Raw genomic sequence first — 106022 nt, 5'->3', positions numbered from 1 at the left:
TGGAACCCATTCCTTCAGGATCGGGGCTGCTACGACTGCGGAAGCGCACGGCATGTCAGAGGACGGTTTAAAAAAGTTGGGAAGATGGAAATCACAGGCCTATAAGTCGTATGTCAGGCCAGATCGGGTGATTGAAGGTGTTGTAGATTGAGATGGCGGCCAGATTCGGTTTTCGGTCAATAGCATTTCAGTTATATAATTTTTCGGATACATTAGGGTTTTGTTTTTTCTATATCATTTCTTTATTGCAGCGCACGAACCATGGCATGTGTGGATCCTGGGACACTCGTTCATATATTGGGCCGAGAAGAGAGCGGCAACACGACCCATGGGAAGGAACTTGGGTCTGAGCGGAGCACTGGTAAATTGGGTTGGAGTGCGGGGGCTGCAATGGCCCCGTCTGTTACAATTGGTGCTAAGGATTAGCAAGTGGACCCCCCGGAAAGTTATACTGGTCGTTCATGCCGGGGGGAACGACTTAGGCAGCACAAAAATGAACGACTTGTTGGTACTCATGAAGCAGGACTTGCTTCGTTTCCGGGACTGTTTTAATGACTGCACCTTGGTCTGGTTGCATATAGTGGCTCGGAGATTTTGGAGAGGTGCCAGGGACACAGACGCCATCGAACGAGTAAGGAAGGTAATTAATCTGCGCATGTCAAGGTTCGTGCAATCGCTGGGTGGAGTGGCAGTCCGCCACTGGGAGCTGGAGGATAAGGAAAAAGGTGCTCTGAGGATGGACGGCGTACACCTCAATGAGGTGGGATTGGACACCTTTTTGTCCGGACTGCAGGACGGGGTGGAGATGGCACTGGAGAGGGTTGGCGGGGGGGGGGGGGGGCGGTATGCGCCATAGGCGTACGGCGCATGCCGTGTGGCCGGGAGCTTCCCATGCGGGCTACGGCGCAAAGGAAGGTTTACAGGCCCATGTATAGGGGCTTACGAACGTCCTCTGGGCCGTTACAGTTTTAACAAGAGTTCAATTAGGCATGGGAGGTTAGAGTTAGATAAAGTTAGTAAAGTTAAAATTAAATAGTAAAGTTAAAATTATATGTTGGAATTATTTAATAAAGCTGTGGCCAACCCACGTTTTCACCAAGAAGTGTGTTTGTATGTTTTTTTGGTTATAGGTAAGCGAGCTATAAGTAAGGTAAGGTGCCCACAGTCTTGTATGCCGCAAAATGTTTAATGAGGCGACGTGGGACTGGGGGCGGGGCGGGAAGGAGATAGACAGTTTGAATAGTGAGCGGTTAGAGGGAAGGGGAGGAGCTATAGGCAGGAAGAGACGGGAGCGGGGAGCGGGAAAAATCAGTAGGAGTGGTAGCCAGCGTGCGAGAAGGAGCGTTAGAGGATAACACCCACCCGCCCGCCCCGTGGAGGGTAGGAGGAGGGGTGTTGTTTTGGAGTAGGGGTAGGTAGGAAGTTGTCACAGCAGAAGGTAAGGCCGGGAGCTTCCCATGCGGGCTACGGCGCAAAGGAAGGTTTACAGGCCCATGTATAGGGGCTTACGAACGTCCTCTGGGCCGTTACAGTTTTAACAAGAGTTCAATTAGGCATGGGAGGTTAGAGTTAGATAAAGTTAGTAAAGTTAAAATTAAATAGTAAAGTTAAAATTATATGTTGGAATTATTTAATAAAGCTGTGGCCAACCCACGTTTTCACCAAGAAGTGTGTTTGTATGTTTTTTTGGTTATAGGTAAGCGAGCTATAAGTAAGGTAAGGTGCCCCCAGTCTTCCAATCCACTGTCTGACGTCTGAAGACATTCTGATTGAAGGCCGTACGGCTCCGATATCGGAAGATGTCCGGCAGGGTATTCTTACTGTAAATTAGTGGCCACTCTGTTGTCAGGGGCCTCTCCAGCATGTCCCATACCGCAGTACGGGCTCTAGCCAGCCACTGTACAATGGCAGAAAGAGAAAGCCCCTAGGAAACCTTGAATCCAAAATTTGATTGCAAAGGGTTAACATAGCGGCTGTTCAGTACCGAACGGCTGCTATTTACACTGAGTGATCAGCGATCAGCTCATCGTCTATTGTTTATGCTGCATAAACGATGGACGATCAGCTGATCACTCATCGTTCAGTACTGAACGGCCGCTATGTTATATCAATGGAGAGGGGCATGCAGATGCATGGCAGCTAGTATGTGCGGGGACGAGTGTTGGGCATCGTTTGGCTGACACTCGTCCTCTCTAAATGGGCCTTTAATGTCCTAATGCTTTACGGAAAATATACATACATTAAATGGCCACACCAGGAAACCTGCGGCTGTGATGGCGAAACATAACGGAAGCCAAATTCACCTCTCCAATCTGCTCACTCTCATTCTGCTGAAACCCGGTCTCCTGCAGCGAGGACAGTGAGTTTAGTCTAGTCTGTAATCTTAATGTATTTTGGGGGTCTGAAGTTAATTTAGGGGTCTGATTTTTTTTATGTAGGTGGTCTGAAAATGGTCTAAATAGCCACACCCTTTTATATAAACCACTCCCATTTTGTCCAGGACCCACTATGTGATTTTGGCCCTGTTAGGTGCCCCAAGTAACACCTCTGAATATGCAGACACAAATTTACGACACAACATTGAAATAAAAAACAAAAAAAAACTATATATTGTCCACATAACCCCAAAAGCAGAATGATCAAATCATCGTCATGTGACTGATCTTTGTGTAACAGTGATGGGAGTTTTTGGAGGATTCCACTGGGAGTTGCTTTGGATCAGGAGAACCATTGTAAATGCCGTTTCCAACCCGGGGGGGAGGGGCAGCACGGCGTCCGTGGTTCCTCAGTCCTTTTTGGATCCTTGATTTCTCAGCTGAGCATGAAATCTAAAGAAGTAGTAGTACATGAAAAGTGGTGAAGACTGCATGTATCAGGGGGCTCCCAAACATAAGGGGAAGATTCCCAGCAGAAGATTCAGTCACAGGAAGCTGCGTGCCAGGAATAACCTCCCCGTAATAGATTGTTATGGGGGAATCTACCTGCAATGTTGTAAGGGGCATACAGTATATTTTCCCAACACACTGAGTTCAGTAGTTCCGGGGACTCATCTGATTTGTAGCAGCGGCCTCTGAACTCTAAAGGCCCATTTAGACCCAACGATTAACGCTAAAAATTCGCTGAAAGCCGACTTTTGAGCGAGAATCGTTGGGTCTAAACGCACAGACATTGTGTAGTTTTCATTAACGATTTCGCTCATCGTTGTCTTTCCATGAGTTCTCAGTGGGATACCACTGATACTATTGTTTTAGCTGGTATCCCGCTCGGAGAACACAGCAGAAGTATGCAGAAGACAAGCAATTTAGCTGTGTTCTGCATACCCCGTTCGGAGCGCTCAGCTGTATACCAGCTGAGCGCTCAGAGAAGACAACAGCTGTATGCATAAGACAGTGCTCCAGCTGTGTTCTGCATCCCCTGTTCAGAGCGCTCAGCTGTATAACAGCTGAGATCTCCGAGAAGACAACCGCTATATGCAGATGATAGCGGTCCTGCTTGTCTTCTGCATACAGCGTGAGCCTTCATTTACACACTTATGCAAAGTGAACGCTCAAAAAACTGTCACTCAAACTGCCGTTTGAGCAATTTTTGAGCGATCATCTTGCCGTGTAAATGCACACAACGATTATCACTCAAAATATGTCTTTTGAACAATAATCGTTGTTTCTAAATAGGGCTTAATCTGACAGCAGAGAAGGATTGAGGAGCAGGATTTTAACTTCCTGATCATTTTTTCCAGAGAGATAACTTTTTACCAGAGGTGCCTGGAGGAGGGGACAGAGGTGCCTGGAGGAGGGGACAGAGGGGTCTGGAGGAGGGGACAGAGGGGTCTGGAGAAAGCGGACAGAGGGGTCTGATAGCAGCCTTCTACTCTCTCTATAGACAGAGAATGTGCCTGGTGAGTGGGGCATGCATATGTATGGTAGTGTTGGGTGAGCTAGCCACCAGCTGAGCGAGCATGTCGCAGACAACTATGTGCTCTGCACTGGCAGCCATAGAGTTTTATTTGTACAGCCCAAAGACTAGAATGACACATTCATCTCTGCTACATGCACAATTCAATATTTGAGGTAACGAGCTCTCATTACGGGGTGCCGGGTACGGTCTCCACTTCTTTGTAGAATTTCTTACTTTGCTCTAAAAGCTGCGATCCGACTGGTGACTGCGGAGACATACTGATCGACCAGCGCCTGCGGAGAGAGAAGGAAAGCAGGTGAGGGGCGACTTCTTAATCTCTCTCCCTCTCTAATTCTATATATGTATATACATACACACACATACAATCAGAGACTTCCTGTATATACATGTCCAGGTACCTACATCTACACCTACCACTGAGCCTACTATATCTATATGTACAAGTGGGCTTGTGGATCACTACCAGATATGTCCAACTATATCTATATGTAAACGGAACCTCGAGAGGTCACTACTTGACGTGTCTCCTTATAGCTACATGTAGCCAGTGCACATAAGGGGGATAGAAAAAGTCTGCACACCCCTGGCAAAATGCCAGGTTCTTGTCATGTTAAAAAATCTGACAAAGATGAAGGAGTTCAGATTTATTTCCAGCTTCAGTGTGACCCGTTCTCTGGACAATTCCATTGAAAACAAACTGAAGTACATTTAGACACGGATGCCGTGCAATGCACAGCGAATAAAATCCATTGATTTCAGTGGGTTCACTCACATAAGCATATTTTGTGCGCGCATTTTGTTTGTGCAAAAAAAAAAAAAAGAAGAAAATATGCCACATGCTCTATTTTCCTATACAGTTGCACAGGGAAACAGAACATACTGAACTAATTACAGTAATTGCCCATTTCAGTGAGGGGGAGCATGGTTGTGGTTTTTTTCACATGCAAGAAGTAGTGTAAAACACGCACAAGCGCAAAAACACAATGCGCATTCAGCAAATATGTGGTGCAAATAACGCATAATGTGCGTACGCTTGTGTGACACCATCGTTAGAGCGGAAAAAATAAATAAAATAAGGTGGTTGCATAAGTGTGAACACTAGAGATGAGCGAGCACCCAAATGCTCGGGTCCACATTATTCGAGTTGAGCTTTTCGTAAAATTCGAGAGCTCTACTAGAGTAACGAACCCCATTGACTACAATGGGAGACTCGAGCATTTTTGTATATGGAACGCAGGGTGCCGAGTTTTTTTTTTTTCCTTGGTCGGTCGGTCGGTCTCTCTCTCTCTCCCTCGGTCGAACACGATTTGATGCTCGTTCGAGTAACGAGCACCATCGAGTACACTAATACTTGAACGAGCATCAAGCTCCCCAGAATACGTTCGCTCAACTCTAGTGAACACCATCTTATATTTGGGGATGTGGTTGTGTTCAGGATCAGCCAATCACATTTAACCTCATGATCAGCAGTAGTCAGCACTCCGCTGCCATTATTTACAGGGATTCTGATGTCCCCCATATAAAGTTTGGCTGTGTTACGATCGTGTGGGCAGACTAAGCACAGGGACCACACGATCGTGACCAAAGGGGACTGGGAACGCACACGGGTTTCTGGAAAACTGACCCTGTGCTACAAGGGAGGAATGGCATGGCCCTACCTAAGCGGGGACATTGCCCCAATAAGGGCAGCCCAGCGGTCTTCGGATCTGGGCCCTAGCTGATCCTAGGAGCCACGCACCTGAACAGTATGCATTCACATGACACATGACAGGGACTGAACAACAGGATACACAGAGCCAGAATACACAGCATACAGCAGCCACAATGCAAACACTAATAGCAGATGATAAGCTGAATATAAATGCGAGGTGTTAGTTCGTACATTGGCCAATGAACTTAACCCCTTAGTGACCAAGCCTGTTTGCGCCTTAATGACCAGGCCAAATTTTGCAAATCTGACATGTGTCACTTTAACATGGAAAAACACCAGAAAGGTTTTGCATATCCAAGCGATTCTGACATTGTTTTTTCGCCACATGTTGTACTTCATTTAGGCGGAAAAAATAGACTGATAGAATTTGTGTTTATTTATTAAAAGCGCCAAAATTGGGAAAATTTTGAAAAAATCGTCATTTTTTCACATTTTCAACTGCAATATCTCAAATATATAATATAGAAATTTTTGCTAAGATATATATTTCCATCCGTTTACTTTATTTTGGGTGCACATTGGAAAAACCTTTTTTTTAACCATTTAGGGGATGTACAAATTTAACATTACTTTCAGCATTTTGAGGAACACTTTGTTTTCCTACATCAAGCCAAGATTGGAAAGGCTCATAGGAGTCAAAATGATAGATACCCCCACAAGTGACCCCATTTTAAAAACTACATCCCTTATCATATTCACTGAGGGGTGTCATGAGTATTTTAACCCCACAGTTTTTTTTCAGGAGTCAATACAATTTAGAAGAGAAAAACTAAAATTTCATATTTTTGCAAATATGTCATTTTAAAGACAGGACTTTTTTCTATAGTACACATGAAAATGAGGATTTGCACCCCAGAATGGATACCCTTGTTTGTCCCGTGCTCAGAAACATACCCATTGTGGCCCTAGTATTACGTCTGTATGCACAATGGGGCCAAAAATGAAAGGAGCAACCGGTGGCTTTCGGAACAGAAATTTTGCTTGAAGGAGATTTAGGCCCTATTGCCCACTTGTAGAGCCCTTGAGTGACCAAAACGATGGAGAACCCCCACAAGTGACCCCATTTTGAAAAGTAGACCCCTTAACAAATTTATCTGGGGTACGACGACTTTTTTGACTTCACAGTTTTTGAATGAATCTAAGCCAAGCAGAATGAAAAAAAAATTACGATTTTCATTTTTTGGGTAATTCTGTCATTTTAAAAGCAGTTTTTTTGTACAGCACATATATGAATGAAGACTTACACCCCAAAATGGATACCGCTGTTTGTCCCGTGCTCAGAAACATACCCATTGTGGCCCTAGTATTACATCTGTATGCACAATGGGGCCCAAAATGAAAGGAGCAACCGGTGGCTTTCGGAACAGAAATTTTGCTTGAAGGAGATTTAGGCCATATTGCACACTTGTAGAGCCCTTGAGTGACCAAAACGATGGAGAACCCCCACAAGTGACCCGATTTTGAAAAGTAGACCCCTTAACAAATTTATCATGGGGTACGATGACTTTTTTGACTTCACAGTTTTTGAATGAATCTAAGCCAAGCAAAAGGAAAAAATTATGATTTTCATTTTTTTGGCAATTTTGTCAATTTAAAAACTGTTTTTTTGTACAGTGTACAAAGGAATGAAGACGTTCACCCCAAAATGGATACCCCCGTTTTTCCTGTGTTCAGAAACATACCCATTGTGGCCCTAATCTACTTATAGGACACGTGGCTATGCCCATAATGGAGGGAATGCCCGCTGGATTTCAGGGTACAACTGAATAAATTCCAGGCCCCATTGCCCACTTGCGGTGGTCTCACGCAGAAGGCGCTCAACAAGCTGCTCCTGGAACTGCATAAAGGCGAGAGTTCCTGGGTCTTCTTGTAAATTACGGATTACAGGTAGCGGTCTAGATAACGCCGGGCTCACACGGCCATATGGGGAATTCGCTTGTGAAGGCCCGCAGCGGATTCCAGCTGTGAGCCCAGCCGTGACCCTGCGTACGGCCGCGTAATGTACTGCGCATAACTGCATACTCACACAGACGCTCATGCGCATTTTTTGTTTATATTTCCTGCGCCGTCGCTTAGAGATGACCCGGGTACCCGCAGCCCGTACACAATGTATTTGCATATGGGCTGTAAGTATATCCGTGGTCATTGAGCACAATGGGCTCTAGGTCGCGGATATCCGCGAAAAAAAAAGCATGCTGTGTTCTGTTTCTGCGAGTGGATTACGTAATTCCGACCCGCTAATTGGGGGGAATTGTGTAATCCAATGCATGCGATTGATCCGTGGATTACCGCTGATCAAGCGCAAGCAGAACCCGTAATTCCACTCCGGTCATGTGTGACCGGCCTAATGTTAGATCGCTACTTTATCACAAGACCGGGGACCGCTCAACAAGGCCTCCGGTCACTGCTCCAAGCACGGAGCAAGGAGATGTAAAATTTTCTGGGCTCCCCGGCTACTGCGAAGGTGTCCGGCATTTTGCCGGCGGGCGCATACCCAGTAGCCGGCAGGATCCATGGAGGATAATCGTATCTGGATTCAAATGCGGAAGCATGCGCCGAAGCTGGGGTAAGGTCCGCGGATCAACATCCCACCAGGGAACAAATCCGGGGACCTTGGGTACGTAATTTCATCCCCCCCTACGGATACGATCCGTAAGGGGAGATGAAACTTTAACTTTTAAAAAAAAACTTTTTAACTTTATATGATCACCGTTATCCGATAGATAACGGTGATCATGTGACTGGGAACCGCATACAGCGGTCCCCAGTCATATCTCCCTGCACTCGGCTATCTGTGACAGCTGGGTGCAGGGAGATTTTGAATTTGCCGGGCTCGCCGGCCTTCTGCGCATGCGTGCCACATCGGGGGAAGGGGGGTGAGTAATTTCACCTTCCCTCATGGATCTGATCCATGAGGGGAGGTGAAACTTTTCTTTTGTTTACACTTTTCTTTACTTTTCTGCGATCGCCGTTATCCTTTGGATAACGGCGATCGCGGTACTAGAGACCGCTCACCGTGGTCCCCGCTGACATCTCCTGCCTCCCGGCTACCTACAGGCGCGCATGTGCAGAAGGCCGGCTTCGGGGCCCTGAGGACTAGGACAGCGGGGAGCAGTGCAGCGGACGGATGTGAGTAATCTCAGCTGCCCCCATGGATCCGATCCATGAGAGCAGCTGAATCTTTAACTTTTTAAAAACGTTTTTCAACTTTTATGCGATCGCATTGGCGGGGGGGGGTGGGGGGGTGGGGACTGCCCGCAGCCCAGGATGACAGCTACCTGCGGCACCGACAGCATGGAGCTGTCACGTCCAGAGCCCACGTGGCTTTATTCTCTGCAGGACACGTTTTTACGTCCTCAGAGAATAAAGCCCACTTGGGCAGGACGTAAAAAGGCAATGGGCTGGTCGCTAAGGGGTTAAGCTGCAAGCCCTGGCAAGGCCCCTCGTATCTTGCAGTCCCTACACTAGCAAGACACATGTACTAGAGGGCCCAACCTAGCGTAAACATAGCAAACAAACTCAGCAGACCAAACTGACACAAAATAATCGTACAAACCACAAGCCACAGATCACACAGCAAGCTGCAACAAAACACATAGCAGGTCACACAGCAAACTTCAACAGACAAGGATTTATGATTGCTTACCCTGAACACTATACAAACTGACCAGGAGCTGGGTTTATATGTGAGCACAGACCCAGGGGATTGGCTAGCAGGAAGGACCACACCCAGCCAGCTCAATCAATTAACCTTGTAGGGGCTGTACTGCTAGGAAGCTTAGAACTACAGATCCCAGCAGCACGAGTAACAGGCTGTTCTAGGAGGATTTTCCTGACGCTTTCTTAGTTGGACCAAAAAGATCTTACAGCAGATCAAAGGAGATTCAATTGTTGGAAGGTGTCAGTCAGGAGAAGGGGGCCAAGACATCTCCAAGACATTACATGTACCTTGGGGATCATCAGCAAGAAGGGGGCCAAGACATCTCCAAGGCATTACATGTACCATGGGGCACAGGGAAGACGTCATCAAGAAGGGGATTACATTTGGCACAGTAGTGACATCACCAAGAACTGGACGGCCCTCAGAAATTGATGAAATGCCAGGAGAACATTGTACCAGGAGGCCAAGAGGCCGACAGCAACAGTAAAGGAGCTGCAGGAGTTTCTGGCAATTACTGATTGTGTAGTCATGTGACAACCGTCTCCCATATTCTTCATATCTCTGGGCTGTGGGGAAAGGGGCCTAGATGGAAGCTTTTTCTAACAAAGAAGAACATTCACACCCAGCCAAAACTTCCATCAAGTCTGCCAGAAGTCCGTGGAGAACGTGTTCTGTCTGATCAGACCAAGGGGGAACTTGTGGGCCTGAATTCCAGAAGGGATGTCTGACACAAAGCCAACATTGCCATCACCGGAAGACCCTTAGTGAGGATGTGGGGGCTGCATTATGTGGGGGGCTGTTCTGTTGCCAGAACTGGGGCTTCAGTCAAGGGGGAGATAATTATGAAGAGTTCCAAATATCAGTCCATTTTGGCACAACACCTACAGGCCTCAGCTCAAAATCTGAAGAGCAAGAAGAATTTCAACATTCGGCGCAAAAACATAAAGCAGAACTCCAAATCACCAGAAGAAAATCAAAGATTTAGAATGTCCCAGCCAGAGCCCAGACCTGAGTCCCATTGAAGATCTGTGGGTGACCTGAAGAGGGCGCTACACACAAGATGTCCTTGCAAACTGACAGACTTGGAGCGCTTTTGCAAAGATTGCCAAGTCAAGTTGTGCCATGCTGATAGACCCCTGCCCAAAAGACTGAACGTTGCCAAACGGTCCATCAACAAAGTATTAGTTTTGGGGTGTGCATACTTATGCAACCACATGATTTTAGTGTGTAAGCATAGAGTTCGCAGAGTACGGTAATCCTGTCTGGCCCACATCCTGGAAACAAGACGATGGATGGCGGCTGTGTATCTGTATACCTGCAGCTGTGTGCCTTCTCTGCTGCTGGGCGCAATGTGACTCCTTATACCCGCCGCTCAGTGTCAACGCTCTTTCTCTATGTATTCAGAGATAAAGTGTCATGGATATGAACCTGCGGCGACCCCTCCTCGCTGTGTAGGATTATGCTGCAGTTCTTGGATCCATGATAGAGACTTTTCCCCACACTGCGGGGTCGCTGTGACCATCTAGACACCTATGCAATGGGCGGCCTCTGGCGTTGTGAGGGCTACAGACAATGTGGATGGAGGACTCGGTGTTTGCAGACTGGGAGGAAGGAACATTCCAGATGAGCAGAGCGCTGCGGACACCTGGCCTGGACACGTGCTGCCACTTCATGGCCAGGACACACTGTGGTGCGATTTTAGGGCGAGCACCCACTGGCGTTTTTTTACCTGCGTTTTGCGTTTTTCCTGCACAGGCATAGAGATAACATGTGTTCCTGTCCACTGGCGTTTTTTTTGCGTTGCGTTTGCGTTTTTAACATAGGAACTGTCAGTTGCATATGTGTCCTTATTTTTCTCCTAATGCACCCATGAAAGTCAATGGAAATTAATGGAAAAGCCGCGAAAACGCAGCGAAAAACGCGCGGAAAAATCGCGGGAAACGTGGCGAAAACGCGGCGTTTTTTTCCCGCGGAAACCGCAAACGCCAGTGGGTACTCGCCCTTATTCTGTGTTTGAGCTCAGCTTATTTGCTGATACCAGTTTCAACAAATTTATGACCGTGTAAGGGTGCATTCACATGGGCAAGAAAACCGTGCAAGCTTTGTGCGAAACGTATTTACATGCGCAATTCTACATTTGCAGCGATGCCACAAAATAGAAAAGTCGCAGCATGTTCCATTTGCATGCGAGTCTCGCACAAGAATGTTGGGCGCAACTCACTCTTGCACGTGTGAATGCACTCCAAGGGAAGCGTAAAGGCCCATTTAGACGAGACGAGTGTCGGGCAAACGATGACCGACACTCGTCCCCGCACATACTAGCTCTTGTGCACGGCAGCTAGTATTGCTGCCTCACAGCGGGGAGGCTGCAGGAGATTTCTCTCCTTATGTTCCCCCGCCCCTCTCCATTCACTTAACATAGCGGTTGTTCAGTACCGAACGGCTGCTATTTACACTGAGTGATCAGCGATCAGCTCATCGTCTATTGTTTATGCTGCATAAACGATGGACGATCAGCTGATCACTCATCGTTCAGTACTGAACGGCCGCTATGTTATATCAATGGAGAGGGGCATGCAGATGCATGGGAGCTAGTATGTGCGGGGACGAGTGTTGGGCATCGTTTGGCTGACTCGTCCTCTCTAAATGGGCCTTTAATGTCCTAATGCTTTACATACATTAAATGGCCGCACCAGGAAACCTGCGGCTGTGATGGCGAAACATAATGGAAGCCAAATTCACCTCTCCAATCCGCTCACTCTCATTCTGCTGAAACCCGGTCTCCTGCAGCGAGGACAGTGAGTTTATAGTCTAGTCTGTAATCTTAATGTATTTTGGGGGTCTGAAGTTAATTTAGGGGTCTGATTTTTTTATGTAGGTGGTCTGAATCTAAATAGCCACACCCTTTTATATAAACCACTCCCATTTTGTCCCCGACCCACTATGTGATTTTGGCCCTGTTAGGTGCCCCAAGTAACACCTCTGAATATGCAGACACAAATTTGCAACACAACATTGAAATAAAAAACAAAAAAAAAAACTATTTATTGTCCACATAACCCCAAAAGCAGAATTATCAAATCATCGTCATGTGACTGATCTTTGTGCAACAGTGATGGGAGTTTTTGGAGAATTCCACTGGGAGTTGCTTTGGATCAGGAGAACCATTGTAAATGCCGTTTCCAACCCGTGGGGGAGGGGCAGCACGGCGTCCGCGGTTCCTCAGTCCTTTTTGGATCCTTGTTTTCTCAGCTGAGCACGAAATCTGAAGAAGAAGTAGTACATGAAAAGTGGTGAAGACTGCATGTATCAGGGGGCTCCCAAACATAAGGGGAAGATTCCCAGTAGAAGATTCAGTCACAGGAAGCTGCGTGCCAGGAATAACCTCCCCGTAATAGATTGTTATGGGGGAATCTACCTGCAGTGTTGTAAGGGGCATACAGTATATTTTCCCAACACACTGAGTTCAGTAGTTCCGGGGACTCATCTGATTTGTAGCAGCGGCCTCTGAACTCTAAAGGCCCATTTAGACCCAACGATTAACGCTAAAAATTCGCTGAAAGCCGACTTTTGAGCGAGAATCGTTGGGTCTAAACGCACAGACATTGTGTAGTTTTCATTAACGATTTCGCTCATCGTTGTCTTTTCGTGCCCTGAATTCTCAGTGGAATACCGCTGATACTATTGTTTTAGCTGGTATCCCGCTCGGAGAACACAGCAGAAGTATGCAGAAGACAAGCAATTTAGCTGTGTTCTGCATACCCCGTTCGGAGCGCTCAGCTGTATACCAATTAAGCCCTCCGTGAACACAGCAGGAGTATGCATAAGACAGCACTCCCACTGTTTTCCATACCCCGCTCGAAGCGCTCAGCTGTATAACAGCTGAGTGCTCTGTGAACACAGCAGGAGTATACAGAAGACAGCGCTCCAGCTGTCTTCTGTATACTCCACTCGCAGCACTCAGCAGGATACCAACTGAGAGCTCCATAAACACAGCAGGGGTATGCATAAGACAGCGCTCCAGCTGTGTTCTGCATACCCCGTTCAGAGCGCTCAGCTGTATACCAGCTGAGATCTCCGAGAAGACAACAGCTATATGCAGAAGATAGCGGTCCTGCTTGTCTTCTGCATACAGCATGAGCCTTCATTTACACACTTATGCAAAGTGAACGCTCAAAACGATCACTCAAACTGCCGTTTGAGCAATTTTTGAGCGATCATCTTGCCGTGTAAACGCACACAATGATTATCACTCAAAATATGTCTTTTGAGCAATAATCGTTGTATCTAAATAGGGCTTAATCTGACAGCAGAGAAGGATTGAGGAGCAGGATTTTAACTGCCTGATCATTTTTTCCAGAGAGATAACTTTCTACCAGAGGTGCCTGGAGGAGGGGACAGAGGGGTCTGGAGAAAGCGGACAGAGGGGTCTGACAGCAGCTTTCTACCCTCTCTATAGGCCGAGAATGTGCCTGGTTATTGGGGCATGCATATGTATGGTAGTGTTGGGTGAGCTAGCCACCAGCTGAGCGAGCATGTCGCAGACAACTATGTGCTCTGCATTGGCAGTCATACAGTTTTATTTGTACAGCCCAAAGACTAGAATGACACATTCATCTCTGCTACATGCACAATTCAATATTTGAGGTAACGAGCTCTCATTACGGGGTGCCGGGTCCGGTCTCCACTTCTTTGTGGAATTTCTTACTTTGCTCTAAAAGCTGCGATCCGACTGGTGACTGCGGAGACATACTGATCGACCAGCGCCTGCGGAGAGAGAAGGAAAGCAGGTGAGGGGCGACTTCTTAATCTCTCTCCCTCTCTAATTCTATATATGTATATACACATATACACACCCCAATGCTGTTTCTATACACACACATACAATCAGAGACTTCCTGTATATACATGTCCAGGTACCTACATCTACACCTACCACTGAGCCTACTATATCTATATGTACAAGTGGGCTTGTGGATCACTACCAGATATGTCCAACTATATCTATATGTAAACGGAACCTCGAGAGGTCACTACTTGACGTGTCTCCTTATAGCTACATGTAGCCAGTGCACATAAGGGGGATAGAAAAAGTCTGCACACCCCTGGTAAAATGCCAGGTTTTTGTCATGTTAAAAATCTGACAAAGATGAAGGAGTTCAGATTTATTTCCAGCTTCAGTGTGACCCGTTCTCTGGACAATTCCATTGAAAACAAACTGAAGTACATTTAGACACGGATGCCGTGCAATGCACAGCGAATAAAATCCATTGATTTCAGTGGGTTCACTCACATAAGCATATTTTGTGCGCGCATTTTGTTTGCGCAAAAAAAAAAAAAAGAAGAAGAAAATATGCCACATGCTCTATTTTCCTATACAGCCGCATAGAGAAAGAGAACACACTGAACTAATTACAGTAATTGCCCACTTCAATGAGGGGGAGCATGGTTGTGGTTTTTTTCACATGCGAAAAGTAGTGTAAAACACGCACAAGCGCAAAAACACAATGCGCATTCAGCAAATATGTGGTGCAAATAACGCATATTGTGCGTACGCTTGTGTGACACCATCGTTAGAGCGGAAAAAATAAATAAAATAATGTGGTTGCATAAGTGTGAACACTAGAGATGAGCGAGCACCGAAATGCTCGGGTCCACGTTATTCGAGTTGAGCTTTTCGTAAAATTTGAGAGCTCTACTAGAGTAACAAACCCCATTGACTACAATGGGAGACTCGAGCATTTTTGTATATGGAACGCAGGGTGCTGAGTTTTTTTTTTTTTCCTTGGTCGGTCTCTCTCTCTCTCTCGAACACGATTTGATGCTCGTTCGAGTAACGAGCACCATCGAGTACACTAATACTTGAACGAGCATCAAGCTCGCCAGAATACGTTCGCTCAACTCTAGTGAACACCATCTTATATTTGGGGATGTGGTTGTGTTCAGGATCAGCCAATCACATTTAACCTCATGATCAGCAGTAGTCAGCACTCCGCTGCCATTATTTACAGGGATTCTGATGTCCCCCATATAAAGTTTGGCTGTGTTACGATCGTGTGGGCAGACTAAGCACGGGGACCACACGATCGTGACCAAAGGGGACTGGGTACGCACACGGGTTTCTGGCAAACTGACCCTGTGCTGCAGGGGAGGAATGGCATGGCCCTACCTAAGCGGGGACATTGCCCCAATAAGGGCAGCCCCGCGGTCTTCGGATCTGGGCCCTAGCTGATCCTAGGAGCCACGCACCTGAACAGGACGCAGTCACATGACACATGACAGGGACTGAACAACAGGATACACAGAGCCAGAATACACAGCATACAGCAGCCACAATGCAAACACCAATAGCAGATGATAATCTGAATATAAATGCGAGATGTTAGTTTGTACATTGGCCAATGAACTTAAGCTGCAAGCCCCGGCAAGGCCCCTCCTCTCTTGCAGTCCCTACACTAGCAAGACACATGTACTAGAGGACCCAAGAGGCCAACCTAGCGCAAACATAGCAAACAAACTCAGCAGACAAAACTGACACAAAATAATCGTACAAATGGACAAGATCCGCAAGGCACAGATCACACAGCAAGCTGCAACAAAACACATAGCAGGTCACACAGCAAACTTCAACAGACAAGGATTCATGATTGCTCACCCTGAACACCATACAAACTGACCAGGAGCTGGGTTTATATGTGAGCACAGACCCAGGGGATTGGCTAGCAGGAAGGACCACACCCAGCCAGCTCAATCAATTAACCCTGTGAGGGCTGTGCTGCTAGGAAGCTTAGAACTACAGATCCCAGCAGCACACGTAACAGGCTGTTCTAGGAGGATTTTCCTGTCGCTTTCTTAGTTGGTCCATAAAGATCTTACAGCAGATCAAAGGGGATCCAATTGTTGGAAGGTGTCAGTCAGGAGAAGGGGGCCAAGACATCTCCAAGACATTACATGTACCTTGGGGATCATCAGCAAGAAGGGGGCCAAGACATCTCCAAGGCATTACATGTACCATGGGGCACAGGGAAGACGTCATCAAGAAGGGGATTACATTTGGCACAGCAGTGACATCCCCAAGAACTGGACGGCCCTCAGAAATTGATGAAATGCCAGGAGAACATTGTACCGGGAGGCCAAGAGGCCGACAGCAACAGTAAAGGAGCTGCAGGAGTTTCTGGCAAGTACTGATTGTGTAGTCATGTGACAACCGTCTCCCATATTCTTCATATCTCTGGGCTGTGGGGGAAGGGGCCAAGATGGAAGCCTCTTCTAACAAAGAAGAACATTCACACCCAGCCAAAACATCCAGACCCATGCCCAAAAGACTGAATATTGCCAAAGGGTCCATCAACAAAGTATTAGTTTTAGGGTGTGCATACTTATGCAACCACATGATTTTAGTGAAAGGAGGAAATTAATCTGAAATGATTCATATATCATATTTTTAACATGATAAAAACATGGCATTTTAACAGAAGTGTGTAGACTTTTTATATCCATTGCATAGGACCCTACAAGATGTGTTTACTATATCTATAGGTATCCAGTGCGCCTATACATAACTGCCGTTTGTGTTCCTCTATATCTACATGTGCCTAGTGTGCATATACGGTAGTTCACTATCAGATGTGGCCCAGTATATGTATGTATAGTTACCCAGTGCAATCTATAGGTTGGTACTAGATGTGTCGGCCTAGAGTTATATGTAACCAGCACGCTTATAGGTCACTGCTAGATGTGTCTACTTAGGTGTACATATACCTATATCTCTATATACACCCAGCATGTCTGTATCACACCACCAGATGTGTCCATCTAGATGCAGACGTACCTAGTGCATCTATAAATCACTACCAAATATGTCCCATATCTATATGTAGTCAGTGCTTGCATAGGTGAATCTGGTTCTCTACTCACCTGGTTGTGTTTGTACATAACAGGAAATGTAAAGACACCAATCACCACTGGAAGAGAGAGAAAAACATGAATATGAAGACAGCGGGGAACCTCAGCCTGCACCCCAGTATATACCACTGTATAGAGGCAGGGGGCACACACTATCCAGCAGCCCAGTATATACCATTGTATACAGACAGGGGGCACACACTATCCAGCAGCCCAGTATATACCATTGTATACAGGCAGGGGGCGCACACTATCCAGCACCCCAGTATATACCACTGTATATAGGCAGGGGGCGCACACTATCCAGCACCCCAGTATCTACAACGGTATACAGGCAGGAGGCGCACACTATCCAGCACCCCAGTATATACCACTGTATATAGGCAGGGGGCACACACTATCCAGCAGCCCAGTATATACCATTGTATACAGACAGGGGGCACACAGTATCCAGCACCCCAGTATATACCACTGTATACAGGCAGGGGGCGCACACTATCCAGCACCCCAGTATATACCACTGTATGCAGGCAGGGGGCACACACTATCCAGCAGCCCAGTATATACCATTGTATACAGACAGGGGGCACACACTATCCAGCAGCCCAGTATATACCATTGTATACAGACAGGGGGCACACACTATCCAGCACCCCAGTATATACCACTGTATACAGGCAGGGGTGCACAGTATCCAGCACCCCAGTATATACCACTGTATACAGGCAGGGGGCGCACACTATCCAGCACCCCAGTATATACCACTGTATACAGGCAGGGTGCGCACACTATCCAGCACCTCAGTATATACCACAGTATACAGGCAGGGGGCGCACACTATCCAGCACCCCAGTATATACCACTGTGTACAGGTAGGGGCCGCACACTATCCAGCACCCCAGTATTTACCACTATATAAAGGCAGGGGGCGCACACTATCCAGCACCTCAGTATATACCACTGTATACAGGCAGGGGGCACAAAGTATCCAGCACCTCATTATCTACCAGTGTATACAGACAGGGGCGCACAGTATCCAGCACCCCAGTATATACCACTGTATACAGGCAGGGGGCGCACAGTATCCAGCACGCCAGTATATACCACTGTATACAGGCAGGGGGCGCACACTATCCAGCACCCCAGTATCTACAACTGTATACAGGCAGGGGCGTACAGTATCCACCACCCCAGTAGATCCCACAGTTTAAAGGCAGGGGGCGCACAGTATCCAGCACCCCAGTATATACCACTGTATACAGGCAGTGGGCGCACAGTATCCAGCACCCCAGTATATCCCACTGTATGCAGGCAGGGGGCGCACACTATCCAGCACCCCAGTATATACCACTGTATACAGGCAGGGGCGCACACTATCCAGCACCCCAGTATATACCACTGTATACAGGCAGGGGTGCACAGTATCCAGCACCCCAGTATATACCACTGTATACAGGCAGGGGTGCACAGTATCCAGCACCCCAGTAAATACCACTGAATACATATACCACTGTATACAGGCAGGGGGCGCACACTATCCAGCACCCCAGTATATACCATTGTATACAGGCAGGAGGCGCACACTATCCAGCACGCCAGTATATACCACTGTATACAGACAGCGGGCGCACAGTATCCAGTACCCAAGTATATACCACTGTATACAGGCAGGGGGCGCACACTATCCAGCACCCCAGTATATACCACAGTATACAGGCAGGGGGCGCACGCTATCCAGCACCACAGTATCTACAACGGTATACAGGCAGGGGGCGCGCAGTATCCAACACCTCAGTATATACCACTGTATACAGGCAGGGGGCGCAAAGAATCCAGCACCTCAGTATACACCATTGTATACAGGCAGGGGTCGCAAAGTATCCAGCCCCTTAGTATATACCACTGTATACAGGCAGGGGGCGCACACTATCCAGCACCTACGTATATACCACTGTATACAGGCAGGTGGCACACACTATCCAGCACCCCAGTATATACCATTGTATACAGACAGGGGGCGCACACTATCCAGCACCCCAGTATATACCACTGTATACAGGCAAGGGGCGCACACTATCCAGCACCCCAGTATATACACCATTGTATACAGGCAGGGGGCGCACACTATCCAGCGCCCCAGTATATACCACTGTATACAGGCAAGGGTCGCACACTATCCAGCACCCCAGTATATACCATTGTATACAGGCAGGAGGCGCACACTATCCAGCGCCCCAGTATATACCATTGTATACAGGCAGGGGAGCACACTATCCGACACCTCAGTATATACCACTGTATACAGGCAGGGGGGCGCACACTACCAGCACCGCAGTCTATACCACTGTGTACAGGTAGGGGCCGCACACTATCCAGCACCCCAGTATATACCACTGTATACAGGCAGGGGGCGCACAGTATCCAGCAACACCAGTATACACCACTGTATACAGGCAGGGGTGCACAGTATCCAGCACCCCAGTAAATACCACTGTATACATATACCACTGTATACAGGCAGGGGGCGCACACTATCCAGCACGCCAGTATATACCACTGTATACAGACAGCAGGCGCACAGTATCCAGTACCCAAGTATATACCACTGTATACAGGCAGGGGGCGCACACTATCCAGCACCCCAGTATATACCACAGTATACAGGCAGGGGGCGCACACTATCCAGCACCTCAGTATCTACAACGGTATACAGGCAGGGGGTGCACAGTATCCAGCACCCCAGTAGATCCCACTATTTACAGGCAGAGGGCGCACACTATCCAGAACCCCAGTATATGCCACTATTTACAGGCAGGGGGCGCACACTATCCAGCACCCCAGTATATACCACTGTATACACGCAGGGGGCGCGCAGTATCCAACACCTCAGTATACACCATTGTATACAGGCAGGGGGTCGCAAAGTATCCAGCCCCATAGTATATACCACTGTATACAGGCAGGGGGAGCACACTATCCAGCACCTACGTATATACCATTGTATAAATGCAGGGGGCGTACAGTATCTATCACCTCAGTATATACCACTGCATACAGGCAAGTGGCGCACACTATCCAGCACCCCAGTATATCCCACTGTATGCAGGCAAGTGGCGCACACTATCCAGCACCACAGTATATACCACTGTATACAGGCAAGGGGCGCACAGTATCCAGCACCACAGTATATACCACTGTATACAGGCAAGGGGCGCACAGTATCCAGCACCTCAGTATATACCACTGTATACAGGCAGGTGGCACACACTATCCAGCGCCCCAGTATATACCACTGTATACAGGCAAGGGTCGCACACTATCCAGCACCTCAGTATATACTACTGTATACAGGCAGGGGAGCACACTATCCGGCACCTCAGTATACACCACTGTATACAGGCAGGGGGGCGCACACTATCCAGCACCACAGTATACACCACTGTATACAGGCAGGGGGGCGCACACTATCCAGCACCTCAGTATACACCACTGTATACAGGCAGGGGGGCGCACACTACCAGCACCGCAGTCTATACCACTGTGTACAGGTAGGGGCCACACACTATCCAGCACCCCAGTATATACCACTGTATACAGGCAGGGGGCGCACAGTATCCAGCCCCCCAGTATATACAGCTGTGTACAGGCAGGGGGCGCACCGTATTCAGCACCCCAGTTTATACCATTGTATACAGGCAGGGGGCGCACACTGTCTAGAACCCCAGTATATACCACTGTATACAGGCAGGGGAGCACACTATACAGCACCTCAGTATATACTACTGTATATAGGCAGGGGGCGCGCAGTATCCAGCACCTCAGTATCCACCAGTCTGTACAGGCAGGGGGGCGCACACTACCAGCACCGCAGTCTATACCACTGTATACAGGCAGGGGGCGCGCAGTATCCAGCACCTCAGTATCCACCAGTCTGTACAGGCAGGGGGGCGCACACTACCAGCACCGCAGTCTATACCACTGTGTACAGGTAAGGCGGCACACTATCCAGCACCCCAGTATATACCACTGTATACAGGCAGGGGGCGCACAGTATCCAGCAACACCAGTATACACCACTGTATACAGGCAGGGGTGCACAGTATCCAGCACCCCAGTAAATACCACTGTATACATATACCACTGTATACAGGCCGGGGGCGCACACTATCCAGCACCCCAGTATATACCATTGTATACAGGCAGGAGGCGCACACTATCCAGCACGCCAGTATATACCGCTGTATACAGACAGCAGGCGCACAGTATCCAGTACCCAAGTATATACCACTGTATACAGGCAGGGGGCGCACACTATCCAGCACCCCAGTATATACCACAGTATACAGGCAGGGGGCGCACACTATCCAGCACCCCAGTATCTACAACGGTATACAGGCAGGGGGTGCACACTATCCAGCACCCCAGTATATACCACTTTATACAGGCAGGGGGCACACAGTATCCAGCACCTCAGTATACACCACTGTATACAGGCAGGGGGCGCACCGTATGCAGCACCCCAGTATATACACCATTGTATACAGGCATGGGGCGCACACTATCCAGCACCCCAGTATATACTACTATACACAGTTAGGGGGCGCACACTATCCAGCACCCCAGTATACACCACTGTATACAGGCAGGAGGGGCACACTATCCAGCACCCCAGTATACACCACTGTATACAGGCAGGGGGTGCACAGTATCCAGCACCCCAGTATATACCACAGTATACAGGCAGGGGGCGCACACTATCCAGCACCCCAGTATCTACAACGGTATACAGGCAGGGGGTGCACAGTATCCAGCACCCCAGTAGATCCCACTATTTACAGGCAGGGGGCGCACACTATCCAGCACCCCAGTATATACCACTGTATACAGGCAGGGGGCGCGCAGTATCCAACACCTCAGTATACACCATTGTATACAGGCAGGGGTCGCAAAGTATCCAGCCCCATAGTATATACCACTGTATACAGGCAGGGGGAGCACACTATCCAGCACCTACGTATATACCATTGTATAAATGCAGGGGGCGTACAGTATCTATCACCTCAGTATATACCACTGCATACAGGCAAGTGGCGCACAGTATCCAGCACCCCAGTATATACCACTGTATACAGGCAAGGGGCGCACAGTATCCAGCACCCCAGTATATACCACTGTATACAGGCAAGGGGCGCACAGTATCCAGCACCTCAGTATATACCACTGTATACAGGCAGGTGGCACACACTATCCAGCACCCCAGTATATACCATTGTATACAGACAGGGGGCGCACACTATCCAGCACCCCAGTATATACCACTGTATACAGGCAGGGGGCGCACACTATCCAGCACCCCAGTATATACCACTGTATACAGGCAAGGGTCGCACACTATCCAGCGCCCCAGTATATACCACTGTATACAGGCAAGGGTCGCACACTATCCAGCGCCCCAGTATATACCACTGTATACAGGCAAGGGTCGCACACTATCCAGTACCTCAGTATATACTACTGTATACAGGCAGGGGAGCACACTATCCGGCACCTCAGTATACACCACTGTATACAGGCAGGGGGGCGCACACTATCCAGCACCACAGTATACACCACTGTATACAGGCAGGGGGGCGCACACTATCCAGCACCTCAGTATACACCACTGTATACAGGCAGGGGGGCGCACACTACCAGCACCGCAGTCTATACCACTGTGTACAGGTAGGGGCCGCACACTATCCAGCACCCCAGTATATACCACTGTATACAGGCAGGGGGCGCACACTATCCAGCACCCCAGTATATACCACTGTATACAGGCAGGGGGCGCACAGTATCCAGCCCCCCAGTATATACAGCTGTGTACAGGCAGGGGGCGCACCGTATTCAGCACCCCAGTTTATACCATTGTATACAGGCAGGGGGCGCACACTGTCTAGAACCCCAGTATATACCACTGTATACAGGCAGGGGAGCACACTATCCAGCACCTCAGTATATACTACTGTATATAGGCAGGGGAGCACACTATCCAGCACCTCAGTATCCACCAGTCTGTTCAGGCAGGGGGCGCACACTATCCAGCACCCCAGTATATACCACTTTATACAGGCAGGGGGCACACAGTATCCAGCACCTCAGTATACACCACTGTATACAGGCAGGGGGCGCACCGTATGCAGCACCCCAGTATATACACCATTGTATACAGGCATGGGGCGCACACTATCCAGCACCCCAGTATATACTACTATACACAGTTAGGGGGCGCACACTATCCAGCACCCCAGTATACACCACTGTATACAGGCAGGAGGCGCACACTATCCAGCACCCCAGTATACACCACTGTATACAGACAGGGGGCGCACACTATCCAGCACCCCAGTATACACCACTGTATACAGACAGGGGGCGCACTCTATCCAACACCCCAGTATATCCCACTGTATACAGACAGGGGAACACGCTATCCAGCACCTCAGTATCCACCACTGTGTACAGGCAGGGAGCGCACACTATCCAGCACCCCAGTATATACCACTTTATACAGGCAGGGGGCGCACAGTATCCAGCACCACAGTATACACCACTGTATACAGGCAGGGGGCGCACCGTTTCCAGCACCCCATTATATGCCACTGTATACAGGCAAGGGTCGCACACTATCCAGCGCCCCAGTATATACCATTGTATACAGGCAGGGGGAGCAAACTATCCAGCACCCCAGTATACACCACTGTATACAGACAGGGGGCGCACTCTATCCAGCACCTAAGTATATACTACTGTATACAGGCAGGGGGCGCACACTATCCAGCACCCCAGTATATACCATTGTATACAGGCAGGGGGAGCACACTATCCAGCACCTCAGTATCCACCACTGTGTACAGGCAGGGGCGCACACTATCCAGCACCCCAGTATATACCATTGTATACAGGCAGGGGGCGCACACTATCCAGCACCCCAGTATATACTACTATATACAGTCAGGGGGCGCACACTATCCAGCACCCCAGTATACACCACTGTATACAGACAGGGAGCGCACACTATCCAGCACCCCAGTATATACTACTATATACAGTCAGGGGGCGCACACTATCCAGCACCCCAGTATACACCACTGTATACAGACAGGGAGCGCACACTATCCAGCACCCCAGTATACACCACTGTATACCGGCAGGGGGTGTACACTATCCAACACCCCAGTATATCCCACTGTATACAGACAGGGGATGCACACTATCCAGCACCCTAGTATATACCAATGTGTACAGGCAGGGGGCGCACACTATCCAGCACCACAGTATACACCACTGTATACAGTCAGGGAGCGCACACATTACTCAGCACCCCTTTCCTCACACCCCAAAAGTGTATACGGGAGAGAGGTTAGCGTCTTACCGAGGAGCAGCAGAGTCAGTCCATTAACCACGGCACCAACATATGTGAGGAGGTAGAGGAGAAGCAAGAACTGCGGGAAGAAGAACGCAAATAAATTTAGGGGGAATAGTCAGCGAGCCGCCTGCAGTCTTGTGCAGTCACAGAGCCATCCACCTTATAGCCTTACAGGCCAATTAAGTACTAGGTGACAATACAATGGACTAATGTAGCCACCTCTCTGTGGTCCGCAAGCTACCCTCATGTTCGGTACAGTATTATTGGCCTTTACCCAAAACGCGTGTACAGTGCATGTATCCAGATAAGATGATGGAAGGCCGTGTCATCTGAGCACATCTACGGCGTCCCGCCGAGGAGATCCCTGCCACTTTGTACCAGTGAGATGAGTCAGGGTCATGTTTTCAATGACTGTGCAGACTATCTCGGTATACCAAGGGGCTATTCTTCTTGGCGTTCTGTGAAATACTAAGATGAGTGATAAATAACAGGAGCAGCTGATTGTTTGCAGCCGTAGATGGGTCTCCTTGCCATCCTGCCACGGTCAGGTCTTAGTGATGGGAGGATTGGCACCACTTACTCTCAATCATCTCCATATTTGACACCTGTTCATTAGTGAGGTGCGTGCCCCTGCAGTCTAACAATCCCAATTAGGGAGGACGACGGAATATTGGGATCAATGAAATGAGATCCAAGGCCTGCCAGAGTCTAAGGTGTCTATAAAGTGCCGTCAGAGGGAGCAGAAACTTGTTTCAGGTCAACAAAAGTTGTAAATACATGTGTGGTGCAGAAAAGTCTGGGGGGGACTTTACCTTTAGGGACTCCTTTGTGTCCTGCACTAAGAAGAGTCTGCGGAGGGTGGAGAGTGCAGAAAAGATAAGAACCACAAGACGAGAGGAGTACACCTCCACCTGCTGCGGGGGGAGAATGGGATCCACATCCAGGTACTTCCTGAGGAGAGGAAGAGAAGGTGTAATATGGCTACCTGGGAAGCCTGACACTACTCCAGTACTCTATTACACAGAGTAACCCCGACACTGCTCCGGCACTCTACTACACCGAGTAACCCCGACACTGCTCCGGCACTCTACTACACCGAGTAACGCCGACACTGCTACGGCACTCTACTACACCGAGTAACGCCGACACTGCTACGGCACTCTACTACACCGAGTAACGCCGACACTGCTACGGCACTCTACTACACCGAGTAACGCCGACACTGCTACGGCACTCTACTACACCGAGTAACGCCGACACGGCTCCGGCACTCTACTACACCGAGTAACGCCGACACGGCTCCGGCACTCTACTACACCGAGTAACGCCGACACGGCTCCGGCACGCTACTACACCGAGTAACGCCGACACGGCTCCGGCACTCTACTACACCGAGTAACGCCGACACGGCTCCGGCACTCTACTACACCGAGTAACGCCGACACGGCTCCGGCACTCTACTACACCGAGTAACGCCGACACGGCTCCGTCACTCTACTACACCGAGTAACGCCGACACGGCTCCGGCACTCTACTACACCGAGTAACGCCGACACGGCTCCGGCACTCTACTACACCGAGTAACGCCGACACGGCTCCGGCACTCTACTACACCGAGTAACGCCGACACGGCTCCGGCACTCTACTACACCGAGTAACGCCGACACGGCTCCGGCACTCTACTACACCGAGTAACGCCGACACGGCTCCGGCACTCTACTACACCGAGTAACGCCGACACGGCTCCGGCACTCTACTACACCGAGTAACGCCGACACGGCTCCGGCACTCTACTACACCGAGTAACGCCGACACGGCTCCGGCACTCTACTACACCGAGTAACGCCGACACGGCTCCGGCACTCTACTACACCGAGTAACGCCGACACGGCTCCGGCACTCTACTACACCGAGTAACGCCGACACGGCTCCGGCACTCTACTACACCGAGTAACGCCGACACGGCTCCGGCACTCTACTACACCGAGTAACGCCGACACGGCTCCGGCACTCTACTACACCGAGTAACGCCGACACGGCTCCGGCACTCTACTACACCGAGTAACGCCGACACGGCTCCGGCACTCTACTACACCGAGTAACGCCGACACGGCTCCGGCACTCTACTACACCGAGTAACGCCGACACGGCTCCGGCACTCTACTACACCGAGTAACGCCGACACGGCTCCGGCACTCTACTACACCAAGTAACGCCGACACGGCTCCGGCACTCTACTACACCAAGTAACGCCGACACGGCTCCGGCACTCTACTACACCAAGTAACGCCGACACGGCTCCGGCACTCTACTACACCAAGTAACGCCGACACGGCTCCGGCACTCTACTACACCAAGTAACGCCAACACGGCTCCGGCACTCTACTACACCAAGTAACGCCAACACGGCTCCGGCACTCTACTACACCAAGTAACGCCAACACGGCTCCGGCACTCTACTACACCAAGTAACGCCAACACGGCTCCGGCACTCTACTACACCAAGTAACGCCAACACGGCTCCGGCACTCTACTACACCAAGTAACGCCAACACGGCTCCGGCACTCTACTACACCAAGTAACGCCAACACGGCTCCGGCACTCTACTACACCAAGTAACGCCAACACGGCTCCGGCACTCTACTACACCAAGTAACGCCAACACGGCTCCGGCACTCTACTACACCAAGTAACGCCAACACGGCTCCGGCACTCTACTACACCAAGTAACGCCAACACGGCTCCGGCACGCTACTACACCAAGTAACGCCAACACGGCTCCGGTACTCTACTACACCAAGTAACGCCAACACGGCTCCGGTACGCTACTACACCAAGTAACGCCAACACGGCTCCGGTACTCTACTACACCAAGTAACGCCAACACGGCTTCGGTACTCTACTACACAGAGTAACGCCTACACTGTTCCAGTTCTCTACTACTCCGAGTAACACTCACACTGCTCCAGTACTCTGCTATACAGAGTAACCCCGATAGTGCTCCAGTACTCTGTTAGGCCCCCTGTCCATGGCAGTGATTTCGTCGGCGGTAAACCGCTGGTGAATCTCGCCGGCCGACGCTTTCCATAGCATTGCTATGGAAAGCACCGGCACCTGTCCATGAGCGGAGAATCACTGCGATTCTACGCTCGCGGTGGGCAATTCGCAGCATGCTGCGAATTGCCCCGATTCTCTGCGGTCAGCCTATTTATTAGATAGGGCTGACCGGCAGAGATTCGGCGGCAGCTCCCACAGTGGAGCTTCGCCGAAGGATACCGCATTGCCCGTGGACAGCCGGACTTACACAGAGAACCCCGACAGTGCTCCAGGACTCTGCTACACAGAGTAACCCCGACAGTGCTCCAATACTTTGCTACACCGAGTAACGCCAACACTGCTCCGCTACTCTACTACACCAAGTAACGCCAACACTGCTCCAGTACTCTACTACACGAGTAACGCCAACAATGGACCAGTACTCTACTACGCCGAGTAGCGCCAACAATGGACCAGTACTCTACTACGCCGAGTAGCGCCAACACTGCTCCAGTACTCTACTACGCCGAGTAACGCCAACACTGCTCCAGTACTCTACTACGCCGAGTAACGCCAACACTGCTCCAGTACTCTACTACGCCGAGTAGCGCCAACACTGCTCCAGTACTCTACTACGCCGAGTAGCGCCAACACTGCTCCAGTACTCTACTACGCCGAGTAGCGCCAACACTGCTCCAGTACTCTACTACGACGAGTAGCGCCAACACTGCTCCAGTACTCTACTACGCCGAGTAGCGCCAACACTGCTCCAGTACTCTACTACGCCGAGTAGCGCCAACACTGCTCCAGTACTCTACTACGCCGAGTAACGCCAACACAGCTCCAGTACTCTACTACGCCGAGTAGCGCCAACACAGCTCCAGTACTCTACTACGCCGAGTAGCGCCAACACAGCTCCAGTACTCTACTACGCCGAGTAGCGCCAACACAGCTCCAGTACTCTACTACGCCGAGTAGCGCCAACACTGCTCCAGTACTCTACTACGCCGAGTAGCGCCAACACTGCTCCAGTACTCTACTACGCCGAGTAGCGCCAACACTGCTCCAGTACTCTACTACGCCGAGTAGCGCCAACACTGCTCCAGTACTCTACTACGCCGAGTAGCGCCAACACTGCTCCAGTACTCTACTACGCCGAGTAGCGCCAACACTGCTCCAGTACTCTACTACGCCGAGTAGCGCCAACACTGCTCCAGTACTCTACTACGCCGAGTAGCGCCAACACTGCTCCAGTACTCTACTACGCCGAGTAGCGCCAACACTGCTCCAGTACTCTACTACGCCGAGTAGCGCCAACACTGCTCCAGTACTCTACTACGCCGAGTAGCGCCAACACTGCTCCAGTACTCTACTACGCCGAGTAGCGCCAACACTGCTCCAGTACTCTACTACGCCGAGTAGCGCCAACACTGCTCCAGTACTCTACTACGCCGAGTAGCGCCAACACTGCTCCAGTACTCTACTACGCCGAGTAGCGCCAACACTGCTCCAGTACTCTACTACGCCGAGTAGCGCCAACACTGCTCCAGTACTCTACTACACCGAGTAGCGCCAACACTGCTCCAGTACTCTACTACACCGAGTAGCGCCAACACTGCTCCAGTACTCTATTACACTGGGTAACCATTATACAGTGTAAAGAAGAATGGTTTGGGGGCCGGGACCCTCGCAGTCTCGCCAGCCACTCACTGGAAGGGATTGCCACCATCTCCTTTCTTCAGGACTCTGTAGTAGAGCCGCAGAGTGAATGCAGCACTGAGGATGAGGAGACAGGCGTACGAGATGATGCTGATCACACTGAACTGGATGAGAGCCAGCAGGCACAGGGTGAGGCCGGTGAGACAGCCGGCAGAGAGAGTGATGTCTCTCCAGTATAGGAGGTCTGCCACTAAGAGAGAGAGAGACAGAGGAGACAGCCTTAGCATGAGCGCAGAGTGCAAGGAGAGCGTAAGCATGGCGAAGAATGTAGGGAGAGCATCAGAAGGGGAGCATAGTGCATGGAAAGCATTAACGCTATTACTTCATGGACTGTAAATTCTTGTGTCACCCCAAATTCCTCATAGATTGTAAACTCTTGTGCCTCCCTACTTCCTTATAGATCGTAAGCTTTTAGGTGCTCCTATTTATGAATAGATTGCAAACACTAGTGCAACCATACTTCCTCCTCATAGACTGTAAGCTCTTGTGTCCCCTCAATTTCCTCATAAATTGTAAGCTCCTGCTTCACCCTATTTCCTCATAGGCCTTAAGCTCCTGTTTCCCCCTTTTTACCTAATAGATTGTAAGCTCTTGTGTCCACCAATATGCTCATAAAGTAGAAGCTCTTGTGTCAACCCTATTTCCTTCTCCTAGATTGTAAGTTCCCATGTGTTCTATGTCCTCATAGCTCATAAGCTCTTTGGTGTCCCTATTTCCAAATAGATTGTAAATTCTAGTGCAACCATATTTCCTTCTCATAAATTGGAAGCTCTTGTGTCCCCACTATGTCCTCATAGACTTTTAAGCTATTGTGTCCCCACTATGTCCTCATAGACTTTTAAGCTATTGTGTCCCCACTATGTCCTCATAGACTGTAAGCTATTGTGTCCCCCCCTATGCCCTCATAGACTGTAAGCTATTGTGTCCCCCCCTATGTCCTCATAGACTGTAAGCTCTTGTGTCTTCCCCCGATGTCCTCATAGACTGTAAGCTCTTGTGTCTTCCCCCGATGTCCTCATAGACTGTAAGCTCTTGTGTCCCCCCCCCATGTTCTCATAGACTCTAAGCTATTGTGTCTCCCCTATGTCCTCATAGACTGTAAACTCGTATGCTCTACCCTATTTCCTCCTCATAGACTTAAGCTTTTGTGTCTCTCTATTTTCCCATAGAGTGTAAACTCGTATGCCCCCTATTTCCTCATAGACTATAAACTCGTGTCCCCCTTATTTCATCCTCATAGACTGTAAGCTCATGTCCCCCCATGTCCTTTTCATAGATTAAGCTTTTGTGTCCCCCTAATTCCTCATAGATTGTAAACTCGTGCTCTCCCCCATTACATCAGACTGTAGGCTATTATTTCCCTCCCCTATTTCTTCCTCATAGAATGTAAACTCCTGTGTCCCTTCCCCCCAATTTCCTCCTTAAAGACTATAATCTCGTGTCCCCCTATTTCCTCTTAGATTGTAAACTGTTGTTCATCAGGCTGTTACCACGTAATGTTCCCTCTGATTTGTACAGCGCTGTGTAATATGTTGCTACTTTGATGCTCCGCCCCCAGTATCCGCAGTCAGCAGATCATCCAGCAGATAACAGCAGTGATAATAATTGGGTATTATGGCTGCACTTCTACCTCAGGGGCCTCGGTGGCGGTGCAGTAGTGCCGTAAGGCGCCCGTGCAGCCCTCTGCCGCTACGTGGCACCTGGTTACACTTCTACCACATAAATGGGCCCTATTTAGTAGGTATTAATGTGAAGACAAGGGGCAATATCTTCTCCAAGGGCCCACTGGGTGCAGGGAAGCCATATTACCTTCTCTCACAAAGTATAAAATTATATGACGCCGAAAACATGCCCCCCCAAACGTAAATACTGGCAGAAGATGGGAGCTGTGGGACCCCGATGCTTTCCCTGGCAGCGGTGGAGGGGTCTCACCCTGAGAATGGCTTATGGGACCCGCTCACCCTCTTCTCCCCAGTTTGTCCTGTTCTCAGCCTCCACCCCACACATCTCCCTCAGCACTCACCCGCTTTCCTCATGGCGTCCTCCTGGTAGCTGCTCCGGGGTGACAGGTGGTGGGAGTCTCTGCGGCCGGTGTCTGTGGGGGATAGAGGGAGACACTAAATATAGATAGCCAGGGACAACCCCCCTGAGGCGAGGACCACCTCTGTCCTGAGAACCCCCACCCAGACCAGAAAAAGACACGAAGAACAGCTGTCTGCACTTAGGGTCAGCTTCCGCCCACATGCTGCACGGCACCCCTCGTGTGCCAGAAAGACACGGCCCGTAATGGGGGACCTCGTCCCTAATGGGGTGCTGCAGTTACATTGTATATAAGGCTTAAATCATAATGGAGGCAGCAAAGAACTATGTAAGCCGCCCATGACAACAGCCTCCCCAGTGATGAGGACGAACCCTCCATGTACCCCACAATCACCACCATCACCCTACTTCCTATCATAGCTGCACCGAGCTGTGCGCTGCAGCAAGGGATTCCTCTCATTCACAAAAGCTTTAATACAAAGCTGCCAGGCTTATAGAGATCAGAGAACACTAGGCGATAAGCCGCAATACCAAAGCGCGTGCCAGCACAAACCCATTGTATCTGCCCCGTATACCAGCAACGTATATTAACTATATCTCCAAAGAGGTGATGTCACTACTATATAATTATACAGTAGTGACATCACCACTTTGGTGATGTAGTTGTATCATGTGACATGCAGCACATATGTCTCACCCATTGTGATCCCTGACACTTTGGTTTGGGGTTTCTCCACTACTGTCTGTTCCTCATAGTTCCTCAGGGGCAGGGCTTGTGCCATGTGACACGCTTTCTCTAGAAGAACATAAGCCACAGTCTCTTCCTCAGGTTCCTCTTTTCTTTGTAACTGTCCTTGACCCAGAGCACGTCCCCTCCGGGCCCTAACTGTGGGACGGGGTAATGGAACTGAGCTTCCAATGGTAATGTAAGAAAAGGTTGGCTCCTGAGGTGAAGGTAAGGGCCACACATCAGCCAGGGTCACCGTGGGATCATCGAGGTCACCTACAACAGAGACATCAAGGCTGTAAAGGAGAACACTGAGCAGATGGCAACTTTCTGCTGCTATTACACGTACAATGCTCCGCGGGTGTTGGGTCACTGGCGTCAGGGGTGTGGCCTCCTGATCCCAAATATCATTTCATGGGGAGGAACGAAGAAACAAAGTGAGGCAGAGAGGACGATGACGACGATGATGATTGGTAGGGAAGAGAGAGAGAAGGCACATTATAACACACTGAGAACGGACAGACAGCAACACACGATAACACAACGCAAGAGATGATACAGAGTAACGCAACGCAGCGTGCAGTGATCTAACAACATAATGACATGCGAGGAACATTTATATTTGCAGCTTCTCTGGAGTAATATGGAATTGGAGGAGGGGGGGGGGGGGAATAACCAAAGGCAACAAACATCAGGCAATTCTGATCCTGGAGCCCCGCTTTGGTTTTTGTTATGGGGCCCCCTCTTTTCTATGTACGTTAGCTGACTGCAGGAGGAGGAGCTTTCCTTTTGACACTCAGAAGGGGCGGAGCTGTGTAGGACTGTGTCATGTGACATTGGGGCATAGAGGACTCACATACACATAGGGTCTTTACCATCTGGGGGGCAGGAGTCCGGGGTGCTGGAGGCAGTTGATGGAGCGTCCTCTGCAGGAGAAGCACAGACATTACATGACAAGCTGAATTTCTGGAATTTCATGATCTGATTTTCTAGAAACTTCTTCATGAAGAACTCAAATGTTGGGGGGATATAAGGAATGGTCAACCAGCAGCGTGGCTCATCTGTGTGGACGGCACTTGGTTTCTAGTGGTATAAGGAATGAAATGCTGCAAACAGTGGCGCTCAGCCTTGTGTGTGCAGGGGAACTAATTAAGAAGGGAGTGATGTATGGTGTAGGTGTTGTATGGATGTATGGGGGATGTATAGGTGTTGCACAGGGGGGGGGGGTGTATGGGTGGATTATGGGAGGGGGATGTATGGCTGAATGGGGGTAATGTATGGGTGGAGGATTGATGTATGGGTCTATGGAGAGTGATGAATGGGGGCTGACATATGGGGGATAATGTATGGAGGTATGGAGATGATGCATGGGGATAATATACAAGGGGAGGGGTGATGTATGGGTCCATGGAGGATAGTATATGGGGAGTAATGTGTGAATGAATGGGGATTGATGTATAGTGAAGATGATGTAAGTGGGATGGTGTATAGGGGAAGGGGTATTGCAGGGACGTAACAAAAGGTTCAGGGACCCGAGTTAAACAGTTCAACTCAGGCCCCCCACAGACAACTGTACCCGTACCCAAACCACACTACATACAGCTGCAAACCAAACCTACATACATCATCTAGCCCCCTGGCATAAGCTTTCTAAAAATGACTCATTTCCTGGACTACGTGAAAGTTTGTGGTTGGGGCCCATGGGCCCTCGTTCGCTAGGGGAAGGGGTAATGTATGGTGAAGGAGATGTATGGGGAATGGTGTATAAGGGAAAGGGGTAATGTATAGGGAGTGATCTATGGTGGAAGTGAGGTATGGGGGATAGTGTATAGGGGAAGGGGTAATGTACGGGGAGTGATGTATGGTGGAGGTGATGTATGGGGAATGATGTATTGGGGAAGGGGTAATGTATAGGGAGTGATGTATGGGAAAGTGTATAGGGGAAGGGGTCATGTATGGGGAGTGATGTATGGTGGAGGTAATGTATGGGGATGGCGTACAGAGGAAGGGGTAATGTATAAAGAGCAATGTATGGCGGAAGTGATGTAAGGGGAATGGTATATAGGGGAAGGGGTAATGCATGGGAAGTGATGTATGGTGGAGGTATATGTATGGGGAGGAAGTATAGAGGAGGGGGTGATGTATAGAGAGTGATGTATGGTGGAGGTGATTTATAGGAAATTGTGTTTAGGGGAAGGAGTATTGTATATGTAGTGAGGTATGGTGAAAGTGAGGTGTGGGGGATAGTGTATGGGGGAAGGGGTAATATATGGGCAGTGATGTATGGTGGAGGTGATATATGAGGAATGGTGTATAGGGAGTGATGTATGGGGAATGGTATATAGGGGAAGAAGTAATGTATGGTGGAGGTGAAGTATGAGGATGGTGTACAGGGGAAGGGGTAATGTATGGTGGAGGTGATGTATGGGGGTGTTGTATAGAGGAAGGGGTAATGTATGGTGGAGGTGATTTATGGGGATAGTGTATAGGGGAAGGGGTAATGTATGGTGGAGGTGATGTATGGGGATGGTTTATAGGGGAAGGGGTAATGTATGGTGGAGGTGATGTATGGTGGAGGTGATGTATGGGGATGGTTTATAGGGGAAGGGGTAATGTATGGTGGAGGTGATGTATGGTGGAGGTGATGTATGGGGGTGGTATATAGGGGAAGGGGTAATGTATGGTGGAGGTGATGGTGTATAGGGGAAGGGGTAATGTATGGTGGAGGTGATGTATGGGGATGGTGTATAGGGGAAGGGGTAATGTATGGTGGAGGTGATGTATGGGGATGGTGTATAGGGGAAGGGGTAATGTATGGTGGAGGTGATGTATGGGGATGGTGTATAGGGGAAGGGGTAATGTACGGTGGAGGTGATGTATGGGGATGGTGTATAGGGGAAGGGGTAATGTACGGTGGAGGTGATGTATGGGGATGGTGTATAGGGGAAGGGGTAATGTATGGTGGAGGTGATGTATGGGGATGGTGTATAGGGGAAGGGGTAATGTATGGTGGAGGTGATGTATGGGGGTGTTGTATAGAGGAAGGGGTAATGTATGGTGGAGGTGATGTATGGGGATAGTGTATAGGGGAAGGGGTAATGTATGGTGGAGGTGATGTATGGGGATGGTTTATAGGGGAAGGGGTAATGTATGGTGGAGGTGATGTATGGTGGAGGTGATGTATGGGGATGGTTTATAGGGGAAGGGGTAATGTATGGTGGAGGTGATGTATGGTGGAGGTGATGTATGGGGGTGGTGTATAGGGGAAGGGGTAATGTATGGTGGAGGTGATGTATGGGGATGGTGTATAGGGGAAGGGGTAATGTATGGTGGAGGTGATGTATGGGGATGGTGTATAGGGGAAGGGGTAATGTATGGTGGAGGTGATGTATGGGGATGGTGTATAGGGGAAGGGGTAATGTATGGTGGAGGTGATGTATGGGGATGGTGTATAGGGGAAGGGGTAATGTATGGTGGAGGTGATGTATGGGGATGGTGTATAGGGGAAGGGGTAATGTATGGTGGAGGTGATGTATGGGGATGGTGTATAGGGGAAGGGGTAATGTATGGTGGAGGTGATGTATGGGGATGGTGTATAGGGGAAGGGGTAATGTATGGTGGAGGTGATGTATGGGGATGGTGTATAGGGGAAGGGGTAATGTATGGTGGAGGTGATGTATGGGGATGGTGTATAGGGGAAGGGGTAATGTATGGTGGAGGTGATGTATGGGGATGGTGTATAGGGGAAGGGGTAATGTATGGTGGAGGTGATGTATGGGGATGGTGTATAGGGGAAGGGGTAATGTATGGTGGAGGTGATGTATGGGGATGGTGTATAGGGGAAGGGGTAATGTATGGTGGAGGTGATGTATGGGGATGGTGTATAGGGGAAGGGGTAATGTATGGCGGAGGTGATGTATGGGGATGGTGTATAGGGGAAGGGGTAATGTATGGCGGAGGTGATGTATGGGGATGGTGTATAGGGGAAGGGGTAATGTATGGCGGAGGTGATGTATGGGGATGGTGTATAGGGGAAGGGGTAATGTATGGTGGAGGTGATGTATGGGGATGGTGTATAGGGGAAGGGGTAATGTATGGTGGAGGTGATGTATGGGGATGGTGTATAGGGGAAGGGGTAATGTATGGTGGAGGTGATGTATGGGGGTGTTGTATAGAGGAAGGGGTAATGTATGGTGGAGGTGATGTATGGGGATAGTGTATAGGGGAAGGGGTAATGTATGGTGGAGGTGATGTATGGGGATGGTTTATAGGGGAAGGGGTAATGTATGGTGGAGGTGATGTATGGTGGAGGTGATGTATGGGGATGGTTTATAGGGGAAGGGGTAATGTATGGTGGAGGTGATGTATGGTGGAGGTGATGTATGGGGGTGGTGTATAGGGGAAGGGGTAATGTATGGTGGAGGTGATGTATGGGGATGGTGTATAGGGGAAGGGGTAATGTATGGTGGAGGTGATGTATGGGGATGGTGTATAGGGGAAGGGGTAATGTATGGTGGAGGTGATGTATGGGGATGGTGTATAGGGGAAGGGGTAATGTATGGTGGAGGTGATGTATGGGGATGGTGTATAGGGGAAGGGGTAATGTATGGTGGAGGTGATGTATGGGGATGGTGTATAGGGGAAGGGGTAATGTATGGTGGAGGTGATGTATGGGGATGGTGTATAGGGGAAGGGGTAATGTATGGTGGAGGTGATGTATGGGGATGGTGTATAGGGGAAGGGGTAATGTATGGTGGAGGTGATGTATGGGGATGGTGTATAGGGGAAGGGGTAATGTATGGTGGAGGTGATGTATGGGGATGGTGTATAGGGGAAGGGGTAATGTATGGTGGAGGTGATGTATGGGGATGGTGTATAGGGGAAGGGGTAATGTATGGTGGAGGTGATGTATGGGGATGGTGTATAGGGGAAGGGGTAATGTATGGTGGAGGTGATGTATGGGGATGGTGTATAGGGGAAGGGGTAATGTATGGTGGAGGTGATGTATGGGGATGGTGTATAGGGGAAGGGGTAATGTATGGTGGAGGTGATGTATGGGGATGGTGTATAGGGGAAGGGGTAATGTATGGTGGAGGTGATGTATGGGGATGGTGTATAGGGGAAGGGGTAATGTATGGCGGAGGTGATGTATGGGGATGGTGTATAGGGGAAGGGGTAATGTATGGCGGAGGTGATGTATGGGGATGGTGTATAGGGGAAGGGGTAATGTATGGCAGGTTATGTATCTTAAAAGCTTCCAATTTCTAATGAAAAATAACTAAAACAATCAGCTTATAACACCCAGAATGATGGGATGCGGCCACATGAGGGGCTCTGGATGTGTTACCTCAAGGAGATAAGAGATTATGGAGCAGACCTAGCCACAGCGGAGGACATTTCTATGTGCAGATATGGAGACTACACAGCTAATACACAGATACCACATTGCTAATAAACAGACACCTACATCACACTGCTAATACACAAATATCCACAAAATGGCTAATATACAGGTACCTACAAAACAGAGCTAATACACAACAGCTATAACACTGGTGATACACAGAAATCTCACTGCTAATACACAGACACATACAAATATTTGACATTACATAGGCAGCACTTTGGCTATAAAGTGGCTTCTCTCTGGCCCCACCCATGCTCCAGAAGGCTCTCATACATTATACAGGCCCTGGATCATCTTCCCTCTCAGCCAATCACAGAGCTTCTATGACTGCCTGAGCTACTCTGTGATTGGCTGATGATGCAGGATATAAGCTTTCCACAGCCTCAGGTGGAGGAGGATGACGTTCTACTTCCTTCATTACAGGTAGAGTGGCCTTCACTGCCCTAGACCACCAGGGATGTTCTCATTAACCCTCTCACAGCCCTAGACCACCAGAGATGTTCTCCTTAACTCTCTCACAGCCCTAGACCACCAGGGATTTTCTCAGGCATCAGGGATGTTATCATTAACCCCCTAACTACCATAAAGCACCAGAGATATTACCTTAACCCCCTTACTGCCTTAGACCACCAGGGATGTTGTCATTAATCCACTTTCTGCCATAGACCACCAGGGAGGTTACAATTAACTCCTTCACTGACAGAGCTTAGTACATGTGCACATTCTGTTCGGAGTTTAGAGCGTAGATCCAGCATGAAATTCTGGCCAGGGTAGTGCAGCACGCTGTGCTATTTCATCTGGGAATATGCTAGAAAGATAGACAGAAGCCGGAAGGACCCCGTTGTAGGCAATGGGATTTATCCGGCACGGTTTGGGCCCAGCATGTGCTGGATCTGGCGCTTCTGTGTTTCCTCTTGTACAGCTACAATGATGGAGCCAAATAACAGAAAAAACACGTGAAAGAGGCCTCACCAGGAAAGCTACCATTAACCCCTTCAAGGCCCTGGATCACCAGGACTGCTGATACACTTGCAGAGAACTAATAATATACAGACACTAATCATAATACACATACCCGGCACTGCTGCGAACATTGGCACCCAGCACGGATAGTACACACACATATAATACACAGACAGTCAGAGCATCACCCGTGGAGAGATGTGACAGTCGTACAACAATGTGATCATTTGGGTGACATTAGTGACACCTGGCGACGGTGCTCTCCATAGGGTCCTCCGATATGCAGCCCCTACACAATAGAGAAGACACAGCGGCTGCACACAATGACACAGCAGGCGACACTTACTGCAGTGGGTGAACGACAGGACGTGTCCCATATCCGCTGCCTGCCGGTGACACCCATACAGACCCCACAGCCTGCACCTTCTCTGCCTAGCATCTCATTGTAGAGCAACCTGACACACACAACTCACACACACAGGGAGGGGCGAGAGACGCAGACAAAGGCCTGGGAGGGGGCAGGAAGTGACTCCACACAGCCATTCATGGACCAACAGAGAGAAGGGACCAGAGAGCGCTCCACCCACCATTGTGTCATCATACCGACTCCACACTGCTACACTACAATCATGTCATTATACCGACTCCACACTGCTACATCACAATCATGTCATCATACCGACTCCACACTGCTACATCACAAGCATGTCATTATACCAACTCCACACTGCTACATCACAATCATGTCATCATACCGACTCCACACTGCTACATCACAATCATGTCATCATACCAACTCCACACTGCTACATCACAATCATGTCATCATACCGACTCCACACTGCTACATCACAATCATGTCATCATACCGACTCCACACTGCTACATCACAATCGTGTCATTATACCGACTCCACACTGCTACATCACAATCGTGTCATCATACCGACTCCACACTACTACATCACAATCATGTCATTATACCGACTCCACACTGCTACATCACAACATGTCATTATACCGACTCCACACTGCTACATCACAATTGTGTCATTATACCGACTCCACACTGCTACATCACAATTGTGTCATTATACCGACTCCACACTGCTACATCACAATTGTGTCATTCTACCGACTCCACACTGCTACATCACAATCATGTCATCATACCGACTCCACACTGCTACATCACAACATGTCATTATACCGACTCCACACTGCTACATCACAATTGTGTCATTATACCGACTCCACACTGCTACATCACAATCGTGTCATTATACCGACTCCACACTGCTACATCACAATCATGTCATTATACCGACTCTACACTGCTACATCACAATCATGTCATCATACCGACTCCACACTGCTACATCACAATCATGTCATCATACCGACTCCACACTGCTACATCACAATCATGTCATCATACCGACTCCACACTGCTACATCACACGCATGTCATCATACCGACTCCACACTGCTACATCACAATTGTGTCATCATACTGACTCCACACTGCTACATCACAATCATGTCATCATACCGACTCCACACTGCTACATCACAACATGTCATTATACCGACTCCACACTGCTACATCACAATTGTGTCATTATACCGACTCCACACTGCTACATCACAATTGTGTCATCATACTGGCTCCACACTGCTACATCACAATCATGTCATCATACCGACTCCACACTGCTACATCACACGCATGTCATCATACCGACTCCACACTGCTACATCACAATCGTCATCATACCGACTCCACACTGCTACATCACAATCATGTCATCATACCGACTCCACACTGCTACATCACACGCATGTCATCATACCGACTCCACACTGCTACATCACAATTGTGTCATCATACTGACTCCACACTGCTACATCACAATCATGTCATCATACCGACTCCACACTGCTACATCACAACATGTCATTATACCGACTCCACACTGCTACATCACAATTGTGTCATTATACCGACTCCACACTGCTACATCACAATCATGTCACTATACCGACTCCACACTGCTACATCACAATCATGTCACTATACCGACTCCACACTGCTACACTACAATCATGTCATTATACCGACTCCACACTGCTACACTACAAGCATGTCATTATACCGACTCCACACTGCTACACTACAATCATGTCATTATACCGACTCCACACTGCTACATCACAATCATGTCATCATACCGACTCCACACTGCTACATCACAATCATGTCATCATACCGACTCCACACTACTACATCACAACATGTCATTCAGCAGCACTTTTATTGAATAAACGTTTGGAGGTTTTTTATGACCCGAGTTCTGCCTGATTGTAAAAAAGGAAAAAAAGATCCCAGCGTGCTGCCTTTCCCATTCATATATTAGACTGTCTTTTGGGATCTACGGTGTCCGGATCTGGATCAAGGCGTGCACGGCGATTACTCCCACACCGGCTTAGGTGTATTATATATGTGGTGCTGCTGACGTCTTTATATATTATACCAACTCCACACTGCTAAATCACAATCGTGTCATCATACCGACTCCACACTGCTACATCACAATCATGTCATTATACCGACTCCACACTGCTACATCACAATCATGTCATCATACCGACTCCACACTACTACATCACAATCATGTCATTATACCGACTCCACACTGCTACATCACATGCATGTCATCATACCGACTCCACACTGCTACATCACAATCATGTCATCATACCGACTCCACACTGCTACATCACAATCATGTCATCATACCGACTCCACACTGCTACATCACACGCATGTCATCATACCGACTCCACACTGCTACATCACACGCATGTCATCATACCGACTCCACACTGCTACATCACACGCATGTCATCATACCGACTCCACACTGCTATATCACACGCATGTCATCATACCGACTCCACACTGCTACATCACACGCATGTCATCATACCGACTCCACACTGCTACATCACACGCATGTCATCATACCGACTCCACACTGCTACATCACACGCATGTCATCATACCGACTCCACACTGCTACATCACACGCATGTCATCATACCGACTCCACACTGCTACATCACACGCATGTCATCATACCGACTCCACACTGCTACATCACACGCATGTCATCATACCGACTCCACACTGCTACATCACACGCATGTCATCACGCTGACTTCACAGACACATGGGTGATGGTTCTGCAGGAATGGTATGTGCCGTCACATGTTGCTGTGTACAGAGTAGTCATGTATGAACTATATCCTCCTCCGATGAAGTCCCCTCCATTTTCCTGTGTACATTATCACGCCTGCTCTATTACATGATGAGCGCAGGAAACAACAATATACGCCCTGCTTCAGCCCGGTGCCCGTATTCATCAGGTCTCTGTGTCAGGTGGTCTTCACATGTAGCGGCTTTCTCGCGGTCCGAGAAAAATAGGATCAATAAAGTTTTATTAATTGTAAAAAAAAAAAAGTTATAAAAGTGTAAATCACCCCCCCTTTTGCCATATCGATAATAAAAAAAATCTAAATCCTAAAACAAAAATACATATTTGATATTGCCGCGTCTGTAAAAGTCCGATCTATCACAGTAGCGCATTATTTACCACACATGGTGAACGACGTCCGAAGAAAAAAAAAAGAACGACAGAAATGCACTTTTTCAGTCACCCTGTCCCACAGATAAAATGCCATAAAAAGCGTTCAAAAAGTCATATTTATTCCTAAATAGTACCAACGTAAACTACAGGACATCTCACAAAAAATGAGCCCTTACACAACTACGTCGATGGCAAAATAAAAGTTATTGCGCGCAGAAGATGGCGGCAGATAATAATTTAAAAAAATTAAATGTCTCTGAAAAAAAATGAAAGTAGTACAGCAAAAAAAAAAAAAAAAACTATACAAGTTTGGTATCGTAGTAATTGTACTGACCCATAGAATAAAGTTATCATGTTAATTTTGTTGCAGTTTGTGCGCCGTAGAAACGAGACGCACTGAAAAATGGCGGAATGTCGTTTTCCTTTTTTTTTCAATGAGGGGAGGCTGAATGGGGCGGAGCTAATTCCCAGGAACTTAGCCCTGCCCAATCCCGCATCCTCTCATTGCAAATAGTGCAGAGGGGCGGAGAGGAGGCAGAGAGGGGGCGGGAGCTCAGAGCACTGCTCCCGACTCTTCCAGCCTCCTCCCCCTGCAGACAGAGACGCCGTATATCGGCCGGCGTGAATACCCGGCCGATATATGGTCGTCTGAAACAGCCCTAAATTTGTACCTTAAACTTTGTAAACAAGGTAAACTATGTCTTATGCCACCTTAAGAAGGCCCCTGCTTGGACGTCAGTTGTGTGAAACTGCCTAACTAGCAATCCCCTGGTGTGCGGCTATCAAATCTGCTGGGTATGCTGCCATTCCGCCATTTATCAGCGCTTCTATAAGAGCCAATTATAAAACGATCTAAAACAAAAACCCTTTGTTGCCCATAGGAACCAATCACAGCGCATCTTCTATTCCTCCTTTCTTGAAAAACAAAAGCCGTGCTGTGATTGGTTACTAATGGCAACACAAACCGATTCTATTTTAATGTTTGTAGAGTATTTTGGTGTAGATCCACTCTGAAATCCACACCATTTGCTCTGGTTTGGCTGCGGATCGGCAGCAGATTTCACTCTTTCATTTGATGGGAAGTCTGTTGTAAATCCGCAGAAAATTCCACGGCAAAATCTGCACCAATAGTATGGATTTTGCAGCGCTTTTTGTTGTGGAAAATCTTCACCCGTTCCTCTACGTGGCAGACTTGAAGGATTTCATGGCGTCCGGCAATGAGAGCTTGCGACATTATCTACAGCCGCCGCCACAAACTCAAAGCAGTTGGTCGTTTTTGCACCAGTTTTGGTGGTACTTCGTTTTCTCCGGGATGGGCGATTGGCGTGCGCGGCTGGATGTAGAATGTGACACTCCTTGTTTCACACCTGGCAGCGACTTTCTAGTCAGCAAATACCGGAGTATAAAATCCACAGGGCGAGATACTGTTTACAAAGAGATGGAGTCCATGCCATTGCTGAAGCCGTGCAGGGCGCAGCAGAGCGCCCGCTTCTGGGTGTCCGTGCGCCGGGGACTGTTAATTTTTTTCTGGATGATGTTTGCTGCACTCACCAGTCTCGCTGTTGTCTTTCTTGTCCGGGCGTATGAGCCGCCTCCACCCAGCGTGTGGCACCAACGCAGAGTGATCTGCCGCAATACCGCACCAGCGCCTCAGAGTGGTGAGTTATATTTGTGATGATATGTGGGGAGTCGGAGAGGTGAATGTGGTACCCCAACCTTTTAAGAGTACCCTCACACTTGCAATAAAATCGTGCGATGTAAGAGTAAGCGAAAATGCAGAATTAGTAAACCAGCTCCTAATGTGAGAAAATCGTGGGCGTCAGCGATTATTCTCAAGAAGAAGCATCGCTGCCGCTCAATAATCGTGGGAACAAAGAAGTAATTTTGATGTAATTTTCTTGCGGCAAAAATCACAATAGCCAGTGTGAAGGAGGTCTAAGGGTGGTTTCACATGGGCGATAAAATTGCGAGATTTTCGTGCGATGCGAGAGTGAGTAAAAATGCAGAATTGTGAAACCAATGGTCTCCTTCACATTTGCGATGTTTTCACTGATGCAATGTGGAGTGAAAAATAATCACGGCATGCGCTATCTTTCTGCGTTTTGCTTTTTTCTATAACCCATGTTTCGCATCACAAAGCATGAACTTGCGATTTTTGTGCAATGCGATTTTAAAATTAGAAACTCCTATTGTATATTGTGAGAAAATCGCAAGAGGCAGCAATGTTTTTGCAAGAAAAAGCACAACTAACGCTCAGACATCCCATGAGCAAAATTGCATTTTTTTTGCCACGATTTTCTCTTGGCGATATCTCGATCGCAAGTGTAAAGGAGCCCTGAGTGAGATTCAAGATGGCGTAGGGGCAGCAATAACGTCAGTCTGGTTTCTAAGTTTGGCTTACGTGTAACTACAACTCCCAGCAAGTCTGACTGGTGACGACATCCAGAAGAGAGAAATGTAATTCACTGCATTCACCAGTTTCGCTGTCGTCCTTCTTGGCCACTTTCCTCTCTATGATCTGGCACCTGGTTGTGATTAGTGGCTGCAGAGTGCCATTTTCCCTTTAAGTGATCAGTGAGTTACATGGGTGGTCACAAGATTGGGGCCCTTGTTGTCTGTCCACATTTGGCTGTGGGTCACTGAGTACAGGCTACCTTGTCCTCCAGTGCAGTAATTGTCACTTGTCCCCCGTGGGTCTTGCCTTTTACAGATGTGGCACGCAGGATACAGGCGGCATCTGCGCTGGGGTGTGGGGGTCTGATCCTCGCCCAGGAGGAGGTGAACAGCCTGAATCTGAGAAGACTGGTGACGGAGGGGAAGCAGTATGGTAAGTGGACTTATGTTCTGTATGATGGCGCTGATGAGCCTTGGCTTGGGGTCCTGATCATCTCTGTGCGCCTCGTGTTTCCAGGTGTCAGCATCATCCTGGAGGTCCCCATACTGGAGGACTATGACTGCCATCAACTCCAGAGGCTGAAGGTGAGGCGTGTTATACAGGGTTATTAGCTGTGTGACGTCACCGGACTATCTAAAATAAAGAGTCCCCCCACATAGGTGTCATTTCATTTAGTACAGCAATACCAGAATGTCAGTTACTAGAGATGAGCGAACGTACTCGTCCGAGCTTGATACTCGTTCGAGTATTAGCGTGTTCGAGATGCTCGTTACTCGTGACGAGTACCACGCGATGTTCGAGTTACTTTCACTTTCATCTCTGAGACGTTAGCGCGCTTTTCTGGCTAATAGAAAGACAGGGAAGGCATTACAACTTCCCCCTGCGACGTTCAAGCCCTATACCACCTCCCTGCAGTGAGTGGCTGGCGAGATCAGGTGTCACCCAAGTATATAAATCGGCCCCTCCCGCGGCTCGCCTCAGATTTGTTCTGACATAGAGGAGGGAAAGTGCTGTTGGTGCCGGAGCTGCTATAGGGAGAGTGTTAGGAGTATTTTTGGCTTCAAGAACCCCAACGGTCCTTCTTAGGGCCACATCTAACCGTGTGCAGTACTGTGGAGGCTGCTTTTTGCAGTGTTGCACTTTTTTTTTTTTGTATATCGGCCGTGCAGAGCATTGCGCCCTGCAGTAATTATACATAGTGCAGGGCCAGTAGTGGTGAGGCAGGGACAGAAGACATATATTGTGAGGCAGGGACAGAAGACATATATTGTGAGGCAGGGACAGAAGACATATATTTATTGAATATAGGCAGTGGGCCTTTGCAAAAACATTTGGGGAAAAAAATCTATTTGGGCTGCCTGTGACTGTCCTCAGTGTACTGGGTCTGTGCTGGGTGTAGTTGTCCTCCTAATTCATACGCAGCCAGCTAAGTGTTACAGCAGGCTTGTGCAAAATTCTTTCCTGGCTCTGTGTTGGCTCTTAAATCACCGCTGTATTCCAGTCCACAGTGCAACAGTCTGCAGTTATTTTACATACTCCAGGGCCAGTAGTGGTGACGCAGGGACAGAAGACATATACAGTGTATATAGGCAGTGGGCCTTTGCAAAAACATTTTGGGAAAAAAATCTATTTGGGCTGCCTGTGACTGTCCTCAGTGTTCTGGGTCTGTGCTGGGTGTAGTTGTCCTCCTAATTCATACGCAGCCAGCTAAGTGTTACAGCAGGCTTGCGCAAAATTATTTCCTGGCGTTCCGTAAGCGAACTCAGCCTCCAACCACAGGCCAATAAGCGGCACATTTAATTACAGCGTTCTCTTTCTGCGCTACTGGTAATACACCATGCTGAGGGGTAGGGGTAGGCCTATAGGACGTGGACGCGGGCGAGGACGCGGAGGCCCAAGTCAGGGTGTGGGCACAGGCCAACCAGTGCGGTGGCCAGGGGTAGAGGCAGGGCCAGACCGAATAATCCACCAACTGTTTCCCAAAGCGCCCCCTCGCGCCATGCCACCCTGCAGAGGTCAAGGTGCTCTACGGTGTGGCAGTTTTTCACAGAGACGTCTGACGACCAACGAACAGTGGTGTGCAACCTTTGTCGCGCCAAGATCAGCTGGGGAGCCACCACCACTAGCATGCGCAGGCATATGATGGCCAAGCACCCCACAAGGTGGGACGAAGGCCGTTCACCGCCTCCGGTTTGCACCACTGCCTCTCCCCCTGTGCCCCAACCTGCCACTGAGATCCAACCCCCCTCTGAGGACACAGGCACTACCGTCTCCTGGCCTGCACCTACACCCTCACCTCCGCTGTCCTCGGCCCCATCCAGCAATGTGTCTCAGCGCAGCGTCCAGACGTCGCTAGCGCCACTGTTTGAGCGCAAGCTCAAGTACGCCGCCACGCACCCGCACGCTCAAGCGTTAAACGTGCACATTGCCAAATTAATCAGCCTGGAGATGCTGCCGTATAGGCTTGTGGAAACGGAGGCTTTCAAAAGCATGATGGCGGCGTCGGCCCCGCGCTACTCGGTTCCCAGTTGCCACTACTTTTCCCGATGTGCCGTCCCAGCCCTGCACGACCACGTCTCCCGCAACATTGTACGCGCCCTCATCAGCGCGGTTACTGCCAAGGTCCACTTAACAACAGACACGTGGACAAGCACAGGCGGGCAGGGCCACTATATCTCCCTGACGGCACATTGGGTGAATTTAGTGGAGGCTGGGACAGAGTCAGAGCCTGGGACCGCTCACGTCCTACCCACCCCCCGAATTGCGGGCCCCAGCTCGGTGCTGGTATCTGCGGCGGTGTATGCTTCCTCCACTAAACCACCCTCCTCCTCCTCCTCCTACGCAACCTCTGTCTCGCAATCAAGATGTGTCAGCAGCAGCACGTCGCCAGCAGTCGGTGTCGCGCGGCACGGCAGCACAGCGGTGGGCAAGCGTCAGCAGGCCGTGCTGAAACTACTCAGCTTAGGAGAGAAGAGGCACACGGCCCACGAACTGCTGCAGGGTCTGACAGAGCAGACCGACCGCTGGCTTGCGCCGCTGAGCCTCCAACCGGGCATGGTCGTGTGTGACAACGGCCGTAATCTGGTGGAGGCTCTGCAGCTCGGCAGCCTCACGCACGTGCCATGCCTGGCCCATGTCTTTAATTTGGTGGTTCAGCGCTTTCTGAAAAGCTACCCACACTTGTCATACCTGCTCGGAAAGGTGCGCCGGGTCAGCGCACATTTCCGCAACTCCAAGACGGACGCTGCCACCCTGCGGACCCTGCAACATCGGTTTAATCTGCCAGTGCACCGATTGCTGTGCGACGTGCCCACACGGTGGAACTCTACGCTCCACATGTTGGCCAGGCTCTATGAGCAGCGTAGAGCTATTGTGGAATACCAACTCCAACATGGGCGGCGTAGTGGGAGTCAGCCTCCTCAATTCTTTACAGAAGAGTGGGCCTGGTTGGCAGCCATCTGCCCGGTCCTTGGAAACTTTGAGGAGTCTACCCAGATGGTGAGCGGGGATGCTGCAATCATTAGCGTCACCATTCCTCTGCTATGCCTCTTGAGAAGTTCCCTGCAAAGCATAAAGGCAGACGCTTTGCACTCGGAAACGGAGGCGGAGAAGACAGTATGTCGCTGGATAGTCAGAGCACCCTCATGTCTATATCTCAGCGCGTTGAGGAGGAGGAGGAGGGGGAGGAGCATGAGGAGGAGGGGGAAGAGACAGCTTGGCCCACTGCTGAGGGTACACATGCTGCTTGCCTGTCATCCTTTCAGCGTGTATGGCCAGAGGAGGAGGAGGAGGATCCTGAAAGTGATCTTCCTAGTGGGAACAGCCATGTGTTGCGTACAGGTACCCTGGCACACATGGCTGACTTCATGTTAGGATGCCTTTCTCGTGACCCTCGCGTTACACGCATTCTGGCCACTACGGATTACTGGGTGTACACACTGCTCGACCCACGGTATAAGGAGAACCTTTCCACTCTCATGTAACCCAGGAGAAGTGGCAGCGGAGTGTCATGCAGGCAGTGATTGTGCTTTGTTGGAGGTAGTGTGCTGCTTAGCTAAGGTATGCATTGCTAATGAGGGCTTTTCAGAAGTAAAAGTTGTTGGGAGGGGGGGGCCCACTCTTGCCGGTATTGTGGCTTAATAGTGGGACCTGGGAACTTGAGATGCAGCCCAACATGTAGCCCCTCGCCTGCCCTATCCGTTGCTGTGTCGTTCCCATCACTTTCTTGAATTGCCCAGATTTTCACAAATGAAAACCTTAGCGAGCATCGGCGATATACAAAAATGCTCGGGTCGCCCATTGACTTCAATGGGGTTCGTTACTCGAAACGAACCCTCGAGCATCGCGATAATTTCGTCCCGAGTAACGAGCACCCGAGCATTTTGGTGCTCGCTCATCTCTATCAGTTACATAAACCCTCTTCATACAGTTTGGATTGCGATTAACTGGAAACCCAGGACAAGGCATCAGACAAGAAGCAGCGCCGATCCCGTATCCCCAAGGAGATGCCAGACTGCATGTCAGATTTTCTTTGCGGTTATTCCTGAAATGTATCTCCCACTGTACAATCGGAAGGACAAAATAGAGTTCAGGAAAGCAGAGAGTAAGTCCCCTTCCCACGAGCGTATGCGTATTTGAAAGCACCTAAACGCTGCATATTTGCGCAATGAACTCATTTTGTGCACGCATCAGCGTATTTTACTTTAGTATTTGGGCCTGCAAGGCTTTATCATTTGCACACGGCAAAAACGACACACTGGTCAAAATGGCCAGTCAGTCCAATGAGTTCCAAATCTGTTAGTTTTCCAGCAGAATTACGCAGTGTTTCACTCATCTCTTTGCATATTGTGCACACATTTGAACGCAGAAAAATCGAACATGCTGGAAATGTGAATAAACCCATTGAAATCAGTGGGTTCAATTCTCTGCATATTGCAGCCTAAGGGCACTTTCACACAGGTGTCGTTTTCACGCAGAATAGGTGCGTGGAAAAATCGCATCTTTAAGAACCAATAGTTTCCTATAGAAACGATCAGATCAAGGAATTTTAGGCGCACAGAAAACTCGCACCTTACAAAGATAGGACATGCGTGGCTACAATGCACGCATCTAAGGTCATGCTGCGTGAAAAGATATGGTCTGACCTATCTGTGGTGGAAGCTGCGCAGGAGTTTCCATAGACTCCTATTGGAGCAGGAGTTTAACTGTGTCTGACGCTTGGAAAAGGAGATTACAAGTTATTAGAAGGATTTTCGCCCAGGAACTTCCAAACAGCAGCAGCGCCACTAAACCCAGAAGCACATTTTAAATGTCCCACTCTAAACTCCTGTTAGTTCCCGCAGGGATGAGGGGAAGCCCAGAGGGTTCCGTTCATCTTCCCGGAGGTTTGCTTAATCCCTGTGGGGACCAGCAGGAATTTACAGCAGGATATTTAAAAGGTGCTTCTGTGCAGCAAGTTTTAAATGTCCGTTCACCTCTCTCCCCAGCAGCGGGTTCCCCAAGGGATTTCCCCATAGCGAAGAGAGAGAGGGGGCGGGGTTAGAGGGCTTCCCCCCAGAACGTAAAGGAGAGGGCGGACTAGAGGGTGGATCCCTCTGGCCCCGGCCCCTCTCGTTGCTATGGGGAATCCCTGTGAGAAGCCCTCAGGGATCCCCATAGCCCCCTCTCTCTCTCCCTACTATGGGTTAATCCCCTGTGGCCCTCACTCTCTCCCTGCTCTGGGGAAATCCTGAAGCCCTGCAGGGCTTCATCTTTTTCTCCTCCTGGAGCAGCTGCGCTTTTTTTAAGCAACATGCTGCTCCAGGGAATGTGCGATTTTTTTTTTTTTTTTTTTTTTTTTTAATTATTATTTATTTATTTATTTTTTTTAAATTTATTTATTTATTTTTTACACACATGAAGCTCGGGTCTAGAGATGAGCGAGTATACTCGGTAAGGCACATTACTCGAGCGAGTAGTGCCTTCGCCGTGTATCTTCCCGCTCGTCTCTAAAGATTCAGGGGCCGGTGGGGGGCGGCGGGGGAGAGCGGGGAGGAACGGAGGGGAGATCTCTCTCTTCCCCCCTCTCCCCACTGCTCTCCGCCGCAACTCACCTGGCACCGGCGCCGGCCCTCGAATCTTTAGAGACGAGCTGGGAGATACTCGGCTAAGGCACTACTCGCTCGAGTAATGTGCCTTAGCGAGTATACTTGCTCATCTCTACTCGGGTCTTCTTTGCATGACAAATTGCCTGTTTACACGATTTTTAGGGCAGTTTAGCTGTATTTTTCTTGTGCGCCTATATTACACTAAAACCAATCCTGTGTGAAAGAGCCCTAAGGCCTGTGTCACACAAACATATGCGCAGTTGCAACACATTTTTGTGCATCTGTTATTGCATTTTTGCGCACCCTTCTGCATTTTCTTCTGTACTTTTTGCGCATGTAAATCATGCACATTTGCACACGCAAAAAAACACACGGCCACAGTCCCATCCATTGACATGGCTAAATAGCCTCATTAGTTCCATGTAGTCTATTTCCCTGTGCAAATATCCAGGAAAATAGAGCATGGTGCGTATTTTTTACATAATGGAATTGCGAATGCAGAATACGTGTACGTGAATGCACTCATTTGAATCAATGGGTTCTATTTTCAGCGTATTGCGCGCATAAATACGCTTGTGTGACATAGGCCTAAAAGCCAAGTCTTGGGCTGAGGAGGATGACTAGTGAAAGGTCTTAACATTTTGATACACTGTTTGAAAACCTTAATTTTGTGAGTATAATAAAGGAAGAATCTACTACTTCTATGTGCCTTAAAGCGCCACTCCAGTAAGATAAAGTTATCCTTCATGATGTAACTAGCCCTCCCCTCCCCCTTCAAATTATATATGTCATTTGGTATTACCTTGTTTTATTATTTCCTTCTATCAGAATACTCCTGGCGTCATTCTCTTCCAGTGGGTCATGTGGTCTCATGGTGACCACCTAGGAATTACTTGTCTCTCTGTTCTCTCCAATAGTCTCCGCATCTTTCTGTATGATGAAAATGCACGGACTGTACCTCACAGGCTCTTCACAGAACCTCCTATCACAGTTACTGATGATGATTAGAGACTGCTGTCACACAGTTATAATGAAGGATATATAGGCTCATCCTCCTGACTGTATATTTTTGGCCCTTAGCTAATTTAGAAGAATCTAGAGGGTGATGATAATCAGATTGTCTTTTCAGCAGGAAGAGTTGGTACTGGCTCTAGCTGGTCATTTAATGATGTGCTGATGCATCATGGGATTGCTAGCCCAGAATAAAGGAAGGAGGGAGGGACTAAAAATCAAGATGGTCTCTGATAAGTATCAGAGAAGAGGCTGTAGTGTATGAAAGAGAGTGCAATACACAAAGGAGATGTCCGGAGTGTGACAGACAGTCAGGTGAGGGTGTGGAAATGTAAAAAATGTATTGTTTTTTTACCACAGTGGCCCTTTAAAACTTTGTTGCACTCAGTTTTTATGTCTTATATATTTTTATTGAAATTTTTACATATTCAAACACATAATGAAAAAAAGGAAGAAAAAATTAACGAATATCCAATTTATAGCAGGTCACGCAGGACCGCAATACTGGCTTAACAGTTTTGTAAAGGTGGGCATTGCAGCAATCAAAACAACATAAACATCTGCTAAGAGTCCCTCCGATGCCTCCTTAGCGGCTGCATACCGAAAACACTATATCATGACACCCGGCCCTTGGAACCGCCTCTGCCACGTGCTTACTATAACAATTCAATTTTCAATTGGCATAAACCGTAGAAACAAAAATTAAAGACCAACATCAGAGTAGACAAAAAAAGGAACAAGAAATAACTAGGGAAAAATGGGAAAAGTAGAAAAGAAAAGAAAACCACGAGAGAAGAGGAAATTATTCAGGGAAAGAACGAGAAAAGACCTCTCTGGCACCTCCTGTTTGTAGCTGCCTTGCTTTCTGCTATGCCGCCTCTGGGTCTCCGCCCCGCCCTATCACACCCTCCCGATACCCACCCCCCTACCATCCCACTGCCATCTGAAATTCAGGCGAGTCGCGGTACGTGTTCCACAGCACTCAGGCACGCCCACTTAAACATGATACCTCAGAACCCTCATCACCCAGTTCCTCCATGTACATTAGCTGGTTCAGTTCCTGAACAAATTCCAGGGTCGAGGGAACGGTGTTGCTCCGCCAATGGCATGGAATCACTACTCTGGCCACGGTGAGGAAATGTCGTAAGAGACCCCTTGTGATAGTGGCAAACGGGCAAGGGATAATTGAATGCAGTGCCAACTGCAGGGTGTCCTCCACCATGCAATGCAATGCCCCCTCATATAGCTCAAACACTTTTCCCCAGAAAGGCTGGACGACTGGGCAGTCCCACCAGATGTGCAGCATGGTACCACGCTCGGACCCGCATCTCCAGCTATCCTCCAGAACTGAGGGAAATATGCGATGAATCACATCACGGCATCTGTACCACCTGGAGAGGAGCTTAAAGATTTTCTCCTGCGCAGCGCAGGCCAAAGGTAATTTATGTGTGAACGAGAAGGCCCTCTCCCAATCAGAGTCCTGCAACTCCGCAGCCAGATCCCTCTCCCAACCCCCAACATATCGTGGGAGGCCCTGAGTAAGCCTCTCCAGAATGATTCTATAGATCCGAGAGAGGACCCGAATCGGGTGACTGGCGCACAAAAACAATTCCTCGATGGGCTCAGGGGGTTCCCAAAGGTACATGACCCCAAACAGGTCCTCCAGAATGAGGACAACTGGAGATACTCCATCCACAGCAGTCTCTGCTCTGATCGAGACGCTTGTAGTTCATTAAATGATGGAAGATCCCCGGAGCCCAAAATCTGACAACACCGTATGTCCTCTTTCTTCCGCCAGCCTAGGAAACTCTGTCTATCCTGTCCTGGGAGGAATGCAGGGTTGTGAAATATGGGAGTCAGAGCTCCCCTGTGGATCCCTACATTTCCTCTGGTAATCAATTTGTCCCACATGTCCAAACGTTGCACTCTGTTTTGTCCTTTTGCTCGTACAGTGACTGGGTACAAGTGCCACAAAGAACATCTGACATGCAGTTCGACATCTCTTCTTGGATACAGGAGTCTCCTCTAATGTCATGTCCTGGTTTACTGCTAAATGCAAAGCTCTGCATCTGGGGTGAATAGTCTGCAGGCGCTGTGGTTGGATGATGTTGTAGTGGCCCAGAGTTAGTGGGGCCCCTCCATAATTTTTTGTGTCTCTCATATCAGTGTCTTATGTGTAGTATGCATTTGTTTTATGTGTATTGCACCTCTGCAGTACTGCGTGGGTTAATGTCTGTGTTATGTCTGGAAAATATATCGTTGCGCGAGTCATGTGACTATGTTTTTATATATATATATATATATATATATATATATATATATATGTGTGTGTGTGTTTGCAAGAATGTTAGAGAGTCTAGGACAGTGGTGGCGAACCTATGGCACGCGTGCCTTCCCTGCTGGCACGCGCCACATCGGCCGCTCACCACTTGTGAATACCAGCAGGGGCCGCGGCTCCCCTGCCGGCATTCACAAACGGCACTGCTAGCCGCGCTGATCCCGGCACACACTGACTTCAGTCTGCAGCTGGAATCCCCCTCCCCCCTGCCCCGACTTCTCCTACTACTTGGTTCCGCCGGGAGGGGGCGGTGTCCAGCAGCGTGTGTGTCAGAATGTGTGCCGGGAGCATATTAACACTTTCTTCCCCACTTCTGCGGCAATCAGCAATTCCCAGCAACCTGATTGGTTGCTTGGTTTGGCTGATTCACCAAACAACCAATCAGGTTGCTGGGACTTACCTATTGAGGCAGAAGTGGGGAAGAAAAAGTTAATATGCATGCCGGGACCATCGCTGACCAGAAGAGGAGCTGAGCTTACAGGAGGAGGGGGAGGAGGAGGAGGAGGTAAGTATGTGGGTCTCGGGAGGGGCACTGTGGGGTGTCACTAATGCACGGGGGGGCCGCTGGGGGGGTGTCCCTAATGCACTGGGGGGCCGCTGGGGGGGGTGTCCCTAATGCACTGGGGGGCCGCTGGGGGGTGTCCCTAATGTGCTGGGGGGGTGTCACTACTGCACTGGGGGGCGTCTCTAATGCACTGGGGGGCCGCTGGGGGTGTCCCTAATACACTGGGGGCCACTGGGGGGTGTCCCTAATGCACTGGGGGCCGCTGGGGGGGGTCACTATTATCGCTGTGGGGTTGGGGACACGACTACCGCTAGGGCCGCTGTGGGGTGGGGGTCACTATCACCGCTGGAGCCGCTGTGGGGTGGGGGTCACTATCACCGCTGGGGCTGCTGTGATGTGGGCGTCACTATTATTGCTGCAGCGTGGGGGTCACTATTACTGCTGGGTGGGGGTCACTATTACTGCTGGGTGGGGGTCACTATTATCGCTGGGGGTGCTGGGGGGTGTCACTATTACCGCTGGGGGTGGGGGTCACTATTACCGCTAAGGCTGCTGTGTGGTGGGGGGTCACTATTATCACTGGGGGGGGGGGTCACTATTACCGCTAAGGGCCGCTGTGCGGTGGGGGTCACTATTACCGCTGGGGCTGCTGGGGGGGGGGTGTCACTATTACCGCTGGGGCTGCTGTGTGGTGGGGAATGTTTACATGTGGCGGACATGGGCAGGGCCGCTTCAAAATAGACAGCGTGCAGATTTTGACTACTTTTTGGATGCGGAAATGCTGCAGAATTTTCCACAGAAATTTCCCCTGAGGACATTCTGCAGTATTTCCGCATCCAAAAAGCAGTCAAAATCTGCACGCTGTCTATTTTGAAGCGGCCCTGTCCTTTTTAGAACAACGGGGGTAAAATCATACGTCGTGATAAGCCCCGCCCCCTGACGTATTGGCACTTTGCGATAAATAAGTGGGTTTTAGGTTGCAGTTTGGGCACTCGGTCTCTAAAAGGTTCGCCATCACTGGTCTAGGAGAATAGGATAGTACAGAGCAACAGCCAGTTTAGTCTGAGATCGTTCTGTGTGTGGAGCATGAAGGAGGCTGAGCGATTGTCTGATGCTCAGCCTGAGCCCAGCCTGCCCATGAAGCCTTGGCCCAGATGTTGAGTGCTGAGTGAGACAAGCCACTTCAAAGTGAGGAGAACACAAGTAATGTGAATGTGAACCGGTAGAGAGTGAGAGAGAAAGTCGCCGGGAGTGTCGGGTTCCAGCCCTCTGAGAAGGTCCAGGACAAGAGTTCATCAAGCCTCTAAGTCTGAGAAAACCAGAGAAACAAGGCTGAGTTACCTGCAGGAATGCAGAGTGGATAAAAGGACTCTAAACTTTATTCTTATGTGTCCCGGATGCGTTATCATCTGGAGAAGGATCGTATACTACTGCTGGAGAAGCTGGAATTGCCTAGTCTACACTTTGCACCAGAAAATATGGAAGACTGTATGGACTCTCAAGGTGGCGCCCAGTTTTCTTCTACAGTTACAGAACCCATGAAAATTTCCCGCCACTCAGTTTCAGCCGTGGCAGTGGGAAAAGTAGTGGGGTTCACACCCATCATGGAGCAGCAGCAGCAGAGGAGTGCTGAAGACCGCCCAGGGGAGGAGTCAGATGCGCTGGTGAGTGAGCCTATGGACTTTTCTCGGCAGACCAGCATGAGCACAGTTGCAGTCGAGATGGCTACTAAAACTCTCCAGTTTTTTCCCGCTGGATATCTATAGCCTCAGACCAGATTTTATTGGGGCGATGAGCTGGAGTTACTACCTAGTGCTTCACCGCCATCTGAGAAAAGGATCGTCGGACCCCAGGACCGCGACCCTGTTCCTCCTGAGGCCGCATCTTCTTCCTCCACTGCTGATCCGTCCAAGAAAAGGCTCCAGAGACTACAGAAATTCAGAACTCAGGGTGCATTTGTGGAACTGCACTATCCTCCTTGGATCCTGGTCCATCAAGACAACCAGGAGGTAAAAACTGCCCTGCCACCATCCTTCCATCCATTCCTTAAAGAGTTCAGGGACTCCAACTTTGCATTTTACTTTGTGGATGACCGCCCTAGAGAACCTCTGGCGAGACTGCAACGACCGTTTTATGTTCCTGTACCACAGGTCTGTCCACAGGAGACTCCCCGGCCAGTGGTCTTATCTTCAGCTCCGTGGCAGCCAGGAGCCGACTGTTTTGGGATGGTCAAGGAAGAGGACAGCACTTCAGAGGACTCCAAGATGAGAGCCTTTGTGTGAGCCAGTCCATCCCTATGTTCATCAGTCAGGATTCATTCCTGGGGGAGCAACGCTACGCCAACAGGCTTAGCATGGAATTTGAGCCTGAAGAGCCCACCTTTTCATTTAACCTAAGAGTGACTTGGTGTTAAGAGACTCTATGTGCTCATGTTTACCCTTGGACTATCCTAGGAGTTTATTGCTTTTCTTTTATCCCCTGTTATGCCCAAAAGGACTCTGAAGTTTTTTTACCCCTTGCATAGTCCATTAATGTAAATGTTTTATATTTTCTAAAGTTAAAGAAATGCATAATTTAATTTTATAATGTGGAAAGTAACGTTTATCATGTTTAAAGGGGTTGTCCCGCGCCGAAACGGGTTTTTTTTTTCAACAGCCCCCCCGTTCGGCGCGAGACAACCCCGAGGTTAAAAATAAAAACCGCACAGTGCTTACCTGAATCCCCGCGCTCCGGTGACTTCTTACTTACCTGCTGAAGATGGCCGCCGGGATCTTCTCCCTCGGTGGACCGCAGGGCTTCTGTGCGGTCCATTGCCGATTCCAGCCTCCTGATTGGCTGGAATCGGCACGTGACGGAGCGGAGCTACGAGGAGCCGCTCTCCAGCACGAGTGGCCCCATTCAGCCAAAAGAAGACCCGGACTGCGCAAGCGCGTCTAATCTGGCGATTAGACGCTGAAAATTAGACGGCACCATGGAGACGAGGACGCTAGCAACGGAACAGGTAAGTGAATAACTTCTGATAACTTCTGTATGGCTCATAATTAATGCACAATGTATATTACAAAGTGCATTAATATGACCATACAGAAGTGTATAGACCCACTTGCTTTCGCGGGACAACCCCTTTAAGCTGATGTGCAGGAGGGCGTAAAAGTCCATTTCGACACAACGATTATCGTTCAAAGCGAATTTGTTGGAGCGAATCTTGAGTGACCATCGCTCCATGTAAATGGGCCTTAAGTGATTTAAAGTAAAAGTTCTGCTTCCACTGAATGACTGCCTTGTTCTGAATGAAGTGTTTGAATAAGTGAGACATGAGGTCTAGACGGTACACCCTACTAACCCACTTAGTGCACCAGTGTCTGTCTGTCCTCATATCTGTTTAAGTGGACGCATTTTTTTCTTTAGTCAGCTCGGTTGGGGGTATTGACTTAGGCTACCCTTCAGAGATTCAAAGGAAGTGATGTTCATTCCACTTTTCTCTTATTTTTCAAAACCTACCACTCACCCTTTTCTATTCTTCTGTTCTGCTACAGTGTTGTATTTATTTGCAAATCAGCAAGATATTTTATGCAAAAACTTATTTCAGCATTCAAACATTTTAATCCCCTTCTCATTTATTGGCAGAAGGCTGCTGCTCCCTGTTATCAACTGTCATCCATCATTCACTGCCCCTCCATATACACAAAAAAACCACATCAGCCATCCGAGTGGCTCCTTGTGTTTAGTAACTTGAATTTGTTTTCTGTAGGATGCTGCTCGGAGCTGGTTGGCAGATGGAGCATCGGGGTTCTACCTGTTAGGTGGAGGGAAAGCAACTGTAATAATGGTAAGAGGGGAAATGATGGCGCCCTTGACATTAGTCACTAGTATATGGTGTGCAGATCTCATGTTTAATCATGTCATTTTATCAGTAATGTCATCACCAGGGGGCGGGGCTGTGCCTACCTCTCAGACAGGATAAACAGACTGGTTGTCAGCAGTAATACATAATGTTACTGTAGTATAAGGTGTGTGGATCTCATGTCTGATCACATGTCATTATACCAGTGATATCATCACCAGGGGGCAGGGCTGTGACACATGATGTCATTATATCACTTTGTTGGGGGACTTGTGGATACTTGGCCTGTGGTTAGTGAAAACAGCACATATTAATTTCTTGCAGATATCTCAGATCCTTCAGAATGAAGTAGAAATCATCAGCGGTGAGGAAAGGTGACAATTGACTAATTACTGGTACACACTGATTTAGTCATATAACCTGAGGTGACACTAACAGAACTCTCTGATCAGGCTTATCCTGCTGCCTGATTGGCTGTGTGATGATGAGGATATGCCCAAAAATAAGTCCCAAGTTCTGCGCACCTGTCCTCTAACTGATTGGAATCTGCAGAAGTTCACTGTGAGGTCAGAGATGAAGGACACCGCCTGGGAGGTGAGCAGTCACTAACAGGAAGTGGGAGTGGGCATGCGCATTTCATAGAGTAAGACCCCATTTACACTGACAGTCTATAGTAGCTACTTAAGAGCTATGCAGGCAGAGCGGGACACTGCCGCTATCGCTCGGCGAACAATACAGCTGTTCTGCATAAGCAAACAGCTGTATTGTTCTCCTCGATTACAGCTCGCGTCCCGCTGTAAAATACCAGCTGGACATGGGCTGTAAGAATCTTATCGGTGCTGCCGACTGTGATAACAGCCTGCACTGCTGATAAGAGTTCATTGCTCAATTCTAGAAAACTAGAATTGAGCGAGGAACGACTCATGCACGAAAACTGTACCATGTCCATTCATTCAGATCCAACGATTCTCACTCAAAGGCTTTAAGCAATTTTTGAGCAAGAATCATTGGGTCTAAATGGGCCTTAACATTGTATCTTCTGCAGGTGATGTCTGGTGACACTGATGGTCTGCAACTCAGACAATTCCTGGCTATCACCCTTCCTGGTACCATTATACTGTCCCTGAACCAGGTGAGTCACCCTGGGGTCACATAAACTGCAGGCCAAAAGTCAACTCATATGCTGCATACCTGATAACGGATACACACTAGAAAAAGTATCACATGTGAATTGCACATAGGGGGTAGTATGATAGTAGTTATATCCTTGTACATAGGAGGCAGTATGATAGTAGTTATATTCTTGTACATAGGAGGCAGTATGGTAGTAGTTATATTCTTGCACATAGGAGGCAGTATGATAGCAGTTGTATTGTTGTACATAGGGAGCAGTATTATAGTAGTTATATCCTTGTACATAGGAGACAGTATTATAGTAATTATATTCCTGTACATAGGAGGCAGTATTATAGTAGTTATATTCTTGTACATAGGGAGCAGTATTATAGTAGTTATATTCTTATACCTAGGGGGCAGTATAATAGTAGTTATATTCTTGTACATAGGGACAGTATTACAGTATTTCTATTCTTGTATATAGGGGGCAGTATTATAATAGTTATATTCTTGTACATAGGAGTAATATTATAGTAGTTATATTCTTGTATATTGGGGCAGTATTATAGTAGTTATATTCTTATACCTAGGGGCAGTATTATAGAGTTATGTTCTAGTATATAGGATGCAGTATTATAGTAGTTATATTCTTGTACATAGGGGGCAGTATTATAGTAGTTATATTCTTATACCTAGCGGCAGTATTACAGTAGTTGTATTCTTGTACATAGGAACAGTATTATAGTAGTTATATTCTTGTATTATGGGGCAGTATTATAGTAGTTATATTCTTATACATATGGGGCAGTATTATAGTAGTTATATTCTTATACCTAGGGGCAGTATTATAGTAGTTGTATTCTTGTACATAGGAGCAGTATTATAGTAGTTGTATTCTTGTACATAGGAACAGTATTATAGTAGTTATATTCTTGTATTATGGGGCAGTATTATAGTAGTTATATTCTTGTATTATGGGGCAGTATTATAGTAGTTATATTCTTATACCTAGGGACGGTATTATTGAAGTTGTTACTGGTAAGTTTAGGTTTTCAGGATAATGATTAGTTTTTGATTTAAAAGTAGTATCTTTCCATATCCTAGTGATGTTTATATCTGCATTTGTCTCCCCAGTCGCAGCCTCTGCCTTCTTGGCTTAGCTTTCTGCTCATCCTGCGTTTTCAGACCCCTGACCTCTATACTGGTTGGCTGCAAATTATTTCTGATGGCTCTTCCTACCGCGCTTTGTCACACTGGGGCTGTTCGACACTCCTCGTCATTATTGGCTGTTATGATCAATCACAGAACGTCTCCTTGCGCTTGCCACATTTCTCGGCTTCAGCTAGATTATTGCTGTCCACCAAGCAGCAGCGGAGCCCAGGGCAGGTCCTCCAGGACAGCGTGCAGCTGCTGCCAGGGGAAGCGCAGCTCCTCCGCCTGACGCCGGACTAAAGTCATTTAACTTTGTTAAAGTTTTTGTGTTACATTACAAGCAGGTGTCTGTTGTGTTTTGTAATAAACACCCACGTCCTAGTAGGTGGTGTCTATCCTGACTGCTGATGGATCTGTTTCTTTAAATGTCCCTATGCTTGTAAGTTGTGTCTCCATGTCTCTCCTACAGGAAGAATGACACATTGACCAGGCCCAGTGTGGGATTATCCCAAATGAGACGCTGCTCACACTCCACACCGCCCCTCCTGACACTGATAGTGAGTGCTTCTGTTTCTAGAGTCCCATTCGCCATATCTTTGAATGTAGTTCACCCAACCAGCCATTGGGTGTCACTGCAAAGCTTTACCCTGGCAGCGTGGTGTTATCTCACCCAAAGCCTCCTTATAGCGCTGTACGTATAGCATCTGACTGAAAAATTCTCTATAAGATGGGAGGTGAATAAAGAAACAGTAACTGCGATGAAAGCTCTATAATACTACTGCACAAAACCAAACAGCAATACATCCGTGTACAGAAGGCCTAAGGCTGCGCTCACACATGGAGTTTTTTTGCTGTATTTTTAAACAGTAGCATTTTTCAAAATATTTGTGCGTTTTTTAACAACGCGTGCATTTTTTAAAATACTGCATGCACTTTTTTTTTTTTTTTGCTTCAGTTTAAGAATGCAGCCAAAAACTCCCAAGTGTGAATGCAGCCTAAGGGCTTATTTACACAGGGGAGAGAATTGCACAAGTTCTGTGCTTTTACGTGATACACAGAGTTTGTACGACGTATTAACCCATTGTTTCCAATGGGTTCATTTACACGTGTGCTTTATCTCTCACACCCATAATGTGTGATGAAATAACTGAAGCATGTTCCATTTATGGGCAATTGCGAACCGAGAATTGCAACTAATTTTCTGTGGAAGGCCAAAAATCGCGTTGTAGACACATGTACATGAGGTTTTTTAGGCAAGGGCGAATTTAACTTTTTTTCTATTTTAACCCCTTAACGCTCCAGGGCGTAAATTTACGTCCTGGTAGCGGGGTACTTCCCGCAACAGGGCGTAAACTTACGTCCTGGGGATAGCGCGAGATCACTTATGATCTCGCGCTATCCCGCAGCGGGAGTCGGCTGTCAGTCATAGCCGGCCTCCCGCTGCAACAGCGGGGGTGCATCGGAGATCTATGTAGATCGCGGCATGGGAAGGGTTCACAGAGGGAGCACGATATAATCGCAGAGAGCCTGGCCTGTTGCCATGGCAACAGGACGCCAGACACTGGCATCCTGTAGTGCCATAGCCTATGATCGCTGTATAAATAGCTCTGCCATGCCTTATCACAGCGATCATAAGTGCTGTGCTGCAAATCCCTCAGAGGGACTCAAATAGTGTAAAAAAAGATTAAGAGATGAATAAAAGAGAAAAATGTAAAAAAAAAAGTTAAAGACCTTTTTTATGCTTTTTCTCAAATTAGCGTAAAAAAAATTAAACCCCCAAATCTTTGGTATTGTCGCGTCTGTAACGACACATACAATAAGTTTCACGTGCTTTTGACTGTGCACGGAATAAAGTGTTTAAAAAAATGCTAAAAAACTGAGGCATTTTGCCTCCCTAGAAACGCAATAAAAGTGATCAAAAAAGCCGTATGTACCCCAAAATGGTACCAATGAAAACCACAGCTCGTCTCGCAAAACATAAGCCCTCATAAAGCTCCGTACATAAAAAAATTAAAAAGTTACAGAACTTTCAATGCAGCGATATAGAAAAAAAAGATTTCCAAAAAAAGGGTTTTTATTGCAGAAAAGTGAAAAAACCTAAATAAAACATAAGAATTTTGGTATCGTTGTAACCGTAACGACCCGCAGAAAAAATGGATTGTGTCATTTATGCTGCATGATTAACGCTGTAAAATAAAAATAAAAATCTATGGCAGAATTGATGCGTTTTCTCTCCAGGCTATCATAACAAAAAAATAAAAGTTTTACAATATAGTCAATGTACCCAAAAGTGGCACCAATAAAAACTACAGTTTGCCACGCAAAAAACAAGCCCTCATACGGCCGCGTCGACGGAAAAATAAAAAAGTTATGACTTTTGAAAAATGGAGAAGAAAATCCGCCAAAAATCGTTGCGTCCTTAAGCCCAAAATAGGCCTTGTCATTAAGGGGTTGAAAACATGTGATTTTCATGCTCGTCAAAATGACATGCACCATGATGCAATGTGATTTTTTTTTTTCCCCACAAAAATACACCGCACTCAGGGCCAAACTTCGTATGGAAACATTACAGCGTCCAAAAGATGGAGCATGAATGGTGTTGCCAGTATCAAGCTGTATTATTTGGCTGGACAAGTAAGATATATTCGCCACTGCTATCGGGTTCTCCCCTCCCCAACTCTGAACATCATCTAATGGTCTCTCTGTCTGATACATCTCTGTGGGTTGTTTTGGAAAGACCAGAGTTACTGGCCAGGCAGATGCTACCTATCCACAAGTTGGCGGTTAGAGTGTGGCAGGCATGTAAAGCACTGACTAAGTACTCAGACCCCCCAGGGATAATAGAGCTCTCCCGCATCTTGTGAATTCACCAGATCAGCAATTCTGGGTGCACTTGGGAATCACCATGTTAGGACACCTATGTATCCATGGAATACTAGCCTCCTTTGAACAGTTACAACAACTCTACCAGGTCCAGAGGATTGGCTTCTATGGGTACCTGCAGCTCCGACATGCCCTCATGACAACCCTTTCCCCTATATCTATTATAGGGGTAATGCGCACCCAAGGCCCTAAAGGCCTGGTATTAGTGATATATATTCATCTGCTGCTCTCCAAAATCTCCTATATGACAATGAAGGTGATGGATAGATGGAAAGAGCTTATTCTCTCCCTTACGGGGGAGGAGTGGGAAACAGAGATGGCCTCTATCGCCAGCTGCAAATAATAAGCTAACGCAGTTGTATATACGCCATCAGTGCTATCTGACACTGACTAGACTTTGTAAAATGAACAGAGTACCCACGACCAGTATCATTGGTGCCAGGCACAAATTTTAGTCATTTAATATGGAGCTGCCCTGACATCTACACGTACTGAAGGGAGGTCACAGAATTCCAACTAATGGAAATGCCAGTCACACTTTACCCTGGCATATGCCTGCTGGGAATTTTGGATGAGGAACGCTGACCGGATATTTCTTATTAAGGTGCTCTTTCTGGCTCGCAGGGTGATAGCTCTAAGATGGATGGGCAGACGCTCCCAACGCTATCAAAATGGCAGAACATTCTTAATTCTACCTTGCCATATGAAAAGATAGTCTATAAAAATAGAGTTCAACAAGGTGTGAGGAAGGTGGTGCGGCACGGCAGACACAAAGCCCGCAGGATCTACTTCAGGGCCTATTGAATAGGGCTGCACCTGGATTTGCCCAATAAAATGGGTGCCAAACGCCGGACCCTACTGGTATAGGAGCCCAATCTACTGCTGTACTGTACTTATGGATCAAGTGTGGATATTGTCCCTATGTTATTTGAAGAATTTACAGTGAAGGCAAAAGTTTTTATTCATTTATATACTGCATGGCATATTTATTGTTCAATAAAACGAGTTTAAAAAAAATGCATCGCACTCGCATAAAAATCGCGGGTTTAAGAGTGCGATATCAGTCTGAGATTCTTGGACCGATAATGCACTCATTCGTGTAAATCCGGCCTAACACATAGTGTCCTACAGACAATCATTCTCCTATACTAAATAGCATCAAGAACATACCTCTATATACCACACCCTGACATATACTTACCTTCACCTCCTTTGTATAACACCTCCAGTATATATTCACCCCCTACCACCCATGGCATCTCCTTACATAAACTCCTATATATACCACACCCTGGCAACTACTTACCTCCACTCTGTATACCACACCCTCATATCCTCTGTGTATATAACCCCTGGAATATATTCACCCCCCTTTCTCTGAATACTACCCGCTGGCATGATGCTACTTTGGACACTATATCCTGATATCTGCTAGCCCTCTCTCTATATATAACACCTGTATAACTACTTACCTCCCCCTCTATATACAACCCCCCGGCATATACACTCATTGTAAGCACCAATCCCTCCGCCAGAAGTTATCGGAATGGAATGAAACTTTCTCTGTGTAATTGTAACGTTGATAGAGGTAAGTACTTATAATATCAGAGCAAAAGGGGCATTTATTGTGGAGATCTGATCCCTCAAAGGGAGGCTCTAGTACCCTGTTGTACTGCCTCTAGCTTGGATACAAGGTGTGATACAGGCGGGCATGGAGGCTCTAGTACCCTGTTTAACTGCCTCTAGCTTGGAAACAAGATGTAATACGGGTGATACAGGTGGGCATGGAGGCTCTAGTACCCTGTTGTACTGCCTCTAGCTTGGATACAAGGTGTGATACGGGCGGGCATGGAAGCTCTAATACCCTGTTGTACCATCTCTAGCTTGGATACAAGATGTGATACGGGTGAGCATAGAGGCTCTAGTACACTGCTGTATCACCTCTGGTTTGGATACAAGATGTCATACGGGCGGGCATAGAGGCTCTAGTACTCTGTTGTACTGCCTCTAGCTTGGATACAAGATGTGATACAGGCGGCATGGGGGCATATAGATTCTGTATTGTATCCTGCGGCATATCACTGCATATTTGCTGTAACTGAGCCTCTAGATCGCTCAAATTCGTAGGCTGTGGAAGTTGGCGTCCCAGATGGTCCCATACATGTTGTATAGGCGATAAATCTTGTGGCCGGGCAGTACACGGAAGTGTGACAATGTTGTGGAGACATTTCTGTGACCCCCTTGTGTGTTCAGACGCGCATTATCCTGCCGGATACTAAATACAAGCCCTCTACTGCAGGTAGGCTGCTGTATATTTTGCACACAACAGATTTGTTACAGATATTTCCGTGACTGAACTATCAGTTCTGTACGTGTGACTGGGGATGTATGGAGGAGGCACCAACACTTCTGTACCTAGTCGCCCCGTGTGAATGTACACTCAGAATGAGGCGGCTGGCAGCAGATGGATCTCTTCCCAGAGAGGGCGATGATCTCACTATGAGCAAACCTTGTGTCACCCTCCACATCCTGCCGGCGTCCTGAGCTGCGAATTCCTAAATATGGACACCTCATAGTGACCCTGATCCTGAGGGGCCGTTCCACCTATAAAGACCCCGGACCCCGTAACTGCAGCTAGATCTTCTTTATTCCTGTACATGGGGCACAGGCTCAGTAAGATTATCTTATCAACCACCATAAACACAGCCCACTGACTTGTGATCACCACTACCGGGGGTCTTCTGCCAAACCTACTGAGCCCAATATTGTGTGAGAACTGGACCGACACTGCCTGTAATACACTGATGATATTGTATACAGTAAAGAGGAGGCGGGGCTGTGACTACCTCTCAGACAGGATATATAGGCTGGTTATCAGCCGTAATAGATGAGGTTACTGTATAAGTTGTGCGATCTCATGTCTGAGCACATGAAATTATATCAGTGATGTCATCACCAGGGGGTAGGGCTGTGATTACCTCATGATAGGCAGGCTCGCATACTGGTCGCATAACTGGTTGTAATAGATGATGTCACTGTAGTATAAGGTGTTCAGATCTCATGTCTGATTACATCATTATATCAGTGATGTCATCACCAGGAGGTGGGACTGTGACTACCTCTCAGACATGATATACAGGCCGGTTGTCAGCAGTAACAGATGATGTCACTGTAGTATAAGGTGTACAGATCTCATGTATGATCACATGTCATTATATCAGTGATGTCATCACCAGGGGGAGGGACTGTGACTACCTCATTATAAGCAGGCTGGTTGTCAGCAGTAATAAAAGGTGAGCCACTGGAAAGTAGCCACCCCTGATCCCAGCACCGCACTCTTATGAAAGCTGTCTAAAAAAACCTGCACTCAATCACTGAGCAGCTTTTATGTCTTTAGGCTGGGTTCACACAGGGCGGATTTGCTGCGGTTTTTCCGTTGCGGTTTTGCCACAGAAGAAATGCTTCTGTGGCAAAACCGCTTCAAAGGTTAATTTTGGCTTGCGGATTTTCCTGCAGATTTTCTTGCGGAGTTTTTTTCCGCAGCGTTTTTTACTTTTTGCCGCGTATTTTGGTGTGGATTTTGCTGCGTCCATAGAGGTCTATGGACAAAAAAGCGCTGCGGAAAAGACAGAAGAATGGATATGCTGCATCTTTGAAAACCGCGCCGCAGTTGCATTTCCGCACTGCGGCTGTGCGGAAGAAATCCGCCCTGTGAGAACAGCTTTTTTGCAAAACTCATTTGTGCTGCATTGCACTGCAAATGCAGCGATTTTGCCGAAGTGCAGATATGCAATGGCAATCCGCGGCAAAACCGCAGCAAATCTGCCCTGTGTGACCCCAGGCTTATACTACTAAAGTCTTATTAAGGCGTGTTCACATGTTGCGGAAACGCTGCAGTTTACATTTACTATTCAAGTGAAGGGGATTAGGGATAGGCTTAAGATTCTGCGCAGAACCCTTGCACTCCCAGATGTCTAGTAGAGGACCTGAGGTTGTTGAGGAAGACACATAGCAGCTATAGGGTGAGGACATATATATACTGCGGAAAAGGTGAGTCTCCTGTACATCACCTGCCAGGTGTCACCTCTACCCCCTCTGAGGACAGCAGCTCTGCTGTGGGGGAGGGTGCAAGTGGCGTCGCTGCTTTAAGTGGTGGGGCTGTGGCTTGTGGCCGCTTTAAGAGAAGGCTGAACCCAAAAGAGGAAGTGATAGAGAGGAAAGAAAGAGACAGATAAAGAGACAGACAGAGACATCTGTAGAGAGGGGTCCTGGGTGCAGCAGCTAGAGGCAGGCAGGGCAGGACCGCTTGGGCCCAGGGAGCTGACAGCAGGGGCCACTTCCTGCTATGCCCAGATAGCTGAGGGGGCAGAGGAGAGTCAGGGTGGGGGCAGCACAGGTGAGGGCACATTCCTGCCAGGAGGAGGCGTCGTCAACATGAGGTGAGAGACCTGTCCTGTCTGCTCTGTGACGTGTAACACGTATGTGTGTGCATATAGTCTACCGTGATGTGTGTGTGTGTATATACGGTACCCGCCTCCATTATATATACTGTACCCGTGTGGGTTGTACGCTGCTGGGCCCCAGCAGACAACCACTGATAGGTGACTAATGCTGATTATCAGGTGGCGCTAGTGAGGGGGATGTAATATAATATCAGGCAGTGCTTGATGCTGGAGGTAGATAGAATGGAGAAGTATAAGGATGGGAAGGACTCTGACAAGCGCTGAATTGTGATGAGTAGATGACTGGTATGTAGGGGTTAGTACCCACTAAATGTGCTCCAAGGAAGGACAACGGTGATGGACACCTGACTGGTCTGTCCCACAGAAGAGCGACTGAAGGACACATTACTGATAACACTACTGCCAGCGATGATAGGAGTCAGATCACACAGGACATCGCAGCCCGCTGGGTATGGGGGGAGCAACAGACCGGTCAGAGTGCCCATGTAACCCCCTCCCCATCCACTGCTGAAAGTGGGCCGTGAGACGGCCAGGTCTGATGGCTCACGTCTTCCATCATGTGGACGGCTGGGTGCGTCACTTACCTGGGGAGGAGATGGCACCAGGATGGGATGAAGACAAGCTGGCAGGGCATTGTGTGGACACGTACCACCTACCTTCCACTGTACAGACAAGTCTCCCTTCATGGAAGTGGGATTCTCTAATGGCAGCGCCCACACCAGGGTAATGTGCCTGGCCGCGCTGCAGAAACTGCCCAGGAACAGGACAGAAGGTGACAATGTCTCCTCCCAGACCTCATCGAGAGCAGAGGCCACACCAAGCAACTTAGAGTGGCTCTCTCCGGCCATTCCATTGAAATAAATGGTGGTGTCACCGCTGGTTCATTCATTCATGGATAGTTGGGACCCTGTTCTTGGGATCAGTGGGGTCCCAGGAGTCGGACTCCACCAATTCAATACTTATCCTGTGCCCATTGGGTAGGGACACATTCTTCTCCAGGGACATCTCGAGTGATCTGCTGCTGTTGTGTTAGGTCTGCTACTCCAGGACACTTCAGAGGTCTTGTGGAGTCTGGGTCTGATGGGTCAGAGCATATGGGGACCTACACACTATTGGGCAGGGGGTGTTGATGTTATGGCTGGTCAGTACCTAAAGTGTGTGTGTGTGTGTGTGTGTGTGTGTGTGTGTGTGTGTGTGTGTTATCGAAAATATACACCCTCTCTATATATACCCATACATAATCTTTAGGTACTGACCAACCATAACATTAACATATGTATCCGTCCCCTGGCTGGCTATGACCTCACACCCTCTGTATGTATTGGATGGTGGTGACATCACTCTGTATATTTTTCCTGAATGGCAGTGAGCTCACGCTGTACATCACCTGGATGGTGGTGACATCACACCCTCTGTATAGATTACCTGAGTGCCAGTTGGATAAAAAGTGACACTTAATATTTACTTTTGTCGACGGAGCTCTTGGCTCACGCCTGTTGCTTCCTCTGTCCCTCCCCCTTCTCAGTTATTGTGGTAGCTCCCGTCAGCTTGTTGTAGCCTTATATGGCCAAAACCACAACACACAGCGGGGGGAGAAGGGGGGAGACAGGGAAAACCACATTTTTATTTTTGTTTGGTGTGTCTGACATTGCAGATGAAATGTGACCCGTCCTGAGCCCGGTGCAGCGTTATATCCACCATTATTTCCACAGAATGGAGTGCCTACTCCTGTCCGGAAGTCTCTTGTCCCATTATACTCGCCTATTAGTTATAGGCTCCAGTTATCATATGAGCCAGCGCAGTTATAATGTTTTACACTATAGCATGTGATGTCATCACTTCATGTGTGATGTCAGCACAGCGCCTCGTCAGCTTCTGTTCGTGTTTCTATGTATCTCAACTGTCAGCTCTTGTAGTGCCTCCTCCCTGGACACCGGTCATCTGTACAGAATGGTGTAAAGCAATGGCTCTACTCTAGATCCTTGGAGTTGTAGTGCAACTCACTGGTGATATGTCATCCTCTTCCTCTTTTCTACAGTGAGACAGCGGTGATCACGTCCCGAGCCACCGTCATGGTGTATGATGATGCCAGTAAGAAGTGGATCAATGCTGGGACTGGCCCTGTTGGACACAGCCGAGTCCAGCTGTACTACAGTCCTGGGTCACAGTCCTACCGCGTGGTGGGGAGGAAGTCGTCTGATCAACAGGTACGTCCTTGGTGTATAGAATCCAAGTATCGTGTATGTACATGGAACAGACCTTTTATTAGAGCCCCAGCCCTCTCAAAATTGGCGCTTCCCTGTATGAAAATTCTCCCCATAACCCCCGGAGTACAGCATAAAATCACGTGACAAGTTTTCTGTGGATCAGTTTCAGTGTGAATCCACATTAGATGGAAAAATCCAGCGATCGGAGTAACTTCCAACAGGGCTAGACTAGCCAGGGCCTCACTGCCAACCACGTAGGGCTTTCTTGTGTAACGGTGTGGAGAATATACAGAGAATGTCAATAGTGAGCAAAAAACATCCAGTGATAGGGGATCCTGTGATCGGAAACAAATCATCACCAAAAGGCGTCAGAGGAGGATGTCAGGAATCGTTCTGATCAACAAGTATTGCACAGTCAGCCAAATACAACGCTGGTGCTCCAACTAACGTGTCAGAACGCAAAACTCGCCATTGTTTAGTAGGGATGGACTATAACGGCAGGCGACCAATTCCTGCGCCATTGTGTCTAAGAGAAACGTGTGATACTCCATTGGGTAAAAGAGCACAAAACTTGTATCACTGCGCAGTGGACAAACGTCCCCTGGTCAGATGGATCCAGATTTCTGTTGCTCCGTGCTGATGGGAGGTCGGAATTTAATGCAAACAGCATGAATTGATGAAACCTTCTTGTCTGCTGATCAGAACATGTCAGCACCGCCATCTAATGGTGACAACTACAAGAAGCTACCTGTCCACAGCGGCCTATATTTCTGCAGGACTATGTCATCACCAAGTGGGATCTACGCCATGATGACTTGCTGTGGCTCTCAAGTCGAAAGGAGACCCAACGCATTATTACATGGGTGCTCTAATAAAGGGATCATCCGGTATATGTCATGTATATATTAAGGAATGATAACGTCCTAATAATCTCTTGGTTCTGGGCACATCTGTTGCTGGTAGACGAACAGCCGGGAGGTCTTTGTTCTCTGGGGGGTCTGTTTCAGCGTTCTCCACCTCTGAGATTCTGTTGGGACTTAAAACTCTCTTAGAAATGAAAGATGACGAGTTCTGTCCACACATTCTCTTTTTAAAAGTGCAGCACTTTCGTTCGATCGTGTAAAACGCGAGAGCGCCACCGTGTGATGGCTCTCGCAGCAGGGGGCGCCACCGTGTGACGGCTCTCGCAGCAGGGGGCTCCTGTTGTGTCCAGTCACAAGGGTCCTTACTCTCACAAGACAGCTTTCACTTGATTCTTTTCTGAATGTGGAGCAATCATCCTAATAGGAACGGCCCCACGCTGGAACCTATGGACCTAACTTGCCCAAGATGGAAAACTATCCAAAGCAGGACAAGACACAGTTCACACCAGGGATTGCATGCAACACAGAACACAGCTGTTCATACACCATGCCCGGCCACCAGCACAGACCCAACAGAACACGTCACTGTACACACACAGAGAACAACATGCAAAAAAGCAAAACCCCAGGGTGAAGGGAAACCAGCATCTTCTATCCAGAGGGGCTGGTATATATGAGCAGCAGACCAGTGGGGATTGGCTGGCTGGAGAAATCCACACCCAGGCAGCTCAATAATCCCACACTTGTGAAGCTGTGGTCCTGGAAACCCGTAGAACAACAGGTTCCAGGAGCACAACCTAACAGCTTCATGGTGTGAGGGCTCTGACAGTAGAAGTGACCATTAAGCTGGCCACACATATATGTGATTATCTGGGTATGTGTTGCAGTGCCACTCCTGCCTTAGTTGTGTCCTTCTTTCGCTTAGGTAGTTGTGGTGTAGATACAGGAAGGACGTGTTGTAACGTGTGTAACGATTGTGCAGCAGAACTGCAGAGAGAAGATTTCTATTGCTTCAACCATGTATGTAAAGGTTGAGTTATTGGGCCCCCTGTCCCACAGTGCAGTCATGTGATATCTTAGCCCTCGAGTTGCGTTGCTTCCCAAGAGAGAGGCCACAGGGGCCAATCTGTGCGGGGTGATTTCTGTATGAAGCTATGAGTCATATACCGGCCCCCAGTTCATTTCCTTGTGGTGTGACGGTGCTGCTATTCTGCCACCTTATGGTTAAGAGTATCCGCTGTGCTGGTCTCTCGTGATTGTTGCAGCCTCAGTCCTAGACAATGCTTGTTGAATCTTCTTCAGCTTTCTTTTCAATGTGGAGAAACTATCGTGGCGCTGACACATGTGAACAACTTTGCTGTATAACTATGTGGGAGGAAACTGAACCCGATCAATTCAGAAGGGGCGGGCACCTTGTGTGATATATCTGTTTATTCATATCTTTCATCTTCTGTAGGTCGTACTTAACTGCCCCCTGGTACGAGGACTAAAGTACAACCAGGCCACGCCCAACTTCCACCAGTGGAGGGACACGCGACAGGTGTGGGGACTGAACTTCAGCAGTAAGGAGGAGGCCGGACAGTTCGCTGCGGGGATCTTACAAGCTCTTGAGTGTCTGGACACTGGTAAGGTTCTGTCTGTATGCAGTGTAGGCCCAACGCCCCCTGCCCCGGTCATGTGACCAGATGTGTTCACCATCGGGTCTGTCACTGGTCTCTTCTCCACAGGTGTTCCCTGGCCCAGTCAGAATGGACCCAAAGTGGAAGAGCAGGAGCCTCCACGAAGGTAAGTGTTGGCAGCTCCAACATGGCCCACACATGCTGCCCTATCTGACACCGCTGAATTGCCTTATAAGGGGTGCAGTTGGTAAGGTCGGCGCCGGGTAGAGGGAATAGTGCAGTTTGTGGGCCGATCGGTTTTGAGTCTTACTATAAGTAACTGCCATGTCCTCTGTCCACAGGCTGCAGCCAGAACTGGAGCACAGAGTCCAAAGTCCAGGTGAGGGGTCTAACTGGGCAGAACACCTCTCACAGGCCCTAATGTTAAACTATACTGGGAGTAAATAAGTGAACCCGACTGCCTCCTTAAAAAATATTATCTTCAGCTGCTCCACATCTAGCAGTTAGAAATACTGCTGGTGTCTACTGTATGTTCCAATCTCCCCATCTTCCCGATGGTTGATGAGGGTCTTCCTCCTCTCTGACTTCACATTGAGTGGTTTGCTCTGTGTGCACTGTGGGTTTCAGACTCTACTGGGTTCAGGATGATATCCCTATAGGGGAGGGGGGTACAATGGCTGACACTCACCATCACTTTTCTTCTAGTTACTCCAGTCACTCCGGCATCAGCTGGACCTGCTCCACCAGGACCTCCACCACCACCAGGACCACCGCCTGGGGGTCCACCAGCTCCACCGCCTGGGGGTCCACCAGCTCCGCCAGGGAGTGGACCTCCCCCTGCTCCCCCTCTACCTTCAGGAGGAGGAGGAGGTGTGGCAAGCAATGGTGGCCTGGCAGCTGCATTAGCTGCAGCTAAGCTGAAAAAAGTGTCAAAGGTAAGAAGTGATGGGAAAAGTTGGGCAGGTGGGTGAAAGAGGAGGTGGGGAAGGTGGGCAGAGATAGATTAATTGGGAGGAGAAAAATAAGAGATGGAGCGGTATGTGGGTAATTTGAGGGATAAGCAGGTAAGGGGGCTGCAGATGAGGTGAAGGGAAGGAGCTGCAGTTTCGGAGGCAACAGGTGGGCCAGGATACTATAAATAAGGGGGTTCTAGCATTTTGCTAACGGCAGGTTTAATTGGTGACCGTTCATTTCTCTCTGTACAGCAGGATGAGTCAGTCAATAGTGGAGGGCCAGCCAAGCCAGATATCAGCCGGACCAGTGGAGGAGCATCGACCGGGGGTGGAGGAGGAGGTGGTGGAGGACTCATGCAGGAGATGAATCAAATGCTGGCCCGAAGGTAACTACTGCCGCTATGGGGCCACATCCTGTCACATACATCCCCACTATCCCTGAACTTCTTGGGGGGGGGGGGGGGGGGTTTATTAATTAATTTGATGGATCATACATTGTTATTCGGCTCTGCCGAACGCTGGTCTCATTTATCTCCCGGCTTCTCTACATAGGAAAAAGATGACACAACAGGGTGAACGCCCAGCCCCCACCACCACGCAGGATGATAATGACATCGGCAGTGGGCGGAGCCAGGCTGGTAAGTTATATTAGTATGTATTTGTAATGTCTGCTTCATCATGCTGCAGTTGCAGGTAGTGGCATCACTCCAGAAAAACTTGACTGCCTCTCAGACGTGATATACAGGCTGGTTGTCAGCAGTAGTAGATGATGTTACTGTAGTATAAGGTGTGTGGATCTCATGTCTTATCACATATTCTTTATATCAGTGATGTCATCACCAGGGGGTGGGTCTGTGACTACTTCTCAGATATGATATAAGTGTTGGTTGTCAGCAGTATGTGGGGGAGGGGCTGTGACTTTTCTCAGCTGGTCATGTATTTCTTGTGATTATTTTTTTTTCATCTCTCACGTTTCAACTTATAGAACCGGCCCGTCGCCCTTGGGACAGAGCAAGCACCACACTGCCGAGGTCAGTTTGCGCATGTGAGGGGTTAATGGAACCTGACTTTTTTTTTTTTTTTCCTTCGCACTATAACCGTTCTCTGTTCTCTGTAGGATGAAGTCCACAGTCAGCAGCCCAGAAGTGGCCCCGAGCTCTGATGAATCTGACCCAATGGAGAGGATTAAGCAGGTAACGCCACCTTGTCTCCGTTTTCTCTCTTGGTTGAGGGGTGATCATAATCCAGAAGACCCAGTGATGGGGTCCTTTTATCCCCACAACTGTGGATTCTACTTCTACATGGAGTGAAGGGATTGGAGATTGTGGTTTGTTTGAGTATGCCAATCAGCCAGAACATTAAAAGCACAGATTGGTGAAGTTAATATTGATTATCTGGTGCCGCTGGGGCGAATATATCATGGAGTGTATAGATTATTATGGGAACTATGAAGCAGTTCTTGATGTTGGAAGCAGGAACAATGGAGAAGTATAAGGATGGGAAGGACTATGACAAGCACCAAATTGTAATGTATAGACGACTGGTCAGAGTGTCTCCGGAACTGTTGGGATGTCCTGGTATGTAGTGGTTAGTACTCACCAAATGTGCTCCAAGGAAGGGCAATGGTGATGGACCCACGTCTGCCCGATCCCACAAAACGGTGACTGTAGGACAAATTGCTGAGAATGTAATATAACGTTCCTGCCAGTGATAGGAAGGAGTCGAATCAGACAGGACATCACAGCTCGCTGGGTATGGGGGCCACAGACCCGTCAGAGTGTCCATGTGACCCCCATCCACTGCTGAAAGTGCCTACAATGGTCCGGTAAGCATCAGAATTGGAGCATGGAGTGATGGAAGAAGGCACCTGGTCTGCTGAATCGTGTCTTCCATTATGTGGACAGTCGGGTGAGTCACTTACCTAGGAAAGAGATGGCAGCAGGAAGGGAGAAAGACAAGCAGTGTCATGGGCAATGGTCTGCTGGGTACTTGGGTCCTGGCATCTTGTGATGTGACGCATACCGCCTACCTAACAATGTACAAACAAGCCTCCCCCTTCATGGCAGCGCCCAGAGCAGGATAATGTGCCTGGCTGTAGGAACTGCTCAGGAACAAGACCAAGAGATAAAGGCGATGACTTCTCCCAGATCTCCTCCGCTCCATGGAGGCCGCGACGAGCAACTTACTGGGTGTCCCATGAAGAGAGTACGAGCACTTGGTGCTCTCCCATAATCTGATTAAAATAAATGCTGGCATCACAACTGTTACATTGATTTGGGGACAGTCAGACCCCTGTTCTTGACATCGGTGGGGGACCCAGGGCTCAGACCCCACCAATGTAACACTTATCTTGTGCCCTTTGGATAGGGAATGTTATGGGAGAACTGCTTTAAGGCATCTGATGCTAATGTATACGGATACCGCAGGACACTTCCGAGGTCTTGTGGAGTCCGGGCCCTGAGGATTTAGACAGGAAAGCTCACAGTATTAGGGGTTTAATGTTGTGGCTGATCAGTGTGTATATATGGTTAGTGAAGTTACACTCCCCAACTCGGAGGTACCTGGAGGCCGTTCTTCTGCTCCAAATGAGACAAGATTCATACAACGGCAGCTTCAGACGATGTGCTCGCCATTCATGGAAAACAAGTCCCGATAGGCGTCGCTGCAGCAGAGAAGGTCTACCGTGTCACATCGGAAGGACATGTTGTAGCGATTAAAGCTCCCTGCGTTCAACTGTGAAAAACATGGGATTTGCAAATGGAGAGAGTTTTTGGAAACCAAGGGGGCATACTAAACACTTGTAGCGGGATTTGCTACAGTGCCACTTAGTAAAAAGTCTTGATAGATTTTTTTTTTTCTCATAAAGGGTGAGCGCATCATCAAAAGTGGCTGCGTTTAAAGTTCACCCTCAGGGAGTTTGTTGCTAATCCTGTATAGTACATCGCTGGGCTGTATCTCACTTCTGTCCTGCTTCCAACCACATCTGGAATGCAGCTTACGTTGCTGGGATGAGTATATTGTGGACGTCCTGTCCCTGCACTGTTTTGGCAGTCATGTGATCATTTAGAACCAGTTAGTTCTGTGGCACCCCCTGCTGACTGTCTTATAACAATGTCTGTCTGTTCCCACAGGAATTATTGGAAGAAATGAGGAAGGAGTTGCAGAAAGTCAAGGAGGAGATCATAGAAGGTGAGTCGTCCTGTAAGACCTGATCTGTCAGCTCCTCCCACTGTGCAGGTGCCTGTCTCTTTAAATACCACATCCATGTATCCTGGGCACCTTCATATGGCCATATCAGACATGATTTCCGGTGTCACGGTCCGCAGTTCTTGTTTCTTTTTTGGGTACTTTTTGGCGAAAACAAAACCACATCCTCGAAAAGGGAAACCACAGAAGTGTCTCCACACATCAGCAGACACATTGTACTCTATTCATAGCCAAAGCCGTGTCTACATTCCTGCTGCTATTGTAGAGAGATTCTATAATGCTGCATGGGCTAGGGTTAACATGACATTACCACGATGCACCACAGCGAAGCCTCTCCTGTACGGCCAATGAGCGCACACGAAAACAGGACTGGCAGAATAATGACTGCAGCTCTGGATGTAACTGGAGTGGAAGACCTGAGATATATGGTAATGTACTACAGAACTGTGTGTCACCTGCTGCCTTTGTAAGGGGCTGTATTAGTCCAGATATTAACCCTTTGGGCTCATGCCTCATGCGGTGGGAGTAAACAAAAAGTTCCCGCTTGTAATCATGGTCTCTATTAATGGAGACCTCTGCTGCGGTAAAAATGCGGTGAAATGGAACATGTTGCAATTTTATTTTTTTCCCCTGAAGCAGAAATGCATGGCAGAATCACGCATGTGAGCATTGACAGGCAGAAAAAAGAGATTATACCTACCCGATAATCGGGTTTCCAGGAGTCTCCACGACAGCACCACCTGAGATAGCCTCCTCCTGATAGGACAGGAACACACCGAGAGGTTAAAAGCTCCCCCCTTCCTCAGTGGATTCTAACGAATTGCCGGGGTAGGAGCTTAACTTAAAGGGGTTGTCCCGCGGCAGCAAGTGGGTCTATACACTTCTGTATGGCCATATTAATGCACTTTGTAATATACATTGTGCATTAATTATGAGCCATACAGAAGTTATAAAAAGTTTTTTACTTACCTGCTCCGTTGCTAGCGTCCTCGTCTCCATGGTGCCGACTAATTTTCGCCCTCCGATGGCCAAATTAGCCGCGCTTGCGCAGTCCTGGTCTTCTGCTCTCTTCAATGGAGCCGCTCGTGCAGAATGCAGGCTCCGTGTAGCTCCGCCCCGTCACGTGCCGATTCCAGCCAATCAGGAGGCTGGAATCGGCAATGGACCGCACAGAAGAGCTGCGGTCCACGGAGGAAGAGGATTCCGGCGGCCATCTTCACAGGTAAGTATAGAAGTCACCGGAGCGCGGGGATTAAGGTAAGCGCTCCGGTAAGCTTTCTGTACGTCCCTGCATCGGGGTTGTCTCGTGCCGAACGGGGGGGGGGGGGGGGGGGGGGGGTTTGAAAAAAAAAAAAAACCCGTTTCGGCGCGGGACAACCCCTTTAAATCTTTACCTAACTTTTTTTTTTTTTTTTTTTATAAAGGGAAATTATAGTTTGTAGTTTTTCTAGTACCCCCCCCTCCCTATTTATTTATCTTCTTCGGGAGGGAATGTACGGGTGCTGTCGTGGAGACTCCTGGAAACCCGGTTGTCAGATAGGTATAATCTATTTTTTTTTTGTCCCAGTCGTCTCCACCACAGCACCACCTGAGACGTACCAACGAAATCTTTCTAGGGTGGGATTGCCGCCAAGAGGACCTTGCCGCCGAAGGCCATGTCCTCGTCCTGCTGCACTTTTACCCTATAGTGTTTAACGAAAGTGTGTTGCTTCTTCCACACTGCGGCCTTGCATATCTGCTCGACTGATGCTGAGCTATGCTCGGCCCAAGAAGATGCTACTCCCCTTGTAGAATGGGCTCTAAGAGCCGAGGGGGCTTCTTTCCCCAGGGCCCTATAGGATTCTGTAATGGCCAGGCGGATCCACCTGGCTATGGAGCTCTTTGCTGCTTTGTGCCCTTTGTTTGGGCCGAAGAACTGGACAAACAGATTATCATCCCGTCTCCAGTGGCTTGTGGTATCGCTATAGCTCAGGACTGCTCTCCTAACGTCCAGGCGGTTTAGGGCTCTTTCTCCCTCGTCTTTAGGTCTATTGAAAAATTAGGGGATTACTACATTTTGGGATCTATGAAAAGGAGACACTACCTTTTAGCATAAAGGCTGGGTCTGTTTTAAACACTAATTTTGTGTCCGTGATCTTAAGGACCGGATGGTGAATAGACAGGGCCTGCAGCTCGCTAACTCGTCTTGCTGAGGTGATGGCCACCAGGAAGGCTGTTTTAATTGTGAGCATTTTTATTGCTAGTGCTTCAATCGGTTCGAATGGTTCTGCTGACATCGCCTTCAGGACCCAATTAAGATTCCAGTCTGGACACATATTTGTGGGCCTAGGTCTTAACCTATCTGCTGCGGTCAGAAACCTGCTGATCCACCTATTCTCTGCGAACCTGGTGTCACATATAGCACTAAGGGCTGCAACCTGAACTCTCAAGGTACTTGGAGAGAGGCCCATCTCTAGGCCCTCCTGCAAAAATTCTAAGATTAAGGGGATGTCCGGGACAGAGTCCCGGGAATCCCTTCCCTGCTTCCATAAGGAAAACCTTTTCCAAACCTTCTGGTAGATAAGATTGGTTGTCTTTTTTTCCTGCTTGACATTAACGTCTCTGAGAACCCCCTTCCGCTTAGTGAGGATTCCTCAAGATCTAGGCTGTTAGGTGGAGTCTGTCTACGTCTGGGTGGTTCAGTGGCCCCTGTGTTAGTAGATCTGTCCGAGTTGGAAGGATGACTGGGTCCTGGATGCTCAAGGTTGTCAGAAGGCCGAACCAGCTTCTTTCGCCAGAAGGGGGTCACCAGGATCAGCGTGCATACTTGTGTTCTGAAATGCTGCAAGACCTTTGGAATCAGCGGTATTGGAGGGAAGGCGTACACAAGTCCCTCTCCCCAGTCCTGGCTTAGGGCGTCTATTGCTGTGGGACGGTCCCCTAGCCAGAGGGAGAAGAAGTTTCTCACTTTGGCATTCTCCCTGGTTGCGAATAGGTCTAATTGTGGGGGGCCCCGCCTGTTGGTCAGGGTTCTGAATGCCTGCTGGGAGAGAGACCATTCGCCTGGGTCTATCCGCCTTCTGCTCAGAAAATCCGCCCTTTGGTTCAGCACCCCTTTCAAATGTGTTGCCGAAATCGAGAGGACCCAGCCTTCTGCCCAGCGGAAGATCTTCCGCGAGATGCTTTGTAGAGCGGGAGACCTTATGCCCCCTGGTGCCGAATATGGGCGACCGCGGTGGTGTTGTCTGACAGGATCTTTATGTGTTGATTCTGTAATGAGTCCCCCAGCTGTTGTAGGACCCTCCAAACCGCCTGGAGTTCTCCGTAATTTCAGGACCTGTTTCTTATCTCCTGTGGCCACGGACCCTGAAGAAGCTGGCTTCCCACATGCGCTCCCTATCCCCAGGCACTTGCGTCTGTCGTAATGTGTGTGGCTGGGTTCTGTATCCAGTGGACCGCCTTCTGCAGATTCGCTGGGGATGTCCACCAGCGTAGGGATATTTTTACTGCGTTTTGGATGCACATTCTTGTCCCTAATGAGGACTGTCTTTTGTCCCAAACTGCAAGGACTGCGGTCTGCAGGGCTCTGGTGTGAGCCTGGGCCCATGCTACCCCTGGAATGCACGACGTCAGGCTTCCTAGGAGGGACATAGCTTCCCGAATCATGCATGACTGTCTCCGCAGGAAGGTTCTGACCAGCCGACTGACCTTCTGTACCTTTACCTCGGGGAGAAAGGAACATTGGGATTCCGAGTTGAGTGTTAGGCCTCCCTCACACAGGGCGTTTTATACAGCGTTTAGCGCTGCCTTTTCAGCCCAGCGCTAAACGCTGTACAACACTCCCATTCATTTCAATGGGGCTGCTCACACAGGGCTGAAAACGCAGCGCCTCCCAACGCTGCGCTTTGACAGCGATGCATGTTCTATTTTTGGCCGTTTTCAGCCCTGCGTCGCCCAATAAAATGAATGGGCAGCGGTTTTAGCACTGCTGAAAACGCGGCAACACTTGGTGCCGCGTTTTTGGCAGCGTTAACCGCTCGCCGATTATCGGGGTGAGGGCTTGCAATAGAAGCCCTGCCCCAAAAATCAGCCCCAGCTAGGCTAGGTAGAAAAAAAGAAAGCAATACTCAGCCGCTGCAGTCCGGGTCGCGGCCGCTGCTCTCTGTTGCTGATCCGGACTTCTCCAACACCCCCAAGTCTATTGCCGAAGGCCAGGTTTGAGAACCCCGTCTCCGGCAATACAGTGCTGTGATTGGTTGTCGGCGCTTGCTCGATGCCCAATCACAGCCCTTCCTTGGGCAGTCTCAGCCAATCAGAGCTTGCCGGCGCTGATTGGCTGAGACAGTCAATGAAGGGCTGTGATTGGTTGTCGGCGCTTGCTCGATGCCCAATCACAGCACTCTATTGCCGGAGCCGGGGTTCTCAAACCTGGCCTCTGGCAATAGACTTGGGAGTGCCGAGGAAGCCCGGATCAGCGGCAGAGATCAGCGGCCGCGACCCGGACTGCAGCGGCTAGGTGAGTATTGCTTTTTTTTCTTTTCAGCATTCTTGGCTGCGTTTTCAGCCGAGCTGAAAACGCAGCCAAAACGCTGGCATAGAGTATGCCAGCGCTGCTGAAACGGGGCGGAATCTGCAGCAAATGCAGCGTTGCAAAACGCTGCATTTCTGCAAACGCCCTGTGTGAGGGAGGCCTTATACCCAGGAATACCTTCTCTCTGCTGGGATCTAGGCTGGACTTTTCCCAGTTTATAATCCATCCTAGGAACTGGAGAAGTTCGAGCACTGTCGCCAGGTGTTCTGTCAGGAGTTCTCTGGACCCTGCTACGATCAAGATGTCGTCCAGATAGGGTATTATCAGGACTGACTTCTTCCTCAGGTAGGCGGCTACCTCTGCTATAATTTTGGTAAAAATTCGGGGCGCTGAAGAGATCCCAAAAGGCAGGCATCTGAACTGCTGGTGGATTATTTCTCCCCCCATATCCACTGCAAACCTCCAGTATCTCTGAGAATCCTCGTGGATCGGCACGTGGAAGTATGCGTCTTTTAGGTCTGTAGACGCCATCCAGCCCTTCAAGAGCCATAAGTTTATTTTTTCATTAACATCGGTGCTGGAAATCAGAGCCAGATTAGATTTTGGGTCAGTGCCACAATTACTTATTCCCTATCCATATGATAGATGATAAGTCTTACTCCTGAGACCCCCCCACATCTTGATAAATCGGGTGTCTCTATTCAGGTCCCTCCTCAATGTGGTGGGCGCATGAGCCCACAGGGAGAAGGAGAGAGGGACAAGAGACCCTGTTCTCAGTGGTAAGACTCTCACTGATCCTGTGGCTGGGTCAATTTTGGTACAACCGCTTAAACAGCCAGTATCTGCATCACTTACGGCTCCGCTGCAGGTGGGATTCAGCTTTTGTATATGGCTGGCACCTGTCATGTATGGTGCATATTCCCCCTTATATATGACATGCATGTACGTCACTGGTCATGTACCACAATCATACGAAGTCAGCGCTTAAATGGCACTTGGTTCTCCGGTATCCTTCAGACGTAGGATTCGTTCACATGTAGCAGAAATGCTGTGGATTGTCTGGATGGAAGATCCTTGGCTGAGGAGGCGGTAAGCTAAACCGCCAACTCCTTCACAGGCTGGGCTCAGATGGCCATAACTTGCTGTGTGCCCGCGGGAGACACGAGCGCGGCACGCAGTGACATTATGTACTTGCTCCCAATCGGTATGCATAATATGTGCAGAGATAAACATGCTATTTTTCTTAATGCACTTTTCATGCAATTTGTGTGAACGGCAATATGGCCACCTACGGCAGATTACTACAATGTATTCCGTGCGCAATACACAATACCGAACACTGGCATGTGAGCCTGGACAAAAGAGTGCAGGCCTGACCATTACCTCCGGTCTGTAGAAGCGGAGCTTCACTACTAAGCATGTGCAGATGTACAAATTCATCTCCGACGGATACTCTAATGGGGAGGGAAGGTAATAACTGGTCTTCCCGTGAGGTTGCCGCGGGCCAGTTTTCAGTGTTTTTGATAAATAGCAGTTTAGATAATACATATTTATAAGATATTTCACAAGTTTCCTAAATTCCTATGAAAGAAAATATACAACAAATTCTGCATTGAATTAATTCTACCCCATTTATAATTCGTTGTTGGTACATTTCTACGGACTCGGCCTTCGCAGCATTTACTGTATATCCGGTGGATTAGATTTCAACACATCCTGTCCACATGGCGCAGAACAGAAATCGGTCCCCCGGAATCCACTACCGGCAGATGGAGCCTGCTCCGTGTCTTCCCCCATCTTACATCCTGTCTCTTCTCTTTTCAGCCTTCATGCAGGAACTGCGCAGGACCAGCACCTCGTGATTTCGGTGACCACCTACTGTGATGTCTCAGGCTCTACCCACTGTGCTGCACGGCAGACTCTGCAATCATTCTCACGCTGGGGGCAACAGGTCCATCAATGAAGACCAATGGGCGACCTACACCCCACCCAACCCTGTACTGCTGCTGAGCCCATTGGCTCTTGAATGCTCCTCCCCTCTGTACTAACCCCCGCTCTGCACCCTCCCCTGAGCAGCTGCAGCTCCTCCCTCTCCCCCACCACTCTTCTGCCCCCGCACTCTGCCGAGTGTCTCTAAACGGGTTTGCAGAGGCTCCGGAGCTTCGATAGGATTTTATGGGATAATTAACGGGTTACTTTTTATTATTTTTAAATCATTTCAATTTTTGTACAATTTTGTAGCAGAATTAGCGGCTCTTTCTGGTGACGGATTCTCCTGATGGTAGGTTTAGGACGGTAGCGTCAGACACTGGAGGCATTCGGGGGATGCTCGTGCTTTGGACTATGTCGCGCTGATATCTTTATCTATATATATATGGGACTGTTTTTTTTGTAAGCAGTTTTCTAGAAATAAAACCCTTTGCCTATTGTGCGGTGTGTGGAGTGAGCGTGGCGCGGACGTCAGGACGCGGGCACAATACAGCAATGTCTCTTTATTTTCGTATATACACATTTCAGTAGTCAGGTGCTTCTCCCCGCACCCGAGTTGTCAATTGTCCCTCATTCAGTTCAGTGATTCTCACCGTAGCCGGAAATACGAGGTGGAAATCAGACAGGCAGTCGCTTCACCACAAGTGTGCAGCCTCACTTTGCCAGTTGCTGCCTCTCTGCGGCACGGGCGCGAGCATCCAGCTCCTCGGACAGGAGCCCAAGCCGTGCAATCTCTGCCTCCATGGAGTTCAGTCTGGCCTCCATCTCGTCCTCTTTCCGGCGGGAGTTGGTGGACTGCCGCGAGTACTCGGCTATCAAACAGGCTCCTCCGATTAAGAAGACTGTGGCTTCCCCTAGAAGCTCCGCACCCAGCTCCGCTGCTGCCTCCTCATTCATTGGCTTAATGGCAGCTCCCCGGAAGCCCATCATCCTCATCTTTGCTCGCATCTCCACCCAGTGGTACACTGTAAAGAGACAATATGGCTGTAAGAGGCGCTCTGCAGATCACAGGCGTGCCAAGAAGAGAAGACGGAGTAGAAAAACTAACTGAAATCTGATTGGCTGCTTAGACCAGATTTACACTATGAGACGCACAAATATGAACCCTACTCTTTTGAATGGGGTCATACACACGAGCGCTTTGCGATGCGGGGAAGAGAAGCGGCACGCCCTGTCTTTGGGAGTGTTCTCGCATTGCTTTTTCTTTTTTTTTTTTTTCCCCGCTGGGGTCGGCCTCAGCATCTCACCATGTACTTGGTGTATGCAAGCGTGAGGTCTCCCCATTGAAAAAGTAAGACACTCCACGATCCTCTGCTGCGGTGGAGGAGTGCTACTTCCCCAAAGTGATGCAAGGCAGTTTTGTTATAAACGCCTTGCTTCTGCAGGGAAATCGCATGTTGGCCCAATATTGCACTCGCCCGTGTGAAGTTGGCCTTAGGTGATCTGTTCTCATTACAAGCTGGATCTCCTAAGGGCTCAGTCACACGGGAGAATGTAGTTTCCAGTCCGTGAATATGCAGTATTTTCACGGACTGAAACAACACGTACTCTGTGTATCTGGTCTGCTTGTAATTTTTTTTTTTTTGCGCACATATTGATGGTTTTATATATGTGCAAAAAACCGCGAGCAGGTCCCACTGATTTAATGTGCCAACACGTAGTGAATATACATGTATCATCCGTATTCACTGAAGCGTTCCCATTGACAGCCATGCGCTATTTCAGTCTGTAATACGGACCAAACTTGAATATGAGATAACCGCAGGTCCGGATATCCCAATGCAAATCAATGGTGATGCAGCGAACCGTAATCCGTGTGTAAAACATACGCACGTAAAACAGCGCATATTTAGACCTGTGTGAACGAGCCGAAAGACCGGCGATTTCTTATATAGGGAAAGTATCAGCAGAAAATCCAACATCTTATTTTATCTACATGATGTTTCAAACTGAAGGCCCGCCGACCGAATCGCCCTCCATGTCATTTAATGTGGCCCACACCACGGTCCGGTTACAGAAGGATGACACAGCCAGCGCTTGGCAGAGGGTGCGGAGCCAGCACAAGCAGTGGGTGCCATGTTCAGCAACTCACAGGTGCTGGCACAGCGCTGCCAGTCCTCCCGGGCACCCTAGCTGCCCTCCAAAAGGTAGGAGCTAAACAGGTGGAAGGGGAGAAGCCCCATCATAGTGCAGAGAGCGCCAGAGGCGTGTTAGGGAGTTGTTACCTTTAGGGCTCATTCACACCAGGGGATGCAGTTTTGGTCTGTGATATGCGTAGCGGTTTAAGGCCTCGTGTCCACTAGCTAAATGGAATTGCGGATTTTGCCCATAGGGAATCATTGGCCATCCGCGGTCCATTAACTTGATTTTTGCACCCACGGATGGCTTTTTAAAAGAATTGCGTTTTTCACACGCGGGAGAAAAAACGTGTCATGCTCCATTCTGCCACAAATCGGCAACATTGCTATCACATTGATAGCAATGTCTACAGATATCTGCATGCAAAAAAAAAAAAAAACCATTTAAAGCAAATCCATTGCAGATTCTGCGCGGATTGTATTTTTCTAGTAGACATGAGGCCTAAGACAAACTCTGCGAATTCACTGCGTATTTGGATCTTGTGGGTTTTTTCACGTGCTCAAATAAAAAAGTCCCCTAGCTTTCGCCTGCGCTCGTGTGAACATACATGTATTTACTGCAAATTTACGCAATCCCATGAATTGAATTGGCAGTTTCAGCCTGTAAGATGGACCGAATAGGACATACTTTGATTTTTTCTCTCACACGGGTGAAAACCACATGTCCGAATACCCCAATGCAGAACAATGGTATTTCCGCTGTCTGGGTTACAGGCATAATACAAAGCACAAATACGCCGTATGAATGAGCCCTTACAAATGGCCCTGTGAAGGCAACCATAATGCTGATGTGGCCCCCGTAAAAAGTAGGGATGCACAAAAAAATCTCTATCTCATCAGTCCCAATGTAAGAGGGCGGGGTCATTCTCATAAGGGGTGGAGTCAGCAGCCACCTCGCTGGTGCCAGGCGTGGGATCCGCTGTCACGTCAGAATCAGGGGCCGGACCACAAGACGCCCTCGTCCAGGCGGCCGTATGATAAGCTGACAATCTCTGGTAAAATGCAGATCTGACAGCGAATCTGCGGGAACGCAATGTCTGCGAATACGGATGTGAATCAGACGTGTGAAAACTGAACCAGGTGAATCGCCTCATAGGCTACATTGGCTATCCGTGGAATACGCGAGACAAAGTGCGATAACGCCTATAGCCTGTGCCACACGAATGTGTTTGTGCGCACAAAGCGCAGCATTCGTTAACACAGATTCGCAGCGCGCTTCATTTTCCTGCACATTTGCACACAAAAAAAATGCACATATTAAACTTATTACATACACGTTAAATACATGTGTTGATCAGCATTGAAACTCGAGATCCAGCATTGCGGCTCGTATTGGCACAGTGCCGCTGCACACCGGACAGTAGAGCTCTGATATAGACGGGCAGTGTGGCGACATGGTTATAGGGGTGGTATAGCTGGGGACAGGGCACTATATAGATGGCTCTAACATTGTATCGCTCTTATAGGGGGCAGCGAACGGCCAGACCTGAAGACCCGTCACACCACCATGTGACCAGGGTGACCTCGAAGAGCATACGGTCGCCGCTTTAAGAAGCTGCTCTATGATTGGCTGGCGGAGGCCCCTCCCGAGCGCCCATTGGCCACCTCCCTGCACAGCCCAGTCATTACAGTTTCCGTGTATAATCACCTTGTGCCGGCGGCAGGCAGATGTAGGTACGGAAGAACTCGCTGCGCCGGGCTCCCGCTTTGATCCGGTTGGCGAGCGGCTTACTGATCTGCCGGATCCCCATGTACAGGAGCTTCGCGATGGGAAAAGCGCCCACCACCATCTTTAGTGGCGTCACGTACCGGAGCCCCGCCCCTGACACGTTCTTCCCGGCATTTAGTCCCGCCTCTTACTGTAGAGCCAATGGGAGAAAAAGGCGGGAACTGCGGATTGTTGGACACGTGACTCGTATTCGGGTTCAGTAGTGAGCGGCAGTGCCGCCCTCGATAGCCAGTGGCGCTACCTCAGAGCCGGTGCTGTTCTCTCGTCTCCACAGAGGCGGGCGGGCTGAGTGACGGCGCATCCCCGACCCACCGGAACAGTCACTTCCGGGTCACCTGAGGAAGACCCCTGAGAGGTCTGAAAGCTCTAGAATATCATGTATTTGTCAGCCATTAAAAGGTATCATTATTACAGGATTACTCATTCACACGAGCCCAATGTGATTGTATGTTACGTGCACAATATGGAGTCCATGGAAGCACATTGATCCAGACCCTTCCGTATATAATCCATATGTGATGGAGAGCCCAGCAGGCTCTATGTACCGTCTATTACATGTGCCCGACTGTTCACAATGTGTGTGTATAAGCACAATCGGGGCTCGCGCCCACCGCCATATGTATCAAACTCTGTGGGTCTTCTGCAGCGTTTCACACTTTACAGCCCGTACGCCCGGCCGGCAGAGACCTGGTGCGGCTGAATATGGCGCTGTACATGACCGCAACCCGCGGCACGGACGTGCACAGTGTGGTTATTCCTTTTCCTGCTCTGCTCACAGCAGGGATGCGCACAGAAACGACTGTACAGAATGTATTATGTGCGGACGGCGTATTATTCGTAGCCCGTAAAAGGGCGCCGTGTAATACGCAGAGAAACGCCTGCTGCAATTTATTCTTGCGTATCGATACGCAGTGTCCGCCCGCGGGTGCGCACGGAACAATGAAAGTCCATTGACTCCCTTCACCACGTATCACGTGTCCGTGCAACACATGCATAATACGTGGTGAAAACCGCCGTGGACCCTTACATATGTGCAGCATTTATACACAAGGTCGCTAAGCCACAGTGCGAAATTTACAAAAAAATGAAACCAGGAAGACCAAGTATAACAGCATGCGGGAAATATGCAGTCCAAAATCGCTGCCCTACACGGCGATACGCTGTCACCAGCAGAACACTGTTATGCGCCCAGCGTTGTACCGCACGCTCGTGTGAATGAGCCCTTACTGAGACATTTTGCTCCACTGACTGAGGCCGGTCTCACACAAACGGATTTCAGTTGCAGATTCCGTGATCGCTGTCCGCACGTATGATACGTGGTAATACACGGGCATTGAAACGCATTGACTTTCGCCAGTTCGCTCACACTTGCAGGTAGGAATTGCGTATTCCGCAAGAGGAAGAAAAATCGCAGCATGCTCAATTTTATTGTGGACTCTGCGTGTATAAGCTTCATTGATCTCTATGGATGCATTCCATCCGCAGTGCTTGCGCAATTAACATTGCGTATGGACGCAGAGGTATTCTTGTATCTTGTCACCACCGGAAGTGTGGGTGGTGACAAGATACAGTCTGCTTGACAGCTTACCTGCCACTGCAGCGGCTTCCCCACTGGCAAAGCACCCTCTTCTTTTCCTTGCAGTGTTCAACAGCCAGTGAGGGAGTGCTGTTGGCAGAGTGGCTTCCCCGCCGGCCTCCCTGCACTGGGCAGCAGCGGCGGACACGGGGGAACAGCGCCGGCAGCAGCACACCGCTGGCTGACACTGACATAGTGAGTGAGGGAGGGGGACAGGGAGCCCGTGCAGAAGGCTGCAAGCCAGCACCCCCACAGCATGAGCGGGGGATCGGCGGCAGCACAGCGCTGAATGAGAATGGGTGAGGGGGAGGCAGTGCGGAAGGCTGCAGGGGAGCGGGAACACAGCATCACCGGGAGATCTGTGGCAGCACAGCGGTGGGTGAGACTGCATGAGGGAGGGAGGGGGACTGGGAGGCTGGAGTGGAAGGGGAACAGCGCTGGGTGACAGTGTGCCTGCCATTGGGGGTTATGGGTAAGGGGTCGTTTCAGTGTTGAGGTTATATTATTAGCTGTCAAGACTTCCATGTTCATGAAGCCGCCTCTGACATGGAAGCATTATCAGCTACTAATGTATTCCCTAACACTGAAACAACTCCTTACCCTAAGCCTCCATCCCACCATGAACTTCATCCCCATGCTGCTAGGACCTTTGAGGACCTGGCTGCACACAGCCAATCAGCAACGTGTAGGCGTGCACTGGCCGGATAAAGCCCATCACTAGCTCTCCTCCCCTTCTGCTGGTGGTGACAAGATACAATAATACCGGACGCAGATTTGTTTGCAAGTTGCCAGGAGACCAGATAACAAATGCTATAAAAAAAAGGAATTTGTGGGCCGACAATGTAGGACCAGGAAGCAACACACCATCCAGACGGCTGTCTGCAACCTCCACTTGTTCTTCTGCGCCCTTCCTCCACAAGAAGAAGGGTTTTTGTGGTTTCTACTACTTCCAAAATAAGTAGTATAAACTAGAGAGCCATTTCCCATCCTGAAGGCTCTCTGCACAGCTCTCACCATGACAGCACAAGAGAATGTCACATAGGCGATAGAATGGGGTTTCCACGAGGTTGGACAACTTTCCGAACATAGAATCCATCTCATTCATGTAAGTTGGCCTAAGGCTGCCTGTCCACGGGCGAATTTTCATTATGTTCCCTGCAGCGATAATCCTGCCGCAGTGAACGCTTTCAATAGCGCTGCTATGAAAAGCGGAGCCCCACTGTCCACGAGCAGAGAATCATAGCGATTCCTCCGCTCATGGGCGGCAAATCGGAGCATGCTGCAATTTGTCGCAGTTCTCCGCGGTGAGCCTATCTGTCAGATAGGCTCAGTGCGGAGAACCGCAAGCTCTCCCCTGCTCCCGGGCAGCGGAGATCCGCCACGGGATACCGCTACGCCCGTGGACGGGCAGCCTAACACAATACCAAATTTTTTCTTTTTACCTAAAAGCTGCAAAACTCTGCATACAGTTCCCTCTAAAGCAGATATGCAAATGATGAGAGTTGTGGCGTGATTAGATGAACGATCTTGTCACCTGAGGCCCTAAAAGTGGTTCCAAAGGCTCTCGGAGAAGCTGGATGGTCGTATCGATGAACTGTCCCCCATCGGCCGTTTTGACCACTATTAGGAGGTGTTGGGACCAGTGGATATGTGAGGGCTCAGGGCGCCCCTTACAGACCACCAGTAGAGAGGAGCGTCTGACCTGACTGTTAGGGGGTGTTGGGACCAGTGGATGTGTGAGGGCACACAAGGTGACGGTGCTCAGGCCCCCTAAAAGACCACCAGTTGAGTGGATCGTCTGACAAGCACTAGCACCTCCAACTGTTTTGTTTGTCTACCTTTTTAATATGAATTAATAAAGAAGCATCTCGACTGATGCATTGATTTTAACCACTTGATGCTGCTCAAATCTGTTCCAACTGTTATGTTGTCCACCATCTATACACAGGTGGCGCCATCGTTATACCCGTGTGTCTGCCAGAACCATTTCCAGGCACTTGGCAAAAGAATATTTGGGCACACTGCCAACGCTGCTGGTGTGACGGTCTGGGAGGGGGCATCGCATATGACAGTCGGTCGCCCCTAGTGGTGGTACGAGGGACAATGACAGCTCAGGGATATGTTCAGGACATCTTGCAGCCATATGTGTTCCTCTCATGGCAGCTCTCAAGAGGCAACAGGATAATGCTCGGTGCACACACAAGGGGGTCACAGGAGCCCCTACAACATTGTCACACTTCCGTGGCTGCCCAGTTACCAGGTTTATCACCAATAAAACATGTATGGGACCATCTGGGATGCCAACTTCGACAGCCTACGATTTTACACGATCTAGATGCTCAGTAACAGCAAATGTGGAGCGATATGCTGCAGGATACCATACAGAACCTGTATGGCTCCATGCTCCCCGTATCACATCTTGTATCCAAATTAGGAGCAGCCCAACAGGGTACTAGAGCCTCTGTGCCCGGAGGTATCACATCTTGTATCCAAGCTAGAGGCAGCCCAACAGGGTACTAGAGACTCCGTGGCTGCCCTTGTCACATCTTGTATCCAAGCTAGACGTTGTACAACAGGGTACTAAAGCCTCCGTGCCCGCCTGTATCACATTGTGTATCCAAGCTAGAGGTGGTACAGCAGGGTACTAGAGCCTTCATGCCTGACCATATCACATCTTGTATCTGCGCTAGAGGTGGTACAACAGGGTACTAGAGCCTCTATGCCTGACCGTATTACCTCTTATATTCAAACTAGAGGCGGTACAACAGGGTATGAGAGCCTTCATGCCCTTCCATATCAAATTTTGTATCCAAGCTAGAGGTGATACAATAAAATACTAGACCCTCCATGCTCGCCCGTATCACATCTTGTATCCAAGCTAGAGGTGGTGCAACAGGGTACTAGAATCTCCATGCCCACCTGTATCACATCTTGTATCCAAGCTACAGGCAGTACAACAGGGTACTAGAGCCTCTATGCCTGACCATATCACATTTTTTATTCGAGCCAGAAGTAATACAACAGGGTGCTAAAGCTTCCATGCCCGCCCGTATCACATCTTGTATCCAAGCTAGAGGCAGTACAACAGGGTACTAGAGCCTCCATGCCCGCCCGTATCACATCTTGTATCCAAGCTAGAGGCGGTACAACGGGGTACTAGAACCTCTACAATAAATGCTAATTTAGCTCTGATATAGTAGTCACTTACTTATAACAACGTTACAATCACACAGAGAAAGTTTCATTCATCCGACAACTTCTAGGGGAGGGACTGGTGACAATGAGTGTATATTATACCAGTGTAGAGCTGGTTGTGGCAGCGTCAAAGCATGCTTTGTAACAGGCCTTCGATACTAACCAGGGAACACCACAAGGCAGTATGGACATGACTGCAGGCACCTGTAGTTTGCGGCCTTCTAACCGCCCCCATAACTTGGCTAGTCAGATCGAAATCCAAGAGAGGAGTCAAATAAGGACAGAGACACAAGCTTTGGTTCAAAGACAATAATGAGGCAGCAGTCAAAAAGCCGAGGTCAGGTACGCAAATACATGGGGGAGAAATCTGCTGGAGTCGGGACAGGACCTTATCCTCCGGCAGCTGCTGGTGCTCAGGAACAAGGTTTATTAAGGCTATATATAATTGAATTAGGCGTTGTGATGTCAGAGACAGAGCTTTAAAATTGGAGGCAGTACCTAGAACCAGCCACTGGAGGGAGCTCCAGTATATAGTACAGTGTGTCAGCTAATAGAGGGATTTTCAGCTGTAGTACTCTGCATCCAGCTTTGGAAGCAGCAGAAAGCTACTCTTCCAGTTCCCGCTGCCTTTCTCTATTTACACAGCCGATTATTATGTAATTAATCATTACATCAAGTGAATGTGAACAATGATTGGTGTGAACATATCCAGTGAGCAAATGACAAAGGAGAATTCATTTGTTTGTCGTTGATCACATTTTTTATAATGATGTGAAATTTATCCTTGCTTCGCAGAAAATCGAGCAGTATAAACAGAAAATCGTCAAATTGAAGACTAAATTGTGGAGTTACCAAGGCAGACAAATGATTTGATAGCGATCTCAAAAACAAAAGTAAACGCAAGATTATCAGCACATGTAAAAGAGCATTGTGCGAACGCTTACGAGTTGCTGTATACTTGCTCGTCGCTCTCTTTCCTTCAATTTATCTTTACATGCAAACTCAGCATTACTCTACAAATTCTCTCTCATTTTTGACTACACCTCTCTATCCTAAAATACTGCCAACAATTGGAAACCTTGTGAAACGGAGACCAATGATGTTTTGGTTTTACACGTCTTTAAAGCATGCGGTTATATCTGAGCGCTGGTTTTGGCATTTGAGGTGGGACCTGGAGACGGAAATCCACAGCATGTGCAGAAACACTGTGGAAATGTCTTTTACATGGGTAGATGCATTCCCTGATAGTGCTGTTTGCAATCTGGCAAGTCAGTCAGTTTTCCTTTGCCTGCGTTTATATGTCCTTCACACGACCGTATATGTTTATACTAGCTGATATACCCGGCTTCGCCCCGAGTTAATTTGATACAGGTGTTTATCTAGTGTTTACACGGAAAATCTTATGAAGTCGTGGTTACTTTAGAGATACCGAGGAAAAAAATATGTTCACCATTTTGCATGATTCTTGCCTTAACCCAGGAAACACCATGTGGAGGTAACCATGCGACAATTCCTTTATATAAAATAACATCAGGAAGTGAGAGAATTAGATTCCGTACGTAAAGTTTGGACGCTAATTCTTTTGCGTTTAGAATTGAATAATCGAGCTGGGACCCATTCATTTTTCCTATTTATGACATAATCAATGCCCGTGCCAAATTTCTATAACATCGGGAAGTGAGAGATTTAGATGCCGTACATAAAATTTGGACGCTAGTTCTTTTGCGCTTAGAATTGAATAATCGACTTGGGACCCATTAGCTTTTCCTATTTATGACACAAATTTCTATGACATCGGGAAGTGAGAGATTTAGATGCCGTACATAAAATTTGGACGCTAGTTCTTTTGCGCTTAGAATTGAATAATCGACTTGGGACCCATTAGCTTTTCCTATTTATGACACAAATTTCAAATTTCTATGACATCGGGAAATGAGAGAATTAGATTATGTACGTAAAGTTTGGACGCTAATTCTTTTGCGCTTAGAATTGAATAATCGGGTTGGGACACATAAACGTTTCCTATTTATGACATAATCAATGCCCATACCAAATTTCTATGACATCGGGAAGTGAGAGAATTAGATTCCGTACGTAAAATTTGGACGCTAATTCTTTTGCGCTTACAATTGAATAATCAAGTTGGGACCCATTAACTTTTCCTATTTATGACATAATCAATGCTCGTGCCAAATTTCAAGTTTCTATGACATCGGGAAGTGAGAGTATTAGATTACGTACGGAAAATTTGGACACTAATTCTTTTGCACTTAGAATTGAATGATCGAGTTGGGACCCATTAACTTTTCCTTTTTATGACATAATAATCAACGCTCGTGCCAAATTTCAAGTGAGAGAATTAGATTACGTTCGTAAAATTTGGACGCTAATTCTTTTGCGCTATAATTGAATAATCGAGTTGAGACCCATTAGCTTTTCCAATTTCTGACATAATCAATGCTTGTGCCAAATTACAAATTTCTATGATATTGGGAAGTGAGAGAATTAGATTACATATGTAAAATTTGGGCGCTAATTCTTTTGCGCTAGAATTGAATAATCGAGTTGGCACCCTTTAACTTTTCCTATTTTGGACATAATCTATGATTGTGCCAAATTTCATGTTTCTACGACATCGGGAAGTGAGAGAATTAGATTCCGTATGTAAAATTTGGACGCTAGTTCTTTTGCGCTAGAATTGAATAATCGAGTTGGGACCCCTTTACTTTTCCTATTTATGACATAATCTATTCTCGTCACAAATTTCATGTTTCTACGACATCGGGAAGTTGGAGAATTAGTGGCGAGTCAGTCAGTGAGGGCTTTTGTCTTTATATATATAGATGTTCGCCAGTACGCACCGTATAATCGCATGAATGAAGATTTGCCGCAATCGAGTCCTGATCTTTATTCACATATCTTTAGCCATTCACACAGGGCACTGCTGCATATTGGCAAAAAAATATGCAGAGATAATGAAAACCAGCAAACGCTGTAAAATCCTCGGAATGACCAATAATAGTTAATTAGGGCCAGCTGTGTTCTTCTCCCAACGTTGTACGCAGGGTAATTCCTTTCCTCTCCTTTTTTTCCAGTTTCCATTAAAGTCTATGGGAGCTTCTTGCGTATTTCTGCAAAAGATAGGGCAAGACCTATCACAGTTTTTTTGGGGTGCTTTTATTTTGTTACATGCCTAAATACCTGACTAAATATAGTCATGTGAATAAGCTGTAAGGCTAAGTACACACGGGCGATCCAATATAAACTAATGGTCGATTCTTTGAGATGAATCGCCTAAAAGTAGGAGTTTTCAATCTTGTAGCATTGCTGAGAAATAAATCGTTCATGTTAAAAAACACATTGAAATCAATGTGTAATTTTCACGTCAGTTCTGTCCAAATCGCAATTTGAGGGAACTCGCTTGTGAAAATCACCTGTGTGAATGCAGCCCTAAGGCCGCCTTCACACAGGCGAGAAAATTGCGAGATTTGTGCGATTCGAGACACACAAATCTCGCAAGAATATGAACCCTATTCTTTTGAATTAGGTCATACACATGAGTGATTTTTTTTTTTATTTCTTCCCCGCACTGCATAGCACCACGATGCGGAAACAAGTCATGGCACGTCCTATCTTTGGGCGTGCTCTCGCATCGCATCACCAATTGTTCTCAATGGGTCCGGCGGCAGCATCGCACCACATGCTAGGTGCACGCGGTGCAAGGTTTCCCCATTGAAAACAATGGGAGAAACTCTGCGATCCTCCGCTGTGGCTATCAGGACCGCTACTTCCCCAAAGTGATGCAAGATGGTTTTGATATAAAAAGTCTCACTTCTGCTGGTAAATCACATGTTGGTGAGCGCAATATCAGGCTTTGAAGCACAGCCCAAAATCGCACTCCCCTGTGTGAAGTTAGCATTAGGGCTTACTCAGACAGGCATATATCGGACGGGTTTTCATGCCCGGCCGATATACGCTGTCCCTCTTTGCAAGGGGAGGAGGTAGGCCTGTCCGGGAAGCATATATCTATATTACACTCAAGTTCGGCAGTAACAACCGATCAGGTTGAATCAGGGAACCTAAACAACCAATCAGGTTGAATTAGAAAACCCAAACAACCAGCTTGCTGGAATTGTAAATCAGAACCAATGAGGTTTCTGGAATTGCTCCATAGTGCCGAACTTGAGTGTAATATAGATATATGCGGCCGGGAGCATTGCACTGAACTCTGCTCGTGGACACGGGGCCGGAGCTTATCATAGCATTTACCGCTGGCGAAATCACGCCCGTCGACAGGGGGACTTTGAAACGCAGCACTAAAAGGCGTTGTGTGGGAAAGTGACCTTATACCTTCCCTCCTTTTATGATTCGTTCCTGGTTTTGCCTTCAAAAACGGCATTAAAAAATCCTGCACACGTGACTGCACTTTTAGCACGTATGTAAGGTCGAAAAAAGACATATGTCCATCCACTTCAGCCTATTACCCCCCAATGTTAATCCAGAGGAAGGCAAAAAAAAACAATGAGGTAGAAGCCAATTTTCCCCATTTATGGAAAAAAAATTCCTTCCTGACTCCAACATTACAATCGGGTGGGCTGCGAGAGGCAAGGAGGAGCGGAGCGGGAGGAAGAGTGAGAGAGATTTCTCTCTCTTTCCCCCGCTCCGCTCACCCCCGCAGCCCACCCGAGCCTGCTCGTATCACTAAGCAGTTATTCGAGAAGAGCGATGCTCGCTCGAGTAACTCCCTTACCGAGTAGGCTCGCTCATCTCTACTGTGACGTCATCAAACTCTTGCGATGTAATCACGGAGAGCCTGATGGGTTGCCATGGTAGCAGGATGCGAGATAGAGGTGTCCTGCATTGCCAGTGCCTATGATCGCTAATACAAATGATAAGGCATTGCAGGACAGAAGTCCTGCAATGCTTTATCATAGCGATCATAGGTGCTATTGTACAAGTCCCCTACAGGGACATAAAAACTGTGAAAAGAAAGAGAAAAATAATGTAAAAGAAATAAAAATGTGAAAAAGAACCTTTTTTGTGCTTTTTCCCATATTAGCATAATTTTTTTATTTTAAATTAAAATCCCACATATTTGGTATCGTCGTATCTATAATGACGCATACAATAAATTGAACATGCATTTTATCTTGCATGGCAAAAAGCGTAAAAAAACCCCCAAAAATACTGAGTTAAAATGCTTTTTTTAAATTTTGGCTTCCAAAAACGCAATAAAAGTGATCAAAAAAAGTCGTATGTACCCCAAATGGTACCCATAAAAACTACAGCTTGTTACACAAAAAATAAGCCCTCACAGAGCTCCGTCCATGGAAAAATAAAAAAAGTAATTGGACTTTAAATGCAGCGATTTAGAAAAAATTTTTTTCCAAAAAAAGGGTTTTTATTGCGGAAAAGTGGAAAAAAATATAAGAAGTTTGGTATCATTGTAATCGCACCGACCCGCAGAAAAATGTATTTAGTCATTTATGCTGCATAAGTAAACAATCTATGGCAGATTTGATGCGTTTTCTCTCCTTGTTATCTTAAAAAAATAAATAAAAGTTTTACAATATAGTCTATGTACCAAAAAATGGCACCAATAAAAACTACTGTTCGGCACGTAAAAAATAAGCCCTTATATGGCCACGTCGACGGAAAAATAAGAGTTATGGCTTTTCAAAAATGGAGATGAAAATCTGCCAAAATCGTTGCGTCCTTAAGCCCAAAATGGGCCATGTCCTTAAGGGGTTAATAGTTATAACATATAATATTGCATCACTCAAGAAAGGCATCCAGGCCCCTCTTGTACTCTATTAGTGAATTTGCCATCACCATGTCCTCAGGCAAAGAGTTCCATAATCTCTCTGCTCTTACAGTCCTGGGTATAAATAGATGATGGGCGAGATCTCTGTATTGTCCCCTGATATTATACATAGTTATTAGAGCGCCCCCTTGTTACAGTCCTGGGTATAAATAGATGATGGGCGAGATCTCTGTATTGTCCCCTGATATTATACATAGTTATTAGAGCGCCCCCTTGTTACAGTCCTGGGTATAAATAGATGATGGGCGAGATCTCTGTATTGTCCCCTGATATTATACATAGTTATTAGAGCGCCTCCTTGTTACAGTCCTGGGTATAATAGATGATGGGAGAGATCTTTGTATTGTCACCTGATATATTTATACATAGTTATTAGGTTGGCCCTCAGCTGTCTTTTTCTATACTAAATAACCCCAATTTTGATAACCTCTCTGGGTATTGTATTCCGCCCATTTCCTTTAATACTTAGACAACCGATTTTCCCGTATGAGTTCCGACCAATTGCAATATGGATGGAACTTGCATGTGAAAACAACCCATTGATTTTAATGGATTAATTTACATTACAAAGTTTTTGATCTTCTACGATGTCATATTTTTGTGTGATATGATCCATTGTTCTCTAAAGGAGCAAAAAAAAGTTATTGCACTCGCATGTAGATGTGATTTTCATGCTCGTCTGATGCGATTTTTAGTTTTCACATTGAAACAATATGCGATTTTCATGCGTGTAAAAACTGCATGTACAGTTTTAAAACACATCGCACTCAATTGCAAAATCACAGTTTTAGAAATGCAATATCAATCCAAGTATCTTGAATTGATATCACCCTTGCCCCCGTGTAAATACGTCTTCCCACTGAGCAATGATTCTGAACGATTACTGCCCAGACCCTCGCTGAAGCCCCCATGTTGGCTCCCTGGAGTTGGAACAGGAATCAGCGGATTGTAGTGTAAAGGTTTTTATGAGAAATTCCTGGATTATGAGTGTGGCCTATGACATTTACATGGCTGAAGATGAAAGCAAATATTTATCTACAGCGTGTAAAGCTGGATCCCCTGCTGCCATCCTGGCACAAAGACCAAGTCTGGGCCTGTTAAGTGGGGTGGATCCGCTGCTCTATGATAGAAGCTTCTCCATCCTTCTTGTCTTCATAGGTTTCTAATAAATGTTGCTGTCTTGTAACCCTTACCAGATGTGCAGCATTAGAGGCTGTACACTGGAGCCTTGTAAGTAGAGTGTAAGCTTTTATGGTCCGCAGAGTCTGTATTGTCCTGCAATAAATACATAAAATAAATCTTGTTATTTGTATAGCACCAACTAATTCCGCAGCGCTTTCAAGTAATTTATTTATTCTCCCACCACCACCAAGCTGGGTACTCATTTTACCGACCTCGAAAGGATTGAAGGCTGAGTCGATCTTGAGCCGGCTACCAGAACCAAGTGGGGATTGAACTCGCAACCTTCAGGTCGTGAGTGGGAGTTTAGGGCTGCATTTCTGCTGCTTTAGCACTCAGCAATTAACGTGTTTCTGGATTTCACCAGTGATTAATATGTTCCTAACCAATGTCTTTCCAAAATCACAGGAGGCAAAACATAGTAACTTAAGACCTGCAGCTTTTATGACCAGCATACATTCTACTGCTGGATCATCCTCACCAGCTGTCCAATCTTTTGGGGCAGTTGCCTTATTTCCACAGCTGATCCACTAGAGTTGATCTGCTGGCCACATTTAGGTAGCAGTTCCTCATTGGTTAGTCTCCCTTTAAGTATATTCTTAGCTTCTGCAGTGTGGTTGCAGGTGATAGCAATAACTATGTGTGTTTGTATTTGGTATTCTTGGTTTTAGCATAGTTTGTTCTTGTTCCTATGGTTGTCTAGTCCAGCCTTTGATTCCTTTCCTCTGGTTCCTTTTTGTATCTGCCTAGCCTTAGTTCATTATTCAGTTTGCTTGTTTGGCCTCTTGTCTGGGTGCTAGCCCTCTTGTTTTCATTGAGGGTATTTCAGACAGGGTTGCCAGCAGGGATTACCAATGACTACTTAGGGACAGTGGTACTTGGCTTTAGGGTGTTATGGAGAGCCAGTGTTAGGGAAAGTATTTTTCTGGTTATTTCTGTTCCATACTATCTGCTCCAGTCTCCACTGCCAGTTTCATCATCATCAGCCAGTTGCCATCACCTTCTGCCCCTCTCATCTAATGGTGAGTCCCTGGTTTTTTTATTAGCGTTTCATATTGTGTGGGCACATGCTTCTTATCTATTATCGGTCTGATTGTTACACCATTCAGCTCTACCGTAAGTCTTGGGGGGATCTGAGTACTGAGAGACATGATTAGTATCTGGGAAAGGTGACTACTGAAAGGGAAGTGGAATCGTTGCAGCATCCCACATGTGAAATCTGTATTTTCTCATTCTGGGACTATATGAGGCAACCAGTACATTCATGTAGTGAGACCCTTCAACCCTAAAGGCGTTTTGTCATGCCAATAAGACCCCATTTACAATTAAAAGATAATCACTCAAAACTCACTCTTTGCATAATTTATAGTATCTAATTAGATACTATAGAGCTATGCAGCTAGAGCGGGACAGCATAAGCAAACAGTTGTAATCTTCTCAGCGCTGACTGCTAGTGCCCCCACTGTAAATTCACAGCAGGACACAGGCACAGAGAATCTTATCAGCAAGCTAGAATTTAGCGATCAGCGACTTTTGCACAAAAACTGCACAACATTAGTGCATTTAGACAGAACAAAAATCGCTCAAAAAACGGTTTTGAGCGATTCTCGTGTCTAAATGGGCTTTTAGAGGCCAATTAACCCCTTTAATGACAGTACAGATGTGTCCACTCTCACCTACGCTTTAATTTCATTAAAGGGGTTTTCCCACCAACTTAAAATTGCTCCACAACCCCTCTATTCTTCCTGGTTGCTGCTGACTAGGACATGTGACTGCTGCAGCCAATCGCTGGCCATAGCAGTGACCTTCTATAACCAGTGATTGGATAAAGCAGTGTCTGGTCCTGATCTGCAGCAACCAGGTGGTTGTGAAGCAATTTTAGATTGTAGGATAAACCCTTTAAGGACTTGAATTTCTCATGTTACGAAAGTGATGTGTTCTCACGGCATCCACTAAAAATATGTATTCATTAAACATATCGTTTTTTAAATATAGGAGGCTGTGGGTGATGAAGGCATCCACGATAGCTGTCCAGCAAAAAAAGTTTACTTTTTTTTAACATGGTTGCTTATGGTAATGGCATCTCTTGGAGGTCAGTGGTGTACTTTTTTTTTCCTCTCACCTCTCAAGGCATGTCATGTTGAAGGAGGCCACATCGGTAAATCGGAACAATATGAGTGACAGCAGTGAAGCAGACTGGAGTCATCTCAGGAGGAGTCTTCATATGGGCTTCCATCTAAGCCCTGGATGACCACATGTCTCCCTGCTAGGGATGAATGGACCTACTTGCTTTAATCCTTTGGGATGGAGGACCAGTTTTTTGAGCAGAAGACATAGAGCAGCTGTATCTGGGACTAATAGTTACCCATTTCACATAGTTTAGTGTTCTCTGGTAGTGTGGAAATCATAAAGTGACCTTCCAGCCCTGGATAAACAAAGATGTTTGCACCACTTGTCTGACTACCTGATACACACTGTACATTAGTATGAATTGGTAGTCTAAAACACTCTATGCTGATGTAACTGGTCAGCACTGCTCGTGTGGGCAGCACTGGTCATGTGGTCAGCACTGCTCTTGTGGGTAGAGCTGGTCAATTATAGCAGCTGTAGTGTGTTATACTAATGCATAGTGTGCATCAGATAGTCGCAGAAGCAGTTGTGGCCGTCTGGTCCTAGACAAAGACGGCTGCAACTGCTTCTGCGAATATCTGATGCTTTAACCTTGGGGTTCCCACTAGTAACCTTCTCGCCCATTATACTGGTTCATGACGGAGGACCCTGGTTACTTAGTGTACTAAGGTAACGTTACAGGAATATCAACTTTATAAGTTCTCTGATCAAAAACAACTTCTGCCTTAAGGACATTTCCTGCCCTTCACGGACGACTGAACGCATGACGTCTGTTATTAAATGACCGTAATAAATATATGAATGTTTCATTGCACACCTCAGATGACTGGGATGATCTGCCAGGCATGGTCACAAGAGGGCCACCCCTTCCTTCAGCTTAGGTCAGGGTCACACTCGTTTTCACCAACCCATGTTATGCTTTGCATAGTACATCTCCAACACTACCCACCGTTTATAGAGGAATCGTGTAACCATCTAATGTTTATGGAGGTGTCCGTGGAGGTTGGATGTTTCCATGGCCCCGTTGTTCTAGCTACAGTGCAGGGTGAAGGTAACCATTAGCTCTCTGTAGTGATTGCACGATGATTAGGTCTCCCTTCAGCTACCTTTATGTAGTATGACTATCAGGCACATAGGCGCTCACAGCCATTCCAGCAACTATTGCCCCTGTGCTGTCACATGAGTGATAGTCGTTCAGAGAATGGAGGCAGAGTGTGACGGAGATCTCTTCTGGCCGCCCGCCTCAATTCACTGCAAACAGGCAGTCGCTCAAAGATTGAATGACTTGTGTTTACACGGACTGAGAAGTCACTCAGTAGTCGTTCCATTGCAATTCACTGAAACGTTCTGACCAGCGACTACTGAGTGACTTCCCACTCGTTGCCCTGCCGGGGGCCGCATATACACGGGCTGGCAGCCGCCCATAATCGCTCTTTTGAGTGATTCTTTGGACGACTGTCAGCCCGTGTAAAGGCACCTTTACGATGCTTTTACATGCAGCCATTTATCGCTCACACGAGCGAATGATGACAGAGTTCACTTCTTCGCTCGTGTAGCCTGTTTATACGGGCAGATGTATTGTTTTCTCACAAGTCGTTCACATTGACTGTACCAGTGAATAACGACCAAATGATCGATATTTAAACTGAACGATTAGTGAACAAGCCAATGATCATTTTCATGCTTGCATGAAATTAACGATAAGTGAACAAACTGTTGTTCAGTCGTTGGCTGTGTTTACATTAAATGATTATTGTTCAAATTTGAAAAATCTAGCTTTTTTTTATAGGTGTAGACACAACTTTACTCTATTCTGACTTGGGTTTCTTCTTTATCTCGATGTCCCCATTAACAGTCTGTGTACCAGACCTGCTGGCTTCTCATAACAACCCCTTTGTTGTGTCAATAAGTAGAGTCCTTAGTTCCTTCACTATTTATATGTATTGTTAATGGAGTGTGTGATCTGTATGTCAAGAATGTAGATTAGGATCTATGAGCATCCACTGTGGGTGTACTCCCTGCAGCTTCAACCACTGCCTGTCATTAGCATTTCCTATTCTCCTTATGTGTGTCTGCGAATAAAGGCCCATTTAGACACACCGATTATCGCTCAAAAGATGTCGCTCAAGCGACTTTTGATCAATCATCATTGTGTCATTTACAGCGCAAGATGATCGCTCAAGATGAGCAATCACCTTGCGGAGGATGCAGAAGACAAGTGGGATGTCCCCGCTTGTCTTCTGCATTTAGCTGTTCCCCGCTAAGAGCGCCCGGTTGTTATGCAGCTGTGCACTCGGAGCGGAAGACGCAGAAGACAAGCAGGGTGTCCCCGCTTGTCTTCTGCATCCAGCTGTTCCCCGCTCCAAGCCCCCGGCTGTTATACAGCTGAGCGCTGGGAGCGGAGGATGCAGAAGACAGCTTTTGAGCGATAATCGTTGTGTCTAAATGAGCCTTTAGTCACACTCCCAGGTTCTGCTGTGAACCAATAACAGCAAAGAGCTCCATAGGGTGACGGGTCTTACAGTAGAGGCTCCATAGTGTGACGGCTCTTACAGTAGAGGTTCCATAGTGTGACCGCAATTACAGTAGAGGCTCCATAGTGTGACCGCTCTTACAGTAAAGGTTCCATAGTGTGACCGCTCTTACAGTAGAGGCTCCATAGTGTGACCCCTCTTAGAGTAGAGGTTCCATAGTGTGAAGGCTCTTACAGTAGAGGCTCCATATTGTGACAGCTCTAACAGTAGAGGCTCCATAGTGTGAAGGTTCTTACAGTAGAGGCTCCATAGTGTGACCGCACTTACAGTAGAGGCCCCATAGTGTGACTGGTCTTACAGTAGAGGCTCTATAGTGTGGCCGCTCTTACAGTAGAGAGCTCCATAATATAACTGCTCTTACAGTAGAAGTTCCATAGTGTGACGGCTCTTACAGTAGAAGTTCCATAGTGTGACGGCTCTTACAGTAAAGGTTCCATAGTGTGACGGCTCTTACAGTGGAGGCTCCATAGTTTGACCGCTCTTACAGTGGATGCTCCATAGTGTGACGGCTCTTACAGTAGAGACTCCATAGTGTGACTGCTTTTACAGTGGAGGCTCCATAATGTAACTGCTCTTACAGTAGATGTTCCGTAGTGTGACGGCTCTTGGATTAGAGCTCCATAGTGTGACCGCTCTTACAGTAGAGTGCTCCGTAGTGTGACCGCTTTTACAGTAGAGAGCTCTATAGTGTGACCGCTAGAGATGAGCGAACGTACTCGGATAAGCACTACTCGTCCGAGTAATGTGCCTTATCCGAGTACCGCTGTACTCGTCTTGAAAGATTCGGGGCGCTCCGCTGCTGACAGGTGAGTCACAGCGGGGAGCGGGGCAGAGCGGGCGGGAGAGAAGAAGAGAAAGATCTCCCCTCCGTTCCTCCCCGCTCTCCCGTGCAGCTCCCCGCTCCGCAGCGCGTCCCGAATCTTTCAGCACGAGCGGGGAGGTACTCGGATAAAGCACATTACTCAGACGAGTAGTGCTTATCTGAGTACGTTCGCTCATCTCTAGTGACCGCTCTTACAGTAGAAAGCTCCATAGTGTGACCGCTCTTACAGTAGAGCTTCCATAGTCTGACCGCTCTTACAGTAGAGGCTCCATAGTGTGACGGCTCTTACAGTAGAGGCTCCATAGTGTGACCGCTCTTACAGTAGAGAGCTCCATAATATAACTGCTCTTACAGTAGAGCTCCATAGTGTGACGGCTCTTACAGTGGAGGCTCCATAGTTTGACCGCTCTTACAGTGGATGCTCCATAGTGTGACTGCTCTTACAGTAGAGACTCCATAGTGTGACTGCTTTTACAGTAGAGGCTCCATAGTGTGACTGCTCTTACAGTAGAGAGCTCCATAATGTAACTGCTCTTACAGTAGATGTTCCATAGTGTGACGGCTCTCACAGTAGAGAACTCCATAGTGTGACCGCTATTACAGTAGAAAGCTCCGTAGTGTGACCACTCTTACAGTAGAATGCTCCATAGTGTGACCGTTTTTACAGTAGAGAGCTCTATACTGTGACCGCTCTTACAGTAGAGGCTCCATAGTGTGACCGCTCTTACAGTAGAAAGCTCCATAGTGTGACCGCTCATACAGTAGAAAGCTCCGTAGTGTGACCACTCTTACAGTAGAGGCTCCATAGTGTGACCGCTCCTACAGTAGTGAGCTCCATAGTATGACGGCTCTTACAGTGGAGAGCTCCATAGTATGACGGCTCTTACAGTGGAGGCTCCATAGTATGACGGCTCTTACAGTAGAGGCTCCATAGTGTGACCGCTCTTACAGTAGTGGCTCCATAATTTCACCGCTCTTACAGTAGAGAGCTCCATAGTGTGACGGCTCTTACAGTAGAGGCTCCATAGTGTGACTGCTCTTACAGTAGAGGCTCCATAGTGTAATCGCTCTTACAGTAGAGATCTCCATAGTGTGACCGCTCTTACAGTAGAGGTTCCATAGTGTGACGGCTCTTGCAGTAGAGCTCCATAGTGTGACAGCTCTTACAGTAGAGGCTCCATAGTGTGACCGCTCTTACAGTAGAAAGCTCCATAGTGTGACCGCTCTTACAGTAGAGAGCTCCATAGTGTGACCGCTCCTACAGTAGTGAGCTCCATAGTATGACGGCTCTAACAGTGGAGAGCTCCATAGTGTGACGGCTCTTACAGTAGAGGCTCCATAGTGTGACCGCTCTAACAGTAGAGACTCCATAGTGTGACCGCTCTTACAGTAGCGGCTCCATAATGTCACCGCTCTTACAGTAGAGAGCTCCATATTGTGACGGCTCTTACAGTAGAGGCTCCATAGTGTGACTGCTCTTGCAGTAGAGGCTCCATAGTGTAACCGCTCTTACAGTAGAGATCTCCATAGTGTGACTGCTCTTACAGTAGAGGCTCCATAGTGTGACCGCTCTTACAGTAGAGGTTCCATAGTGTGACGGCTCTTGCAGTA

The 106022-nt window shown here is 48.1% G+C and overlaps 4 protein-coding genes across 11 annotated transcripts; 2 read left to right on the top strand and 2 right to left on the bottom strand.

Moving 5' to 3' along the window:
• Positions 1-12308: 12308 nt before the first annotated feature.
• Positions 12309-38969, bottom strand: RTN2 (reticulon 2). 5 transcript variants are annotated; one of them, XM_066581513.1, is made up of 11 exons: positions 38840-38969; positions 32999-33049; positions 32473-32517; positions 32094-32399; positions 31380-31451; positions 29348-29546; positions 25413-25551; positions 24607-24676; positions 17205-17251; positions 13953-14054; positions 12309-12552 (listed from the first exon to the last, which is right to left on the bottom strand). In XM_066581513.1, the coding sequence occupies exons 1-10, from the start codon at positions 38868-38870 to the stop codon at positions 13992-13994; spliced, it is 1023 nt and encodes a 340-aa protein (XP_066437610.1). In that variant the 5' UTR covers positions 38871-38969; the 3' UTR covers positions 12309-12552; positions 13953-13991. The 5 variants fall into 5 exon arrangements, with proteins under 5 accessions (XP_066437610.1, XP_066437607.1, XP_066437608.1 ...); XM_066581510.1 differs by having other exon boundaries at positions 13996-14054; XM_066581511.1 differs by having other exon boundaries at positions 13996-14054; positions 32473-32514.
• Positions 38970-43259: 4290 nt separating this feature from the next.
• LOC136580711 (amino acid transporter heavy chain SLC3A2-like) lies at positions 43260-62807 on the top strand. Of its 3 annotated transcripts, none has more exons than XM_066581505.1 (8): positions 43260-43800; positions 44853-44969; positions 45054-45121; positions 58229-58306; positions 58646-58695; positions 58774-58915; positions 59367-59453; positions 61059-62807. In XM_066581505.1, exons 1-8 carry the CDS (start codon positions 43275-43277, stop codon positions 61065-61067), a joined length of 1077 nt encoding a protein of 358 aa, XP_066437602.1. In that variant the 5' UTR covers positions 43260-43274; the 3' UTR covers positions 61068-62807. The 3 variants fall into 3 exon arrangements, with proteins under 3 accessions (XP_066437602.1, XP_066437600.1, XP_066437601.1); XM_066581503.1 differs by lacking the exon at positions 61059-62807 and adding an exon at positions 60572-60990; XM_066581504.1 differs by lacking the exons at positions 58646-58695; positions 58774-58915; positions 61059-62807 and adding an exon at positions 60572-60990.
• Positions 62808-67665: 4858 nt separating this feature from the next.
• Positions 67666-83723, top strand: VASP (vasodilator stimulated phosphoprotein). 2 transcript variants are annotated; one of them, XM_066581507.1, is made up of 12 exons: positions 67666-67911; positions 69974-70142; positions 72462-72630; positions 72733-72790; positions 72966-73003; positions 73330-73559; positions 73833-73963; positions 74130-74215; positions 74563-74608; positions 74695-74770; positions 76709-76766; positions 83119-83723. In XM_066581507.1, the coding sequence occupies exons 1-12, from the start codon at positions 67907-67909 to the stop codon at positions 83154-83156; spliced, it is 1104 nt and encodes a 367-aa protein (XP_066437604.1). In that variant the 5' UTR covers positions 67666-67906; the 3' UTR covers positions 83157-83723. The 2 variants fall into 2 exon arrangements, with proteins under 2 accessions (XP_066437604.1, XP_066437603.1); XM_066581506.1 differs by having other exon boundaries at positions 67667-67911; positions 73830-73963.
• A 47-nt stretch (positions 83724-83770) lies between these two features.
• On the bottom strand, positions 83771-87403 carry OPA3 (outer mitochondrial membrane lipid metabolism regulator OPA3). The gene is made up of 2 exons (XM_066581508.1): positions 87070-87403; positions 83771-84248 (listed from the first exon to the last, which is right to left on the bottom strand). Exons 1-2 carry the CDS (start codon positions 87209-87211, stop codon positions 83938-83940), a joined length of 453 nt encoding a protein of 150 aa, XP_066437605.1. The 5' UTR covers positions 87212-87403; the 3' UTR covers positions 83771-83937.
• Between the last annotated feature and the right edge of the window lie 18619 nt (positions 87404-106022).

This window comes from Eleutherodactylus coqui, chromosome 10, assembly GCF_035609145.1.
Source record: "Eleutherodactylus coqui strain aEleCoq1 chromosome 10, aEleCoq1.hap1, whole genome shotgun sequence".
Lineage (NCBI taxonomy): Eukaryota > Metazoa > Chordata > Amphibia > Anura > Eleutherodactylidae > Eleutherodactylus > Eleutherodactylus coqui.
The sequence above is the reverse complement of the archived record's forward strand: the minus strand, read 5'-3'. Positions and strand labels throughout refer to the sequence as shown.

Excerpts from the sequence above, each read along its gene's own strand:
- LOC136580711 (XM_066581503.1), top strand. The coding sequence starts at position 43,275 with ATGGATTTTGCAGCGCTTTTTGTTGTGGAAAATCTTCACCCGTTCCTC. Across the intron at positions 43,801-44,852 it reads CGCACCAGCGCCTCAGAGTG|ATGTGGCACGCAGGATACAG; the intron begins GTGAGTTATATT and ends TGCCTTTTACAG. Across the intron at positions 45,122-58,228 it reads ATCAACTCCAGAGGCTGAAG|GATGCTGCTCGGAGCTGGTT; the intron begins GTGAGGCGTGTT and ends TGTTTTCTGTAG.
- OPA3 (XM_066581508.1), bottom strand. The coding sequence starts at position 87,211 with ATGGTGGTGGGCGCTTTTCCCATCGCGAAGCTCCTGTACATGGGGATC. Across the intron at positions 84,249-87,069 it reads CTGCCTGCCGCCGGCACAAG|TGTACCACTGGGTGGAGATG; the intron begins GTGATTATACAC and ends GTCTCTTTACAG.
- VASP (XM_066581506.1), top strand. Across the intron at positions 73,560-73,829 it reads AGCTGAAAAAAGTGTCAAAG|CAGGATGAGTCAGTCAATAG; the intron begins GTAAGAAGTGAT and ends CTCTCTGTACAG. Across the intron at positions 74,216-74,562 it reads CAGTGGGCGGAGCCAGGCTG|AACCGGCCCGTCGCCCTTGG; the intron begins GTAAGTTATATT and ends TTCAACTTATAG.
- RTN2 (XM_066581510.1), bottom strand. The coding sequence starts at position 38,870 with ATGGGACACGTCCTGTCGTTCACCCACTGCA. Across the intron at positions 33,050-38,839 it reads CCTGTCGTTCACCCACTGCA|AGGACGCTCCATCAACTGCC; the intron begins GTAAGTGTCGCC and ends CTTCTCCTGCAG. Across the intron at positions 32,518-32,998 it reads GGACTCCTGCCCCCCAGATG|GAGGCCACACCCCTGACGCC; the intron begins GTAAAGACCCTA and ends ATTTGGGATCAG.